The 144179-nt window shown below is 42.3% G+C and overlaps 1 protein-coding gene and 1 long non-coding RNA gene across 2 annotated transcripts in view; one reads left to right on the top strand and one right to left on the bottom strand.

Moving 5' to 3' along the window:
• The first annotated feature begins 12616 nt into the window (after positions 1-12616).
• Positions 12617-78183, top strand: TNFRSF21 (TNF receptor superfamily member 21). The gene is made up of 6 exons (XM_059400293.1): positions 12617-12709; positions 31894-32542; positions 34068-34562; positions 56096-56361; positions 75211-75439; positions 76749-78183. Exons 1-6 carry the CDS (start codon positions 12623-12625, stop codon positions 76976-76978), a joined length of 1956 nt encoding a protein of 651 aa, XP_059256276.1. The 5' UTR covers positions 12617-12622; the 3' UTR covers positions 76979-78183.
• Positions 78184-140219: 62036 nt separating this feature from the next.
• Positions 140220-144179, bottom strand: part of LOC132017269 (uncharacterized) — a 9746-nt gene continuing 5786 nt past the window's right edge. Inside the window, exon 2 of the long non-coding RNA XR_009404208.1 lies at positions 140220-140597. This is a non-coding gene — a long non-coding RNA (uncharacterized LOC132017269). The remainder of the gene's footprint in view (positions 140598-144179) is intronic.

Here is a 144179-nt window from a genome sequence, read left to right on the forward strand (position 1 = left end):
CTCCACATCCTCGCCAGTACATGTTTCTTGTGTTGTTGATTTCAGCCATTCTGACAGGTGTGAAGTAGTATCTCACTGTGGTTTTGATTTGCATGTCCCTGATGGTGAGTGATGTTGAGCACTTTTTCATGTGCCTGTAGGCCATTTGTCTATCTTCTTTGGAAAAATATCTATTTGAATCCTCTGCCCATTTCTTTTTATTGGATTGTTTTATTTTTGTTTTTACTATTGAGTTGCATAGTTCTCTATAAATTTTGGATATTAACCCTTTATCAGATATATCATTTGCAAATATTGTCCCCCATTTGGTAGGCTGCATTTTCATTTTGTTGATGATTTTCTTTCCTGTGGAGAAGATTTTCAGTTTGATATAGTTCCACTTGCTTATTTTTGCTTTTGTTGCCTTTGTTGTTTGGGGTCAAATACAAAAAAATCATCGCCAAAAATAATGTCAAGGAGCTTCTTACCTTTTTTGTTCCAGATGTTTTATGTTTTCATGACTTACATTCAAGTGTTTAATCCATTTTGAGTTCATTTTTGTGTATGTGTAAGATAGTGGTCCAGTTTCATTCTTTTAGATGTGGGTATCCAATTTTCCCAACACTATTTACTAAAAAGACTGTCCTTTCCCCATTGTCAATTCTTGGCTTTTTTATTGTCAATTAATTGACTATATATGTATGGGTTTATTTCTGGACTCTGTTCTGTTCATCAATGTATATGTTTTAATGCCAACACTACTGTTTTTCTTTTGATTATTATAGCTTTATAATATAGTTTGGAATCAGGAAGTGTAATGCTCCCAGCTTTATTCTTTCTCAACATTGCTTTGGTTATTCAGGTTCTTTTGTGGTTCCATAGAGAAGTTTTAGGGTTGTTTATTCTATTTTTATGAAAATATCATTGGAATTTTGATAGGAATTTCATTGAATCTGTAGATTGCTTTGGGTAGTATAGACATTTTAGTAATAATAATTCTTCCAATTCATGAGCATGAATATCTTTCTATTTATTTGTGTCTTAATTTCTTTCATCAATGTCTTATACTTTCCAGTGTACAGGTCTTTCACCTCCTTGGTTGGATTTATTCCTAGATATTTTATTATTTTTGATATAATTATAAATGGGATTTTTTTTTCTTAACTTCCCCTTGATAGTTTGTTACAGAACTGCAACAGATATTTGTATATTTGTGCCTTTGGTTTTAAATTTGGCCATCAAGCTGGTCAAAATTGAGGACTTAAAGATAAAACTCAGTAGTAACAATAACATTTGTAATGAAAACAAAATGTAATTTTTGTTTGTTTATTTTTGACAGATCTCATCACCTAAAAAGAGTGCAAAGAGTAGTCCTGCTGGGCGGGCCTGAGTTTGAGTTCTAATTCTGGTACTTAAAAAATGTATAACTTTGGTATATGGTTATAGTTCTTCATGTCAGAGTTTTTCTTGTGTGTAAATATGGATAGAATACCTGGCTTATAGATGTGTGGATTAACTAAGGGGATCTATCTAGCAAGTTTCCTAACCTGTAGGGAAGGCTCACTCTTCCATCTTCTTAACTTTCCTTCCTGCTCTCTTCTCTCCCCTTCTTCCTTCTGATTGTTTAAAGAGCTGTATGGCATTCCAAAGAAACTTACAAAGTACGAATGTACAAAAATAATTTTAATAAAAATGTGGATATTTTTCTTAGGAAACATGTCAGTGTTTATTGCAGGTGTCATACAAAACTCATAGCAGTAAGATGAGAGAGAAGAAAAGGAAGGAAAATCTACATAATTTCCTCTCCCCCCCCCCCGCCCCCTGCTCTCCCTCTGTCTCTTTCTCTCAGAATATACATTCCTGGAGGGAAAGTTTTCCAAACATATTTTTATAACAACACAAGTAATGTATTCCAGAAAAAAATTAGATTTACTGTGAATCTTGAATTAGTTAAGTAAGCACAAGTTTTTCAAGCCTCTGTATGGACAGCATTGTTCCAGGTGCTGTGAGGTGATACAAACATGAATAAGAACGTTCTCTCCTTTCAAGGGGCTAGGACTCTAGCTATAGTCGCATACAATCTTATGGAAGTACGGTAACTATAACGCCATGCATAAAAAGAGCATGTGTTAGAACCGAATAACCTAATTGTCCTTTCTACAGGTGTTTGAGGTATTTATATCTACAGAAGGTATGAGGACGTGGGGCAAAGTTGGCACTCTTGACACCAGCCCTGGTCCAATCCACCAGCCTCTCTAGTCTGGGTTATTTCAGTAACCTCTTAACTGGCATGCCAACTCCTCCACAGTCTATCCTCAACACAACAGCCAGACTGATCCAGACAAACACACTTCAGATCATGAAACTCTGCCCGATGTCTTCCTGATTCACTGCAAAAAAGCCAACATTTTATCCACAAAGCCCCGTGGGATCCTGTTCCCGTCGTCACTCTGTCCTCTCTCCCACCACTTTGAGCACGTGGCTTCCTTCCTTCCCTCCTTACACCTCCCCCCCCTCCCTCCCCCCCCTTCCTTTCTTCCTCCCTAAAGATTTTATTGACTTATGTATTTGAGAGAGAGAGTGAGAGCGTGAAACAGGGGAGAGGGGCAGAGGGAGAAGCAGACTCCTGGCTGAGCAGGGAGCCCAACGCAGAGCTCAGCCCTGGGACTCCAGGATCATGACCCAAGCCGAAAGCAAACGCTCAACAGACTGAGCCACCCAGGCACCCCAGCACTTGGCTTTCTTAGGGTACCTCCAGAATAATGGGAACACTCCTGCCAAGGCTTTGGCAAGTGTTGTTTCTCCCAGACACCTGCTTGTCTCTCTCCCTTTCCTTTCTCAGCTCTTTATGCAAATATGGTCTTCCTTGATGATCTTATTCAGAAACTGCAATCTTTCTCTCTCTCTGTTTTGTCTTGTCACCATCATCCTGTAGAACTCTATCAGTTTGCTGGAGTGGCCATAACAAAGTACCACACACTAGGGGACTTAAGAACAGAAGTTTATTTTTTCACAGTCCTAGGGCCCAAGGAAAGAGAGCAAGGTGTCTGCAGGAATGGCTGTTGTCTCCCTGTGTCCTTACTTGGTCTTCTCTCTGTACATGTCTGTGTTGTCATCTCTTCTTATGGAGAAGGGCTCACCCCAATGCCCTCATTTTACCTTAAATATCTCTTTTAAGACCCCATATCCAAATACAGTCACATTCTGAGGTACTGGGGGACCAAACTTTAACATATAAGTTTCATTGGGGTTCAGTCATAAAAATAACTTAAGTATTTGTTTTCATCTGTTTCTTAGTAAGTTCTAAGATGGCAAGGGTTATCATGAGTTTTGTTTGTTGCCTTGTACCCAGAACTCGGAAAAATGGCTGGCGCATCAGGGATAATTAACCAACATTTGAAATGAATAGGTAGTAAAGGAAAAGACAAGAGAGCAAAAATAATCTTTCAATAGTTTGGCTATGGAATGGCTGGGGGCAATGCAATTTAGAGAGCTGTCTTCAGTGAGGGTCAACTGGTGAGGGGGAGACAGATCTCAGCTTCTTCTCTGATCTTAGCTGATTCTTGGCTGGATAGCACTGCATTTTCAGAAATGTGTCATTTGTTCCTGCCACCAACAGGTGTCCTCCCCAAGGGGCTGGGAAAGAGTTCGGCTTTATCCCTTGGCCACATGAACTTGGACTAGTTGCTTGCTTCTCTGAAAATCTGTTTCTTCATCTGCAAAATATGGTTTAGGATTCTTGATTCACAGGATTAATAGAACATATCTGTGAAAATGTTTGGCATATAGTATTCACTCAAGCTAAAGTTTCTGACCCATGAAATTTCAAGTTATACCCTTCTCAGAGCTCTACAGAGATAACACTCCACCCCTTAACCCTGCCTTCCCCATCCTTAAGTCTTGTTCTCTACCTTCCAAATCCTTCTAACTCAGCCCACTGACAGAAGAATTTGAAAAAGAAGCAATAGAAATGAGGGTGTGGTTTTTTTCATGGCTTGTAAATAGATAAATTACTGTATTAGGGAAATGGTAATTTAATACCGTAAGGTGAAACTCATTTTACAGTTACTTTGAAGAGAAAATTTGCATAAAATACCAATTAACAACCAATAAAATCATGTACAACCTTAGCATTTTAAAATAGTAAACAGCTCTATATTAAGGACAGAGTTTAACAGATTTGTGGAGTAGGAATGTAAGTAGGATAGGTTTCCAAACGACACTGTTCCTAAGTCATTTCTAGAAATAACTGCTTTAAGATAAAATGTCTACAGTGTTAATCATTATGAATTCTTTATGTAGCATTAGTTTTAGTGCTGTGAAGAGGGAGGGCTGAAACAACATTTTTGTTTACACTAAGCTTTTTAAATATTTTATTCTAGTTTTTATTATTTTTAAAGATTTTATTTGACAGAGAGACAGGGAGAGCAGAAGCTGGAAGACAGAGAGAGAGAGGGCGGGGGAGAAGCAGGTTCCCAAGTGGGGCTCCATCCCAGAATCCCAGGATTATGACCTGAGCCCAACGCAGCCACTTAACTGACTGAGCCACTCAGGCGCCCCAGCCTTTTAAATATTTTAAATATTTCAGTAAAATGATTCTTTCCCAAGCCAGCTGTGGTTGTCCATGTTGCTTGAGAACTGACTTTAGATTCAAACAAATTACTTCAGCCGAACCTAAGGCTTGATACAGGCAGGATGTCCTAAAATCTTAACACAGTTTTAAGCTTTAATTACTGGAAAAGTGTGTATGCTACAAACAACAATTACAAATCATTCGAAAATGTTATTTCAACTTCTTTTGCCTTTGTGAAGTTTGAATAATCAATGTTTTATTTTAACTTTCTTTTTTGTTTTGGTCAATGTTCACCATCTTCAGTTAGAGGGACAAAAATTATGATTAAATGTGTATTATCCCCCCCAAAATGTTGTGACTATACAAAAAAGTTTAAAAATTAAACTTTCAAGTGTTTCTTGGTAAGTTTGTAACATGTATACTTCTGCAAGTACTGACGTTTGAAACCGCGTTAAGACCTTTGGGGTACCCCTTGGGAAAGGGTTTCTGTATAGTAAGTGCTGTGAAGAATAAAGGTGGAAGATTTAATCAGAAGGCGAAATTTTCTCTCAAGAAAAAAAAAATCCCCTTTTCTTCAGATCAGTTGTTGCAGGCAGGGTACCAAAGACCAGTCATCTAGAAAACCACAAAGGCCTTTGAAGGGGTGAGGCAGGGTGTGTGTGGGGAGGGGAATTGGGATATGGGATCATATTACTGACATTTCTATCGCTTAAATGACCCTGGATCCAGTTTTCTCTGGATGAAGTTAATGCTGCCCTTATCAGTTATAGAAGCTGAAAGAATAGCCCAAGAGACGTGCTACAGTGTCTGTTTATCCAAGCGATTTTCTACAACGAACCACCTATTCTAGTGAGATAATCTATGTATTGGCTAAGCGGGTGAGCTATGAAGCGATAAGACTTGGGTTCAAATCCTGTGTGCACCAATGTCTGAAGCTCTATAAGACTCAATTTGCCAATTGGTACAGATGGATGATGAGGGACTCTTGGGTGGCTCAGGTGGCTAAGCATCTGCCTTTAGCTCAGGTCATGATCCCCGGGTCCTGGAATAGAGCCCTGATGGTCAGGCTCCCTCCTCAGCATAGAGCCTGTTTCTCCCTCTGCCCCTTCCTATTGCTTGGACTGTCTCTCTTTCTCACTTTGCTCTCTTCAAATAGATAAATAAAATCTTAAAACAACAACAACAACAACAACAACAACAAGGGGATAATGATATCAGTAATACATACCCCCAGAAGTCTGCTGTATAGATCAAAGGAAATAATGCATGGGAAGGGCTTCTGTGGCATATATGGTATCTGGTATATGCGAAGTGTTCAATACACGTTGCTGACTGTTAGTGTCACTCTGATTACAGTGCCCAAACCCTGTTTCTGGTCCCATCATAAATGGAATCATGTTTCTCCATTTGAAGTTGGCAAAAGGAGGAAACTGCTCCTTCGTTTTGCAAAATGCCCGATTGAAAGGCAAGGTTCTCAGTGTCAAAGCAAAGGAAACTAAAGGGCTGTACATAAAAAGTGAAAGATTTCTTCCTTAGGATGTATAGATTTTTCCATGCAAAATAATTTGGGGTTCTCTCAAGATAGAACTTAGGTTTAGGGAAGTGCAGGGAGGCTAGGAGGAGGAAAGATGCTTTAAAGGCCTCTGTAGAGTGGCTGGTCCAAGAAGCAAGGTGGGAATCTTCAGGGGAGAGAAGGCTGCTTTGCTCAGGCTCCCTTTAACAGGCAAATGGACCTCAGGACAAAAGCACGTAATCTAACTTTGTGTTGGATGGTAACCACTATATTGCAGGGTGTCCCTCTGCTGGAAATCTGACTCTTTCTTTAGGCTTTCCCAGATGGGCTCCCACTTGAAATGAAACTTTCTTATACTTTACTGTCACTCTACATTTGCATCTAATATAATAATTATTTAGGCATTCAGCGAACATCCATTGCATAATCTGTGTGCCCGGCTCTGGCTAGGTATTTAAGGCAGAGGGTCAAAATCTGAATGTATTTATATACTTCCAGTCACACGTCTTTCAGTAATAGTGTCACCCCTTGAAGGCAGAAGTCACTTTTATTGTATGACTTACTTTGTCATACATTGTATGACTTACTTTGCCTAGCATAATGCATTGAACATAGTCCTCAATAGATGTTTGCTGAGTTGGATGGAATTAAATAACAGAGGTGAAACATTAAGATGAGTCTTGATTGATGATTTCAAATGGTAGAGATTCCAGGCAGAGAAAAGGCACTCCACGAAATTACTTAGGAAAATGCGTGGTGTGTGCTAGGAACATGAGAAGTTCTTATTCTCCATAACTAAGGGAGTGCTGGAGGATAATGCAGAAAAGGGAGGTTGAGGCCATACTATAGAAAGCTTAAAGCCTAAACAAAAAAAAAATTTTTTTTTAATATTTTATTTATTTGACAGAGAGAGAGATCACAGGTAGGCAGAGAAGCAAACAGAGAGAGAGAGAGAGAGAGAGAGAGGAGGAAGCAGGCTCCCTGCCAAGCAGAGAGCCCGATGTGGGACTCGATCCCGGGACCCTGAGATCATGACCTGAGCTGAAGGCAGAGGCTTAACCCATTGAGCCCCTCCGGTGCCCCTAAACAAAAATTTTATACTTAATTTTTCAATCAATGGGGAGACATTGATTGTTCTTCAGTAGATGTGAGAAGTAACAAAACCCGTGATTTAAGAAGCAGACTTTGGCCACGGTGTGTAAGTGTGTTGGGCAAAGAGAAGTAGGCCAATAATCAAACTAATTAGTTCATTTAAGCCAAGATGTTAAAAACTTCGATTAGATTGTTTGTAGAGAGAAAAGGAAATAGATGCAAAGACGAAAGAGACTTTGCTAAAGTACAGGTCTTAGCAGCAAAGCAGATGGGAAGGTTGGGAGGTGGGAGAGAGAAGGCAAAGAGGAGGAAGAGTCAGGGACAGTTTGGGAATCCAGGATGTGGATGAGAAAAATGTGGTGCCAGTAACAAAAACAGGGATTGCACAAAGGGGCATTGGTTTATTTAGGAAAGAAATGCAGCAATGAAAGGGTTTCTTTATTTGTTTATACATTTACTTACTTTATTTATGTACTTAAGGATGAATGTCCTTGGATATTATGGGGCGGGGAAAACCAGAAAAGAGAGATTTTTTGAGAAGCAGGGGGAGAAAGAGTGATGATTTAAGAGGCCAAAGAGGGGAACTCAAGACCATGAACGGGGGCATCAGCCTTGGCAAGGACAGGTGCTTCAAGTGGTGACAAGGAGGTAAGGAAAGAAAAAGAGGTGAAGTTGGAGAACAATTCAGGCTCGTGGAGAAGGGAGCAGAGAAAGCTCACATGGCAGAACCATCATCAGCAAGACGGTCAGGTGAGGGTGAAGGGGCGGAGGTAGAGGGAGAGGATTGGAGGGAAAGAGAAGAAAAGAAAGAAGCCTGATTGCCACCACAGAGCCTGCTCACCATAATGACTTGGTCACCGAGTGGGTGAAAGATCAGGCAGAGAGCGAGCAAGTGAGGAAAGGTGAGAAGCTGGTGACTTGATTAATCCCTAAATGGACGAGCAACTCCTGAACAGAAGCGAATTGTGCTCCAACGTGATCCCCCCACACCTCCCCACATCAGATCGGACCTCCTCCTCCCCAAATACTTTCTTCTTCAATCTTCCATGTCTTCAGACTTTAAACAACTTGAACCCCTCTGGGCCAGGAGAAAGTATGTTCTTGGAGCCAATTAGAATCCCAGGACTTTGGGGTGCCTGGGTGGCTCAGTGGGTTAAAGCCTCTGCCTTCTGCTCAGGGTCCTGGGATTGAGTCCCGCATCAGGCTCTCTGCTCAGCGGGGAGCCTGCTTCCTCCTCTCTCTCTGCCTGCCTCTCTGCCTGCTTCTCTGCCTACTTGTGGTCTCCCTCTGTCAAATAAATAATAAAATCTTAAATAAATAAATAAAAGTCTTAAAAAAGAATCCTAGGACTTGGGTAGTCGAGAGAACCACAAATGATCACTTAGTCCATCTTTATTATTTTGCACATCAGGAAGCTTAAACAAACCCAACCAGACACAGAACAGTGCAGCGCCTTTTCCAAATTTGCACAGCTGGCTAATGCCAGAACCAAGCCCAGGAGTCAGATTGCCTGTTGTTCCTTTCTTGACACTACACTGCATTATATCAGAATAAGCAATTTTTAAAAGATCTGTTCTAACCCCAAATTCTAATGTGTCTATGAAGAAATATTACACTTCCCCACTTTTCTGTAATTAAATAGTTTGTGAAAGATTATCCTCTCAAAAGGGGACTGGAGAAGGGGAGTTGATTTATTGAGTACATACTAAAGGAAAAGCACAGTGCTAGGAATTTTACATATTTTATTACATTTATTCCTCATATCATCACTGTGGGATAGTTTTTATATCTTATTACTGGAAAAGCTCAAAAAGATTGAAGTACTTTCTCATACCCACCCAATTAGTAAGTGCTATAACAGATTTGAGCCTATATCTGGTGACTCCTCAAACCCATTGTCTTTTTTTTTTTTAAGATTTTATTTATTTATTTGACAGAGAGAGATTACAAGTAGGCAGAGAGATAGGCAGAGAGAGAGAAAGGAGGAAGCAGGCTCCCTGCCAAGCAGAGAGTCCGATGCGGGACTTGATCCCAGGACCCTGAGATTATGACCTGAGCTGAAGGCAGCGGCTTAACCCACTGAGTCACCCAGGTGCCCCAAACCCATTGTCTTTCGATTAAACTAGTAAATTTTAAATATAAAAATATAAATATATTTAACAAATATATATAATATATATCTAAAATTATATAATATTATAAATATAAAATACAAAAATTAGATATAAAGCTATTAAACTTTCTTAGCAACTTTCACATGAACTGAAAAAAAAATTTTTTTTTTAAAAAGCTTATGGCAAAATGAAGATATTATAGGCATGGACTCCAAAGGTGCATGGACAATGGGCAATTCAAGGTGAGTCCCATTTTTCCCAGTGCCAACGTTCTCTCCTTTAGGGACGTGAACTAACTGAATCACTTCACTGTTCTTGGAAGTAAGACTAAGTTGTCATACCTTCAAAGGATTGTCTATTTTATTTTTCAAATCATCCCTCTCTTATCATCCAAGAGAGAAGGAAGCTTCTGGAACAGTGTCTACTTTGCAAGTCTATTCCCATTTGATCTTATCCAAGAGTGCCTTCTTTGTAGAATGTCACCATGGAGACCTGATCAAACTCATGCTCATGCACTTAATCTTCTAATCTGTTGCTGAATGGCTGAAATGCCTTCTTAGGCCAAAGAATGAACGGCAAGCTCGTAAATGAATTTTTGAAGGAAACAGAGCTGCGGACAAAATATTTAACCTAACTATGGGACATGGTATTTTGATAATATATGAGATTATACCTATTGTTGCATCAAACAACTCAGGATGTTTAAATTAAGGCTTGGAAAAGGAAAATGTACAATCAGGTGTGTTAACTATTCTGCTGCTTGTCAACTTTTCCAAGTTTGTTTCACTGAACCAATATTTACTGAGTTAGGTAAATATCTTGAATCTTGACTATGGCTATGGAGATTTGAAGATGATTAAGATAAAGACTTTGGCCACAAAGAGCTCAAGATTTGGGTAGGGACACGGAGAGGTAAGAGAACTATAGTATAATGTCATACATGCTGTAACAGAGCCATCTGGGAAAAAAAACGAGAGGAACAAACAACTAAGTCTTTCCAAGTGAGGGTAGAGAAGGTGAAAAGAGGGCATTACGGAAGCTCCTAGATGAAGTAACGCTTGAGCTTGGTGGTAAAGGGTGGATTCATTGGAATTCCAAGGCAGAGGAGGGGAAATGAAAACAACACATAACAAAGGTCTGGAAGAATCACAGGGACCACGTAGTCAAGAAATACAGTGATCTAAGGGGATTGCTATGCAGACCTTGGGGTCTGTAAGGCTTGGCAGCAATGGGGATAGAAAACTGAGCTGAGTATAGGAAGTAAAGGCTCTGTGTGTCATATTTGTGATGTTTACTCAACCTTGTAGCAGCGGCGAGGGTTGAGTCATAACCAGAGTTCAGAATATGAATAGTTTTATTAGGACTTTGAACTTCAAATTGGGTATAATGAGGGTTCTTTGTTGGGCTTTCGGCAAGGGAATGACATGATCAGACGGGTTGTAAAAAGCTCATTTTCCTTAGGGTGTGAAGAAGAGATTTACTGCAGAACTGAGAGGTCCAGGCAAAGCCAGAGGCAGGGATACCAATCATGAGGCTTGTGTGTAGGTAAGATGCAGAAGGGATCTAGAAGAGGAGCAACGAGGAAAATTTTTGATATATTATGGCCATCGCCCACCTCCAATATTTATGGATAATCATTTTCTTTACTAATAGATGTTTGAAATAAAAGATTGGAATACATTTTCGTATTTTTATTATCTTCAAAGCATGCACAGAACAAGACCAAAGCAAATATATTCATCAGAAAATGAATAGTTCACACTTGTATTTAATAGAAGGTTATCTTCAGGAGTACTGGATAGTGAGTCTTGAAACAGGTAACTGAGAAAGTGTGTTATCTTGAAATAGGGTCGAGAAAGCTGGAATAAGCCCCGCACCACCAAGGCTGACGAAGGACTGGGGAACCAACATGGTGAAAGTGGTAATTTCAATAGAGCATACTCTGAACAGTCAGAAGCTAGATGATAGACACCACTGTCCCACACATGGTAGTCACAGTCGGGGGACTGACTCCCTGCAGGTGAAACAAAGAAAAGGATGTCAGGTCCTCGCTCACATTCAGAAATGTAGGAGATGTCAACCAGCCAGGATAATGTTCTGGTTGTTCTTACTTCCGAAGCAGGGTGCTAACCTACTTTCCACCCGCCCACAACCCACAAAGGCATTTGAAACTCAACTCAAAAATTTTTAACGCTGTTTGGGGGAAAATTTTTTTTTTTTTAATCTCTGTGATAATCAGATTCAAAACACTGGATCCTTAATTAGAAAGATGCACCTGCCCATACATTTCAAGGATTTCCAAGGCCTCTTGAAGACCACCCACGGACCCAATTCCAGGGCCTCTGAGTTTGGAACTCTCAGTCTGGATTTCCTTAACTGCATTTATTAGCCAAGAAGTTTCAAACTTCGCTCTATATTAAAAATCACCCCGAAAACCTTTAAAAATCCCGATGCTCAGACCACACCCTATTTTCGATTAAATCAGAATCTCTGGGGTGGGTCTATTCATACATACATACGCTTTCAACCCTCTAGGTTATTCAAAAGGGCAGCCAGGTTTGAGAACTAAGTCACTGGTATAATTTTTGCACGCCTCTGATCCAGGTGTTCCATGGTCGTTGGCTGTTTTTAATCACTGTCGTCAAAAACAGCAGAACCGTGCCTGTCGCAGAAATAATTTCCTAAGAATCATGTTAGGAAAATAAGTAAATTTGGGTCAGGGGCGTGCATTCCTCCGCAGCGGCTTGCCCGGGTCAAAAAGGAGCTGCAATTTCTTCTGCCAACGCCAAGGGGCACCCTCTCCCTCCTCGCTCTACCTGGAACGCCTTCCCAGTTCGATCGCACAAAGAGCCCGGCCTCCTCCTGGGTGACATCACAAAGGGCCGATCCCCCGCCCCTTCGGCGCCACCACGTGTGTCCCCGCGCCCGGCGGCCACCCGACTCAGTCCCTCGCCGGCCGGTCTGGGCAGCGGTGGAGGGTGGTTGGCAGTGGCTGGAGGCTTCGCTATGGGAAGTTGTTCCTTTGCTCTCCCGCGCCCAGCCCTCCTCCCTGGTTCTCCGCAGCCGCTGTCGGAGGAGAGCACGGGGAGGCGCGGGCTGCAGCGGCCGCTGCCTCTCCCCGCCCGGGCGGCCGCACCGCTGGGCAGGTGCTGAGCGCCCCCGGAGCCTCCCTCGCCGCCTCCCTCCTCTGCCCGGCCGCCCGGCTGCCGCAGTGCACATGGGGTGTTGGAGGTAGATGGGCTCCCGGCCCGGGAGGCGGCGGTGGATGCGGCGCTGGGCAGAAGCAGCCGCCGACTCCAGCTGCCGGGGGGCCACGCGCCCCGGGCGCCCCTGCGAGCCCCGGGCTCAGCCATGGGGACCTCTGCGAGCAGCAGCACCGCCCTCGCCTCCTGCAGCCGCGTCGCGGGAGCTACGATGATCGCGGGCTCGCTTTTCCTGGTGAGTGCGCTGGGGGACCGGGGACGGCCGCGCGGGAGCCGAAGGCGCCGCTCTCTGGGAACGGGGCGGGTCCCCGGGCCCGGGCTGCGGAAGGAGCGGGGTCCACCCGGCTGGGGTGGGGGGTGGGTGGGCTTGCCACCCGGGAAGGTATCCGGGTCGTTTGGGGGAGCCACCAGACTCAGCCGGGACTCTGGAACGTAGGCGAACTGTTTTCCTTGCAGTCTGGCTGCGCTGGAGGAGGCGCTAGAGGTGGCCAGCCGGCTTCCTGCGCATTTCAGAGCTTTCCCCCCTACTCGGACCTCTGGTGCCCCCACCCCCCTCCACACAACCCCACAACCACCGGCCGCTGCCCACTCCGCGTGGTGCGGGGCCGGAGGTGCGGTGCGGGGCTCTGAGGGCTGGCGGCGGCCGCCGCTTTGTTGCAGCTGCAGTGTCATGTCGGGATGCTACCGCAGTGGGAGACTGGTACCGGTGCGCGCCGGCTGCCGGGGACCCGGGAGCGCCCGCGCGGTGCATTCCCGAGCAGGGCGCACAGCCCCTCCCCCACCTCGCCTCCTTGGCTCGGGTGGGTCCCAGTTTCTGCACGCCAAGAAAAGAACCCTTAGACCCACTCTCAGGCGCCTCCAAAGCGCCGGCTGCCAGCCAGCCAGCACGCGGGCCCTTGAGTGGGGGGAGGGGGAGAGGGCTCTACATAAAGGAAGATGAATTTCTCCAGTCTGTCCTATCCCTTCTTTACCTGTGGCCAGGCAGGTGACCCTGCAAAGTGGAGCTGGTTTCTTCTTAAGCACCCAAGGTGCATTTAGTTCCAAGGCGTGTTCTCTGGCTCGTCTCCCTCACTTACCTACCTGGGCAAAGCCTGAAACCACCCTTGACCCAGAACTTCTCCCCAACTTCCCCCAGATCCTTTCCCCTTTCTAAAAGTTAGAGGGGGAGGGTCCGGGTTAAGTGGAAGAAAATTTATATGAGATCAAACCTTTAAGTCACCATAAGCTTCCCATGCCTATCTTTTTCTCTCTGCAGGGAGAACAGAGATTCTTAGCTGAAACTCACACAAAAACAAAAGACAAGAGCCTATTTTCACGGCAGGGCTGTGTAAGGGGAAGGCAGGCTTGCTGTCTCCTTCCCAAAAAGGGCTTAATGCCTGGTCAGCCAAGATCTCTTAGATCCCAGGGCACTGCAGTTGCTATGGCCTGGGAATTCATCCTACAGACGCTCTGGTTCCCTGTGTGAGTGTGGGTTTTAAGGGGGAAAGAGAGACTAAAGAAAAGTTTGGTGCTGTTAGCATTTATAATGAGGCAAGTCCCAGTCGCCTTTCAGAGACTTTCCTGCCCGTTTATAGTATTGGCAAAGTCAAGATCTGTATCCTTGATACAAGTGTGGGGGGCTGCTGAACAGTAAGTGGGGAGTCTCTTCCAGTAATGCATCTGGATTGACAATGTTGGTGTGTAGAGAAACCCATTTCAGTCCATGACTCTAACTTCAGTGGAGTTAAATCAATCCTTGAGTTTCCCCCTTCCATCTACTACTCTACCTGCACCCCCCCCCCCCCCCCCATGCCTGTCCAGGTTCTCTAAATATCTGATCATTACATGCCCTATAGAGTGTACTCCTAGATTAAATCCTAAATCAGTGTGATATTTCATTCATTTTACAGTTGAGCATGAGATAAATAGATGTTCCAAAGTCAAGTCTCCATGTAAGAAAGTGTAGGTTGCTTTAACCAACTGAGAAAGAGCTCAGTTCCTTTTCTTAAATCATTAAACTCAGTTTATTTAAAAATTGTGCACTGGATCTGCTAAACTAAAGGCCTGAGAATTTAAGTTTGGCTGTCTTTCTTTAACCCACTGAGCCACCCAGGTGCTCCTGGCTGTCTTTCTTAAAAAATGAAATTTGTAATGGAGCTTAGAGGCAATCTCATGTTGTTAACTAATATAAGAGTCCTCCTTCTCCTGCTAACTAATAGAAAGGCTCTACTTCAGTCCATGGAATGGTTTGGGGTTGACCCTGTTGTCCTGAAGGGTGATGGAGAGGATGTACCAGGGATCACCAGGGATTTTGCTGTAACCTTGATGTAACCAGGATGGGGAGGCAATGTCTTTTCTTTTTTCCATCCCAGTCTACAAGCTCCAGTCCTCAGGATAGACGTTGTTCATGTATAAAACGATGCTGTCATGATATTGGTATAAGGATTATTTATCCCACTGGGATTCTTAGCCATGTGAAAATGACAGACACCAGGCACTGGAGCCCACCTAAATATGGCAAGTACTCAGAACACGGCGGGATAGCAGGGAAGTTAGTGCCCTGCCCATCTATTGCAGTTAGATTAAAAAAAAAAAAAAAAACCTCAATAAAATGTCCAGTTTATTATGTCTTCCAGTTACTATGGTTTTTCAAGTATTTCCTTCTTTGTGACAATATTTGTTATTGTCATCATTTTTTACACTTTTTTCTTGTGACAACCAGCTAACTGTATGGAAGAGAACTTTCATATGGCTTTAATTAGCTTTAAAAAAACACATGCTACCTAACATATAATGCCACACACACACACACACACACATTACTATGTGTCAGTGTATAACTATGCTTTATATACAGTATCTCATTTACTTCCAACATCTCTGTGAAGCAGGAAAGTGTTATCTCCATTTCACAGATGAGAAGATGTAGGCTGGGCAAACTTCATTGGTTTGTTCCTGGCCACACAGCTCACCAGTGATGACGCTCAGGCCAGGAGCCGAGAGCACCTGACTCTTCAGCTCATGCCCTTGCTCCCTCCTGTGCCACATTGCCTATTTCACAACTCCAAATTGCTAGACGATGAAATGTAGGGGCAGAGAAGGCTCACTGGAGCAAAGTTGAGACTGGTGGTTTGGTTTGTTGCAGAATATTAATGAGAATTACATGAGTGCTTTTGGAAGAAAGTGTTCTTGCTCCTCGTACTTCTGTTTCCGATGAGTTGGGGTGTCTGCATGATACTGGGAAGTAAACCACAAATGGAAAGATAAAAACTTATGTGTTCCAGGCCAAAAGTCTGGAGGGGAGATAAGGGAAGCCTCTAAGTTTGTGTCAGTGCTCAGAAATGCCCTAGAAAGGCTGTCCAGAATGACAGGACACTCTTAGATGCCTCTTGCCCTTAGGGGGCTTGCTTTGCCTGGACCCACAGAGTGTTGGCAGTGAGGCAGTCCGAAGAGAAGGGAACCATAAGGATAAAGTCCCATGTTCGCAAACTTAAACTGAGCACCTACTCCGACAGAGGCACTGTACTAGGCAGTGGGAACCCAGGGATGAATTAGGATTTGGATCGTGCCCCACAGGCACAGTTTTTATGGTATGTAAAACGTACCTGGCTATCAAGGGGGACAGTTGGGTTTCATGAGCTGATATGGAATCAGTGGATGAATGTATTCAAAGTAAAATACAATATGTGGTTGATGTTAAAATCTTTAAACTACTTACAGTAGCTCTGGGCTAGTTTAGTTAATTTGAAAGCTGGCAGAAGAAAAATTTTCCCGAATCTCAGAATAACATGCATTAGCATTAGTAGGAAAAGCCACTTATACTCAGAATAGGGAGGGCTGACATGTACTGGAATGCAGGGTTTCTAATGTATGCCATGAAGCCGCCATCCCTGTTGCCAAAATGTGGAGGATCAAGCTTTCAAATGAACTAAACTAGCCTAGAGCTAGCCCCAAACCCACAGGGCTCCAGTATAAGTCAAATACACAATCAAACCAAATCAGCATGAAAAAAAAAATTCCTTGTGATGGAATGTATATTATACTACTTTACATTGAAGAAAAAACCCTAGACTGAATAGATGTAGATCCCCCAATCAGCTAAAGGACATATTTTAGTGTGACCACAGTTGCACAAAGGCAAGCAAGCTTGATGTGGTCCAAAGGGTTAATGCCCTGTTTTCAGGACTGGGCGCAGAAGGCGCCTCCAGGTGTGCCCGATTGGATAGAGGCAAGGAGGCATGGCCCAAGTAATGGGTGGTCTGTGTACTTAGTGCATCGTAGATCAGAATATGGAGACATCACATTTGAACTGTACCTTTGACTCCCATCTGCGAAGATGAAGGGTAAAGCTTCTTTGGTGACTCCATAGACAAGCTGCAAATTGGTTTTGTACTCTGCTGGCCCTTTATAAAGCATAATTGACTTAAGGAAACTTGACTGATTGACTGACTGATGCTGGGAAATGGTCAGAAGCTTCGCCAGGCTATTCAAGGAGCCCACATGAATTGAGTGACTTTTTACTGCATAAGTGGCGGTGTCTGTTTTCCAGTAAGCCCTCAACGCTGTTGGCCTTCTTCCCCCAAACAGGCCTGGCAAATTCTGCGGAGGCCGGGTCACCGGCAACTTCCTGGAAAACTCAGATGCTTGCTCTTCTGTGACAGAAGGAGCCCTGAGTATGTCATCGCCTTTGGGCATGTGCCCGATGACCATTTGAAGCTGATTCAATCTGGATCATCAGGCGCAGATTTGTGTGTTTGATGGAATGAAACCTGAAGCCTTAATAGGAGTCAACTTATCCCCCAAAATTTGAATCCCGGTTTGGCGTGAGGATACTGGGTTTTGGTGCTGCTGGGATAGTGGCTTATTGAGTTTTGATTTTTTTTTTTTTTGTTAGAATGGGGGTGCAAATCATGAATAAATACGGGCCTTACCCCAGTGTTTGTATTTGTCAAATACCAAAAAATAAACAAAGAATCCTAAATTGGCTTGTATGCTGCCATCTGGCTTTCCCACCAGCTCCCATTTCCAGGCCGAGTCCAGGGGCGAGGAGCCGGGCAGAGGTTAGAAGCAGGGAGGCACCTGGCAGATGTCAGGGAGCGTGTGCTCACCTTGGCACTGCAGGGAGGTGGAGCGCACTCGTATTCAGGCTGTTGATTCAAAGCTGTGGTTTCAGTGATATGAGGCTGTTGACCTCATTCTTCAGAGGGGGAAAGGCCGCCAGGAATGGTCCAATCTTCCTGGATTCTGGCTATCCAGATTCCTCCCCCTCCCCAACAGACGACAGCACATGGAAGGTAGAGACTGACCCTTAGAGTGGTGGGAAAGTTTGCTCACAGGGACCTCAGGCAGGGGCAGGCTGGGCCTGGCAGAGGGGAGGAGTCAGGCCATGGAGCTAAATGGAGCCCCATCTCCTCTTTAGAAGATTTGGAATTTGTGTCGAAGGCTTTGTTCTAAACTAAAGAACAAAACTAAACCCACAGAAAAGGAGCGGGGGCTTGGTAAATGAAGTCCTAGCAAGGCTCATTCTCTGATCTTTACAGAATTTTCCCGTTGCTCTTCTGCCAACGGAAGGGCTTGGCGGATCCACGGCTTGGAGCTGTATGCAGATCCATTTTGGGAGAAGAAACACGAATTTAATGGCTTTAGGAGGAAGGGGAGGAGTGAGTCTATGAGTCCTGGATCACAGGAGAGCCACTGTGGATTCAAGAGGGCTTTAGAACAGAAACCCAGAAGGGAGGAATATTAATGGCTGTTAATATTAATCATTTATATTGAATTACTGAGCTCGTATTTATTGAGTCCTTACCACTGACATTGTGTTGAATACCTTCTACAAAGGATCTCCGTAAATCTTTCAAGTCCATGATGTAATGGTATTCGCCCCATTTGGTAGATGAGGGTTTGAGGTATAAGAGGAGTCAGTTAAGCAATCGGCAGCTTCCAGAGAGAGGATTCTCATCTAGGTCCCAGGGGCTTGATACACATTGCTTTTTTCTGCCAAGTTGTGGGAGGAAACAAATAACCTTAATTTACTGGAATTTTTTTTTCCTTTTCCTTTTCCTTTTTCTTTTTTTTTTAGCTTTTATTTGTTTGAGAGAGAGAGATGGAGTGCGCGAGCCAGAGAGAGTGCAAGTGGGGGGAGGGGCAGAAGGAGAGAGAGGAAACAGACTCCCTGCTGAGCAGGGAGCCCAATGCAGGGCTCCAACCCCAGACCCCAGGATCATGACCTGAGCTGAAGGCAGATCCTTAACCGACTGAGCTACTCACATGCCCCTGGAATTTTGTTTCTTGTTAAGGGGCTGATTTTACCTGAGAGCTGAACATTCCCTTTCTCGCTGGGAAGCAGTTCGCCTCCATGATGGCGCCTGGAAGTTTAGCCAGAGGAGCCGATTCTGTAAGGGAGAGCAACCTGCGGGTGTGGATTGAAAGCCGAGGGTGTGGAGCCACTGGCAAGCATTTTCCTGTGGTGTGACTCTGACAGGCAGTGGTGCCATGGTGAAGATGGAAAGATACTCTCGCAAATTGAAAGGTTAAAAATAGGGAATGGATGCTTTGCTTGCCTGCTAGTTGGGTCATTTTGAAAAATATTTGCTTAGTGAGTAACAGTGTGACATGGGTTCTGCTTAGCAAGGAGTTTTCCCTCACTTCTGAGAATTTGAGGACCGGGTAGGGCTTTCTTTGCTGCCAGCCTGATCATTTGTATGGGATTAGAGCATACGTTTGTCTCATCTGTTACTAGTACTGGTTAACTTTTGGGGTCTCATAGAAACTGGTCTGACGTCCCCATGTGCGTGGTCCCAGAAGTCATGTTTTTGTGTATGGTGTATCCCATGCACTTTTTAGCGTTCTTGTCAGCAGGCTTTCCTCGTCTCTTCCTAGATTGCAGATGCTGAGCAGACTAAAGAAAGGCAAAGAGTGAGAAGAAACTTAATCATTGGTTCTGGGAAAGAGGATGGAATTCTGCTTTCCCAAGGAACACATGAGACCAGACTATTATTTGACTTCATCCTAGGTATGGCCAGGTCAGCGTAACCAGGATTAAGAGAAATGGAGGGCAGGAGGTGGAGAGGATTCAAAGGCACATGGTGATAGGTTTCCAGAATAATTTAACTAGTTATGATACACTCCTGGCTCTTCCTTTACTTCTGGGAGTCCATGGCTCCTCTCTCCTTTTTGGTTTGAATCTTGTGTATCTGGTCTAGGAGAAAAATACCAAATTAGACAAGGTTTGGATGTGCTTCACTCCTCATTTGGAATGCTCAAGGCCAATATCGTTATCCCCCATTTCAGCTTCCTAAAGACAATATACAATGTGCTATTCATCTTCATATTTTGGCTTGATGCCCTGACACACACTAGTTAAGCAATAAATGATTGTTGAATGAATTCCAGAAGGATCTTGCTCTAAACTGACTGTTCATTCATTCTAGACAGGTTAAAGGTAGTTGGATCTTGAGCTACATCTCAATACTTTGAGCTACAGCTGAAGGATATTTGAGTTATTAACACAGAACATTTTAAACTCAAGCAAATTGGCAACTAGAAGAACTTAGTGGATACGAATTTCTCTTCCCAATTCATTTTTATTCTTTGAACTACACAAACATTTGTGTATGGTAAAAACTAATGTCTACATGCTTGCTTGTAGCATGTAGCTTATAGCAAGAAAAGCAGGCTGCTTTTCTTTATGTAGCTTTTTTATCTTACAGAGATATATTTATATTTTTCACTCAGTTTAATAAATAGCTCTGGTGCATTGCTAAATTACTTCGCAAAATGTCAGGCATTGCTAGACTTTGGGTATATGATAGTAAAAGACCACTCGTGGTCCTTCCCTTTGGAGTTAATAGTTTATCGGGGATGAGAGAAAGGGTGATGTTCTAGAAGAGCAGAAGGAAGAGTATGCCAGTGAGAAGGAACAGCATGTACAGTGGGCCAGAGGTAGGAAAGAACCTACGTGCTCAGAGAGTAGAAAGAAGGCCACCGCGGTTGGAGCTCAGGAAACGGGGGCAAAAGGACTGTGTATTGAAGTTGCGCAGCAGGCAGGAGCCAGATAGGACAAGGCTTTTAGAGGTCTGAACATGTCAGGATGTTGTTGGGTGTACAATTATAGGCAAGGTTATAATATTTTATTTTTATTTTAATTTTATTTTTTTCAAGGGTTTTTTTTTTTGTTTGTTTGTTTGTTTTTTTGAGATTTTATTTACTTACTTGGCAGGGAGAGAGAGATCACAAGTAGGCAGAAAGGCAGGCAGAGGCAGAGGGGGAAGCAGGCTCCCTACAGAGCAGAGAGCCCAATGCAGGACTCTATCCCAGGACCCTGGGATCATAACCTGAGCCGAAGGCAGATGCTTCACCGACTGAGCCACCCAGGTGCCCATATAATATGGTTTTAATGAGTTGTTGTTTGTCTCTTTGTTTTTTTTAAAGATGACTCTGGCAGTTCTGTGGAGAATGGGTTTGAAAGGGGAAGTGGAGATACAGAAGGCCAATTGGATTCTTGTGCAGTTAGCTCAGAGTGTGGGGGGGTGATGGTTCTGTCGGGGGAGTGGCAGTGAAGGTGGGGATTACTAGATAGATTTTAAAGGTTTTGAACAAGGTCTACTGCTGGTGAGATGTGAGAGGGCAGGAGTCGAGGGAAAGCATGACCACTTTCACTTGGTAGTCAAGGCTGACTCCCTGGTTCCTGAGCTGGTGGTCTGATTACTATGAAGGGCAAAGCTGGGGAAAGGGTGGGTGGGCTTGGGGACCCCAGAGTTTGCGTGCGTGTTAGTAATTTGCGGTGCCTATGATTTCTGCAGTTCAAGCTTTAATCCCTGGGTTGGCGGTGTGTGGAGCCATCCTGCTCTTGTCGGACACTTGGGCAGTTGTCATTGTTCTGCAGGCTGGCAGCACTGATGAAGGTGTCTCTGTACAGATCACTCGCTCTTTTGCCTTTTGGGTTGTTCCCAGAAGTGAGGTATTTTGGGGTATATTGCCCAAAATGGAGCTGGGTCACAGGAAATGAATGAATGGTTTTATGGCTCTAGCAGCACATTGCCAGCTTGTTTTTAGAAAGACTGAATTAATTTAGACTGCCACCAGGAACCATAAATGTGCCTTCTAACCCACAAGGCTGCCAGCATTGGAGTTTATCATTTTTATTTATTTAGGCTGCTTTAATATAGATAGGTAAGGGTCCTTGGTTGTGCCCATGTACATTTCAGGAGTTGCTAGGGATGTCCTAAGTTTATCCATGTGATAATTACCTTTGTGATTATTCATGTCGCCCTCTGTCTCAACTATTGAGTGGAATTTATGTTAACCTCCTGAACATTTTTGTAATAAGCTTTTAGTAGCTGTGTAGGACATACATTTTTTTAAAGTAGGTCCTGATCTTTTTAATGTTGGGTTCGTTGACTTTTCTGGCCGTCCCTATTGTGTTGGTGGAAACTGGGTCCGCGTGTTCTGCAGGATGTTCATACATCTTGCACGAGTAGCGGATCGCATGGGCAGATACGCTGGGGAGATGCCGGATTCAACAAAGTCACTGTTTTCTGCAGCTCCCCTGCTGGGCCTCCTGGAGCCATCAGCCCCTTAATAGCTAATGTTAATTATGCCTCTCTGAGGGCTGCCGACAGAAACCTTTCCTCAGCTTGTAGGCCAGGGCTTGGTAGAATTTATCTGTAAAGAGTTAGGTAGTATTTTTGACTTTGCGGGCCATGTGACCTCTAAGGAAGCTGCTCACCTCCACCTTTGTACTTTGAATGCAGAGCTGGGTAGTACCTAAAAGAAGGGCCGTGGCTGTGTTCCAGTAAAACTTTATTTGTGGAGCCCGGAATCTGAATTGCAGATTGCCACGTGTCCCCAGATTTTATTCTTCCTTTGATTCCCACCCCCTGCTGCAACTGTTTAAAATGTAAAAGTCCTTCTTCACTTGCGGGCTATAAAAACGCAGGCACGTGGGGGGAGCGTGTTCGCCAGTGTTTGTACCTGGGGGTCCTCAGCATTTTGTGGGACTCCATCAGGAAAACTCACTCCAGAAAGTGCTTGCTGAGATTCTGCTCCATTTGTCTCAAGTGTACTTTGTCAGTAGGAAATCCTTTCTTCTCTCTTGTTCTTTCTCATTTGCTACACGTTGTTTATATGTTAAGCCTTTTTTTGAAGGTTTTACTTATTTATTTTTTTGAGAGAAAGAGAGCTCCAGAGAGCGGAACAAAGGGAGAAAGACAAGCACACACGACGCTGAGCTCAGAGCCCGGTGCCAGGCTTGATCCCATGACCCTGAGATCCTGACCAGACCGAAATCCAGAGTCAGTCGCTTGGCTGCTCCACCCTTGTTAAGCCTTTTTTTGAAGTGTTGGATGGCCCTTGTTTGTCTTTTAACTCATCACCATGGGGTCTGTATTTTGTTTTTGTTTTTTTTGTTGCTGTTGTTGTTTTGTTTTGTAGAATGCTCCAAGTCTAGTACGGGATGTTTTAGGGCAACAGCTTTATAAATTTGGAGTCTCTGATACACTTCTTGGGAATTGGACATTTGCATTTTAAAGATTTTATTTATTTACCTGACAGAGGGATCACAAGTAGATGGAGACAGAGGCAGGCAGAGAGAGAGAGGGGGAAGGAGGCTCCCTGCTGAGCCGAGAGCCCGATGCGGGACTCGATCCCAGGACCCCGAGATCATGACCTGAGCCGAAGGCAGGGGCTCAACCCACTGAGCCACCCAGGTGCCCCGGACATTTGCATTTTAATTGGGGTGTCTTAAAAGATAGCCCAATCCCCGGGCACCTGGGTGGCTCAGTCAGTGAAGGGTGTGCTTTGGGCTCAGGTCATGACCCCAGGGTCCTGGCATCAAGACAGAGTTCGGGGTCCCTTTTCAGTGGGGAGTCTGCGTCTCCCTCTCTCTCTCTCACTCTCAAACATAAACACTAATCTAAAAAAAAAAAAAAAAGATTCCCAAGGGAATGAGGCTACACTATAGTAATATGCTAAGTAAGGAGGAGTGATCATTGAAATAACTAAACTATATGGGGGACTTGTGTCACACATGTCCCATGTGCTTCACCTATCTTAATAATTCTGAAAACAATCTTAGGAGGGTGGGTATTACCATTATCTATACTCTACTGATGAGGAAACAGAGACATGGGTTGGGTCACTCCCCGACATCGTCCAGCTAGGACCTGGTAGGCAGAGCCTGCCAAGCACACGCCAGGCTAAAATAGGTTTTGTTGATGCTTTCTTGGTGGAACTGCTGTGCTGGCTGGTGGTGGTAGTTTTTGCCTTGGTTTATAGAAAGATTCTATAAATTCTTAGTGAGCACAGAAGAGTATTTCCCCCAAACCTTTGATCACTGTCTTGTTTATAACGTGGTTTCTCTATGTAAGTGGGGGTCTTAGCTTACAGAAGTAGCCGTGGGCATGGACAGAAGGACGAAGTCTGTGGTCCCAGGACTCCGTGCCGGGTGCGCATGCTCCTCTGCATTGCAGGTTCCCGGGAAGACAGCATCTGGGTTAAGTTGTGCCTGTTTTTTTCCTTTTCCCAGTGTGCCCTGAGCTTGCCTCCTTCTAGTCCTGGAGTCAGCACATTCTGGCCTTGGCGTTCTTTATATTCTCTGGCATTAAAAGCAGTCCTTGCTTTTGCCTTAGCAACAGAAGACTTTTTTTTAAGTCAGGGAAGATAATAGGAAATGCAAGATCTGACCAAATTTATATAACATACCTAGGAACAGTGTGGTCTGTGTTTGGGGGAAGCTTTTACCCTTGGAATTTTCCTTTTTGTACCCTTCTCTTTTCCCTTCGAATCTGGAGAACTCCTAGCAGTCAGGGTCTTGTTATTGTAAATTTAATGTGATTCTCATAATAAAATGGCCAGATATTCTGGGGGTGCCTCGCTCTGCCTGGCTTTTGCTTTTGATCATCAGTGGGCATATTTATGGTCACGTCTCAGGAATAATTTGCTTGCCTTATCTTTGTTATAATATCACAGTAACTGAGATCCCTCTTAAAATATTAGTTTTATGCACCATTAAACATTTTCTGTAGCAAACTCACAGTCTGTCTTCCTGCCTTTATAGCTGGTCATTCTAGAGCTACCTCTTCTTTCTTTTGAAATGTGCTTTGTCCTGGTGTTTACCTTTTGGTTGCTGAACAAGTTTTTATAGCCCTCCTATATCCTGTACAGTTTGGAATGGCACACTGATATTTAGTGATTTACCCATTGTTGTCCATGAAATCAGTTGTCCTGGATAACTGAAATTTTCCAAATAACTGAAGTTTAAACCAGGGTGGAACATAAATGACTTCTGAAGAATAATCTCATTGTATTTCTCACAATTACAAGTAACAAGTTAGTGTCATTTCTTACAGGATGAGGGGGGATGTTTTAAATTCTTCATTACATGTGCCTGTCATCGAAAACACCCTGCTGAGTGTAATTCTTGTACACCAGCTATGGTTCTATTAAAACAGTGATGTGGCCTTAGGGTGTTTGAAGGTGAAACACACTGTTTGGCCTTCTACTGAAGGGTGCCAGGCAGCTTTCCCCCTTGAACTATTACGGTTACACTGTGGAGGCATTTTGGTTTTCTCGCACTTGCTCTTATACCTGTGCTCCAGCAACCTCCTCTGCCATTACCCTTTAATTTGTTGCTTCCAATTATTTATGGTCTGAAAATTCTTTCATTCAGTCAAGAAAGACTTGTCAGGTCGATCACGAGTTGGGTACTGGCTGCGGGGGCTTGGATAGCATCAGTACGTAAAATAGACTCCTTGCCCTCACAGAGTTTGCAGTCCAGAGGGGAATACACAGCACACCGATAATGTACAACTACACAATGATGGTAGATGTAGGGGAAGAAAAGGGAGGGGAGAATGGGAAAGTTAGGAAGAGGAGGGCAGGGAGGATCTTTCCCTGGAAGAGTTTGCGTTTCATCTTAAGTCCTATGCGAAGCCAGTGAGTTTTAAGCAGGGGAGAAAAGGATCAGATTTGGTGTGTGAGTTGGAATGCCAATAAAGGAAATCAAGAACTCAATACTCATTGCTAGGCTTAGAGGAGGGCTGAGGGTTCCTGTGAATGAATGGGCTTCTGGTCCTGGTACTTTTTGACATTTCTTTGGACTGCTCAGAGCAGGTATTGGCTGACTTTTTTTTTTTTTTTCCTCTGTAAAGGGCCAGATAATAAATATTTTAGATCTGTGGGCCATATGGTCTCTTTTGCAAGTAGTCAGCTCTGCCATTGTACTGTGAAAGCGGCTATAGGTGATACTTAAATGAATGGCTGCATTCCAATAAAACTTATTTACAAGAATAAGGGCACGTGGGATTTCGTTTGGTGACCCCAGGCTGCTTTGTTTATGATTTCCATGGTCTTCATTATTGAGGTGGTTGGGCAAGGAAGGAAATGCAATCTACCTGGTTGTCCCTGGCCTTGAGCTGCTTCTAATCATTATGGGAAGATAAATACATGCACCTGTGAGGCCATCAACAAACATTACCAGCAAGATGTAATTAGGCACCAAAATGAAGAATAGAAACAGGAAATGTGAGAAAGAGTTTACTCATCTGCTTGGAATCTCGTGTCTAGGATGAATTGTAAAGCCTTTGTGGAGAAGGTAGAACTGTATCAATAGCCACAGATACCTTGAAGGTTCGAGTTCAGTATGACCTAGTCCAACATACTAATTTTACACGCAAGTAAGACCAGGTCCAACTGATCTTAAGGCAGAGCCTGGACAAAAACACGTCTTCTGTTTTCTAAATCTTTGCCCAAGTATTCTTTCTTATTCAGGTCTGGTCCTCCCAGAGGCTGTGAACACTAATATAGTAGACTCGACTTAGTAGGGAGGAGGGGTGTGAGTGAGAGCTTCCAAGGTATGGCTTATATGGAGGTTTCTTTTGTCCTTGAAGGAAGTGAGTCTTGAAAGACTGAGAGCAGCTTGGCGGTATCTGTTGCTTGGGATGGGAAGGACAGAGAAGGGAAATAGGGATGTGGAGTGGGAAGGCAAAGAGAGGAATATGGAATGCAGAAGAATGCACGGATACCCTGACGCATGGATAAGGAGGCTACTCACATGTTCTCAGTCGGAAAAAAATCTCTACATTAACATGCAGCCATCCTGTTGAAGAGAACTTGGTCCATTATAAGGAATCAAATAGACTTTGTGTTCTGATAGGGAAAGAGTCCAGTGATGAACAACAGCAAATCACAGAACAGTTTGTATGGCCTATTCCTTTTCGGTATGTGAGACAAAGCAAACCCCAAAGTAATGGAAACAGCCAACTTGAAGTTCAGGGGTATGTATTATGTGTGAAAGCTCAGATAAAGGTCTGGGAAGATACGCACTAAAATTACCTGTGAGTTTCTCAGAGGAGGAGTGGGGTTTAGGTAGAGACTTAAGCATCTTACTCAATTTGATAATTGTTGGAATCGTTCCAAGAAGGTGGATTTTTGTTGTTAAAACAGTAAAAAGTATAGCAGGTTGGGTAGGAGGCAAAGAAAAAGACTCTGACATTGAAACTGGGAGTTCTCCAGAGGAGTTCTCAGAATCAGGGAAGATTAGAGCCAGAGGGGTCCTGCCTTAGTTCATGGAGGCCAAAACTTGGCCAGGGCATCAGAATCACTTAGAAAGCTTAGAAACAAAATACATTCCCAGCTCTATTGCAGACCCACAGTAGTCTCAGATGGAGGGACTGAGGATGCGGATTTTTTTTAAAAAGCTTCCCAGGTAACTGCTTTGATACTGTGTTTGAAGCCTGAGGCTTTGGGGTGAATCTCTGATTTAGTTTGTCTGCCTGTGTACAAATGAGAGAATTAAAGATCTTCATCCGGTGGAACCAGCTTCAAGTGCTCTGTTTCCCTCTCTTGAAGTTTTCCATGACCGTGTCTCCTGATTCAGGAGTCTTCCTAACATTCGCTTTTAGGTATCATCTAAACTTGTTTTTACATTTTGTAGGGAGCATTTTTTTTTTTTAAAGATTTTATTTGTTTATTTTACAGAGAGAGAGAGATCACAAGTAGGCGGAGAGGTAGGCAGAGAGAGAGAGAAAGAGGAGGAAACACGCTCCCCACTGAGCAGAAAGCCTGATGCGGGGCTCGATCCCAGGACCCTGGGATCATGACCCGAGCCGAAGGCAGAGGCTTCAACCCACTGAGCCACCCAGGAGCCTCTGTAGGGAATATTTTTTAAAAAAGATTTTTATTTATTTGAGAGAGAGAGATAGAGAGCGTGAGAGCTGGGCGAGGAGCAGAGGGAGAGGGACAAGCAGATTCCATGCTGAGGGCAGAGCCCAGTGTGGGGCTCCATCTCAGAACTCTGAGATCATGACCTGAGCCGAAATCAAGAGTTGGACGCTTAACCAACTGAGCCACTCAGGCACCCGGAAACATTTTTAAATATTGTTTTGTTTTTTTTTTTAACTTGATTTACCCCCTCTCCATTGCCCATTGCTTCAGCCCCAGAACTGTCTTTGGGGATGATGTTTACATCATTTTTACAAAGTTGGAGGACCTGCTAGTGGGAAAAGTTCTAGTTGTAGACTAGCCTTCAGGCAACTAAAAGGCTTTAGGGCAGTAACTTCTCAGGGACCACCCGTATCTCTCTTAAGAGAAAGGGATGTTGCCACCTCTTCCCTACAGGAGGGTTTCGGTGATCATGAAGAACCCAAGGAGCCGGTCCTCCGGCTTTGTAGCTCAGATGGGTTTTGGAACTTTGGAATTGGAGGAGATTTTAGAGGCCCCTCAAGCGCTGTGATCTTCAAACTTCTTTAAGGAGTCATCCTTCCTTCAAAGGAGTTCTTACTTGCCTGCCTCACCCCTCTTTAGCAAATTGGTGAATTGGAGCTCTTGTGTTTGAAGCAGAAATGGGGAGTTCAGAGCCCTAGCTTTGGACCCTGCCATGGGCCACAGGTACACCCTCCCGGCTCAAGAATGGTGTTCCATCCTGGGGTCTCCTGAGTCCAATTTGAAGATTATTGGTTTTTTCCTTCCATAGGTAATCATTCACCAAATCTTGATGTCCTGACCTCTCAAATCTGTTGCAGTCTTCTCTTTCCATGGACCCCCTTAACCCAGGCCACCCCTGAATTTTACCTTCTGAGTGGGGTTTTTCCATGCATTCTCACCCCAACCATTTCTACCTTCTGCTCTCCTGCCAGTTAACTTTTTTATTCACAAATGTGTTTATATGTCTCTTCCCCTCCACTCCCCAATATAAATGAAGAGTGACTTCTCATTGCATTTTGGATTAGGATCAACGTGGAGCCTCTCCAGGTTTAACTATGGCTGCTGTGTTTCATTTGAGGGAGAGCTTCATTCTGCTTCAGATTTTTGTTGTGGGGCTCCCTCTGCCTAATCTGCCATCCCTTCTCCCTGCCCAGAATTACATTCTGCTTCTCTGTCCTTCAGAATGAGTCTACACACTTCTGCAGCATCCCTCAGCTGGGAAATACCTGCTCACCTGCCCCTCACAGGACTCTTGTGTTTCTCCTCAGCAGTAATCTCAGTTCTAATTAAGTAATTCCTGATGTAATTAGGTGTTTCCGTCTGTCCTGCTTTAGAAGATATACTCCGTGGGGCTGGAATAGAGTTTGCAAGGTTCTGTTGTCAGCCTGTGGCATAGTGCCTTGTACACACGTAGTAGATCTTCAACAAATACCTGACCGTGCGTTCGTCATGCCGAGTGTTTGCCCAGATCTCATTTCTAGTGTTCAGTCCCGGTGAGATCCTGAGGCATCATTGTTAACTCTGTGTGGAGGAGCTGGAATTGCCGCCTGTAAGCTGGGGTAATGAAAGGTCCTTTTACAGAGCCACCTTGTCTAAAGTGGGTTACTTCACATGATGCCATTAAAGAGCCCCGGGCTTTGCTTTAGTTAGAAACTTGATTGGTTATTTTTAAATGAAGCAGGAACTGAAAAATCTTGCTTAATGAGTGGGGAAGAGTGTGGGTGCTGTGGGATTTGGAGGTGGGTTTTGTGTGCTGCTGGGGGGGCCTTTGGTAATTTGGTAGTTGGGGGGGTTGATGGATCCCCAACAAGTGTGTGCCCTGGGGAAAGAAGGGAAGCTGTAGGAAGACAAGCCCCAACCTATGCCTGGGCATGTGCATGTGCACACAAGCACACACACACACAAGCGCACACACTGGTGCTGTTCACCACCACCCTGTGCTCGAGGTATGTACCTGGCTGGTTGCCCAGCCTCCAGCACAGGTAGGGGGCCAGACTCAGAGCCCACAGCACAGCAGGGTGATGTTTGTCCCCGATCTCCGACCTCCGCCCTCTGACTAGATCTGCCCTCTGACCAGGTCTCCCGTTGCCTTCTCTGCTTTTAACTCGCTTGCTCAAGTGTAATAACCTGCCATTTAGGTTATTTATACATCTTTCACATTCTAGAACCTGTGGTCATCTAAAAGTGCTTTTGCGCTAAGAAACTAGATGGGAAGGAATTCGGAGAGATACGGAACAGGGGCCCTTTCGCGACCTCCTGGGGGGGTCCTTCGCATCAAGGAGACAGGGAGGAGATTTTCCTTAGCTGCTTGCCAAATGGAACCCGGGCTCCACATGACGGCGGTGGCTTCATGCCCTCCATCCAGTACGCCTGCCAGATGCAGAAGAGGGGGGCTGGGCGCATTTTGCACATGGAGGGACCAAGAACAGGAAAGAAAGCCAGAAAGCAGAAAGGGGAGATAGTACAAAATTTACCATTATCAAACAAAAGACTTTTTTTTTCCCTTCAGTCCCAAATGCCATTAAGTTTCTCACTGAGAAAAATCAACCACTAGCCCTTTTTTGTGTGTCCCACATTAAGGAAAGGATGAATAGATTCTCACAAGCCGGAAATTTGTTTTCGGTATTGTTGTTTAACTGGAGGCAGGTATGGCACAGGATGAGGGACTTCAAGGGAGATACATTTGTTAAATTTTGAGGTGGAGGGGAACTGAATCTTGGGTTATCTTTCAAGGTGCTAACAAGACGGGAGCTCTGATCAATTTTGGAAGAGATTCTTGTTTTATTCTGTTAGTTCCTGGTACTAATTTGGAAGAAGCTTGCCCTGATGGACATCTGATTGTACGGGGTGGCCACTATTTTCTTTTTTTTAAGATTTTATTTATTTATTTGACAGACAGAGATCACAAGTAGGCAGAGCCGGGGGTGGAAAAGCAGGCTCCCTGCTGAGCAGAGAGCCCAATGTGGGGCTCAATCCCAGGATCCTGGGATCATGGCCTGGGCCGAAGGCAGAGGCTTTAACCCACTGAGCCACCCAGGCACCCCATGGCCACTATTTTCTTGACACAGAACCATTCTCCATTTTGTAGAAGACCATGGAAACTTCCCCATTGGAACCTCTCAATCTTCATTCGTGCAGAAAAACTCTCTCTCGATATTCATTCTTAAATATTTTCCCCCCACCCTCAGAGGGAACTCGGGATTTACTACCACAAATATAATTTCCTATCTCCCAACTTTTCAGTTGGGAAGGTACTATAAAATCCTGTCTAGCTTGGAGAAGTTTCTGTCCTATGAATTAAATTTACTTGGGTGGAGTCCCTGCTGGGCCCAGCTTTGTGCCCGGACCTCTTAGGTGTCTGCAGGTTCATGCTCCAGTGTGACCATGGCCTTTAGGGGCTGAGCGAACAGGATATACCTCTAAAAGCAACAATACTGTTGTTTAAAGAAAATTAAGAATGCCAAGGGCCTGCCTCTGTTTTGCAAGTAAAACAAAACCAAAACTGAAAGATGTTTGGCTTTGCATTGACAAAACCTTTGAAAAACTCCGACATTATCACTGAAGTCCATGTGCGTAATCTGGTGCTCCAGCAGAAGCAGCCTGACCATATTCCATCCCGCTTCTCCATTACTTCATCCTGGTACTAAGAAATGACAGCATTTGTGCCATGGGAAGGAAGACAGCTACTCAGCAAGTTATTTTCTTCTTGCATTAGGATTTTTCTTTTTTATGCAGCAATTTAAAAAAAAAATTTTAACTTTGAAAAAAAAAAGATTTTTTTTTTAAGTAAGCTCTATGTCCCCAACATGGGGCTTGAACTCATGACCCTGAGATCAGGGGTCGCATGCTATACCAACTGATCGAGCCAGGACCCTCTGTATAGCATTTTGAAAATAAAGAAAAGTGCTTACATGCTCATATTCTCAATTGAATTTTACAATTGATTTGAGCAGTATTGTCAGCTCCATTGAACAGACAGAAAAGAAGGAAGTTGAGGCAAAGGTCATGGAACAAAACCAAAGCTTCATAGCTAGTAGGTCAGGCCCCAGGATGGAATTGGAGTATTTCTCTCCTTCTACTGTGTCGCTCTAGTAGCGTTAGGAGGCTGCAGGACTGGTTAGATCTTTAATGGCAATGATGGTGGTGGTGTTGGGATTGTTCCATCCTTCCTTCTCCTCTGTTCCTATGTAACCCCTTCTCGGTTTTTGTTCCTTTTCCCTCCCCTTTTCTTTCTTTCAGCTCGGATTCCTTAGCACCACCACCGCTCAACCAGACCCGAAGGCCCCAAATCTCGTTGGCAAATATCGCCATGTCGACCATGCCACCGGCCAGGTGCTAACCTGTGACAAGTGTCCGGCAGGAACCTATGTGTCTGAGCACTGTACCAACACGAGCCTGCGTGTCTGTAGCAGTTGCCCTGTGGGGACCTTTACCAGGCATGAGAATGGCATAGAGAAATGCCATGACTGTAGTCAGCCATGCCCACGGCCAATGGTTGAGAAATTACCCTGTGCTGCCTTGACTGACCGAGAATGTGCTTGCCCACCTGGCATGTTCCAGTTTAATGGTACCTGCGCCCCCCACACGGTGTGTCCCGTGGGTTGGGGTGTGCGGAAGAAAGGGACGGAGACCGAGGATGTACGGTGTAAGCAGTGTGCTCGGGGTACCTTCTCTGATGTGCCTTCTAGTGTGATGAAATGCAAAGTATACACAGACTGTCTGAGTCAGAACATGGTGGTGATCAAGCCGGGGACCAAGGAAGCAGACAATGTCTGTGGCCCACTTCTGTCCTCCAGCATGACCTCACCTGCCCCTGGCACAGCCATCTTTTCACACCCGGAGCACATGGAATCCCATGAAGTCCCTTCCTCCACTTATGTTCCCAAAGGTAACTTAACCTCATGTGTTCATTATTTGAAAAAGTCTTTGAGCCCAGTGGAACTACCCAACATGGGCTTGTATCAAGGATGTTTTCTCCATTTTGTGTATTTCAAAGTCACCCCTTATAGAAGGGACCTCCATTTTGTGGCTAATTTAATCTGTCTTCTTTGGATGTATTAGAAACATTTAGACTCAGGTTTTCTGTTCGGGGGGATCAGATATCTAAAAACTAGGTCACATCAAACTTAAAAAAAAAAATAACTGAGAGGAATAAGGACAGTGCATGACCTTATGTAAGTCTTCTTCAGGCCTTGGTTTCAAACTTGTCAAATACATGAGTGATTTAGATGCTCAAGGTTCCTTTCAGATTCAAAGCTTTCCAACATGGAATCAATCCTGGATAGGCATAGCCAGAAGGAAAGAAGGAAGAGGAGGAGAAAATACCATGATGCCTGGAAGGGAGGGATAAATATGGGAACCAAGGTGGGGCAAAAAAGGGGAACGAAAGTTAGAAGCTTTGGGAAACAACCACGTTTGTAGCCTGCTGAAGATAACTAACATTCACATCTGGGAAATAAGTTTTTTTTTTTTTTGAATGATTTCAATTTTATGCCCTTCATCGAGTATCTTAGCTGTCTTCAGGATTTTGGGTCAGGGGCAGAATAAAAAATTTACTCTTTTTTTCCCAAATCCTTTTTGGTTAATTTTCCTGAGGTGATTGCCAACTTGAGTTGTGCTTTCTAGCATACTCTTCATGTGTGATTACATTGGACCTTCATGATAATTCTGTAAGGAGGGCCTTATGACTGCCATTTTGAAATGAAGAAACAAGCTCAGAGAGCTGGAATGACCTGTGCAGGTTTTCTCACAGAATGATGCAATCCAGGTCCTGTCTCTTGGGACTTGAAATACCTGGCTCTCACACTCCTTAGTGAAGACTACTATGGAAGCTTCTCTGAAGGAAGTCCACTAAGCTGTCAGCCCAAAACTTATCTCTTAATAATAAATCCTAAGAAAGCCTTGTTTTATTCACTGATTGGTCTCACCAGAGCTTTCACTGGTCAGATTTGGATTTAAGTTTGAGCTCTTTTCCCTAGCTTAGTCATATCGTCAGTTTTACCATTGTATCTTGAAATGGCCAAAAAGTGGGAAAGGAAGAATAAAGGGATTCAGTTGGAACTAATTTTGTGAATAATCGATCCAATTTGAAGAGCTGACTAGAGCCCTGAGCATACATGAGTCTGCTCTGTATGTGAAGCACAGGGGAAGCTTCTGTGAAGTTCAGATGGTGGGGTCCCTGAGATGATCTTGACTTGGCCATGAGGAAGCAAGTTAAGCTGTGACGTTTAGTTCTTACCTTCCACATAAAGGCGCTGTTAGAGTCTTTACGAAAATGTGCAATATAATTTATTCTTAAGCTCCAAAGTTCATCTTTTCTTTCATTATCTGGCCTGGCGTGGCGATGAGCAGGAAGAGGAGGCATATACAGATCCCCAGATATAGAAAAGCTCTCCCCCCTCCTTTTTTTCTAGGCATGAACTCAACAGAATCCAACTCTTCTGCCTCTGTTAGACCAAAGGTACCGAGTGGCATCCAGGAAGGGACAGTCCCCGACAACACAAGCTCAGCGAGGGGTGAGGAAGGCGTGAACAAGACCCTCCCAAACCTCCAGGTAGTCAGCCACCAGCAAGGCCCCCACCATAGACACATCCTGAAGCTGCTGCCATCCATGGAGGCCACTGGGGGTGAGAAGTCCAGCACGCCCATCAAAGGTCTCAAGAGGGGTCACCCCAGACAGAACTTACACAAGCATTTTGACATCAATGAACACTTGCCCTGGATGATTGTGCTTTTCCTGCTGCTGGTGCTTGTGGTGATAGTGGTATGCAGTATCCGGAAAAGCTCAAGGACTCTGAAGAAGGGGCCCCGGCAGGATCCCAGCGCCATTGTGGAAAAGGCAGGGCTGAAGAAATCCACAACCCCAACCCAGAACCGGGAGAAGTGGATCTACTACTGCAATGGCCACGGTGAGCCCTCTTTTCTCCTTGCTCACACATCCTCCTGCCTTTCCTTTCTCAGTCTTTGCTGCCGGAAAGAGGGGGAAATGCTAAGCTTCCAGGTATTCCTATCCACAAGGGCCATTTGATCTAGTTGTGTTATGAAAAGTGACATGGTCAGCATTGGCTATAATATGTTCAGAGAGAATAACCACTCTGCCCTTTTCTCCCCTTGGCACATTTAGAGGAGACTGTTGACATACCAGAGACCTAGGGACTTTGTTCAACCGTGTCATTTAATAAGCGAGGAGGTAGTGTTCCTGGAGGTTTGGCAGTGTCCTTGACCCAGGCTGGTGGTTTGTTTAGGACGGACGGGCCTGACTCCACGTCTCCTCTTACTGTTGGGTGGCTTGCTTCTACAATACCAGACTACTGAAAAGCTAGAGGGCAGAAAATCCAACTTGTTTTAATTAAGTCTGCCTTTTTGAATTGGAACCTTGCTTAGAGATTCCTATCACTTTCTCACATGTGCTTTCCCCCTCCTTGAATTTTTAGGATCCCATTTCTATCAAGAAGATAGATCTTTTAGATTGTAGAGACCCTAAGCTTAATATACTGGTTATCATCTGAGGCCGGACCCTACATCTTCTGCCTAGCAGCCAGCCTTGACACAGGCCAGGACATTTCAGTTTTTCCTTTTCTGAAGACAAGCAACAGCTTACAGAACTCGTCTCGCAGCGAAATTTGGTCTGAAGACTGCAGGTTTGAGCTTGATGCAGTAACTTCCCTTTCTTTAAATCCTCCCTGAGCTGTCAGCCCCAAGTTTGGATAATCCCCTTTGGGTGTCTCCTTTTTCCTTAAAGACAAAGGCATAGGCCACATTTAAAAAAAAAAAAAGTCGTTTGACCTTTTTTTGCATTGAATCTTAACAATGTTTATACCCTTTGCCCCAGTAACTTAATTTTTGTGACTGTCATAAAAGTATAAACCAGATATAGTAAAAAAAGATTTAAGCACAAAGGTCTTACACATTTAAGTCAGCATTATGTATAATAAGTAAAAATTGAAAATAATCGATTGTCCAGGTTTAGGGAAGTGAATAAGTAAATTATGGCATATCCATATAGTGGAAAACGTATTGCCATTGAAGACTGAATCAAGTTTTTTTTTTTTTTTTTCCTTTTTTACCCATGACATAGGAAAATGTTAATACTAGGTTAAAGGAAAACAATAAAACCAAAACAGGCTACACATTTCATACAATATAATCCCAATTCTGAAAGCTTTGGGAAAAAGACTGAAGAGAAATACACCAAAATAAAAATAATGTTTCTTCCACTTCAGTGGAGTATGGTGGAATTTATGTATGTTTCATTTTCTTTATTAGTTTTCTGTTCTTTTCCGCAAATTTTCTATAATAAGCACATGGAATTTTTATAATCAGATATTTAGAGAAAGTTTAAAAAAAAAAAAAAAACCTTCATTTTACTCCCTTTTGCTAGTCTGTGTGAATGACCAAACCGAGTGAAAATCAGACTGAGGCCAACGTCCTATCTGGGATAGAGCTTTCATAGACTTGAATAAGACATCTCTTTGCTGGCAACCCAGCTGGGGAAGAAAGGCTTTAATTCTCCCCTCCTTTTAAGTAAAGTATATTTTTGATTGGATATAATTTCAGACTTCAGAAAAATTTGCGATAGTACAAAAAATACCAGTGATATCTTTGCCCAGATTGAACTATTGTTAAATTCTGCTCTTTTCTTTATTTGCACTTTTTACATAAAAATACATACAGACTTTATATTATGACATATACATAATATAGACTAATATGTTACATATAATATTAGTTACACATAATGTTATATAGTATATATAATATAATTTTTTAAAAGATTTTATTTCTTTGAGAGAGAGCAAGAGTGAAGGAAAAGGCAGAGGAAGAGGGAGAGACAGCCTTCCTACTCAGTGTGGAGCCCAATGTGGGGCTGGATCCCAGGACCCTGGAATCATGACCTGAGCTGAAGGCAAACGCTTAACAGACTGAGCCACCCAGGCGTGCCTGATGTTTTATAACACATGATATACAGTATATATATGTAGACTGTCCCCGACTTAATGATGGTTCAGTTTAAGATTTGTTAGTATTATGATGATGCCAAAATGATATGCGTTCAGTAGAAATCAATCGTACTTCAGATTATGAATTTTGATCTTTTCCTGGGCTAGTGATACACGGTATGATCCTCTTTCATGATGCTGGACAATAGCAGCTCCCAGTCCGCCATCACATCCCACGGGTGAACAACCAGTACACTTATAACCATTATGGCCCCAAATAACTGTTCTGTTTTTCACTTTCAGTAGAGCATTCAGTAAATTACCTAAGATAGTCAACGCTTTATTTCAAAATAGGCTTTGTGTTCGATGATTTTGCCTGGTGTAGGCTAATAAGAGTGTTTGGAGCATGGATAGGGTAGGCTAGGCTAAGCTGTGATGTTTGGTAGATGAGGTGTATTTTTTTTTAATTGAGCATAATGGGTTAGATGTATTAAATGCACTCATGACTTACTCTATTAAATGATGTTTTCAGCCTGTGCTGCGTTTATCAGGATGCTGCCCCATCATAAGTCATTATTGTACATATGTACAGTAATTTTTCTAAATCATTGCATGGCACTTTATGCCTAGATACCTTGGTTATGTATTTCCTGACAATAAGGACAGTCTCTTTAAAAAAAAAAAATGTGGTCATTTTTAACTCAATCGATTTAATATGGATATGATATTTTAATTCACTGTCCGTAGTCCAGTGTTGCTGATTGACCCAGGAAAGCCCTTGACTGATAGCATCTCTTCTTCCTCTGGTCTAGGATCCATCCAGGATCGGGTATTTCATTGAATTGCCCTTTCAGTGACCGGTCGGAACACTCATTCTGATTTATCTCATTAGGAGAAAATTAGCCTAGAACATCCTGCTGGATTTGTAAATGTCTGGAACTCTTCTCCCACTTTATTAAAGAAGTGACTTTGTGGCTCTAGTGGTTGCACTTACGGATTAGATCCCGATCAGCTGTATTTCTAAATGCTCTTTTGCAGCCTCGTTGTCAGAATTCTTGAGAACACTGGGAATCGTAGAAGTAAAACTGCGTCCAGCAGCAAAAAGCAGCCTAATGCAGGAACTTAGACGTTCCTATGACCATTGTCACCTTGTAAACTTCCGTGCCCGTGTCCTTGAAACAATATTCTGTTTCGTAAAAAGAATACCAGTGCCAAATCAAACAAAGTCGGACCATGCCTCCTAGGATAGCAGGACCTGGGCGAGATGCTTTTCCAGTTAAATAACAATAGTCTCATTCAGGGGCAACTCCCTCTTCCCATAGATTAACCTTTCCCCCAGGTTTTTGCGTCGAGATGTTTATATTTAAGGTGTTCTTTTTGCTTGGTTTGGTTTTGTTTTTTTCCTGAGGAAGGTCTCCTCTTTCCAAATTGCTATTCTCACAGGTACAACCAGGTAAAATCCCATTACAAAGAGAGGTTCTGTTTCATAAAAAACCATCCCAGGGACTCAGAGAGGCCTCTAGAAACTCTGCCTGTTTGATCTGATCACTGTGAGTTCTGGGCAGCCGATGATCCTGTATAATAAGGTCTTAATGTGGTCCTCATCCTTTCCCACTGAATTGTTCATGAGGATGAGAGTGGGGATACAATCACCTAGCTCTGGGGCATGCCCTATAAAAGGGTGTGCAGGACCTCCCTTACTCCCGCCTGCCTTCAGCAGACGTGCCCAAGATCCTGAGTGCCTTAGAGACCATCTGCACTCTGAAACTGGGGTCTTGGTTCCCATCTTTGTCACCAATGGCAGCCTCTTCTCTGTTAGGCCCCACTCACCCCTCTCTTACCTACTGTGGACTTCGGGTTTTTTAAAGTTGAACTCTAGAAAACTGCAATCCCACTTTCACAGAATGCTAGTGTTGGAAACAGTGGGTGAGACACTATGTAGCCAGGAGGATCGAGGAGTGAACGTGCTGTGGTACCTTGTGGGCTTCCTTCCTTTCTGAAGTCATCGCAGTGTTGCATCTGGTAGGTTGGGACTGTACTGTGGTTCCCTGTAATAGGTCTCCAGCAGCAACAGAATTAGAAGTCCCTTCAGACTTTTTAGACACAAGAGGGGTGCCTGGGTGGCTCAGTGGGTTAAGCCGCTGCCTTCGGCTCAGGTCATGATCTCAGGGTCCTGGGATGGAGTCCTGCTTCGGGCTCTCTGCTCAGCAGGGATCCTGCTTCCTCATCTCTCTCTCTCTCTGCCTGCCTCTCTGCCTACTTGTGATCTCTCTCTGTCAAATAAATAAATAAAATCTTAAAAAAAAAAAAAAAATTTTAGACACAAGAGCCTGTGTGAGAGTTCATTACCGGGTCCGAGTGTCATCAAGATGTATGTCTCTTGTTAACGCTCCATTGCCATGTTTCTGTCACTTTTTTTTTGTATTTTTTTTTTTTAAGATTTTATTTATTTATTTGACAGAGAACACAAGTAGGCAGAGAGGCAGGCAGAGAGAGAGAGAGAGAGAGAGAAGCAGACTCTGCACTGAGCAGAGAGCCCGACGCGGGGCTCGATCCCAGGACCCTGGGATCACGACCCGTGCTGAAGGCAGAGGCTTTAATCCGCTGAGCCACCCAGGCGCCCCTGTTTCTGTCACTTTTAAAAAACTTTAGTTCTTTCTGTAGTAGAGCCCAACACAATGAGGCAAGTGGTGCATCCAGAATAGTCCATCTGAAGTTAAGAATGAGTGTGGGTTCACATTAACCGGGAGGTTACATGGGAAACAGTAGTTTTTGTTTTGTTTGTTTTGTCACAAAAGGCACCAAAGTGAAGATAGTGAAATTTGGTCTGTACTTAACCGGCCTTATGTTGCAATGCAAGAAGCTCAAACGATCTCGAAATAGTCATACCATTCGCTTCCTGGTAACCACAGAAGATAGAGAACTGTGGTCCAGGCCCCCTTGAGAACAGGGATCCTGAGGATGGCCATCAACTTCTGCGCTGTCTTCACTGCTCCTTTATGGGCCGTTTCTATTTTCCTTTCCTTCCCTTTTCCCTCCTCTCTCTCCCTTTCCTATCTGTCTCTCTTCTTCCTTCCTTTATTCCCTGTTCTCTTCCACTATTTGCAGAAGGTTGAAGTTGGCTTCCCGGCCAACCGGTTGGCCTAGGGCTTCAGAGGGCAAGTTTGAAAGACAGGTTGAGGAGTAGAAATCCTGCTGAAAATGCTCGTGCCGATGAGAAGAACATATCCAGTGAGGAGGGCCCTGCCAAGTGACCAAAGGAGCAAGAGATGGACAGTATTTCTCCCTGATCATTTTTTATTTTTCTCTCATACTTAAGGCTATGAAGAGAAAATAAAATGAGAGAAACAGGAATTGGATTTATCTCGTTGGCACTGAGCTTAGCTCCTGATTAGCGCATTCTTCCTCCCGTGTCTTGGGGAGATAGGAAGCCTTTGGCAGGGGCAGTGACCCTTCGGGTGTAGCTACTTTAAGTACAGGACATATAAGGACCGCAAAAGCCATAGTACAAGGAGCTGACAACGTTCTTTCTGTAGTTGACTGTTTTGTAAACCCAGTAACCAAAGGGTAAAGGGCTCTTTCTGTAGAACTAGATTCTAAGATGCTGTTTTGTAATTCCCGTAGCTCTTACTGTCACTGCTGACTTGTGTGTGTGTATGTGGTTTGTCTCCCCACATTGCTTTGAAGTCCTTAGAAAGCAGGCAACTGGGTTTTACTGTGTGACCCCATGCCTGGTTAGTAGCACAGGGTCCTGGGAAGGGTGGTCTGGAGCCCAGCTGGCCCATATGGGAGCCACCTGCCCTGTGTAATTTAAAGGTGAAATGAATGAAAATAAAAAAATTCAATACCTCAGTTGTCCCCGCTCCAGTTCAAAGGCTCGATGGCTGCATGTGGCTAGTAATGACCGTATTGGACAGGACAGATAGAAAACATTTCCATCATAGAAAGTTCTGCCCATGAGCTAATTAATCCACTTAATCCTTTTCAAGGTTGGTTGGTTTTCAACCCATTGAACTATTGGATTTTTTCCTTTTGAGTTGTGATAATATTTGGTATTAGGGATTTAACATAAAGATCTGAAGGTGGGTTCTTGATACAAGATTGCCACAGATACCAAGAATTAGTATTCAGAGCTAAAGGAGGCTTCCATGATAGCTGTGCTTTAAAATATGCAAAAAAATTCTGGTATTCCTCCATCTGATTCGCTTCTTCAAAGTGGAAACTTTGACCGTGGACACTGGGGAGCTGGGAGATGTGAGGAGGGAGAAAACTGCTAATTTGCGAATGCTTCCGTGCTTGTGTACTTTCTACTTATACCAACCAGAGGGCTTGGTCTGGTGGGGAGAGTGCAGAGAGTCCTGTGGTTGGGTCTGAGGCGAGAGATAAGGGGGCCTGGGAGGGAAAGCAGTCTCACGAACTAGAAACGACAGCAATAAAGCTGGCTCGGTTCTCAAATTCTGGATTTTCCATTCCCTGTTCCTTTCAGTGAAAACCTTATACTTCTCTGGGCCTCTGTTTAGAAGGTTGGGAAAAAAAGGTGTTACCATAAGCGCTGAAGAGCAAAGACTCTGGAATCTGGTTCCACTTACTAGCTACGTGATCCAGGTCCCATTAGTTAACTCCCTGTGCCTCATTTTCCTTATGGGTAAAATGGGAGTGGTAATAGTGCCTGGTTTGTTGTGAGAGTGAACTGAGTGTGTGCCCAGCGCGCAATACGTTGCCGGCAGTGGGGCCAATTGTCTGCAAGTAGTAGTTGTGATGAGGGCGGTTGATGATGGTAGAGACGACTCATGAGCCCCACTGTCCCCTCCGGTAATCTCTCTGTTGGTTTCCTGATTCACCCCCAGAAAGGATGACCGTGAAAAAGGCTGAAGTATTTGCCTTTATCATGAGCGCAGCTGTACTTAAGGAAGCAGACTAGTTCGTCCTGGAGAGCTTCTTGAGTTCTAGCCATAAGTGTTCCTTTGTATATTTATATTAATTAATATTAATATTATTTATTTATTTAATTATTTAATATATTTCTATTAGACTGTTACCCAGTCTGCAGACCGCTGAAGGGATGAGTTACAAAACAGGACCATGAGATACAGGTGGGAGTGAGGAAAACGCGGCAGTTATCCTGTATTTTGCTTAAAAATAGCTCCATTTCTCCTTCGTGCCCTTCTGAAAAAAGACTAGTTTTTACCAGGACATCTCGGTCTTACCTCACGGGTCTGCCACCCACAGAGGTACCATGCACTTGCTACAACATGTCTCTTAGGCACACCAGAGCCGTGGAGAGAGAAAGAGTCGTTTGGGGAGTGGTCTGCCCCCCCCTTCATCTGCTTGCTCAGGGAACCGATAGACTTTGAGTGGAGAGAGTGGAGAGAGGGGCAGGAGACAGATGCAACCCGCTGTAGACTCCAGCGCACCCCTGTTGTCCTCAAAGAGAAACCAAGAGAGTGAATGGCTTGTGAATATCCTGGTTCAGTGACTGACTAGTGCTGTGGAGGAGAGTTGGAAGGGAGGCATGCTGATTGCCACATAGGGTCAGGACATCCCAGATGCCATCCTTTTTTTTTTTTTAAATTTTTTATATAAACATATAATGTATTATTGGCCCCAGGGGTACCGGTCTGTGAATCACCAGGTTTACACACTTCACAGCACTCACCATAGCACATACCCTCCCCAGTGTCCATCACCCCATCCTCCTCTCCCAACTCCACCTCTCCCCACGCCCCCCTCAGTTTGCTTTGTGACATTAAGAGTCTCTTATGGTTTGTCTCCCTCCCGATCCCATCTTGTTTCATTTATTCTTCTCCTACCCCCACAAAACCCCCATGTTGCATCACCATTTCTTCATATCAGAGAGATCATATGATAATTGTCTTTCTCTGATTGACTTATTTCGCTAAGCATAATACCCTCTAGTTCCATCTATGTCGTCGCAAATGGCAAGATTTCATTTCTATTGATGGCTGCATAGTATTCCATTGCGTATATATCTATATACCACATCTTCTTTATCCATTCACCAGATGCCATCCTTTAAGGATGAGCTGGCTGAGTGGAGCCATGGGCTAGTTCTCTCGAGTCTGGACTGCAGCCTACAGGAGGAGCCGTGGCAGCAGAAATGACATTGGCCTGTGAGACCTGAAGTCCAGATCTGGTTCTTCTCAAATGCTGCATGATTCCCAGCAGAAGACTAGCTCTGTTTGATTCTCAACTTTGTTTGTAAAATAAAAGAACTTGAACCCTTCACCACAGGGTCGCCTGATTTTGATCTATGTGGCCATTTTGCTGTGACCGAGTGCACTGCCGTCCCATCGAAGTCTGTCCAGGGAAACACTGCCCTGACTGATCCTGCGGGTGCCGGGGAGTAGAGTGCAGGGGCTGCAGGGCAGAGATAAGAGGCCAGGTTTAGCCCCACACCAACGCCCGATGCCGAAGATAGGCCTGTGTGCTCACTGCCGCATTGGAGAGCTTGCCTTCCTGCTTGCACGAGAGTAAGGTCGGGGCAGCGAAAATTTCCACTTAAGCCAGGACGCACAATTGGGGAGGCCCAAGAGAATGTGCAGTAACAGTGCGAGCTTTCAGGGAGAGTGTGAGACATTTTGGTAGCATGGTAGAGACTAAGCAGCGGTTAGAAAACTACTTCTGGGTCTTTCAGTTTCTTCAACTGTGTCACCTCCATTGCAGTGGAGAAGCTGTGTCCAGGGCTCTCGTGCATTTCTGAATTTTTAGGCAGAGGGAGACCTTGGTGGTCTCCTATGGGCCAGGAAACCCCAGCCACAGCAGAGTTCCCGAGAATAGCTTTGTACTGGTCACAAGGAGGGTACACTTGTACCTGAATCTCAGGGAAGAACAGTGCCTTGCCCAGGGTTATGTGGCCATAATTTAACTCCTGGGACGGTGATTTTTATATTTTCCATGTTGCCTCTCTGCTCAGAGGACTATAGGGTTCTGCCCAGTACAAAGGCTGTTGTGGTTTGAGAGCATTTTCTCCAGTTTCTTGAATGACAAAATGGAGAGGCTGTTTGCTTGTGAGGCTACTGAAGGCTGTGGCTGTGGGACCTGAGAACTTAGTTAGCCGTTTGGCCTCAGGGACTCAGGAGTGAATGAGGGAGAGAAAGATGAAGGCATGTTTCGGAGGGGGACATCTTCTGGCTTGTTTCTCCCTGGATTGCCTTCATGGGAATGCTAATGGCCCCTAGGTGGTCATTCAGTGGGGGCTGGAGGTGGTGGTGATGTTTAGCTTAATTAATCATCTTAATTGGGTAATTTCAGACTTGGAGAAGTGAAGAAGCTGATGGCTGGAGATGAATTAGATCTCGGCTACAGGTGAAAGTAAAGAAATGCTTAAAGCTCTTCAAGTCTACGTGGAACATTCCCACCTTGACCTTGAAGAGGCAGAATCATCCCCCACTTCATTTATCCTTTCTTTACAACCTCTTAGCCGGTCTTTTAGGCACTTGAGCACCTTCCTGGTTGCTCTTGACATTCTCTGACTTGAACTCAAGTTTTACTTGTCCAGAATTGCTCTCTAAGGAAATTGCTCCAAGGGAATCTGTGTAAAGCCTTATTATTGACACACTGGTTTGGGGGAAGAGGGAGAAATAATACTTCATGGTTATTGAATGCTTAGTGTGTGCCAGGCACTATTCTGTGGTTATAGGTAGTTTCTTATTTAATTCCTAGAACAACCTTCTAATGTCAGGATCATGCCCATTTTACATATTAAGAATGTAGAAGGCACAAAAGGGTTGCATGACCTGACAAAGATCATACCTCAAGTCCATCATGAGCCAGGACTGGCACTCAGGCAGTTGGCCTTGAATTCCGAGCTGGTTAACGAGTGTGCAACAGCGCTGCTGACTTGTGTCCCTCCAGTGTTTGGAGGAGGAGGGGTGTGGTGTGGGCAGACATTTGAAGCCTAGACTATTGCAAATATATTGTTGTAACTCATTTGTCCATTATTTCCATTTTCTCCTTTTCTATGATGCCATGAAGGGAAGTAGGAGTTGGCGAAAGACATATTCAAAAGATGTATGTTCAAAGAAGCAACCAAAACTCAGGAAAGACGGGTTTGGTAACGCGGTGCTTTGCCTGGGGAGGTAGCATGGTGCTGTGAGGGGTGAGGGCTGATGGGTTGGACTCTCCGATTTTGACCCTCGGCCCTCACTAGGCAACTATGCCAAGCTACTGATCCTCTCCTCAGTTTTTCTATCTGGAATGTGGACAGAACTCCCGTCTCATGGGGTTGTTTCTAAATATCAAATGAGATCATCTGTAATATTGATCAAGCTGCCAGCTCGGCTTTTTTTTTCCTTTCTCCCTTTCCTCAGAGGATAGTCAGGAAGTTGAGCTGTACTAAGCATTTATGCAGAGCTGATGTCAGGGTAAGACACAGTTGTATCTGATGTTCAACACAAGTAGAACTCCGTTAAGTGTGAGACTTAGTGAGTCATAGGGGCCGGGAAAAATGGCTTTGGAGAAAACATCTATACTAAGAACGTTGGCCATAATACACCTCAAGGCCTGACTGAGCAGCACAAGAAGAGCTTGAAGGGAACTGACAGTGTGGCACATGGCATCTGGTTCTCAGCATTCTTGAGGGTGAGACAAAAGGCTTTTGCTCACCCAGCCTGCCCTCATGGTGTGAGGAGCACTGCTGAGGTGATAGTGTGGCCTGGGGCCATTGAGGGTGGCGAGCACCCTATGCCCCGGGGGACAGGTGCAGTGAGCCACCGTTGAAGGAGAGGGAAGCTGTGGAAAGGGATGGAGCTTGTGGGGCCTGGTGGTGCTCACTGGAGTGACGAAGGACTTGGATTCATTTATCTCTAACATCTTCCGTTCTGAAGTCCTATCCTTCAGTGTTGCAAAAACTGAATGGTGAAGTTAAACACAGTCCACAGCCAAACTGCTTCCATATCTCAGGCTTGAAACCCCAAGATGAAGTTCAAGTGTGGACTAGCTGGCTTGGGGGTTAAACCTCGTATTTGCATAAGTTGGTTGCATAACTTTATTTGTATAAGATGAGTATCCCAATCTGGTTGTAAAGACTGTTCTTTGGGGGAAACAGTGCTGCTTCAGAACCGGGAGTAATTTGCTTGTGTAAAGTTCAGGACGTAGTCCTTGACGCGTGCTACCTTTTAGATCCGGAGAATTTCTGGTAATATATCTTTTGTTTCTTCCATCTTTTCCCCGATCCACAAGCCACTGCTCAAGCAGAGCTATATGTGACATCGTCCCACATTACCTAGCAGACAAGCAAAACCTATCCCTTCTCATCTGCATTGTATTTAGGTTTTACTCAAGAACAGCATTCTTGGTTCTGGTCCTTAGGAATTCCAATGATAGGTTTAGGAAATGTGTTTCCTTCCTTCCCAACCTGTGGTTCCTCCTTTAGGATGGGTCAGGTGCAGGAGAATTGGTTTTTATGGGGGTTGTGAAGGAAACCCTTTTCTTGGATTCCCAGCTCTGCAGCCTTCCTCCTCTTTCCAGGGAGGCAGTCTCATAGGGATGGCGTTTCTGGCACGAGTTTTTCCCCAAAGTTTCAGTGACTGGTTAGGGGACAGATGTCCAGTAACCAGAAGCTCTGCCTCATATGCCCCATTTGAACAGGATCAATATTCTCTTCCATCAGGTTTCAGGAATGACTTAAAACATTTCAACTGAATTATGAAAACTTCTCTATGCAGCATTCAGAGAAGAACAAATGAAGTGTGTTAGGAATTGGATAATAAGTACTTCTCCACTCCCTTTTTTTCCCCCTAAAGTGACCCTGTGGGGTGTCTCTTAGTATTGACATAGGCAAGATCATGAAGTGATTCTGGGATGCAAAGATGACCTCTTACACTGTGATTATGAAATCTATTTTTCTAACCTTATAAGAAAGGTCTCTCTCTTGCTGCCATTAAATCTTGTTTACTTTTCTTCAACAAAGACTTATCTCACGCTGACTGAGCGCCATATCCTGCTCCAGGTATTTTCTAAATATTAACCTAATTTCCATAACTCTGGGAGGTAGACCACTATCATTACCATTTTGCAGAAGGGGAAACTGAGGTGGAGGGAGTAACTTGCTCCAGGTCACGCAGCTAGGAAGTGGCAAAGCCAGGTTTTAAACTTGGACGCCAGTCTGACTCTAGATACTGCCCCGTGATTCTTACAGTCTGGATTTCCCATGAATCACCTGAGGCTGGAAATGGCTAGGTTTCTATGGCTGATTTTTTTATTTTTAATCACACGGCATTAAGAAAACGTTATTGCCTTTAGCAAAGCCCAGCTTGTTCTGAAGGAAACCAACTACAAAATTGTCATCAGTCAAGAGTTGTCCTTTGTAGAAGTCACACTGATTTCCTGCTTTTCGGTTTTTTCTTCGATTGCTTGAAAGGAGAAAATTCGAAAGCCAGATACCCAATGGGCTTATGGCTCCGAGGGTTCTTGTAATAAATAAAGGCTGTGACCAGTAAGTCAGAGGTGCTTTGCTAATCAGAGGTCGCATCTGTTGAACTTGGGTTTTCCCAGCCTCAGATAGCAGACAGCTGCAAGCAGAGAAACCTTCCTTTTTTTGCCTGAAGCCACCTTGTCAAAAATTCCAGACGTCACCTTACTGTTGGCCCACATTTCCCATGAGAACTTGAAGTGGAAACACCAGGAAGCTGGGCTGAAGGGAGTACAATGTCTCACTGAAGAGGCCACCGTGTCCTTTGCCCCCTCCCTAGGGGCTACCCTACCACAGTGATTTTCCAGCGGCTGGAAGCGGCTTTTTTCCCCATGAACCCCTCACCCCACTGCCTTTTCCATCTTTGTGTCCAGTGATGCCACTTCCGGCAGACAGCACCTTTCTGTTTAACCTCTGAGGATGTCTGTCAGTTATACAGTGGACAGAACTGTTGCAGGGGAAAAGCTCCTCTTATCACTGTAGCCTAAAAAGCATCATCTCGTGCACAAAGTGGCCAGAGAGGGGCATTTGCCCTGTGGTGTCACAGCCTGCTGTCCACCCCAACCCCCCCAGGTTGGCCCACTGATAACGTCTTCCTCTAGGCTTTATGGAGAAGGTATTTAAATTTTAAATGCGTATTTTATTTTGTAATTTACCTAACTAGCAGCTTTTAAATTTAAGCTCTTTGGGGTATTGAAAGACAAATTAGCGTTTTCCCCACAGAGGACTAAAATACAAATAGAAACAAAAAAAATTCTTAAAAATGAGTGCCCTTGAATCAGCCTGATCAGGTGTTATGTAAGCAGTTTTTGCCGAGGAGGAGGAATTTCTAGATTTCTGTTGCTCGTTCTTCACGAATAACTGGTTGTTAACATCAAAGGCTGTGCACCGAATTTGACACATTAAGTGTGTTGATGTTATGTCGACTTTTAAAACGTAGTTGGGTTCAAGTTTATATGTTAAAAAAATAATGACTTTTACTATGTTTTATCAGATCTAAGACACCACTGATGGTGACATACCATTTTTTTTATATTCCACTAAGGAAGAAAACCCACTGTGACCAAGCTATGAAAAGGCATTGATTCAAATACGCATTCAGATGTCTTAGAATCCGTGAAATATGGCAGGATCTTAGCCACGATGTTGCATCTTTTCTATAGAGTCTGACAACATGATTGTAACTGAACTGTTAGTTTAGTTTCCTGTGCTTGGCCTGTCGCCAGCATTTAACACACTTGATTCCCTTCTGCCCAGAACACTTCCTTCCCCTGGCCTCCAGGACACTGTTCTCTGGGGTCCTCCTCCCACCTCTCTGGCTACTCCTTCTCCATCTCCTTGGCTGCCTCCTTCTCTTTCACAGGACCTGTAAACAGTGGATGGCCCCAGGGCTGAGGACTTGCACCTCTTTTCTGCCTGCACATTCTCCTTCCTGTGGTGACCCAGACCTTTAAAGACCGTCCATCTGCTCCTTATTCCCAAGTGCATAGATCCAACCTGGTTCTCGTATCTGGATGCAACATGCAAATATCCTCTCACTTGTGTGACCAACCCGGATGTCTAGATGCTTGACAGCTAAGATGTCTAAACCAAATTCCAAACAACACTCCCACGTCAGTCACCCGTTGCAGAAAGAGGCCCCTCCAGCCTTCCAGTTCCTCAGGCCAGAACGTTAGAGAGAGCCTCCTTCCCTTTCTTTCACACCCCATAGTTAGCAAACCCGGTAGCAAATCCCATCAGCTCTTCCTTCAAAATATATACAGAAGTTGACCATTTCCTATCATTTCCACTGTGGCCCCTCTGCCCCAAATGAAGTCAGTCCCCTCCCTTGGAGGATGTCTGTGGGCTCCTCCTCTGCCTGGGCACTTTCCATGTCTTCCTGACACAGCATCCAGAATGATCCTGTCCACATGGAAGTCAAATGATGTCCTTCAAAACTGAGACATTGAGACTTTGTTTAAAAGTCTCCAGTGACTTTTTGTTGCACCCGGAGTAGCAGCCTGAAGACCCAGAACAATCCATACTCCCATTTGTCTCTCAGCCTGTGACCCTGTCACCCTCCCCCTTGCCCACTGGCTTCCGCCACACCAGCCTCCCTACTCCTCCTTGTGCATGCCAACGCCCTTCCTTCCCCAGACCCGCTGTTCCCTCTGCCTAGGAGTCCATTGTCTCACATTCTTGCGTGACATGCTGTCTTACTTCAGCATGATTTAAATGTTTTTTAATTTAAATGTTACTTCAGCCAGGCCTCCTTTTAGCTCTGAGGGAGGAGGCCCCAATTCTAAAATGTCAGTCCTGCCTTCCCATCCCTGGTCTCTGATCTGTTTTTCCCTTTAGCATGCCTCACTCTCTATCACTGAGTATTTTATTACTTCCCGTGTCCCCCAGGACAAGGAAAGGCTTTGGTTTTGTTGTATGTCCCGCCATGCCCCCGGAGCCTAGAATAGTGTCGGTGTGGTCGCTGCTCTGTACATTTTTGTTAGATAAATAAATGAACAGCTTCAGACATAGACTAAGACCAGGAGATAGGAGCCATTTTCGACCTTGTTCTTTTTGTTTTCTTCCATGGGATGAAATAAAAGGTTATTGATTTTCCTCACGGCCTCAGTGATATCTGTTTTTTCCATCCGGAAAATTATATATAGTTTTGATAGAACTTGTATCGGTAGTTCGGTAAACAATGCATCATTAGCTTTATGAGATCTTTGCACTGTGGTTTTAGTAGCTTCTGGACTTCATCTGAGCTTATTATGATTGCCCATTGAACCTTCAATAAGATAGTGATTAATTCAGCTTCAGAAGTCAACTTTTGGGTTAAAATAAAGTCTAAGCAGTTCCTCTAACATTTGTACTTCAACGAGGCAGACTATTTTTAACTTGGGGCATTCTGAGCTCCCAAGCACTGATAAAGCAGTTTCCTGTGTGATGCATTGGGAGTGATCCCTGTTGGTAGCCCATTTTTAAATCATCCTATGATATACTAGTTATTACAAAACACATGTGCATGTTTCGGGTTTGTTGCTCTTAGAAGCACTTATTGTGTAATCTGGCCAGACAGATCTTGGTCTAGACAGCTCCTCTCTGCAGGGGCAGAATCCGGAAGACTTTTCCTCTGGCGCCTGACATGGATGTGGTGGGCCACCCTGATGGGGGAGAGGGCACCGCCAGGGGAGAGACTCTTGCATAAGAACTGGTTCCTGTGCCAGGAAGCCCAGCTTCCACCCATCAGGGACCACATGAGATCTGGCATGGCTTCACGACAAGGGAGTGTTAGCCTGTGGCCCCCCCAGCTTCTCAATGGCTGCAGTTATAAAGATTAATGAGATGATAAAAGGTGGTTAGGGGATCAGGAAAGAGGGGAAGCTAACAAAAAAGGGATTCATCCATCCATGCATCCATCCATCCATCCTATTCCTAGTATGTGCTAGGTGCTGGAGATAATGGTAGTCAAAGTCAACATGGGGATTGGGCAGAGGGTGGTCAAAAAAGTCATCAATGAGGACATTGCCATTGTGTTGGGAAGAATATCAATTCTAGGAAGGCTAAAGCCACACTTGTATTCAGATTTCGAACTTGACATTTGTTGCTGTGTATGTACTTTGAATGCGCTGCCCTGTAACTGCAGCTTAAAAGCCTGAGGCCCCAGCGTGTGCTGATTAACAGCAATGTCCAAGGGGCAGGAATTAGGGAGATGATAGAGGGGCGGGAATCTTGAGATCATGGTCTCCTGTTGTTTGTGGACCTCACAGGAGACTGCTGTGTGTACAGAAACCAGCATGGGGGTGACTGTGGCGTCAGCTGTCCTGGGAGGAGGTTGTGTATTAATTGCCTCGATGGGAATTTTCTCATTATTTGCCTATCTCTCTTTCTAGAAGAATAATGAGAACCAATGTTACATTTCAAGTATAGGAGATGCCATGGGAAATGTTCGAGTCTTTTAAATGATGAGAATTTGGGACCATCACAGAGTTTATAACCTCCTCACTCTCCCATGCACTCGTTCTGTGTGAAGCTGGGTGGAGTATGGACTGGGTGCTGTGTTGTGTGTTACAGACAGTCTTTCTTTGTTTCCTCTGGCTCTGTCATCCCTGGCCTTCGTCCCCCATCCAGTGAGGCTTTAATGTGGATTCTTAAGGAAGGCACTCCTTAAGATTTTGGATATTTATCTCTAAAAGGAAAGAGCTTTAATATCCTTTCTGATGATAAAGGTCAATTCAGGTTTTTATGAAAAGATGTGGAACTCTTTTTTTTTTTTGTATACTGGAGCTGACATGGAGCTTAAAAAAAGAGAGACTCAAGTTAATGTTGTTACCCAGATGCTATCTAATTCAGGATTTTAGAATGCACAAGAAAAATGCCGTTTCATCCACAATAGCCTGGTCGATGACTTCATGCCTCTGTTCTTATGTTCTCTGATGGGGGTCTGGGCAGTGTCAGCAGTGAGTACTGATGGGACACCCTGCATGTCTTTTTCTTGGACTTTTGCCTTTCTCTGAATGGAGCCCTTCTGTGTGGTGGTACTTTTGACATGTACTGGTGAGGTTCCAGAAAGCGCAGGAAGCTAGGATTGTGGCTTTTGCCTTGATCATTCATACCTACCGTCCTGGCGCTGAAACCCAAGTCTCTGCAAAACTCCTCCCACCTTTTAGGTCCATCGCCCCGATGACTTGTCTGTGCAGAGATGGAGGGGATGGAGGAAGTGAAAGCGGTGTGTACTCAGGCTCTTGACTTACCGGTTTTACTAACTGATCCCATAAATCACCTTTCCTACCCTATGCGACGACAGGTGGTGATGTTCTTTTATCGATGTGGATGCCGAAACTTTAGAGGTCATGACTAACAGGTCATGGTATTTGAAACCCTATCTTGTGATGGCCAAGTTCATGATCTTTCCACGACCAGCACCTTACAATTCGAAAGCTCAATCCTGGGGCCAGGGCCACCTTCTTGCATGCAGCTCCTGGTGAGAATAGCGTCTCGTGAATGAGGGCTTGCTTGACTCCTTCTCGGAGCTCTAGGACCTGACATCACAGGAAAAGCAAAGTTAAGCTACACACCCCTGTCTGCATTTCGGTGGGGTGAGGGATGTGTTTTTTTTAACCTAAGAAAAAAGATATTTGGCTTCATTTTCAGCTAAAGTAGTCAGAGGGATTCAACACATCTGTCTCCAGTCTGGATGAAAACTTGGAACTCTCATGGGGCAGGTGTGGGGACACTCTGGCAGTCAGAGAGTTGGTCTCCATTTCCCTCACCCTCATTTAACAGTCATAATTGGGGCGAGAGCTTGCATTATCTTGTGTGTGTGTGTGTGTAAGGTTTTTTTTTTTTGTTTTTTTTTTTTAACACAATGCTTTTCTAAATCTTTATGCCATTTGATAATTTAGCGATGGTCCCTTCAAGTTGAAAGTTTCAGGGGTTGGTGAACTATCATCTTGGTGAACCATCTCATATTGCAGGAGGAATTGCAAGAGACCTCCCTGTCCTCAAAACCTAATACGTTTACTGTTGCCCTTTACAGAAAAAGTTTGACCTCTCTTTTTCCCCCCTAAGGGTACCATGCTGTAATTTTAAAGAAAAGAAATAAACTTTTTAGCCCCAGGGAAAACTTTCCCAACATCTGCTTGGTCAGTAATAACAGGCCAGGAGGAAGCAGCATACAACACACCATATCCAACCCCAAGTGCGTTTATAATTCCAGCTTAATAAAGCTCCTCACTACACTACATATACCACTAACAGAGATACCATTAACTAGCTAGCTGACCTTGAACCAATCATAAAGTAATAAGATAAAAGGAAGACCCATTTCCCCAGCATCCAGTTTAGCAAATAGAACCTTGTGACCCCCTTTGAAGTCCCTTCTGTTTCTTTACCCAGTAACCTCCGCCTCCCACCCCCAGCCCCCAGGTTACTATGTTAATTTGGTTTAATTATCTTCCTGCTTTTCTCTGTAGTTGTATTCTTTAGTTTTGCCTAAAACTTTTTTTCTGAACAAAGAACACTTTCAGAGCCCAACAAATTTTGTTTCATTGGCATTACTTCATTTTCTTGGGGATAAATTATTTCTGTATTAGAATTTTGTAAAGGTTATTAGTCCAGCAAACCCAGTAACCTGCAGTGACTGCTCAACAAATATTCTTGAAATACCTTGCAAGCTTTTCATTCCCCTTTGGTGGGTGGGGACAAGGAACAGCACACTCAGGGGCTCCTCCCCTGCTGCGTTGTTGGGACCCTGAGCCGTGCCAGAAGGCTGCTGTCTCTAGCCGTTCTCTCTGCCACCTTTGGATTTATCAACTGTGCCATGAGAGGGGGTGTGGAGAACAACACTGCCGGCCCCGGGGGCAGTTTCTGCGCATTGACTCCGTGTTTTCATAGTAAAAAAATAAGATGAGACCTGATTTGTGGGCCTTATATTTAGCTTCCAGTCAGTGTTGGTTGATGGAAGATCTCATTGTATCCATTCTTCGTGTTTTTCTTTTTTCCTCTTTTTTCTTTATTTTGTGGCTGAAAAGAAAGTATAAATACTGGGTTTTGGAAGAGGGATCTGTTGTTATGTTTGAGCCTTTTAAACTCTGTAATTACTCTATAAAGGCTGGGTATTTGCCTCAGAAATGCATTTAGTCTTAAGTTTTAGTGTTCAGTATATGGAACATTTATAATGATGGGGTACTTCTAAAAATAAATCAAGTCTATAGAAAATGTTAATCAGCTCATCCCCAGGGACTGTAGTGAGTATGTCCATTGTACACATGAGGAAATGGACATGACAGTTAGTGGTTTGCCCAAAGCCACACTATCACTGGCATTATGAAGATTTAAGCAAAGGTCCCATGTACAAGAAAATGCAGTCATGTTTTCATGTAAGGCACTGTGGGCCTTCGTCAAGTTAACCCAAATTAAGATTCAGGGACTAACATGCCTTTCGGTATTTGGAAGAACCTACCACATCAGTCACAAATTGCTACTTTGCTCCTTAACGTTACCTGAAGGGTTTCAAGTAAGACATGGCATTTTTATTTTTTTATTTTTATTTTTTTTAAGAGGAGCCTGTTACTTGAAATCAAAAGCTCTGTATCTGGCCAAACATTGCCCTGAAAATTGAAAAGCAGCTAGTTCAAGTGTATTTAACACTGTCAGAGAAAATCATGTGAAAAGTGTACCAGTGCTTCCCTCTGTGGCATTCTACTCTTAGAGTTGACAAGGAAGCAGCCTTCTCCTAGGAACTTAGTTTTTGAAAGCCATTTGTGGGTGGTTGATTTAGGATGTGTATACACTCTTGGAGGTCATCCACCTTTACAGGTTGGCATCGCAGAGTGAGGATTTATGTTGAGGAAACACCAGGTCCTCCATTTCCAAAGAAACTTCTGAAATTAGCCTTGCTCTTTTCTTAGGCAAAAATCGAGAGCTGATTTTCTAGATATTTTCACCAACAACTGATGGGAGCAAAAAAAAGATTGTTCTCCCCTGGCTCCCCTCTAGTTAATTGAAAAATTTAGTTCTCTATAAAAGAAAGCTTTTCTTTATTCTCTTTTCTCCCCCATTCCCCCACTTCACTTGGAAACTTGACTCTTTTTTTTTTTTTTTTAAATTGTTAGTGTTTTAAAGACATTGTTAACTATTATAACTCTGGTATCTGGGCATGTGGGTATGGCTTCATTAAAAGACGTGGTATTGGCTGAGAGGACTCACCACGCCCCCCACCCTGTCAATTGGTAAACTGCCAGATCCCGGGGCACCTGGGTAGCTCAGTGGGTTGGGGCCTCTGCCTTAGGCTCAGGTCATGATCCCAGGGTCCTGGGATTGAGTCCTGCATCGGGCTCTCTGCTTGGCTGGGAGCCTGTTTCCCTTCTTCTCTCTCTGCCTGTCTCTCTGCCTACTTGTGATCTCTGTCTGTAAAAAAATAAATAAAATCTTAAAAAAAAAAAACAAAAAACTGCCAGATCCCATGCCGTGAGGTTCTCTATGACCGCATGTATCAGTTTGGGCAAAGCCAGTGTCCAATGCCCAGAGAAGGTGCTGTGAAGAGGAGGACACCACAGCGTGCCGCTCAGGGAAAGCCATACCTCACAGAGGGTCTGTGCCAAGGGTTCCTGTTGAGCTTGCAGCTTCGGGATTGGATTTGGCATTGCACACTGCACTCCTCAGATCTGAGTACTGCAGACCCACACTGACCCAGTTTACAAGTGACAGTTACAAGAGCTCCCAAAAGTTGTTGGTGAAAATATCTAGAAAATCAGCTCTCGATGGCAGAATGACAGTACACTGCCCAGTGGGTTGGGTTGCATTTCCACCCAGCTCCCTTTGTGATATTGGGCAAATCACTAGTTTTCTAGGTGTTATGTCTTATCTGGGCACTTGGAACGTTAATAAAGATGTTCCAAGAGCCAATGCCTTAACATAAAACCCGGGAGACTCTCATGATTGTTACTATACTGTCATTTGGGTTACTGTCTCCATTATAACTGTACAGGTCAGCTTATGAGACTGAATAATAGATCAGAAAGTTGCTTGTTGAGCATAGGATTGGAGCACCAGGAGCCAGAAGTCCTGCAGGAGTGCCTCCCTGGGGCTGGAATGGCTGGTTACTATCGGTTGACATAAGGGACGTTATTGCTAGAATCTGAAGACCCTTTACGTAACTAGACAATGTTGGATCAACTTCATGTCAGTTTTAACTTGTGGTTTACTTTTTCCTTAATTTCATGAAGTCACCACTTTTTTGGTTATGGGGTTACTCTTGTTTTTAGCAGTAACAAAGGAATCACTGATTATTTCGTTCGGGTTTGGCTTTCCAAGCAGCTTTTTCGGGGGCTGTATATTGTCTTTCCAGGATTAGTCCTTCTTCTCACTCTGCATTCAGGAAGTGAACTTTGCAGCAGGGAACCCAGTTAGTCCCCAGGAGGGGCTTCGGATGCTGAGTGCTTAGAGAAGGCAGTCCGTTCCCTTTGACCAATAACAATGGGAGAACGTGCTTCTTTTTTGAGTCCATTAGAACAGAATAGCTTTATATATAATGACCTTCCCTCCCGTGCCTGGATTTGTCTTGAATTTTATTTTCTTTCTGGTTTAGGGATTGACATCCTGAAACTCGTCGCAGCCCAGGTCGGAAGCCAGTGGAAGGACATCTACCAGTTTCTGTGCAACGCCAGTGAGAGAGAAGTGGCTGCTTTCTCCAACGGGTACACAGCTGACCATGAGCGGGCCTATGCCGCCCTACAGCACTGGACCATCCGGGGGCCCGAGGCCAGCCTTGCCCAGCTCATCAGCGCCCTACGCCAGCACCGGCGTAACGACGTGGTGGAGAAGATTCGGGGACTGATGGAAGATACCGCCCAGGTATTGTACCTGGGTTGTTGGTCTTCCCAACTAATCTTTCACTCCTTGATACATAATAAGGAAAAATACAGGTATCAGGTCTTTTGGTTCACATACATTTCTCTTCGAGGGCTGTGGTTCTCAGTGGTTGTCCATTACAATCATCTAGGAACTTTATTTATTTTTTTTAAACTGGGATTTGTTTAAAGATTTTACTTATTTATTTGAGGGAGTGAGAGAGAGAAAAAGAGAGAGAGAGAGAGAGAGAGGGTGCATAGTTGATGGGAGGGGCAGAGAGAGAGAGGGAGATGCAGACTCTCCTGATGTGGGGTTCCATCCCAGTTCCCCTGGGATCATGACCTGAGCAGAAGGTAGACACTTAACTGGCTGAGTCAGCCAGGCGCCCCCATCTAGAATCTTTAAAAGAAAATTCTGATACTTGGTCCCTACTGTAGACTAGTCAGATCAGAATCTCTAGGGGAAGGACCACAAATCACCATTTGAAAAAGTTCCCGAAATAATGCTGATGTGCAAAGTTGAGAATCACCGTGTTTGGGGTACGTTCAAGCATCAGACTGTATGGCCAGATCTGCATCTTGTTATCTCATGTACAGTCTCATTTTGCGTAACACATCTTGGAACACATCTAAGAAGGAAGATTTTTATTTTTATCTTTTTTCCTATTCTCACCCCCTCCCCTGCTCCCCGGCCAATGCCCCCAGGATACTTCTTGTGATGTCATTTAGGGATACTCAGTCTTACCTTCTGAGGATGCTGGTGGTGCTGACAGCAGAGGGTAACAGGATTGATCGGTCCTTCTTCTTAGGCTTGTTCATTCTGCACATCACATGGGAAGTGACGGGCCCCAGGAGGGGGATTTACTAATAGGGGTAACTTAAGTAAATGGTCACTTAGCTTTGGCTTTGGAACCTGACAGAACTGGATTTGAATCCTGGCTCTGACACTGATGAGCTAGTTTACCAAGGGCAAGTTACTTAACTTTCTTTGCTTCCGTTTTCTCATGTGTAAGCCAACCTTATAGGCTAATTAAGATTAGGTTACGTGGGATGCCTGATGCACTGAAGGTGTTTTTTAAATGGTAGTTATGATCACAACATAACTGGTTTTTCTTAGCCTTTCCTTAACCTGGTATGCATCCCTGAAAGGCCATCCATTAAGTACAAGTTTGGGTATGGACTTCTAGGTCTCACAAACTTCAATTAAAGTTTCCAAATAAATTCCCAAAGTAAAGGAAATGTTGCCACCGAGACCTGATAAAACCCCACTTAAAATTTAAAAGGCCATTCTGTCGCTGTTATTTTTCAGGGGTCTAAATTCATTACCTAAAGAGCTGGGGAGAGAGAGGTTCCCCCATCAACTCTAATTCACGACCATTATGTACCAAATTTTGTATATCAAGGGACTCAATTTTATATACTTGAGATGTCCAAGTGCTTCTATTTTTTTATACCAGCATTGTAGTCTTTCTTCATTATGGGAGTAAACATTCATCAGGAGGATCTTTAATTTAAGTGACTGGATAAAATTTATAGGGGCTAATTGATGCCGAAAGTAGTCTTTGAACTCCTGGCCTATTTTTAATTTCTTTGAGATATGAAATTTCAGAAAAAAAATATTTATGAATAGATGGGTGGTAAACATGCAAAGGCGCACACCGGTGTTTTGTGACTTCCTGAGGACGGTATCAGAATATGGCTCAAACGTGAATGGGCTTCTTTGGAATGCTGACCTTTAAGGAAGGATCTGGTAGGATGAGCAGCAGACCTGAAGAAGGATGGAGATCCTGGAGAATAAGTCATACCGTCTTTTCGACAATACTTACAAGAAAGGGAGAATGTGGTTGATGCAGTGTTAGGATTTCGTTAACATGGAATACTTGATAAAGTGGAAAGATGAGGGGCGCCTGGGTGGCTCAGTGGGTTAAAGCCTCTGCCTTTGGCTCAGGTATGATCCCAGGGTCCTGGGATCGAGCCCCACATCGGGCTCTCTGCTCAGCGGGGAGCCTGCTTCCTCCTCTCTCTCTGCCTGCCTCTCCGCCTACTTGAGATCTCTATCAAATAAAAAAATAAAATCTTTAAAAAAAAAAGATTAAAAAAATAAAGTGGAAAGATGATCATAATTTTTAAGGGAAAAGGAGGTTTCTCAGTATAAATCTAACCATGGGAAAACAAAAGCATTAGGGAAAGGAAAAAGCATAAATGTTCATGTTCTAGTACTAAATCCAGGTGGTACGATTAGAAGGGATTTTTCTTTTTTATTATTTTTTCTGCAATGAAAACACATTACTTTTGTGATTTAAAGTATTTCTTCAGATGACTGAGCTGAAGGGGCACTCAAAAAAGGATAGGTAGGGCTTTGTTTGTGCTGAATTGAGAGAGCGAGGCCCTCGTCACTGTGGTTTCGGGAGAGCAGACAGCGGTTTGTGTGCCAGTCCATTCTTCCTTGTTAGGATTAACTGAGGTTTGTGATGTTGGGTCAGATCTGGTCCCCCACCCCCCAAAATTGCTAATATTTACTTCTTTTTTGTATTCTGCAAGTCTGTCTCATTTTTCGGTTGTATACTCAGTATTTAGAGTCTGGTTCTCGTCTTCGGGGTTACTTCTTGTTTGGAGGGGGTGGTGATGATGGTAGGGTATTGACTGTAGCACATGACTTGTATGTTTCTCTGATGATTCTGTTGTGGTCCGTGAATGTCTACTGAGCACCTACTTTATTCCAGGCAGTGTTATAGGTGCTGGGAAAGGTGGGCCCAAAGTCTCTGCAGAGGAGACTGATCAAGAGACTGATTCAGGGGCGCCTGGGTGGCTCAGTGGGTTAAGCCTCTGCCTTCAGCTCAGGTCATGATCTCAGGGTCCTGAGATCGAGCCCTGCGTCAGGCTCTCTGCTCAGTGGGGTGCCTGTTTTTCCCCTCTCTCTCTGCCTGCCTCTCTGCCTACTTGTGATCTCTCTCTGTCAGATAAATAAAAATCTTAAAAAAAAAAAAAAAGAGAGAGACTGATTCATAACAAAAATCATGGAGTCGGTGAAGAAGATGCAAAACAAAATACGTAGTCCCCAAGTGCCAAACTCTTGCACCTTTCAGTTCTTTCCTCTTATCTCATCTATATCCAACAAGATTCTAATATCTATTTTGTTATTTATTTTTCAAGGGAGAGTGGCATCAATGCATCCTACAGCTTTCTCTGTAGTGCTAGTGTAGCCTGTGTGTGATGACGAAGGCTAAGAAGCCAATATGAAGTTTCTCGGTCCGTGTTTTAATAATGCCCATCCTTGTCTAGCAACACTGTGGACCCAGCTCTTGACTCTAACTGGAATAGCCAATGAGCATGGATTTCTGGCTTCCAGCTCTTATTAGTCGCACAGTATGTAATTGTCTGCAGGTTATCTCTGAGATTAGTTCAGTCAAACAAGACACACAATGCGGGGGACATAATCAAGACTTATTCTTCCCACTTTATGATGGATTTGTATTCTTTGTGTATTGTGGTACTGCTGGGGACTTGAGACTTGGCCCTAGGAGTTAATGGAAACTTAATGTGTAAAAATGACTGTGTGTGTATGTTTGAAAATGGTTAATGTTGTTTTCTATTCATGAACTAGAGAGCACCCACGTTCTGTTCCACTCAAAGGATTAGCCTGGTGGTACCTTTGAGCTACCTCTGTCAGGAACAGCTGGTCCATCATTAACCACGGTGGCCTATTAGCCATTTTTTAATTAAACACATCCAGAGTCTGACTTTTTCTTTTTTTAAAAAAATTTCTTTATGTACTAAAAATATTATACAGGAATACTCACTTTTGGGTGTACTGTTGAGTCCTTTTTTAAAAAAATGAAGTTTCAAGAACAGTTTAAGGTTTAAAGCAAAATTGAGAGGGAGGTATAGAGATTTCCCATATACCTTCTTCTCCAACATATGCATAGCGTCTCCCACTGTCAATATCATTTACCAGAATGGTGCTTTTTTTTTTTTTTTTTAACCGAGGATGAACCTACATTGACATATAATAATCACCCCAAGTCCATACCATAGAGCTCGGTAAGTTGTGTATTCTATAGGTTTGGACAAATGTATAATGACATATATCTATCATTAAACTGTCATACAGAATATTGAGACTGCCCTAAAAATCCTCTGTGCTCTGCCTATTTATCTCTCCCTCCTACCCCACCCCCGACAACCACTAATCTTTTTACTGTCTCCATGGTTTTGCCTTTTCCAGAATGTCATATGGTGGGAATACGCAGCCTGTAGCCTTTTCAGATTGGTTTCTTGCACTTACTTACTTATCCATTCACCTGCCCTACTCTTTCTTTATCAGAGGTTTGAGTTGTATTTTTCGAGGTCTGCCTCTGAAGCCTTCCAAAATCATACACGTTCTTCCCATCCAGGGCATCAGCATTTGGTAGAAGCCGCAAAGTAGTGGGACAATAGTTGGAAGTTACTGGGACTTTGCCAAAGCTATTTAAAAACCCTAATACAGCTTTCCAAATTGTATGCTCTCTCTTTATTTCCATCTTTTTACTTTGATTTTTTTTCCCCTGAGGCTTTATTTAAAGAAAGACTTGTAAATAGCATATATTTAAGGTTTCAAAAAAATCTAGTCTGACAGTGTTTGTCATTTAATTAGAAAATTTGAGTGTGGTTACATTTCTTATGTAATTCCTCATATATTTGGGTTTAAATCTACTGGCTGATTTTTTTTTTTTTTTTTTCAATTTGTCCTGTCCCTTTTTTTTTCCCCCTCTTCTTTCTTGCCATCTTTTGGATTAATCAAGTATTTTTTTATTATTCTACTTTTCCTCCTCTTTCAGCTTGATAGTTATAAATGTTTTACTTTACTTTTAATGGTTCCTACAGAGATGACAACTTGCACACTTAAATTATGGGAGATGTTTCCTCAGTGTGTACTTCTTACTATATCCAAACAGCACAACGGCCTTAGGAGACTTTAATTCTATTTATCCTTCTCTTGCATTACATTTTTTATTGTCATGAATTTTAACACCACGCATTTCTTAGCTCCCAAAAGGCATAATTATTATGATTGTACACAGTCGGGATTCATGTGGATTTACCTGCGTATTGATCTTTTCTGTCATTCTTCATTCCTTTCTACAGCTTCAAATTCTACGTGAGGTCATTTTTCTTTGGTCTCAAGAATGTTTAGGGCAGGTTTCCAGCAATAAATTCTGTTTTTCTATGTCTGGAAAATGCCAACTAAATAAATAAATTGTGTTATCCACCCCCCCCCTTTTTAAAGATTTTATTTACTTATTTGACAGAAAGAGAGTTCTGAGAGAGAGCATTAGTAGGGGGAGGGGCAGAGGGAGAGGGAGAAGCAGGCTCCCTGCTGAGCAGGGAGCCTGATGCAGGACTCCATCCAAGGACCCCAGAGATCATGACCTGACCTGAAGGCAGACACTCAATGACTAAGCCACTCAGGTGCCCCTCCCCTTTGTTTTTGAAGGATAGCTGGAGAAGAGAATTGAGTTTGACCTATTTCCTTTCGTTGCTTTCATATCTGGATTTAAGCTTCCCCTGCTAGACAGCAAAGAGGATGACGTGACTTTCTGCTCATATCCATATTACATAACAAATTAGGTGTATAGTATTATACCAGACACTTTGGGCAACTCAAAGATGAGTATAAGACAGGGTCATTGCTGTCAAGGAAGCTGGTCGAGTGGAAGAAACATATCTACTTGCATAGTTTAAGGGAATAAATCCACAAGGGTGGGATGAGGGGAAGTGCTGGATGTAGAGCGAATCGGCCATTATGACTCCACGTGGGAACATGAGTGTGGGGTTGTGTGCCAGGTTAAATTCCTGCCCTGGCAACGTATCACTTGGGAAACATTCTGGTAAGTTACCTGGCCTCTCAGCCTCAGTTTGCTCCTGAGGAAATGCCAACACGACAAGTGCCTGTCCTATGAGCTGTTGTGCGAATTAGTTGAGTGTGCCCCGCAGTAAGTACCTGGTGAATGTTTATTCATAGTTGGAATTATTTCCTGGCTCTAGAGGCAAGAGAGGTGACGAATGCTTCTGAGTAGCCCCAAAGCATACACATAATGGGCTCTTTAAATCCTGAACACCGAGGGGTTCGTTACTGACTGGTGGGGAGGTACCTCCAGGCAACACTGCTTACAGGGCACGGCGGGGCATTGGGGTTGCCATCTGGGTCCAGTGCCCAAGAACTGGAAATTCCAGCTAATGGCAAATATTTATTTCTTATTGCCTGAGCAAATGTTCCCAGGCTGGGAATGTTTTCATTGGGAAGAAACAAAGGTGATGGTATGTGTGAAGATAATGGTCTGCTTTCTCACTGGCTGTCAGAAAAAGGGCAACAAAATTGAGACACTTAATTTCTAGGTTTACTCTTGCCTCACCTCTCATCCCCTCCTCCCTCCCTACCTCCCCCCTTCCCTTTCCCTCTACTTTCTTTTCTTTCTTGGACTGGGTGTATTCAAATAAGCTTAACCAGTGCAACCTTTTTCTTTTCTTTTTTTCAGGTGCTTTGAGGGGGTGGGCTTGTTTTTGTTTTTTTTTTTCTCTATAGGAAACCTTGGGTAAATGATTTCTTGGATTCAGATATTTCCATTTAACATGGGAAATCAAGTGGTAATCTGAATTAAATGAGATACGGTTTTGTTAAACTGTGGGATATAAGAAAGCGAGGTAGTAAAGTGATGTTTATGGCTAGCTCCGGCAGTAACTGTGATCTGAATTTCAGTATTCCTCCATTGTCTCATTTTGATAAGGGATGGAAAAAGGAATTTTATCTACATTAAAAAATGATCATCTTAAAAACAAAAAGTGATTTAAAATAACATCAAGTGTTACTCCAGCTGTCTGCTCTGACCATAGATTCACAAATGTAAAGAATGGGTGCTGGTTGGGGGTGCCTGGGTGGCTCAGTTGGTTAAGCATCTGGACTCTTGGTTTCAGCTCAGGTCCAGGTCTCAGGGTCGTGAGACTGAGCCACACATGTGCTTGAAATTCTCTCTACCTCTGCCCCTCCCCACCCCCATAAATAAATAAACAAACAAACAAAGTAACCCTAAAAAAGAATTGGGGCTCATCAGGCAGGGGAGTTGGGCATCTTTTCCCTTCTTCTTCCCTCCTTTCATAAGATTAGAGAGAGTAAAACTCCACCATAATTTAACTAGTGGGCCTGGAGCCAAGGTGGTTGTTGTGGGCTGTTCTGTAGTGGAATGATCCTTTGTTAGAGATTCTTGAACCCTCCCAGAAACCACGCAGGAGACCTATGTTCCAGAGACTGAGTCTCCCCCCGGCCCCCCGAGTAGAGTAGCCGGTGTTTGGAGACTGGTTGGCTTTTGCTCTGTAAAATCAACTGGGAGAATCTTGACAGCGCCCAGAGCACCGGGCATTCTGTTTTGGCAAGGACAGCACCGCGGCTTCTAGAAGCGCAGAGGGAACTACGGCTGCTGATTTTTCTGTTGTTTACCAGCTGCAGGATGCAGCTGTCCTTATCTACGGTCTGACTGAGACCAGCTATTTTCAGAAATTTAATACAGTGAGCGCGAGTTGAGGCAAATAGCAGCTGTACGTTTAACTGCTGACTTTTTGGCTATTCAAATTTGTCTTTGTCTTTAATTTGCCCGTTGGTCATCTCTGAGGAAATGGGGATTATTATCCCCAGGCTCTAAGTTGTGAGCTGAACTCGCCTGGATCTTGTGCTGTGCCCACAACACGGAGGGTCATTTGAGGTCAAATTATTTCCTTTGCAGGGCCTGACTGTGGGCTCTGGGGAACCCCTGGTGTGGTGAGAAGGGGACTCTATAGAGGGATTGCTGCCAGAGGACAGGCCCAGGTCCATTCAGCGGTGCTTGTGTGGAGGGTGGTCATCAGTACACAGAAGTGAGATCTGTGACGTAGCCTTTAGGTGTTTGATGTCGTTTCAGGTCATTCTCCTTATTAACATATTCCAAGGTTTCATTCAATTTGTCAACAATCTTTACAGTCTTTTGTGAGCACCACCTGTGTGTCTGGTACTATGTGAAGAAGGAAGATGATCTCTGGGGCTTTCAGTAGCTCAGTCACCGAGATGAGGACTCTTGGGCAAATAATGACAATTCAGTGTGATCAGCAGGTGTTAGAACAGAAGGGTACACAGGAAATGATCAGGTTGTAGTGGGAGGCAGGGGTACTGACCCACCGGCAAACACAGAGAAAACAAGAGCAGACATGTGTTTGTCCAAGTGAAAGTCATTTTTTAAAGAAAAAAACCTGACTGTAGATTCTTTCGAGACCAGGTTTTGGTCCTCATCCCTGAGATTTTCCCATCTCAGGGAAAGGAGGTTCTGCCCCCAGAAGAAGCCTTGGACTCTGCAAAGAACACTTGTTTTACTGAGAACCTTGTTGTGTTTTGCTCACTTGCAAGCTTTTCAGAAAGCTTTCACTGTTGTGCAATATGAAAAGTACAGGAATAAAGGTGCAGTGTCTCACTCGAAAGGCTGGAGTTTGAACTTTGAATCTCTAAGAACTAATAGAAGAGACTGGTGGATCCAAAAATTTGACTTTCGACTTCTTAAATTCACAGCTGGCCTGTACGCATTGGGAAGGATTAGAGACAGAGCATAGATACTGGAGATCAGGAGGATAAATGCCTCCTCCTGCACTTGACATTGAGCAGGGGCTCAGTACACGTTTGCTGCTGTCTTCTGTATTGAAATTTGAATTCTGCGTTCTCCTTTTTTGACTCAAGAGCAAATGGTACCCCTCTGCACATTAAGAAGAAAGGGAACCAACATTTGCTGAGTACGTGCTGTGTCCTAAACACCGTTCGGGTGCTTGACACCTGTGATTACCTAGCAAGCTTTCACGGTCCGGAGAGGTTTTGGTCAGCATTGGAATTCAGACATATTTCTGTATTCTGTTGAAGGCCATGTTCAGTGTTTTGAGGCACCACTCTACATAACACTATGGAAGCTAGTAAAACATTACCCTTTATAGTTGTAAGATAGATCCCTATTTGAGAGGTGTTAAAATGTGAAAAAATTTACATCATAGAATTGATCAAATATGATGTAGTTGAGGTTGAGTGTATAGTTTCTAAGGAGAAGTCTGTCTAGAAGCAGATTCTTGGGGTCTTGAGAGCGATACACTCTATTTCCTAACATGTATTCACACAAGCTTTTTTTTTTTCCTTTTTAAAATTGTCTTTTTAAGGATAAGATGGGATTAACATAAGCAACGCATTTAGTAAACACTGATGGAACACCCAATATGTTTCGAGCTCTGTACCAGACACTGGAGATACTAGATGAAAACACATCCATACCAAACACACACAAAACAAAACACAAAAACAGGGAATCCTCCCTGAAGATGCTGAGAGTTTTATAGGAGGGATGGGTGTGTGAGCCACAATGTAGAGGACATTCTGTGAACTTGAAGTGGGCTTTTATTTTTTTCCTGAGACACAGTGTCTCCATGTTCAGAAAAGGCCAAATTTATTAGTCGATGCCACCTGCAACCCCTTAATCCACACCCTTGCTGGCTTTCTCAAAGAATCCATTGAGAGGAAATCAGAATCAATATTTGTGAAAATAAGCTTATTTTCTCCATTGACTACCAGTACTGGATATCATATTTTTATTTATTTTTGAGGCCAAAACTCGTATCTGGATAAAGCTTCATAGCTTCCAGTTTGGGCCTAGCTTCTCCATCCTTTGTTTACGAGGTTGTCTCTTGATCTGTCATAACTCATGTGCTTATAACATACAATTGATCATGAGAAGCCACATCATGGTCAACAGCAGGTTTTATGATACACCAGTTGATGTCAACATTTTAAGTACATATCCCTCATATTCTTTGGGAGCGTCATCTGTGACTCCTGATTTTCCCATAAGATTTTTTTTTTCCACAGAGAAACTTTGATTTATTCATAATTGGGTTTTGTCGGGGGACAGTTGGAATGACCAACCATTGAAATGACTTGTCACCAAAAAAGAACTAGAAAAAAACATGGGGAAATTCTTCTTTGTTTTTATTCTCAGAACAGGAGGTAAGTCTCTTCTGACAATGATAGAAAACACTAAAGTCATATAAGAGAGAATCAACTTCTTAACAATACATGTACTAACCAGAAACCATCATAGGCAAAATCGAAAGACAGAATAATGACTGGAAGAAGTCTTTTGCAAGATAGGGTTAATAGGCTTTTAAAAAAAATGAAGAGATTTTACAAATGAATTAAGAGATTGATGGCCCAAAAGAAAAATGGGCAGTCTATGAACAAGAGAGTTCACAGAAAAGGAAATACTGAAGATTCTTTATGGTGGGTCTTTTAGCCTTGTTCAGAATAGGGAAGAATTAAAACAGGAACCTATACTGAGATACGGTTTTAAGCTCTGAGGTGGTAAGGAGGGAAAGGTATGACACCATTTTTGTGTTGTGAGGGTATAGGAAAAGAAGCCCAGTGTTCGTCCTGATGTGTGTACACTTCAGCCCAGCCATTCTGGAGAGCCAGTTGGTATTTTCTCCCAAAGTATATGGCAGCTGACTACTAACCTTACACTCCCAGGAATCTGTCCTACCTATTGTCTCGCCTACCTCTGCCATGTGTGTAGAAGATTGCAAGCCCCAGTATTCCTCGTAGAATCCTTTGTAATAAAAGAGTAGAAACAGCATAAATGCCCTTCAACAGAGAACAGGTCATGTAAGTTGTGGAACATCCACACAGTGGAACAGTCTGCACTTGTCGAAAGGAGTCAGTCAGCCATTTATGTGCTAACCTCGAGAACTGTTTTTAAATGATAAAAAGGCAGAGTGCACAACATTGGGTGTGCTCGGCTGCCATATTGTGTTAAAATAAAAAGTGAAAGTAAACAAAATGTGATAAGTGCAGAAGAGCTGGGACTGGGTGGAGAATACATATTACCTATTTATTTATTGTATCGACTGTGGAGGAAGACACGAGGAATTGTAAGAGTCACCACTGGCAGGGAAACTGAGTAGCTGAGGGAGAAGTATTTTTCATGGTAGCCCTTTCGTACTGGTGGAATTATATACCGGGTATATTCTGATTCTAATGGCATGCATCCAACTAATGATCTTATTAAATAATACTAATTTAATCAAATTGAGCAAGTTCAGAAACACTTTGAGTCACTGAGATAAGCGTGAACCTTCTTACCTTAAGGGCATAGGTCTCCTATTATGAAGTTACTTTCTATCTTCCACAGCGCCTTAAGGCAAGCTTGTAAGATTCATGCAACTTCTTTTCATGGTTAGAATTGTTCAAAGGCTGTTTTGTGGGAAAGGCTTCCTAATGGGTTCTCAGCGAGTGAAATTTAGGGAAGCCCACGTCATTTCTAGCAGCATGATCTCCTCATGTGTCCACGGGACTGAGCTCTTGTAAGGCTCAGCAGTATGTTTGAATGAGAGTGAGCTCCAGCTCTGAACCAAGAGAGCCCACTTACTCTATCATCACATCCTTTTTCAAGAAAGCTAGTCAGTGAGTCAGCTCAGGGCTGCAACATTACTGTTGATGTCAGCAGCCTGGACAGCTTGCAGACACATGCGCCAGCAGCTGGGCGGGGCTCACCCTCCCTCCCTTCTCCCTCCGGAGCCAGCTGGTTCTTACCAGCTCTGGCAGCTTCAGACAGCACTACTTGTGGCTTCCTGTGGCTTTTCCCCCTCTGCATCCAGGAGAGGAACGGATCCCTTGTTTAGGGCAGCGATTAGCCACTCCACTTAAATATGGGTGGAGTTTTGAAGTTAACTCTTAGGAATGAACAGAATGGATAGATGACATATACACTCAAGACTAGCAACTACCTTGTCTTGGGCTTGGGGTAGTTAAGGGAGAAACACACTCTGGCCAGCTAACCTGAGATAAAATTTAAAAATAGCCTTAAGTGAGGTGGCAACTGATAGAAAATACTTCCATTATGCTATGCTTGGATAGATCTAGGGGGTGTGTGTGAGGTGTCTTTTAAAATAATTTCACAGTGGCTTTGCCATTTTTTGGCCAATTTAATCCTCCGAACCTCCCAAGGGCGAGTTCCTTCTTTCTGCAGGCTCCGCTGGGGCTTCCAGCTCTGGGAGACTCAGTGTCCATTCAGCTCCACTATGGCCGTGGTCTGACACAGGGCTTCCCAGGGAAGCTGAGCAGGGCTTCTTGGCACTGCACTCCTCTTCTTGCTTGCATCCCATGACCTCCAGGGGCCCTGGGAGGAGCGAGAGCACATAAGGCCAGTAATGGCCACTTGGCAACTGACGATTTTGTTTTAAATGTTAGCCCATTCCCTGCTTATGCAATGGAAGCACCTCCTTGTCTCCCTTTCCTGTAGCCGGGGCTGGGCAAGAGAAGAGAGTTGGAAAGACAACAGACTAAAGAATCAGAAGCCTAGGAATTTTGGGGAATTTTTGTCTTATAGTTATTTGGCTCTTAACCCAAATAAAATTTGGGTTTTGTAAAATTTATTTTTTTTGTAAAATAAATTACAAAATTTATTTTGTAAAATAAATTTTGTAAAATTTATTTTTTAAAATTATTTTCCTTTTGTAAAATTATTTTCCAAACTAAAAAATAAGGCGTATGAAACAAAGAAAAGTTGAAAACATAGTAAACACTCCTAAACTTAACACCATCGAGATTTAACAGTTAATTCACAGTTAACATCTTTGCTTTATCTATATACATGCATGTGTATTTCTAGCTCATGTTTCCATTTCTAAGACTTCCCTCCAAATGTCTTCAAACTGCTATCACTTCTTCTAAGGGCTAAGGAATCAGCATCTTTCCATGTCCTTCTTTTTTCACTTTTTGTTTGCAAAAAAATTTTTTTACTCTGAAAATTTGGCTTATTCTTGCCAAGACCTCTTACCCTGAGTTGGATTTAGTAAGAATTCATACTGGAAGAGTAAAGTCATTGTCTCCTACCCATTTTTCCTTTTTTTTCCTTTTTTTTTTTTTTTTTTTTAAGGGAGAAATCATTGTGTATCTCAGGTATTATTCACTATCTGAACTTAGGAACCGAATAGATTCAGGTAATTTTTTGAGAGACAGTTGGTAACTGTCATCATCTGAACCCTCATTTATGTCTGAAATCCTGAAATTACATGGATTGTGATAACGAAGCTCTTCTTGTTATCTACATTCCTGTTCTCTAAATGTGGGAACTACATAGATTCAGATAGCTAGGTACTCATGGCAGGGGAGATAGCCCTTGCTTTCATCCTGAGATAAAAGGTATATAAGAGCTGTTCTTATATATCTCCTAGACCTATAGGAGGTCATGAAATCTAATTTGATTTCCATTACATGACCATATGGGAGAACAGGGGAAACAAGCTTGAGATGCTATCATCATCCTTAAATAATTTTAGTTATGTATTTATTTGTGACTGTAATTCCTTTGAGATGAAACTTCAGTGGCAATTGAATGTCTTTTTTTTTTTTTTAACAGTTGCTGGTCTGTTGGGATCTGGAATATTTTCAAATATAAAACCAAGTTACTGGGCCACAGTTGAGGTGTCTGATATTTGCAGAATCTCTCATCTTTATCTCAGGGCCAGAGTGGAGGCCCTGCCTTCTGCCCCTTCCCTCAGAAGCCACGGCAGCTCCTTGTGGTCATTTGGTTGCTTGTGTTGGGTTTACGTGGGTTTGACATTTCCTGTAAATGTCCAGTGGGTCCAGACAGAGAAGTGACAAAAGCTCAGCAAAGAAGATCGCTTGGAAACTAGACAGGCCTGATCTTGAATCCTCACTTTGTGACTTTGGGCAGGTTATGCAAACCTCTTAGAGGCTCAGTTTTCTCATCTGTCAGATGAAGCTCAGAAGAGATACCTTCACAGCAAATGGATTACTTATATTTCATGACGAATCATTTTGCACAGTACTGGTAATGGTTTATTTCTTAAAGTCTCCGTTGTCTACTGGATCTGAGCAACATAGAGGGTCAGCTCAGATGGAATAGCAATTAGTTTTCATTGAATTTAGCAAATGGGCTTTTAAAAACCATTATTAAAGTGATGGAAAATTTCACAAGCATGGCATAGGATTTTTCCCTTCTTTTTACATGTTGGGTGAGATCTGGAGGGAAAGTTCAGTGGAAAGGGTAAGCTTTGGCTTGTAAGGAAGCTTCTTCTTGAGTCTATCAAGTATATCTGGCTATAGAGTGGGGAGAGGGGGCCTTGTGGAATCCAACTGGGTAGTGCCAGGAGCCAAGGGGTTAAGTTGAACCACTTTAGCAGACTGGCAAGGAGCATCTAGGCTGGGTAATTAATGCTTCATTTCAGGGGGTCATTGATGCATCAAAGTTGTTAATTAGTTTTATGAAAACAGATTGTGCAACCACAGGGAGATTGTAATTGGGTAGTAATTGAAAATAACTCAGTGGTAAACCTTAGTTGAGTGAACCAGTTGGGGGTAAGTTGGAAGGAGAGAGAGAATTGGGGTGGGTGGGTTGGGCGCATGGAAAATGACATAGCAGGGCTGACAATAAATGAAACAGAAGTTGAACAGAGAAGACCTGGTCTAATCTTTTTTGTTCAGAAATGAGGAAACCGGTCTAAGGAGGGAAGGGTTTTTCTAAAACCACACAGCTAGTTAGAAGTCTTTTTCCTTTCTTCCCTTGCAGTGAAATCCCAGGGTATTCATGACTTTGATGTTTAGGAGTTGGCTATGCAGAACATCCAATGCATGCTGGAAGAGATTTCCCTAAGTGTATACTTAGAAAAGCTGCTAGATCACAGGAGGGAGGAAAGGTAGTCTTACTTAGAACCTCATTTAATTTATAAATCACTTTTGCCATGACCAAGGTTTACAAGGATGTTCCTTTACCACCCATTACTGGACCATCCCCCAGGACTAGAAAACTCTTCAGCCTTCCACAGTGTATCCTTTTAGGAAGGGTCAGTCAACGGGAAAGTGCTTTTTGGTTTGATATTAAAAGAGAAGACTTATTTTTGAGCTTCAGTTTCAGGCTGTAATTTAGCCAAGCGCCAGAGTGGGCACTTGGCTTTGGAACCTGTAGGAACACAGGGTTGCAGGGACACAGCGGGAAATGGCTCATTCCAGTGTAGCCCAAATACAAGTTCAGTCACCTTTCTCACAAACAATGCTACAAACCTCCGTAGCCCAGGGGTGTTCAAGCCCCCAAATTTCAATCAGTACCTTGTTGACCTCATCCATTTGGCTGGTTCCATGTGCTCAGTGGTTCTGGAAATCAGAAAGGAAAACAGGCCAACAGAGGAACTTAAGGTGGAGTTGAAGTGAACCATTCATCTCTCTTCCCCTATCACCTGGTACTAGTATCTGGAAGGACTAAGTGAACTTGCATGGAGAGTACTCAGGAGGGCCTTGGGGGGCTCGTTGGGCCAAAATAAATCACATGCTCTTTAAGGTCACACAACAGAACCACCCGTCTGGTGTTGGCTCCCTGGGGAGCTCTCCCCTCATTATCTCTGCCTCCTCCCCTTTCTTTGTGTCTCTACCTCATTTCCCCAGTGAGGCTTCCAAGTGAGCATGATGAGCTCATGGCTGGAAGGCAAAAAGAATTGGCTTTTTTAAGTTCCTGCAAAGGGACTTTGATTATCTGGTGGATAGATGGCCCCCACTGGTCAAGTTTCCTGAGAGGCCTTTCTCTTAAGGCTTAATATCTACCCCAATAAGTTGGGGGGCAGTGTTACCCCTTTGGGCCTGTGAACTCTTCAGAAAAGTCTAGAGAGGCACTCAGCCAAGTAGGTGATCTTAAGACTCTCTCCTGTTCCTTGGCTACCAGTGTAAATAGGAGCCACGGCAGCCATAACATTTTCAAGTTACCAAACGGAAAACATACTTATCAGTGGTAACTGCTTTTAAAAATAACATGTATTGTTTTTATAATCATGAAAGTTAATATTTCCCTGTAGAGAACTTGGAAGGCCCAAAGATGCATAAGGAATAAATTAAGTCACTTGTAATCTATTTTGTGAATGTTTGGGTAAGTTCATGCTTATAGCTTTTGCAAGAGGATGAGACCCTTTCCTGGCTTTCTTGTTTAGAATATTTGTCTTTCAGTATCTAAATCATATTAGAGGTATTCTTTATTTGCTGTGAACTCAACAGTGAACTTTCTGAATCAATAAAGAATTAATTCATTCCACATGTCCTGGTGACTTCACTTCCGATTAGAGCTATCAGAGGTCGTACAATGCTTGAGTTGCTGTGCTGCAATGCAATTTTGATGGATATTATAAATAGTAAGGTCAAGGGAGGAAAGAAGTTAAGTATCTATGAGCCAGGTTTTCTTTTCCTATAAGAAAAAACTGCAGATAACTCGAGAAATCTGGAATGCAGCTGGCTGCTATGTATCCTGGGTAAAGCAGGGGATGCCTATACTTAGTAGCTGAATAGATTTTCTAGAAAGATGATTGTCGCATGATCTTGGGCTTCGGTTATGGTTCTTAACCCCACTGTGATGACACTAAAACCATTCTTAGGGGCAGTTTCATATTCACTCGACTCATTGTTAATTACAAGAGAGAATTCTGCAACAGTCTGTCTTTCTGAATGACATTGGAAATCATGTACTTAATTTCCATGCATAGGGTCCTTTGGCAAAAGTGGGGGAAAAATTAAATATTTAAAGTTTTGAACTAAGTTCAGGAAACGGGTGGGTGGACTCCTTAGTCTGTTGGCATGTGATTTGTGGGCAGGAATTTCTCTCTTTAAGCAAGAACAGTGCACTATATTGATGGACCATGTTGTCCAATGTAATGTTGTTCCTGAGAACCAAAGTGTAGACAAGTGCTCTTTGTCTAATTGAGTGAATAAAAAATGTGTATTGGCATGAATGGCCATGTGCGTTTCAGGGAGGAGGGGCACATGCCAGGGCCCTATTGAATTAAAAAATTTAAAAGCACATACATAAAACTTTGTGGATTGGAAGGGGCAGCTGGGGATGCATTACCCAAGTCTTAAACTTTCACGGGAGGCAGAAGAAGGTATGAGTGGTTGTATAGAGGAGAAGTGCTGTTGGAATGGTAGACATGTGCAGTAACCGGTGGTCTTTGCAATCTGCAGTCAGTTGTAAGAATTTCTCAGGCCTTACAGGTTGTAAAAGAGACGGTTGTGTTGGCTTTGTGTTTTTTACAACCCTTCAACCTAATACTTTGAAATGAGGGTCAGTGTCTTCCTGATTGAGGAACTCGAAAATGTTTTGCTTGTCATGTGTGAGTGAAGTCACGAGGGTTCTAATGAGTGGTGATCAACACTCCCTAAACCCTGCCCCGTGGGATCTGGCCACCTGGCTCCTGGATTTGCATCCCTGCCAGAAGAGCCAATAAAAAGATTAAGGTCAATGGACTTGGTCCATTAAGGTCAATGCCACAAGTGCCTGCCAGAGTTTGAAAGCCCAGCGGCAAATGACAAGGGTAGTAGAGGTATCGAGCCGACTTGAGTTGCGCACTAGCCTTCTTCCCATGGCTGTATGCCCTCTCTGGGCCTTAGTGGTTTCACCTGTAACATTGGGGGCTATGACCTATTATTTCCCCATTCCACACCTGGTGCAAGCTGTGGTTTTTACCTCCCCAGTCACTGTAGCAGATCCTAACTGGTCTCTCTATTTTGTTTCTTGCCCCCCTAAAATCTATTCTCCACATACCAGCCGATGCTCATGAAGCTCACCATTTCCATCTGAAACCTTCTTGTTTGCTTACTTGTTACTGTCTTTCTGACGCTCCCCTCCAGAATGTGAGCTTCATGAAGGCCTCCGTTAAATCCCTTGGAGCTGTACCCTGGCTCCCTGGGGGCGGTCCTCACGTGCTCCATCCAGATGCTTTTGCCTCTGGTGTTCTCGAGAGCTGCTCTGAAGTAGGAGTCAGGAAGCCTAGGGCCTAGCCTTAGTTCTGCCCCTTACTGGGCAGGAGCCCGTCATTAAGAAAGTCACATCATTTCTCTAGACCTCAGTTTCCTTACTTGTAAAGAGGGTATATTAGTTTGCTTGGGCTACCATGATGAAGTACCACAGACTGGGTTTTGTCACAATTCTGGAGGCTAGAAGTTTGAAGTAAAGGTGTCCTCAGGCTTCTCTCCTTGGCTTGTAGAAGAGGGTAGCCTTCCTCCTCTGTCTTCACATGCTCATCCCACTGTGTGTTTCTGTGTCCTAATGGCTTCTCATAAAGACACCAGTCATCTTGGTATAGGACCCAACTATCCCCCAATCCTGTCTTGTTAAAGTTCCTTAGTTGGCTCTGTCTCTCTGTGCAGTCACATTTTGAGGCTCAGGGAGTTTTGACTTCAACCTATGAATTTTGATGGATATAATTCAACCCATACAGAGGAGAATGTGCTAGGTATTATCTAAGACCATTTCCAAATCTATCAAATTATATTTTAAGTTGGAGATCTTCTTTACTCCCTTGTCCAGTTCCACTCCTGTGAGGTAACAGCTTGGTGCATATACTTCTTCTTCTTCTTCTTTTTTTTTTTTTTTGTAAGATTTTATTTGAGAGAGAGCGAGAGAAAGCAAGCAGGAGAGGAGAGAAGCAGAGGGGGAAGAAGACTCCCTGCTGAGCAGGGAGCCTGATGCAGGGCTCGATCCCAGGGCCCCAGGATCATGACCTGAGCAGAAGGCAGACCCTTAAGCGACTGACCCACCCAGGTGCCCCTGCTTTCTAATTTTTAATGCTTACACATGGCTCCATGTATATTTTTGAAAGTCTCTCTCTGTGTGTATTTAGCAATAATGTAAGTTATGGACTGTCAAAACAGCAGAATTTATATATAAAACAAACGGAACAAAAAGAACACCTGGGGTTTCAGTTTCATTTTTTTTCTCTCTAATTTTTGAAGTATGTAATGAAAAACACTTTTGTTTGTTTCCTCCCCCAGCTGGAAACTGACAAGCTGGCTCTCCCGATGAGTCCCAGCCCCCTTAGCCCGAGCCCCATCCCCAGCCCCAACACGAAACTGGAGAATTCCACTCTGCTGACGGTGGAGCCGTCCCCGCTGGATAAGAACAAGGGCTTCTTCGTGGATGAATCCGAGCCCCTTCTTCGCTGTGACTCCACATCCAGCGGCTCCTCGGCGCTGAGCAGGACGGGCTCCTTTATTACCAAAGGTACAGACTGGGCAGGATGGTTACAAGGCGTATTCTGTAAGCCTCCCCCAGAGGAGACCCTGGGGTTTCTCCCCCAGCAGTTGCACAGTCCAGTGGTAGCTGAGTCATTGGGTGACCTGCCCAGGAAGATGTATCATAGACCCCAGGATGATGGGTCTACTGGGCCTGAGAGAAACCACGTCACTCGCCAGCCACCACCCACCCTGAAGGTCTTTACAGCTCTGATTATCTGGCAGACAGTCTGCATTGGTCACCCTTTATCCTCATGACGCTATCAAAGGTGTTTCAGGAAGGTCTGATAAAATGCAGTCTGGCAAGTTTTGTTGAAAATTATTTACCAGGTTTGAAGAATCCAAGGATTTAAAGTATAACCTATCTTGAGAGTCAGAAGTGTAGGTTTCAGTAACTCAAATTAAAATTAATCCTCTTAAGAATCGTTGCAAATAGCAATGTTTTAAGCATTGTGGGTTAGTGTTTGGTAAATAATTTGCCACTTGCGGTTTTTAAGGGCACGATAGGGATTGGCACGCACGCTGTATTGATGACAAATTTTTGTTCAGAATTTCCCGGTTTGGGGAATTCCAATTATACTTTTGTGAAAGGGTTATATTTTATGTTTATAAAATATGTTCTATTTTCTATACCGTACCTATTTATATTTATATGAAAGATTTGTATTTTAGGTTGTATTTTATGTTCCATGTTATATTTTGGAGAAAACTTTTTTATAATAGTAATAAAAGTCACAGTTCTTCACCATGTTGAGTGAGCTCTGGCCCAAGAAGCAGTATTTTCTCATTTATGTGCTTTTGCTCTTAGCAGTTTAGTTTTAAAATTTGGCAGTGTCATTAGCAGTCAGATGAGCAGACTACATTGATCTGGAATTTTTGCGAGCCAGGGTGGAGTGATGTCTTTGTTTAGTAAACACATTACAGATGGGAGAGGGTTGTTTTGTTGTGTTTTCATTTTATTTAACTTTCTGTAAGTATTCCAGCATCCGGGGTTTTGGAAGAATCTAGATGTCTTCTAAGTTGAGGCAAAGTCATGCTAATGACAATCAACAACCCAGTCAAGTGGTTCCCTGTCTGATCTCCAGGACTCAAATCTTGTTTGTTATCTTTAGTGCAAGGCACATAAAAACTACTGGGCTGTTTAAAATGTGCCAGAGGTTCCCTTACTCACCTTGAGGGTAGGGGGTGGGGACAACCTTCTAGGTGGGGAGCTGTCCCTCCTAGCTCTCCTCCTCTCCTTGGTTTCCCCAGTACCATCCCTTATCTCTGTCCCCTTCCCTCCCTTCTCCTCCCCGCAGAAAAGAAGGACACAGTGTTGCGGCAGGTACGCCTGGACCCCTGTGACTTGCAGCCTATTTTTGACGACATGCTCCACATTCTGAATCCTGAGGAGCTGCGGGTGATCGAAGAGATTCCTCAGGCTGAGGACAAGCTGGACCGGCTGTTTGAAATTATCGGAGTCAAGAGCCAGGAAGCCAGTCAGACCCTCTTGGACTCTGTGTATAGCCATCTTCCTGACCTGTTGTAGAACCTGAGGTCTGCTACACTTTGGAAGTGACTCGGTTTAGTGGCAGGGTGGTTTTTTGTTGGTTTTGTTTTCGTTTTTCTAGATTCTTGGGTGTGTGTGAGTGTGTGTGTGTGTGTGTGTGTGTTTAACAGAGTATTGGGCCAATATTTTGAGTTCTTTCCTTTTTTAACCCGTCTAGGACATTAGTCTATAAGCCTTCTCAAGGTGTAACTGTTGAAAAATACCCACCACTAAAGTTTTTTGGGTTCCATATTTTCTTTGTTTCGATTTCTTATGTATTTTCCGAATTGTTCTGTGCACTTTAAATTCACTTAATGGACCCCAAATGCAGTGTGACTTTCCTTGCACACTGGATTGTGAGGCTCTTAACCTCTTAAAAGTGTAAATGGCATCTTGTGAATTCTTTAAGCAGTCTTCATGTCTCAACATCCACGTCTGCTTTTTTTTTAATTAATGATTACTGTTTTTATTATTCATTGTAATTTACAGATTTTGTTAAGGTTGAAAAAATGTAATACCCCGTTGAGTTACTGTAATACAATTAGACTTTGAGTTCTCTTTTTAATATGCCTTGGTGTACAGTTCATATTCATGGCTGAAACTTGACCACACTGTTGCTGATCGTATGGTTTTCACTTGAGCACTGTGTAGAATGCTTGATTACTTGTGCTCCTCTTCTGCTAATATGCTCTGGGCTGGAGACATGAAATCCTCAAGCCATCAGAACTTGCTATTTAAGTGGCTTGACAACTGGGCCACCAAAGAACTTGAACTTCATCTTTTTAGGAATTGAGCTGTTCTGGAACATACTGCTGCACTTTGGAAAGTCACAACTGAGAGCCAGTGGCACCTTTTTTCCATAGGGAATTTGCCCAGCTTTGCTTTAAAAGATGTCTTGTTTTTTATACACACATAGCTGGTAGGTCCAGTCCGCCTCAAGGCCTTGGTCTTGGTGGGTCTCCTTCGTCCTTCAATCACTTTAATTAAAAACGGCTGCAGCTGTAAGAACTCTTGTCCAATATATTTGCAACTCTGCTCCCATTTATAAACCTGCGCACTCTCTAATGTTCAGTTGGCAGACTCGCATGCAAAGGTGGTGTGGACTCCCTTTGTGTGGGCGGGGGTTGTGGGTCGTGGTGAGGGACGGATATCAGAAAAATGCCTTCAAGTGTACTAATTTATTAATAAATATTAGGTGTTTGTTACTTGAGTGGTTTGAGTGTGTTTACTACTTGTCTTCTACATGTACTCAAGTTGTAACCCTTTGATGAGACTCTTGGAAAAGAATGTGTGTATTCCAGAAATCTCAGCATTTCTGATCTGTAAATCATGCCGGTTAACGAAGCTTTGTGTTTGGAAGAGTATCTGGAGGTACGTAGAGAAGGATGACCAAGCATTAAAGGGGACTAAACATTCCTGGGTCTTTTGAGGGTAAATCGGAGGCTCCTAGGTTTGGAGTTCATCCCTGTTTTAAGAAATGGGGATTTGGAGGTGGAGAGGTGGAAATGAAGAGCAGGCGCAGGAGGATATTCTTACTTGTGTCCATCTAGGAAGTTTACAAGTCATGGGGGGTCTAGACCAGTTTACAGGCTTTTGTGTGAACCTTCTTTCTCCCTGAGTAGCTTCGGGGGGCTTTCTTGGCCATTGGGCAAGGTAAAGTCTTAGGCTGATGGAATATATTACATCACCTTATATGTATTGTTTTATATTACATTGTGTCTTATATTTGATCACATAACTGCCTTAGCCTGAGAAACCCCAGCTCTATAGAATTCCAATGGCCAGGCCATCAGCAATTTTAAGTTCCTCTTTCAGTGGGAAAGTAGAAGTAGATGGCCTGTCTGAACACTTTGGCTCCCTTGTCAGGGACACTAAAGGGCTTTTCTGCTTTCAACCACTTCCACGTGGCTGGTTTCTAGAGAACACTTCTGGCATTTGGTTTTATGGTTCTCAGGTCAGGTTTCCCTTCCTCTTTTGTCAACAGAAGGCAGAAACCCTTTACAAACAGAAAAGCAAACTAGAATGGGTTAGAGATAATGGGGGAGGAGACAAATTGTGTTTTTCAGATGTTTTCAAGACTGCCACTTCTTTTTGTGGGGGTTGAAAACATAAATCAGTGTTGTGGTTATTAAGTTTGTAAGTTATTCATAGCTTGGAGATTATTTCTTAACCATTTATGCAGCTTTATACTTTACAAAGTGTTGTTTACATTGTCTCGTTGAAACCTTATAACTATCTGACAGGTACCATTGTTGTACCCATTCTGTAGATAAAAAAATAGGCTTGTAAAGGCTAAGGAGCTTACTTAAGGCTCTACAGTTGTAGAGATGAGACTTGAATCTGAATCCCAGGCTGTGTACTCGGGATTGATAACCAGAACTACTTTGTCAAGCTCAGCCAGTGAGCAGAGATCACAGTGATGAAATTTATTTGGCTTATAAGGAAAGCCTGATACTTAAAATTCAGGAAATAATTGCAAAAATATAGAAGTGGGGCAGTATCTCTTGATGATCCAAGGGAAAGGGACATAGAGTTGTGGTTAAACAGAAGCTTAATATTGAATTAACATAATGTAAGCAACCCCAAGCTGCATTATTCTCTCTCTCTCCAAAAAAAAAAAAAAACAACTATATATATATATATATATATATATATATATAATGCAAATAAAATGTTTGAGTCAGAGTTTACAACAGTCTGATTTATATATTTTTGTGGCTCACTTTGGAGGTTTTTTCTGCCCGACTTTGATGGCTATGCTGAACTACGAGGTTTCCAATGTGGGTGTTGGAGGGATCACCAGAAGAGTAAGAAACAGAATCAGGAACAATTGTTAAGAAATATAAACCTCACGGCAAAGATCATTTGGGCGGGAGAAAGACTATCTTCAGTTATTTGCAGGGCTAAGGAAGAGACTATTTCTTTTTCTTTAGAGAGTAATACTGTTTCCTCTAGGCCAATTTAGGTTAAATGCAGAGAAGCTTTTAAACAATTAGATCAGGCTGCTTTTCAAAGGAGAAAATGACTCCTACTCTGGGGAGAAGTTGGACGTGCTTCAGTGATTCTCAACCTTGCATGGAAATAATCACCTGGGAATGAGCAGTCTTGTAAAGGCCGGGTCCCAGAGAGTTCAATTCAGGTTTGTAGTGAAGGAGAGAACCGGCATCTCACACCTTTTTTTCTACAAACTTATGGTGGGATAAGGGCTTGGGATCCTTGCCACTGTGAACCACCACAGCACCTGGGAGCTTGTTAAAATGTATACATTATGTTATGCTCCTTAAATTTTAATAAGCAAATGAAACACTCGGGGATCTTGTTAAAATGCAGATTGTTTCAGTTGTTGAGAGGGGTGGGGACCTAGGTGATGTGGATGCTACTGGTCTCTAAATCACACCGAGGAGCCCGAGACTGTGCCTCGGTTTCATGCAGAGTAGTGCCCATATAGGAGAAGATGACACCAATTCCAAAGGAGAGAAGTCAACAATTTCTGACGATCCGAAGAGATTTCAGAATCCAGCAGTCCCGGTCAAGATCTACAGCAGTGGTTCTTGATCCTGGTTGTGCGTCAAAATCATCAGGGGGAGCTTCGGGAAATCCAGTGCCCCGGGCTAAACTCCAAACCAGTTATGCCAGAGTCTAAGGGCCTGGGACCCAGGCATGAGCATTTTTTTAAAGCTCCCCAGGAGATGCCAATGTGTAGTCAACTTGGACGACCACTGATTTCAGAGTCTGTGAGGAGAATACTTATCAATCCTCACCCCAGATCTGATGGATAAATCTTAACAGGGAGTTAACCTGGAAATCCACAATAGTGATTTTGCTACACATAGTCCCACTTACTTTCGGATCTGAACCCCTACTATGAAATTCAATGTAACTGTTAAGAATTGCTACACTACCAAGCTAAAGTTTCATTGCACTAATGAATAACTAATTGATGCAACTGATCAATTCTTCATGGCTTTGAGCATTATGTATAAGGTGTGGTTAACCAAGAATATTTGGGATGTGATGTTACTCTGATTTGTGTTTCTATATATATTGGATTGAAGGTTTGCCAATTTTCAAAAAATAAAGTAAGATCTGATGAGTCATAAACTGCACTGACTGTATCAAAATCTCAGATTGTTGTAGCCTCTGGGCTCTGGGAGCATCGGTCTTATTGTATGGTCCTTTAGGTGCATCAGGCACCTTTCTTAAACTTGGATTTGAGCAAAGGAGATGTGATCCATCTCTTGGTTAAAAAAATTTATAGCCCTTATCTTCATAAGGAAACTTGGACATTTGGGAGAAATCATGTGTTTTTCAGGTGGGAAGTGAGGCTCATTTCTGCTACATAATGACCTTAGTCCTTGCCAGCACTCTATTTCAAGATCCTTATTTTACCTCTTCTCTTGAAAGGAGATAGAAAATGAAGGTAACAATTTGAACAAGAATTATTTGAATTAGAAATCCAAAACAGTTTTTACCATAGTTGACTTCAAGTAGCTGACTATGCGAAGCATGTTGGATGCCAGCATCTTTATTATTTCCAAAATACAGATATTCATAAAATACCTTACAAGGGCATATCAAAAACATGGCAGTGGATACCTCCAGGGAGCAGAACAGGTTACCCAGGAGACAGGAAGAGGAAAGGAAGGACATGCTCTATTCATGATTTGTTCTTTGCAGCCTCTTAAGGTTTACACCATGTGCATATGTTGTGGAATTTTAAAAACTGTAAATAAAAACTATTTTTAGAATATTTCTGAAGCATCCAGGGAATGTACACTCGCGAAGACCAAGGTAAGAGTCATGTGAACCAGACTTAAAATGTTAGTAATAGCTTTGTCAGGGGCACTTTTGCAAAATCTGCAAAGGGAGACGGCATCCGGCTCTGCCCACCACCAACCCCAACCTCTGTGATTTTAGATTCTTTTCCTGGACTTGGCTCCCAAACAGACATAATTAATGCAAAATTGAAATGGAGAGACTTCAAACTTAGAAATTTAGAGATATGGAACATTGCAGGGATTTTCTGGCCCATGTTTTTATATCTCCCAATATAGGAATCACTTGCAGTTAATAGCTTCAGGAGGAAAAAGGTCAGAGATAAGAGTCTTTGGGTGGTTCTTGATCCCTACAGAGGAGGTACTCCAGTTCTGCACTGGCTTTGTCTGGTTTTCACTCCTCTCTTGCTGTATCCATAGCCGGAAGCCAAACTGGAGATCTGGAAGGAGGTGGAAGAGGCAAAAAGATAGCTCATTTCCAATAGTCCTATGACGATTATTTCTCATTCTCTTTAGAAGTTAGAAGAGCTGGAGTGCCTGGGTGGCTCAGATGCTTAAGCGTCTGCCTTTGGCTCAGGTCATGATCTCAGGGTCCTGGGACTGAGCCCCACAGCAGCTCTCAGCTCCAGCAGGGAATGTGTTTTCTCCCTCTTCCGCTGCCTCTCCCTCTGCTTGTTCTGTCTGTCTGTCTAACTGTCTCTCTCTCAAATGAATAAATAAAATCTTTAAAAAAGAAAGAAAGAAATTAGAAGAGTTGATTTCACACTAGGGTTTGGCTCATTTTGTTTCAAATACAGGGTCCCCACCAACAGAAGCATCCATTTTACCACTCCGCTCATCCATCCATGAAACATTTGAGCACCCACCGTGGGTCAGGCACTGTGTCTGAAGATAAGAATGCAAAGAAGATTTCCATACAGGACAGAAGCTACCATCCACAACAGGGTATTTGCTTATTGCTGACCCTCGGCCTCTAGAAGAGTGCCTGGAATGCTGTAGGTGCTCTGTTACCATATGGTGAATAAATGAAAGCATGCAGGCCCAGAGCTCAAGTTCACATGTCAGAAAGGAAACAGACCTATGGACATTATAATCCAATGTATCTAAGTGAAATGATAGAAATACAAAGGAGGTATTAAGAGAGTTAGAAAGTGAATATGAATTAAGGAAAAAGATCACAAAGCTTTTTTGGTGGAAGTGGTTTTTTTTTTTTTTTTTAAGATATTATTTATTTGACAGAGAGACAGCGAGAGAGGGGGAACACAAGCCAGGGAAGTGGGAGAGGGAGAAGCAAGCTTTCCACTGAGCAGGGAGCCCGATGTGGGTCTCGACCCCAGGACCCTGGGATCAAGACCTGAGCAAGATGCTTGACCCAGTGAGCCACCCAGGCACCCTGGAGATCTTCAAAGAAAACTGTGCCAAAGACAAAGGGCTGACAGTTGCAGTCTCATATATTTCAAAGCTCTGGGGAGTGACATAGCTTGAAAAGAGGAAGCAATTTGAGAAATAAAAGGAATGTTACTTTTTCTTTTCATTTTTCTTAACATGATCTCTAAAAAAATACATTCCTATTATTTGGTTTGTTGAAGTGCAATTACTTATGTGACTATGTCTGGCAGAAGCAAAGGGCAAAACTCATTTTTCCCCCACATGGACACAAGTGCTTCCTACATGAAGAGTTGCTGTGGGAGGTGTTTATTTTGCAATTAAATAAGAGTAAGGAGAATGTTCTGAAGTTATTGCTTAGTGTCCCTCCCCCACTCCTCCCCCAATATCTTTTCTATTATTAAAACCAAGGTTGAAAGTGGCTTTGGTAAGGTAGAATTTTGATCTTAAATAAATTAGTGAACACTTAGCAGAGATACATGTAATCATCTGCATTCCACTTTTCCTACCACACCTAGGTGTTGCAGACATTATTTTACAAGCAAGGAGTTCATATTGTTTCTACCCTGGCTGACGATCATGATGAGACATGAGGCCAGTCTTGTGACTGCTTTGCACATATCACACCTTCAGAGGACAGAACATTTGTGCCCCTTCACGGAACTCCTCCTCCTCCAATAAAGTACCCAAAGCACTTAGTGAAATTCACTTTAATCTTCACCTGGATCTCATGATGCAGGAACTGTGAGAACTTCCCTTCTGCTGATGGGCGATCCAATGAACAGATAGATTGTGACTTCCCCCACATCACAGCTAGTTAAGTGGCAGAGCCAGGACAGCTGTCCTAGAGCTGTGTGAGCCAGGCATGGTCCTAAATGACAAAGAAAGTAGACTGGATGTCTGCCCTTCTGGAGCCTCTCATGTGGATTCAACCAAAATCAGATTGCTTTCTTTTTTGGCTTTCTCCCTATTCTTTCTTTCTTTCTTTCTTTTTTTTTTTCTTTTTCTTTTTTTCCCACTTTGGAATAATTTAAGAAACACAAGAATTTCCAAAGTGATATAGGGAGCTCCTACCACCCTTTGCCTAGCTTCCCCAGGATAACATCTTTAAGAGCCATAATATTACCCAAGCCAGTAAAACATTCACACAAACTTTATTAATCAAACTATAGACCTTACTCAGTTCATACCAGTGTTACATGTGCTTTGGTTGTTTGTTTGTTTATTTGGTGTGTGTGTGGTACTATGCAATTATTACATATGTGGATTCATGAAATCACAACCATACTCAGAATACAAAATTGCTTTTTTTTTTTCAAGATTTTATTTTATTTTATTATTTGAGAGAGAGGGTGTGTGTGTGAGCAGGGTGATGGGAGAATGGGAGAAGGAGAGGGAGAGAGAGATTCTAAAGCAGACTCCACACTTAGCACAGAGTCTGTCAGGGGACTGGCTCTCACGACACTGAGATCATGACCTGAGCCAAAACCAAGAGCCAGAAGCTCAACTGACTGAGCCCCAGGCGCCTCAGGAACTGCTTTTTTTTTTTTTTTTTTTTTTTTTTTATTATTAAAGATGTTATTTATTTGACAGAGAGAGATCACAAGTAGGCACAGAGAGAGAGAGAGAGTAGAGAGAGAGAGAGGAGGAAGCATGCTCCCTGCTGAGCAGAAAGCCTGATGCTGGACTCGATCCCAGAACTCTGAGATCATGAACTGAGCCAAAGGCAGAGGCTCAACCCACTGAGCCACCCAGGTGCCCCAGGAACTGCTTTATTACCACAAAGAAGCTCCCTCCTGCTGCCTCTTTATAATGACACCTTCCCCTGACCCCTGACCACTGTTTTCTATCACCAGTTGGTCATTTAGAAGGTGTTATATAAATGGAACCATGCAGAACCATTCATCAACCTAGATGAAATGGATGCATTCCTGGAAAACATAAACTCCCAAAATTGAACAAGGAAGAAATTGACAACCTGAATAGACTGATATCTAGTAACGAGATTGAAGCAGTAATCAAAAACCTCCCAAAACACAAGAGCCCGGGACCTGACAGAGTCCCTGGGGAATTCTACCAAACTTTCAAAGAAGAAATAACACCTATTCTCCTGAAGCTGTTTCAAAAAATTGAAACAGAAGGAAAATTTCCAGACTCTCTTTATGAAGCCAACATTACCCTGATCTCCAAACCAGACAAAGACCTCACCAAAAAGGAGAATTTCAGACCAATATCACTGATGAATATGGATGCTAAGATTCTCAACAAGATCCTAGCAAATAGGATCCAACAGTACATTAAAAAGATTATCCACCATGACCAGGTGGGATTCATCCCTCTGTTACAAGGATGGTTCAACATTTGCAAATCAATCAATATGATAGAACAAATCAATAAAAGAAGAGAGAAGAACCACATAGTCCTCTCAATTGATGCAGAAAAAGCATTTGACAAAATTGAGCATCAGTTCCTGATTAAAACGCTTCAAAGTATAGAGATAGAGGGAACATTCCTGAACTTCATAAAGTCTATCTATGAAAAACCCATAGCAAATATAATCCTCAATGGGAAAAAGCTCACAGCCTTCCCATTGAGATCAGGAACAGGACAAGGATGCCCACTCTCACCACTCCTGTTTAACATTGTATTAGAAGAGAAATAAAAGGTATCCAAATTGGCAATGAAGAAGTAAAACTCTCTCTCTTCGCAGATGACATTATACTTTATATGGAAAACTCTTTTCTGGTTCCATATAAATTTTAGGATTATTTGTTCCATTTCCTTTTTTCTTTGAAAAAAATGGATGGGATTTTGATAGGGATTGCATTAAATGTGTAGATTGCTTGAGATAGCATAGACATTTTCACAATATTTGTTCTTCCAATCCATGAACATGGAACATTTTTCCATTTCTTTGTGTCTTCCTCAATTTCTTTCATGAGTACTTTATAGTTTTCTGAGTATAGATTCTTTGCCTCTTTGGTTAGGTTTATTCCTAGGTATCTTATGGTTTTGGGTGCAGTTGTATATGGAATTGACTCCTTAATTTCTATTTTTTCTGTCTTGTTGTTGGTGTAAAGAAATGCAATTGATTTCTGTGCATTGATTTTATATCCTGACACTTTACTGAATTCCTGTACAAGTTCTAGCAGTTTTGGAGTGGAGTCTTTTGGGTTTTCCATGTGAAGTATCTTATCATTTGCAAAGAGGGAGAGTTTGACTACTTCTTTGCTGATTCAGATGCCTTTAATTTCTTTTTGTTGTCTGATTGCTGAGGCTAGGACTTCTAGTACGATGTTGAATAGCAGTGGGGATAATGGACATCCCTGCTGTGTTCTTGACCTTAGTGGAAAAACTCTCAGTTTTCCCCCCCAGAATGATATTCATGGTGGGTTTTTCATAGATGGCTTTGATGATATTGAGGTATGTGCCCTCTATCCCTACACTTTGAAGAGTTTTGATCAGGAAAGGATGCTGTTCATTTTGCTTAATTAAAATTTATACCTCTTGATTAGTAATTCCCAATTTCCTCCTTACTTCCAGCCCCTGGCAACCTCTATTCCACTCTTTGATTTTATGAATCTGAGTAATTTAGTTGCTTCACATAAATGAAATCGTACAGTGTCTTTTTGTGACCAGCTTATTTCCCTTGGGCATAAACTCAAGTTTCATCCATGTTGTTACTCATAGAAGAATTTCCTTCTTTTTAAAAATCTAAGTAATATTGCATTCTATGTATATACCAAATTTTCCTGATCCATTCATCTCTCGATGGACATTTAGTCTGTTTCCATATCTTGGCTATTGTGAATAGGGCTCAATGAGCATGAAGGTGCTAGTCTCTTTGAAATCCTGATTTCAATTATTTTGGATAAATTCCCAGAGATGGGATTACTGGATCCTATAGTTGTTCTATTTTTTTATTTTTTTGAGGAATATCCATAGTGTTTTCCCTAATGGCTATGGCCAATTTATTGACCAATTATTCTTATTAATACTGTACAAAAATTCCCTTTTCTCCACATCCTCACCAAGATATTATCTTTTTCCTTTTTTAAAAATTGAGATATAATTGACATACAGTGTTATGTTAGTGCAGGTGTACAGCACAGTGATTTAATATTTGTATATATTACAAACTGATCACCACAATAAGTCTAGTTAACATTTATCTCTCTTGACTTTTTGATAATAACCTCCTAACAGGTTTGAGGTGACATCTCACTGTGGTTTTAATTTGCATTTCTCTGATGATTGGGGACACTGAGCATCTTTTTATATACCTCTTGGCCATTTGTATGCTTCTTTGGAGAAATGTCTATTTGTGTCTTTAGTCCATTTTAGGGTTATTTTTTCTACCAAGTTGTTGGAGTTCTTTATATATTTTGGAAATCAACTCTTTATTTGATAAATGGTTTGTAAATATCTTTTCCCATCCCATTTGTTGCCTTTTCACTGTTAACTGTTTCCTTTTTTGTGCAGAAGCTGTCTAGTTTGATGCAGTTCCATTTGCTTGTTAATTTTCTTGTTTGTTTTTTAAGAGATAGAGCAAGCATGAGCCAGGGAAGGGGCAAAGGGAGAGGAAGAAAGAGAATCCTAAGCAGGCTCCACACCCAGTGCAGAGCCCTAAACAGGGTTCGATTTCAGGACCCTGAGATCATGACTTGAACCCAAATTAACAGTCACTTAACCAGCTGGGCCACTTGGGTGCCCCCACTTGTCTATTTTTGCTTTGGTTATCTGTGCTTTTGGTGTGCTACCATGAAATCATTGCCAAGACCAAGTTTTCCCCTGTGTTTTCTTCTAGGAGTTGTATAGTTTCAAGTCATATATTAAGGTCTTACGCCATTTTGAATTGGCTTTCGTGAATGGTGTAAAGTAAGGGTCCAGTTTTATTCTAATTTTGGAGGAAGTCTTGACTCCCCTGCTCTAGTTATGTTAAGTCTGAAAGAGATTTGTTCAGGTGATTCCAGGTCAGTGTCGAAGAAAGAAGCTTAAGTCTGGTGACATGTTTAGAGTGATCCACAGAAAAAAAACCTCTATAGGCCAATAAATTTGAAAAAAGCCACATACTCTCCTTCTCTTCTCCCACGCTTTGAATATTGCAATCTCCATTAGTAGCATATTAGGAGGCCTAAAAGTCTTGTAATGAAGTTACCCATTTAATATTTTTTAACACAGAATTTTCCAAAGTCACATGACCACAAAAACACAAACGTATAAATGGCTTTTAGTGAATTCATTTGCTTGTTATACAAATGCCTATTGTCTCCTGGAATAGTAATTTTTACAGAGCAGAGTGATAGCTCATAGCATTGTGGCATATGGAAAGAGCAGTGATTTGGGATCAGAAGATCTGCGCCCGTTGCAGCAGTTGGTTAAGGCTGGGACAGTCTGAGCACATGTGAGCCAGCTGTGGGAATAAGGCAATAACCCGCCGGTTGAAGAGGCCCCGAGAGTTCCATGGAAGCAAGAGGCATAAAATGGTTAGGTCAAGCTCTGGTCAAAGAACAGCAAAAAAACTGATAGCCGGCAAAGCCAATTAGAAAGTGATAAAAAATGATGTGGTGCTGATAACCGAGGCAAGGCTTTGACAGAGCCCAAGATCTTACCTTCACTTCTCTTCTGGCAGAAGCCAAGGCTAGGATCCTAAGTGGGGCCCCTGGCTTGGCAGGGGCTGGGACAGACTGGGAATCTGTGCGGTTCTGAGCATAAGCTGAGATGTCAAGTCAGGCTGAAGGTCCACGTGGGAGCCTAGCCAGGAGATAAATGGAGGCATGGTTCTAGATAGGATGTGTCTCAGGGATCTAGAATTTAGAGGTCACAAGGACAATTTACACGGCCTCACAGCTTAAAACCCAGTGGTGGCTTGGAGCAGGAGTAGGGTGGGTGATCAGCCACGGTCCAGAGAGCAGGGTGTTAGTATCCAGAAGGCTAGCAGCATATGACAGGTCAGCAGCCCTGCAAAGACGGAAAATGGGGGCAAAATCTGCCGTAGTGGTAGTCTGAGAGTGGGGGCATTAAAGAAGATTCTAGGCTCCAAGTACCCCCCAAAGAGCCCTTCTTCTCTAAGACTAGATCTATCCCTGGGGGACACAACTGAATTTAAAGATGCTGGTGAAGGATGGGTGAACAGACGCCCAGCAAGGCAACACAGCACACTGAAAAACCACGGACCACAATTGAGGAAACGAGGCGCGTGAGCCCCTGACTCAAATGGGGGCCAAATGAGTGGAAGTGAAGTCATGTCTGTATGCAGGGGGCCTGGCATTGCCCTGAAACATGGTTCTAAATCTCAGAAAGGAGGAAAGCAGATCTCAGCGTGGTCCAACTCTCCCCTCCACCGTTCCAACTGGTCAGTGTCTCACCTGTCTGAAGTTTGGTTCACTTTATTTTAGAAGAAAATGATTATACATGTAGTAACCTCAGGTATCTGAAGCCCAAGGACAGGGGGTTATGTAAATGAAGGAACATTAGAGGTCACTTAATCACAGTTCTCACTCCAGAACTCCCTGCCGCATACTTCACTGCCATTCAAATTCATGACCTCGGAAACTAACAAACATCCCTCCAGCCCCTTGCACTCTGAAACCACTCAAGGGCAGCCACTCAAGTACAAAGTACCAAGCAAATTGGGGCAGTGACGATAGCCAGAATAGGTAATTTCGTGGCAATGATTATCCATGCGCCACAATTCAGCTGCCAAATGGCAATTCTAGCTTTCATTCTAGCTCTACGACTCTTGTTTAAAGTTTCAGCTCTGTGAGTAAATAGCTCTTGCGCTATGAGGCGAGTATTTCCAAATATACTTCCACAGGTGCAACTGCCAATACAGTGAACCTAATGATAAGCGCAGTAAAAACAATTGGTCTGCATTACCACCCTTTCATATTAATTAGCAGTTGTTTTGTTGCACAAGTGAAACAAATATATGAAAATAATAAGGTCTGGTCTGTTTTCTGTTTGAAAACATTTTTAGAGGGAACAAGTGTTTGCAAACTAAATAAATGTGCCTGCTTAAATACTATGCCTAGTTGGGCACCTGGGTTCTATATCAAGGAAGCATTTTTGGGAGACACATCAGTCTTTAGCAAATTGTCCAAGAGATATGCTAGTCCCAGGAGGCCATGTTCTCACAGGAGGTGTTGCAGAAGGTGAAAAGTGCCATGGTGAATCCAGGAGCTTAGGGAGGGCATTATGGCTGTGTCTCCATCCTACTAGGACTCCTCTCTCTCTCCAGCCCAACTCCAACCAGCTCCCATCTGGATCCAGTCAATACTGTCCTCCACGGACCGGACAGTGCATAATTCTACATTTTCAACACTCATTCTTCTCCCCTCTTTGTTTATCCCAATGTATTCTTCCAGCCCAATGATATATTTTGCAGCCCCCTATATAGCCCCCAAATTTCCTTCATTGACCCTTGTCAGGGCTGCTTCTTCTGCCTCAAATGTCCTACCTGCACCTTCAACTGCCTCTAACCTCCTCCTTTGTGGGCAAATTCATCCTTCGCCAGCAATACTCAGCTGCATTCCCAGCTTCCTGCTACCTCTCAGACTCCAGTGGTCCGCCAACTGTTCCCATCTTATTTTTGTCGGTTGCTTGGCAGGAGCTATGCCCAGTAAATTCCATTTGATAGAATTAATAAGAGGAAGCTTAGGAGTCATTACAAGGTTAGGAGGAAGACCGAACATTAAGAAGGAATAGAGATGGGTAGACCAGATATCATATGGAGCACCAGAACATACAATGTTAAATTCAGTGAGAAGAAAATGTGGCTCTTGCTACAGGTGTTTCTAATTCAATTGCAGTTGGTGAGGCAAAGCCAAGTGAGACCATTAAAGCTACAAATTACAGAGCAGCCTATATAACAATGATGGAATAAATGCATGGCAGAGAAACCATTAAAATTGTGTAGAATTGGTCACTTTCTGCCCATCCTGGCAACTGGGTGTCTTGCTTTCCTTTTTTGCCATCCCCATCCCTTGTTTTAGGAAAAGCAAACTTTATGTAAAAAGTATGTGTCCCAGGTGCCTGGGTGGCTCAGTAGGTTAAGCCTCTGCCTTTGGCTTAGATCATGATCCTGGGGTCCTGGGATTGAGTCTCTCTACTCAGTGGGGAGTCTGCTTCTGCCTGCTGCTCCACCAGCTTGTGCTCTCTCCCTCTCTCTGGCAAATAAAAAGTAAAATCTTAAAAAGTATGTGTCCCTTCTCCCTTCCCTTTCTCTTAAAAATATTCTCATCATGAAATGACATGGTGTTTGGGATTTCTTTCAAAATAATTTGGGTTTGGGCAGGGAGAGAGTGACAATACATGAAACATGCCTGGCCAAGAGCTGATTATTCTTGAAGCCAGGTGACAGGTACACTGGGGCTTATTAAACTTTTCTAGTTCTGTGTAAATTATTCATAACAAAAAATACAAAGTAAATTCTCATCAGGAACCATGGATTCTGCTCCAGTTAAATAATTCAGCAGGTTACATTAAATACTAATTGGATGTTTATAGCTGTCTTCAACAAAATTTCATGTACATGTGAAATGTGTCAGATATGTGATGAGGTACAAGATACTTACCACGATGAATGCAAATGTCCCTATGTTTCTTGCTTCCTCCTCAACCTGAATCCTGGTTTTTCCAGACCCTCGGTTCAGGGATGGAACCCCCCAACCCCCGGCATATACCTGATGCCTAGATTGCCTTAGACTAAATATGACTACTCTAGACTTCAGATAAAATTTTTCCCCAAAGCTAAATCATTTTTGGTTCTGGGGCCTTTGAAATTCCGGTTATAAGATGTGCTGGAATGGCAAAGGACAAAGAGAAGGAAGGAGACATAGCTGTTATCTGACCAACGCTCCTTCTTCTTTCAAGAGACTGTTCGCTGAAGAGGTAGAGGAGGCTATGGACAGTAACAGCCAAGGGTTTAGTGACCGCTCAATGAATTCTAATGCACAGCCCTTTATAGCATTTATATTTAGCTCTTAGAACATCCAGTGGGGTAGACACAATGCTCCCCATTTTACAAGTGAGGAGCTGAGACTGGTAGAAGGAAAGGACTTGCCTCAGGTCACACAGCTAGTGGGCAGCAGAAGAGGGATCTGCACCGGGGCTGCTGGGTAACTTTGTGCAGGTCCTGCTGATGGGTACACAGGTGCAGTGCAGCTTAGCAGCTTAGTTTAGAAGCTTAGCTTAGAAGCCCTTGTGAACCCAGGTACAGTTGACTTGGCATTCGGAGTTTTGAGTCTTGATTCTCCCCAGGAGTTAGCATGAACTTTCTACAGAGCTTTGATGTTGCCTGGAGTACCCTGGATTTTGCAAGGATATTTTGAGAAGGGAGAGGTCAATGTGGACTGATAAAGAAATATTCCTAGAGGAAGGAAGTCTAAGCCACACATGCATGGACAGACAGATCATTTCTAGACAGGGGGAGAAGACCGAATTTCCTCAGGTAAGAGAAGAGGGAATGAGGCAAGAGAGAAATGCACACAGAAAGCATGAGGAGGAGTAAAGGGCGGTTCTGACCAAAGTGGGCATGCAAGAGAGGGGGTGCCAAGGGTGGGGAGGAAGAGCTGGACTGGGGGCAGAGCAATTTGGACTTGAAGCAGAAGACAGGAGCCAAGGGAGTGCTCTGATCCGGGGAGGGGTGAGATGAAAGCATTTTCAGGAGGATTAAGCTGGCTGAGGACAAGATGACTTGGTCTTGGGCAAGTTCAGACCGAGGGTTGACAAGAAGTCCCGAAGGAACTACCTTATTCTGAGGTTTAGCCCAGCTTTGGCCTCGCAGCTGTGGTGATGGCAGTCTTCATAAGAAGGCTGGAATGACCAGGGGACCTTCCTGTGTGTCTCTGGGTCTCGTCCTTCCACCACCTAGCCTCTCACCTGACATTTCTAGCTGAAGCAGACCAGAGGACTCAGGAGGCTGGGGTTTTCAGAGGCAACTCCCTGAATTTGCCTTCTCTGACTTTTCTCCCCTGCAGAGAGGAGAAAACACATTGCTCAACTGGACCAGGGCCCTTTGCAGTCATGTGGCCACAGCTGACCTGGCCTCCTCTTTGGCTCAGTGAATATCCCGGTCTCCTCTTGTATGGCCCTTTCTCCCACCTGTTCATTCACTGTACTTATTTCAGCCATCTCTAACCCTCAAGGGGCTCTGAGGAGAAATCGTGCTGCCAGCTCCAGCAGCAAGGTTTAGAAAGACACTGTGTCCTGCCAAGCCTAGGATGGGGACATAATGAGAGGTGAGTCTCATTACACCCACTCTCCTTCACTGGCTTATGGGTTTATGGGTGACAGAGAAGGCTCCCGGCAGGCATTTGTGCCCCACCCCAAGGCAGGTCTGGAGTGGGTCTGAGTTATAGCTCTTGCTCAGCCCTAGCCTGATCCAAGCTCCGTACCATCTCCAGGTCCCGCTTCTCCATTGGTGCTACGGGGGGTGGGCGTTGGGGTAGGGGGCTTCAGGATCCCCAGCCTTCAGGATTCCCTGAGCACCTTCCCATTCTCAGCGTGTTAGCTGGGTAGAATCCTGGCTCCATCCGGGGCTGTGGCTGCCCAGTGTGGGTACACAAAAGTGACCACCATGTAGAAACCCCTCCTACAAGCAACAGTCACATACTTGCTCACACTGGCTGACACACACACATGTTTTGCTTCCTGTGAACTCTGACTCCTCTCTCTCCAGGAAGGATGAATGAGAATAATACTTTCCTCAAGAAGCTTCAGTGAACAAATTACCTGGCCCTTGTCATGAATCCTTCTGCCTGTGTTAAATAAACCCCTTGGCCGAGACAAAGCTAAGGGAAATTCTATGTTGAATTTGCCTGTGTGATCCCTAAGTCACACCCCTGCCAGGTCTCTCTGCTCCGTTCCCTTGAATTTCCAGACTCTTCTCTGTTGTTCTTAGCCCACAGCCCCAACAATCAACAAGAGATGCACATCCAGAGTGCTGTCTTAGAGGTGCGCAAGCCAGGATTTTGGGTGGAAGGAAGATTTCAGTCTGGTTAAGGAGATGGGTACCAAACTTCACCCCTACATAGTGGTTTCTGTGGTAAATTCCCAGGAAGAAGAGAGGCCACAAGAGTCCTCCTTCTAGATGAGGAGCAGACAGGCCCAGGGAAAATCTCCAGAGAATGCACCTGTAATGGAGATGTGAAGGATTGGGAGGACTTGGTAAGTGGAGTAGTCACAGGGAGATTTCCCAGAAGAAAAGGAGGCAGGGCACATGTCAGAAACAGGAGGCCTGTGACAAGGCTGACTTGTCGGTTTGAGGCAATTTCATGGGTAGAGGGAGATGACGTTGGAGAGATGTTGGAGAGAGAGGAAGCATCTGTCAAGGACACGGGGCATGAATCCACTAAACAGCCCGCCTCTGGAAAGGTGTCTGTGTTTTTCTTTACTAAGGTTCTCATAAGACAGTTGATTGCAGTGACTTGATTATCTGCACTGCTAAGGAATCCTAAGATAGCTTTGAGGCAATGAACATTGACAACAGGTCAGTTTGTTTTTTTCAGCCAATGTCTTGCCTCAAAGTACGGTTGACCTTTCTTCGTCCGTTCCAGTCATTACAATTGTTTAAAGTGATGCCTCACAGATTTTGAACATGGGTTTCCTGTGGGCAGGACAAATTGCTAGCAATATTAGGTGTGTGTGTGTGTGTGTGTGAGAGAGAGAGAGAGACAGAGAGAGAGAGATGACAGAGAGATACAGAGACAGAGACTGACAGATAACACATTGAGGTTGAGAAGGGAAGAAAGAAAAGAAAAAATTGTAGTGTCTTACTGCTGATGATTTGTAGATTTCAGTGCTTAATAAATGCTGCTGTGTTGAACTCAAAAACACAACAGAATTAAAGAGCTGTGCTAGGACCACCATATTCCTTTCCTTATTTGGTGGACTCTTCACCAACCCAGTCAGCACCATGCAATCATGCCCATCGCCACAGAAATGCTGGCAATAGGAGGGAGCATCTTGGAAGCTGATGTCTTTGGAGATAATTTTGCTCTTTCTTGTCCTTAGGTTCTGTAGTTCTTTCTAGTCCTGGATTTATTAACTTTGCTTCACACCAAGGTTATCAGCAGTACCCATAACCCTGGGCCAGGCACTTTCTAAATGGAGGGACCCCTGAGAGTATGATTGGCTCCACATTAAACTGTCACCACTTTGAAGTCACATAGGGGTCTCCTGAGTTCCGCCCAACACAGCCATGGTCAGTAATGAATGGAAGGTGACATATGCCATCTTTCCCTAAAGGCTGGGCTCTTATTCCTGTTAAACAAGCAACAAATAAATCAAATAAATACTAATTGAATGTCTATTGTGCCACTCAGTATTTGGAGGCAGCCTATCGTCCTTTGATACAGCAGGACATTTAATTCTGACTTGAGCTTGTACCTGCTCTTGCTCCAGAATCACTTGATTTCTCTTAACTAAATTTGTTTCTTCCTCTAGAAATTGAAGACTGTAACTCTGACCTTAGTATTCATGGAACAGTAGAGAAATGGGATAGTTATGAATCGGTGTAAGAAATTCTTTCAGTCACTGAGTTCTCAAGTTATTTTGGACCACATGGATATTTTTCTCTCATTCTAAAGGTATGAAACATTTCACACCAAGAGAAAAGAATAGAGAGTAACATTGCAATAACTTGGATATCCACCGTCTAGTTTTGCTAGATATTATTGTTTTTCTGTAGTTGCTTCGGAACTTTGTTTTTCAAAGAAATTGAGCTTTGTACTTAATCCCAATTCTACGACGTGACTTAGGAATGAGTTGGTTATCTTGTGATACTAAATGCAGTAAAAGGTTGGGCTTTGAGAGGGAGGGAGGTGACTACAAGTTCCATATTCTGTTGCAGAAGAATTATAAAATATGGTTAACAGAAATTCTAAAATATTTTTAACAGAGTCTATCAATTGTATTCATCAAACAGAGTTTAAGTGGATCTTAATTTCCCTTACCGCTAAAATTTTTGGAAGATTTTGCAAGTCTTTCCATCTACAGGATAACAAATTCATCTCTCATTCTAACTGTTGTCCTTGCCTTCCACAAACTAGCATATCCAAATGATCATCAGGCACTTAGAATTTAATAATATGACTTATTCTTTTGGTATCAGTCCTTAGAAAGGCAAAAGGTCAATGTCGCTTTTCTATTTTGGCTTGGTTTAACAATTTCCTAGGTTGTTATTTGAAAAGAGAGATATGTGTGAATATTAACTCAACCTCATTAATGAATGGCTACTGAGCTAAAAAGGTGAGTGGGCTGTTTCACTTGAATCAGAAAGTTGTTTCGTAGCGTATTCATTCATAAGGCAAACCAAGCTGGTAATGATTTATAGCATTTGGAACATGCAAAACATGTGAATAATAGTGGACATATTTTGAAAGATTAAAGATAACCCTAGCAAATACTAGGATTTTCCATTCTCATTATAGATACTATTAGAAATCATTGTGTCCAAGGACAAAAATCATGTCATACATAGCATGTGCTTACATCAATGCAAGAGAGAGAACAGTCAATTGAGTTCAATTTAGATGACAACAGTGCCCAATGCACTCAGTTGGAAACCATGAGAAGTTCAAAGATGACTAACATACAGCTATCTCGCCACCAGGTGATGTAGTCAGGAAAACAGGTGTGTGCAACTCAACAGACCACAAGTTAGTAAGTAGCAAGTGCTATAACAGATGTACAAGGTAAATTCCATGTAATCAGTGAACACACTTTGCTAATGCAGCAACAATTTATGTGGCAAGTATCGAGTAATCCATTTGAAATGCCAGGAGTGCAGGCAAGCTCAAGATGTGATAGTCTTTGATTTGGTCTTGAAATAGCCAGCATTTCAGTGGGAAGAGAATTGGGAATAACAGTATAGGCGAAATAGGGAAAGAGGCAGGACAATAGGAAACTGGTACAGAATGAACAAATGGCATAAAGATGGAGTGAGTTTTGAATTTCCATAAAGATTTGTCTAGAAGTCTAGTCTTGAGTGCCTTAACTTCCATATATTTCTCTCTCCACTGTGATCTAGCCTTGCCTATATCACTTGTTCAAATGGCTCCTGGACAGGCTATTAATGATTTTTCCACTCTAAAACTAATGAACACTCTAGCCCTCATCTTATTTGACTTTTGGGCAACACTGTCATCCACTTGCCTTCTCACTCATCCCTTGGCTTCTGCAACACCTTGTTTTTCCTCATTTTACTCTGATCTCTATTCTCATGTCCCTTTTCTCTGGCCATCCTTTATTGCCCCAAGTCTTTTTTGCATACTTTTTCTCCTGTATTAATATCAACTGTTCCCCTTACCATATTTGAATAATTCTTATTTGGCTTCAGATCTCTGCTCAGTTATTACTTCCCTTAGGAAACCTTCCCTACCTCCCTATTCTCCAAATCTTGCCCCTGTGCAGTTAGGAACCTTTAGGTGATTGCTCATGGTACCTATTTGTCCTAGCTTAGTACTTACCAGGCATTATTTCACTGATTGTATCATTTAAATGTAAACACAGAAGTCATGTCCTCCATTATATTTCTAACACTTGGTACAGTGTTGGACTGCTACCAAATGTTTAATAAATATTTCTTGAATGAATAAATGGTTTTATTCAGGGGCCATCCAGAAATTTGGGCTGTTTAAGAGAAGGTTATGTAAGAATAGGTGAAGGGGAAAATAGGTCAGGAGAGAATCTTGGACTTAACTAAAATGTTTTAACTCCATTTTATAGGCAAAATACTTGGAGGAGCCCTCAGCCTGAAAATGACATGGTCTAGCATTAACCTAGTAGTCTGTTTTGTTGGCTGGTGTAGCCCATGAAGTGAAGCATATGGGACAGTCTGTTTGGACAACTGTAAAAACAGAATAGTGATTTATTGAAAGGGCATGGTGACCAAATGTACATTGGGACAATGAAAGAGAGAAGGGCATTGGAAGTAACTCTGATCATTCTCATCTACCTTTCACTGAGAGAAGGCATGCAGAGGGAGAGCCAGAAGAAGGATGAATGAGCTCATTTTTGAGATAATTTGCTGGACCAGGTAGGATACTATGGGGATAGCGTAGAGACGTTTGGAAATTCCAGCCTGTAGTTCTGAGAAGTTTTGGGCAAGAGACGTGGATTAGAGAGACATTTGAAAAGAGGTAATAGTTGAAGTTGTGAAGTTCACCAGAGAGAGAAGACAAAAGGAAAAGAGTAAAGGGCTGCACATGGGACCTTGAAGAAATCCTACCTTTTTGGTGGAGGGACACAAAGATAGCAGAGAATGAAGGAAGAGTTTTTTGAAAAGGAGAAGGTAGTCACATTCAGATATTGTTGAGATCAGAATCTTCAGAATGTGGAAAAATAATTTGAAAGTTGGTCGATAGCAGAGCAATGATGGAGAGAAGGTGATAATCTGATATGGGTTTCAAGAGAGGAGAGACAGTTAAGTTTAGAAAGTGAAAAGCAACACAAAGATGATCAGGGGAGTAGAAGGCTATGAGAATGTGCCCCCTTCATGACTTTGAGGTAAAGGAGAAATGGAAGAAGAAAGTAAACTCTATTCAAGAGGGTGAAAAGCCAGGCTAAAGAGAGAGTTAGGTTTTCAGGAATGGAATTAAGTGGAAGAAGGAGGAAAAGATGAAAGTGTTCAGGGCAAAGGTCCACAAAGTGTAAAGGAATTTATTGACAATGGAATGAGAGTTCCTAAGGTTAGAGTAGCAAGGTTTAACCAGTCAATAAATTTCCACTGGGTCAAGTCAACCTGACATCATAGTGCATCTCATTAGCTATTTGCCCAGGTATGTAAATAATGGGTCTGTCAACTTTTATCATAGTTAATTACATGCTTCATCAAGATAATATTTAGTCATCAACATTCCACCTTCCTGATTCTAGTTTTTCTGGAGAACCATCCTCCTATTACTTTCTTTAAGTGGACTTATTGTTTTCTTATCCTTATTCTAAACAGTAATATCCCTGAAATTACTGGTTCATACTTACATTTTTATACACTACAAATGAAGTTCATAACTTAAAATACGAACTGTTTATAGAGGTAGAGCATGGGAACTGGCACCCAACAACTTGCGGCAAATCTTATCTCCATCATTTACTAGCTGAATGACCTTGGGTACCTCATTTAACCTTTCTGTGCCTCAGTTTTCTCTTACACAAGGTGAGAATGCTGCGTGCTCCAGCCCACTATGATCTTCTCTCAAACACCTTTTTAGTAGCTCTTTCTATATTGTTCTCTGTACAACTTATTTGTCCCTTGTTAAAGAACAAAAATTCAATGGAGTAAACTTAAAGATCTAATTGGCTTTATTAAGTGATTCGTGAATCAGGCAGCAAGAAGAGGAAGCTCCTAGGAGTTGTACAGAATGGAAGGTTTTTATAGGTAGGAGTGTAGAGCAAAGAAGCTATTAGCAAAATAAATAATAAAATAAAATAAAATAAAATAAAATAAAATAAAATAAAATAAAATAAAATAAAATAAAATAAAATAAAATAAAATGATGTTCTATGCAAAGTCACCTTGGAAAGGCAGGGGGTCTTATTAGGTAGATTACCTCATCTTTCTTTCTTTGGGAGGGCTTCTTTCTTTGGGAGAGACATATGACTAATGGAGCTGATCAGAAAATTCCTGACTGACCCCTTAAGATTACATTCCTCTGAGAGGCTGAAACTGACATCAGGTTAGCCATTTGGGGCCCACAGCTTGCTTTCTTTCTTTTTTTTTTAAAGATTATATTTATTTATTTGACAGACAGAGATCACAAGTACTCAGAGAGGGAGAGAGGAGGAAACAGCCTCCCCGCTGAGCAGAGATCCCAATGTGGGGCTTAATCCCAGGACCTCGAGATCATGACCTGAGCCAAAGGCAGAGGCTTTAACCCACTGAGTCACCCAGGTGTCCCTGGTGGCTTTCTTTTAAACACTGCTGTCATATACTTTTTTCCCCCCAAGAAAATTGCTGAGTGCTTATGATGTGTGTCACTGGGGGGTACCTTCTCCGCATGCGCAGAAAGTTTTTGTGCCCTGAGCAAGTCTTCTTGCTTGAAGAAGCCGCAGACTTCAAAAGCAGTGCCTTGTGGTCTTTCAGCTCTTCAATCTTTGTTGAATTAAATTTGGGAAACCAAAAAGAGCCCCATTTCCAGTTCAAGCTCAAGGCATATACTGGCTTTTACACAAAGAGGGCTGAAACTCTTCTGGAATCTGTGGGCTGCCTGGTTAGATAAAATCTTCTGAGATAGAATTAAAAGGGAAGTTTCCAAGGGGACTTCAAAGTTTTTACTATAAGCAGCTGAGGAGCCTGTAACTGAGTCTGAACTTTGCTTTGACTCCTGGCCTTCAGGGCTGCCTTTGAATAAACACCAGCCACTTCTCTGACTTATCTCTGAAATACAAAGAACCTGTTTGTACTTCAGGGTCCTCACTGCCTGAATTCTAGAAAGGAGAAAGTGAAAGAGATGAACATGTCTTACAGCACTCAGGACCTGGATTTCAACATATAATGGATTTATTTATTTATTTCAAATTCTGTGTATCAGTACTGTTCACCGTAAATCCAAATCAATACTAATCAACAATACTTAATTATGAACTGGATTTAAGCTAAGTTCTAACTAAGCATTACTCGACATCGATAACAAACTGTCATTTCATACATGTCATCACATTTAATGATACTAATCTTCACAACAAACTAGTAAGATAGGTATTATTAATCCTGTTCTAGAAATAAAGAAACCAAGACTCAAGGTCACTTAGCTAGTATCTTGTTCTGCTTGTAACCTGAAGAAAATACTTTAAAAAAAAATACCATTTTCCGGGTGCCTGGGTGGCTCAGTAGGTTAAAGCCTCTGCCTTCAGCTCACAACATGATCCCAGGGTCCTGGGATCGAGCCCCATATCGGACTCTCTGCTCAGCGGGGAGCCTGCTTCCCTTCCTCTCTCTCTGCCTGCCTCTCTGCCTACTTATGATCTCTGTCTGTCAAATAAATAGTTAAAAATGTTTTTTAAAAAACCCATTTTCATACAGTGAAACTCAGGTATCGTGAACAACTGCAGAAACATGTACCAAGTCATATTTTTATAGCCGTAAATTAAGGGTAGTGAGATGAACTGTCGCCTTCTTGAGCCCACAGGCTATTTCTTGCTTTGCTTTTTATCCCTAGATTCCAGTGTGAAGAGAAGTTTTAATAAATGCCTGTGGAATGATGTGGGTAAATACTAATGATTTCCTTGGGCCTTGAGTAAATGTACACATTTGCAGGGAAAAATAGAATTCCAGAATTGAAAGGGATCTTAGAGCCATCTGTACCAGTGATTCTCAAGCTTTAACATGTAGCTTTAGAATCCTCTGGAGAGTTTGTTAAAACACAGTTTGCCATGCCCCAGCCCCCCAGAGTTTCTGGTTCACTAGGTTTGGGATGGGACTGAAAATGTGTATTTCTAACAAGTTCCCAGATGAGGCTGATGCTGCTGGTTCAGGGACCACACTCTGAGAATCACTCAATCTGCTACAACAGTAACATTCATCAACAGTAACATTCATCTAAGTGCATTAATTACATTGTGTCATTTAATCCTTACAATAAATCTAAGGGTGGTGATGTTATTAGGATTTCCATTTTATTTATAAGAAAAACGAGACAGAGAGGTTGTCTTTTGTCCAACTTCACTCTTCCACCCAGTGGTGGAAACAGGGTTCGGAACTCAGGGGGTCTGATGCTAGGTCTGGCACCATCAATCACGTGATGGTATAGGACCTCCCAGGGTGAACTTCTCCTTGCATCCAGGTGCTTAGCTCAGAGTCATGCAATGAATTGAAAGGCAAACGTGAAGGAGGAAACAGGCTTTCTAAACCAGGATCTTGTAGGCTACCTTCTATGTCTGACACAGAGCACGAGGAGGAAGCAAGGACTCTACTCCCTCTTCCAATTTGGATTCCCGAGGTGGTCACCTTCTGATCCATGTGAGTGACACAGATGCCTTTACGGTGTTCTGATATTCTAAAGGTTCCCCCCACTTACCCACTATTTCATCTGACTGAAGGAGGTGATGATTGCTGTGTAGGAGAGAGTAGGGGGCAATGGATGCATCATGAGGACGGAGGCAACCCTTTTCCTCCAGAAAGGAAAGGGGTTAATCAAATTGGAGAAAGGCTAGAGTGGGTGGAAGGAAATGTCTTCATGTGTCTTGGCAAGTCCTTAGTTATATCTCAACCAACACTTAGAAAATCCAGCTCTTAGGGATTTCAGGTCACTGTACTTTGACCTCCAAGTCTCCCTGGGATGCTGGGAAGGAAAATTAAGAATGTTTGGTTAGTGGAAGATTGGGCCCGGGAGGGCTCATAAATCTTAAAATCAGTTCCCCAGAGGCTCTATCTATCCTTAGCTGTGCTCTACGCATTGCCCCAAAGTGTGCCCTCTTCTGGGGCAGCTGTTGGACAAATATTTACAAAGAGAAGCCGCACACTTCACTGGACAGAGCGCTGGCCTTGGCCAAATGCCTCCTTGCCACTGACACCTTCATGAATCTGAGGAGGAGGGTTATCTTTCAGAGCTAGCTTCCTGGGTAATAAAAGGGTGTGTCATAAATAGAGTAATGACCTCCCCCAAATGTCCATATCATAATCCCTGGAAGCTGTGAATATGCTACACTAAATGGTAAGAGGTGATTTTCAGGTGTGATTTAGGGTCTTGAGATGGGTAGATTATCCCATGTTAACTAGGTGAACCCATTGTGATTACAAGGGTCTTTATAGGTGAAAGAGGGACAGAGGAGTTTGCACTGGAAGAGATGAGACCACAGTCGCTGAGGCTGGAGTGATAGGGTTGCTGGCTTTGAAGCTGGAGGGGACCACTAGCCTGGAAACCCAGGTAGCCAAGGGATGCAAACTGGAAAAGTCAAGGAACTGATTCTCTCCCCTGAGTCTCCAGAAGATGCACAGCCCTGCTGATGCCTTTATTTAGTCCCTTGGGAACCATTTAAGAATTCTGATGTACAGATACTGGAAGATTATATATATTTGTGTTTTAACCTGCTAAGTCTGTGATAGGAGCAATGAAACTAATGTAGGAGGTGAATGATGCTTTCCTTGTCTGCTTCTTAGGGTTGCTGTGAGAGTCAAATGAAATCATTTAAGTGATATCACTTTATTAAATATGGTAACCCACCATCCAAATACAGGTTACCCTGCTACCCAATAACTGGAATGTTCCTATGAAATCTTTCCTAATATGAATGGCATAAAGGGAGGAAACAATCACCATTAATTTATATGCAAAATTTTTTGAGGGTTCCCAGATGCCCCAGATAATCTCTCTTAGACCTTTCTGATACTTAGGGACACATCTTGCTAATGCATGGAAAGGGTAAATGGAAATAAAGCACAGATGCTCCCAGACACAGTTCAAAGTTCTGTCAGCTTGGTGCTGGGATGTTGAGTGTAGTTCCTGGGGAAGGAGCTTGGCGGGACCACTCTTCCTGCCCGGGGTTCGCTGTCTTCATAACAGCATGTTGAAAAAAAACAAATGCTGAATGCTATTTTTGCACTTCTCCTTTTTTAGTAAATACAAAAATCCTCTTTGGATTTCTTTCAGGTAACAAAAACAAGGACTAATATAGGTCTTGTGTAAAAGCCAAGTGTCCTAATGCAAACTTTTGCAAACTGGGGGATACCTATAGAAGGCCCTGTCATTCTCAGCATTAGAGTGATTAATTGAGACCGGAACCACGGAACCACGGATGGATAAGCAGAGTGGTGTGTTGGTAAAAATTTAATAACCAGCTCTTGGGACAAAGATTAGGTACTGATTTGTAGCATTTACCTATTACCTCCGTATAAATATTCCCATGATGGCTGAGTTCAATCTACAACATGAAGTCATGGAGCCAAGAGTTGGGGGAAGATGGACAGATCAGCTCTTACACGACTACAGAAGCTCAGATTCTGTCCCCACCACAAAGAAGAATGCATGGAAAATGCTCATTTCTGGGGCGGGGGTTGGTCTCAAGGTAATCCTCACCTAGGAAGGTCAGCACATTACAGTGAGCTAGTGATACCATCAGGGAAATAACCTGCTTCCAGAATCTGCACTGGGTTGAAGTTTGTAATTTTCTGCATGGGAGGAAGATCAAGAGAGAATGTGGTCAAATTTCTAATTATAAGATAAATAAATCCTGGGATGCAATGTACAACATTGTGACTGTAGTTAACAATACTGTATTGTATGTTGAAACTTGCTAACAGAGTAGATCTTAAGAGTTCTCATCATAAGAAAAAAATTTTTAACTATGTGAGGTGTGGGATGTTAACTAAACTGGAGATGATCATTTTGCATTATATAGATTTATTAAAAATTTATCAAATCATTATATTGTATGCCTTGGACCAATATTAATACAATATTATAGGTCAATTACATCTCAGTAAATTAGAGGAAAAGAGTCAATAGAATCCTTACATAGCCTCAGGAAGAATTCAAGTTTGGTTGAGGAAGTTCTTAAATATAAGGTCTGTCTCTAATAGGTCAGATTCCCACAGAGAAAACAAATTTGGGGATCTGCGAGATAGGTCCTCTTGAATTGTGGCTCCTTGTTTGGGGTTTTAGGGAGATTCCATCCAGCAAATATAAATTGGACACACACTGTGCTCCTGTACTGTGCTCATGAAAAGGTGTAACAATAATTAGACATGGTCCCTGTCTTCAAGGAGCTCACAGTCTATAGTAAAGTCATCATTCAGGTCTCATACTTATGTCATCATCACACATAGATGTCATCACTTGGGTCTCATATTTATGACATCATCATACTTAGATGTCATCACTGGAGTCTCATACTTAAATTTTTTGCATAATCATGGGTTACTGAAACTTAAATTTTCTAGTTGAAAAATTTAAATATTAAGTACAGAACTGGAATTTGGCTGGATATAAAAGTAACCCAACTTTAGTGGCTTAACCCAACAGGAAATAGTTTTACATGTAATAAAGAGATGACAATCAGAAAGTTCAAGACAAGGACAGCTGCTCAATGAAACAGCCTTTTTCTCCTTCCTTCCTCTCCCATGCATAGTAGCTTTATGGTCCAAGATATCTATACTTCCTCTAGTCATTTCACAGGGCTTCCAGAGATGGGGTGATCCAAGAGAAGTGAACAGAAAAGACATCTGCCAACCATCTGACCCTTTTTATCAGGAAGACAATAGTTTCACTTAAATTCTTATTCAGTAGACTTTTGTTTACATCCTATTGGCCCAAACTGGGTCATATACCACCTATAGCTGCGAGAGATCTGGGAGATGAATATTTTTTTAACTACAAATATTGCTACCTGAACAAAACTTGGGTTCTGTGAATAAAGGAAAAGGATGAGATAGTCGAAGCAAGTGGAAAAATCCATCACCTGGATCAGTCTCATTTAAGAAACATCCGTATAATCACGTACTTCTGGGCCAGTTTGGCTAACACGTGTTAAAACACAAATATTGAGATTAAAATACAAAAATTTGTTAAAATACAAAATATTGAGATTAAAACATTAAATGAATAGCTAGGAAGAATTTAATAGCAAACATAGGAAACTGGACTGCAACTACCAGGGGTTTTCTGGATTGCTTTGCGGGGATTGTAGAATTTGCTGAGTTCTTTCCCGGGCCACAGGGTTAGCCCAGGCTTCAGATGAGAGATGATTTGCAAGGGCATGTGGCAGGAACTGGCTCTAAGATGTAGGATCAGAAAGCAGGAATTAAAAAGAAGGTTTTTTTTTTTAAAGTGAGGTATAATTATATACACTAAATTGCATAGATCTTAAATGTACTATTTGATGAGTTTTAACAAATGTATGCCCTCTGAAACCAATACCTCAAATGAGACCTGACTATTTTCACCACCCCAGAAAATTACCTCATGCAATTTCTAGTCAACCTTTTCTCCACCCAGGTATAATAATATTCTGATTTGTGTCCCCATAAATTAGTTTTGCTAAACATGGGTCTTTGAGCCACATTCAGGGTGGTCAGGGTAAAAGAAATTATTTTTTTTAGAGAGAGAGAGAGAGCAGGGGGTGGGCAGATGGAGAAAGAGGATCTTTAAGCAGACCGGGTGCTGTGGGTGGAGCCCTATGGAGGCCTCCGTCTCACCACAGTCATGACCTGAGCCAAAACCGAGAGTGGGATGCTTAACTGACTGAGCCATCCAGGCATCCCCAGGGTAAAAATATTTTAAGAGAATTTAACATCAGAATTAAAGAAGAAACTTGCCCACTTTTCGAAGATACAAAGTACATGACACCTAGCAGATTCAGGCAAATGGCAGTTTCTTTGGTTAGGTTGCTAACCAGGACCGTCCTTCCTCTGACCAGGAAAGGTTTCATTCAATACCCAGCCTACAAGGAGCCAATTTCCTAAAGGGGTGTCCTCCCCCCAAGGGAACACCATGCATGAAGCTCTTTAATATTGAGATTACCAGCATGGTTTTTAATGGGACAATTTCCTAACTCCTTCCATGGCTTCACATGGATGAGTAAGCAGGCTGATGCCTACGTGGTGGGCAGGTTTGCTCTTCGGGATGAGAAACTCTGTGAATGTGATGACGTATTGGTAATGAGCAGACGAGACACCACTCACGGTTTGTCCACTTTCCCTGCCCTGGGTCCTCCCTCCGCCAACAACTCTCCCAACTCCACCCTCCACAGGTGGAGTAACTGGGTGGAAAGACATTTTTGCAACCAAGATAAGGTTAGAATGATGGTTGCTGTGACCCAGGCTTCAACAGGAAAGTTTTTTCCTAGTCAGCACAATCATGGATGAGCTTATTAAACCGCATTTCTCTTTTTCTCTGACTTTACAGTGGAGATGTACACTTTTACAGCTTTTTTGGTAAAAACCAGCACCAAGCAGATGCAGTGCCTGGAACACTGATGTCTCATTGAAGTCAAATGCATCTTCAGCCTTTGGTTCCCAGCCACACTAAGTTACACGTACTGTGAGTTTCCACCCAGGATATGGGTGTGGAAGTGGTGGAGTAAGCATTTGGCCAATTGACCAGCTTTGTGACCCCTGCGGTGGTCTTCACTCACAGCCCCCAGAGTTTCTGGAATCCCTCTATTAGTTGTGGTTTGGGCATGCAGTGTCCTTGGAAGGTTGTATCTTTCCTTCCCAGCTTCTTCACTGGGTCTTAATTAAGCCCACAGGACCCAGCCTGGTATTCTGGTCCCTGGACGGTCTGTTCCCAACCAACTGTTGTCACTGGCTTCTACCCTGAGCAGACCTCATTCTTCTCTAACTAGTAGAATGTGAGGCATGGACTCAGGAGACAGAAAAACCTGGGCTCTAATCCAGCTCTAATCATTCCTAGCTGTATTGAGCTACAACTATTTTTCCCCACCCCCATGCCCATCTTGACTTAAGATAGAAGAGAGAAGCAGTCTCTCTCTACTCCTCATATAGGCAAATCCTATTCACCTTCTAAGGTCAAACACAAATACCACCTTTAGCCCTTCCTAACAACTAGGTGAGATCTCTCCTCCTGAATTACCTGGACCCAATCTGTTTGTCATTTTCCATATCTTGTTTTTAATTGTTCCTAGAGCTTTCTCTCTTCCGTATTTCTACCTTGATTCTCTGTCATAGAACCTATCACAAAATAGGGTTGCCAGGTATAATACAGGACACCCAATGAAGTTTAAATTTCCAATAAGCAGTAAGTAAATTGGTTTAGTATAAGTATGGCCCATATTGCATGGGAAATTCAAAATGTAGCTGAACACCCTGTATGGCACACACACTAAATCTGGCAGCCCTTCATACCTGACTTTTTAAAATGAATAGCTGGGCTCTTGCTTCTCTGGCTCCTCCACTGGGTCCCACATTACGTGACAGTAGTGATCTTTTCTCATTTATCTTTGCATCAAGCAGTTGCTCGGGAAATCTTCATTGACCAGTGTAGGGACCGTCACACTTGCAGGTCTGAGCATAGAGCTCAGTTTCTAAGAGCCTCAGCTTTGGAATCAGATGGACCAGAATGTGTTGTGTTCCCATCCCTGGACTAACTATGTGTGCCTTAACAAGTTACCCTGTTCTCATATATGCTGATCTGTAACATGGGAAGAAGAATTTACCTATTCAGAAGTCATTACCTACCTTCCTTCTCAGTATGCATATAGAGGACTTAGCACAGTGTCTGGTCCATAGGAAAGACTCACTCATTGGTAGCTCTTCCTATTGGAAATGATGAAACACATTCAGACCAGCTAGCTTGGCTTTAGCAGCAACTACTTTGCTACAAACAGTCAAGGCTATATAAAGGAATTAACTGTATGGAGTTTGGAAACAAAATGCAGGACGGATCCTAGTCTTCCTCTGGAGAGAGTTCTTCACTCCTTTGGTTTCCCTTTTCAGTTTCCTAGGTCAAGGACATGTTCTGTTCTCAGGCTGAGGCCCTTGTCCGCCCTGCTAAGATGTTAGTTCATCTCGTGCGTTAAGCCTGCCTTCCCTGGCATGCTGGGATGTCATAGCTCCTCACCCAGCCTTTCGTGACTATGTTTTACTTTCCTGTTCTCCCTTTCCCCTGGTCCTGGGACCTAGTTCCCCAACCAGAAATTATTTGCAGCTTCCTTTGGATAGCACAGTTGTGGGTGTCTGTGCGTGTTTGCATAGATACGTGTGTAACGGAAGAAAAGGGTTGTTGTAGTGTCTCCTAATTCCCCAGGCACAGTTGTGTGGGTGGCCATTAGCAAAATCACTTAAATTGGAGAGGTATTTATTACTACTAGACTATGTGAACAGAACACCCTCAGTGACTTTAATGGGGCCTCTATGCTCCAGTAGGCATTAAGACAGATACTTTGCTTACATTGTCCCACCAAATAATCACTACAGCTCTATGCGGTAGATGTTCTCATCTCAATTTTGTGAATAAGGAAACAGAATGAGAAAGATTAGTAACTTCCGTTAAGGTCACAAGGCAGGTAACTTCTAGCTGCAGTTCAAACCCAGTGCCCTGACTCCAATCCTCAGCGTCTTCCTCCGGTGCCAATAGTTCTTTATCCTAGTTGCTCATTAGAATTAACCCAGGACCCAGAGAACTTTTCCAATGTACTGATGTCTAGACCCTCACCCCAGAAATTCTTATTTAATTATTTTTGAGAATCATTGCAATCATTGAGAATCATTGATCCACCATCAACCCATATGCTGGGACATGAATTAAATTGGGTCCTAAGATTTCCCTATGATTTTTTTTTAAAGATTTTATTTATTTATTTGATAGGCAGAGATCACAAGTAGGCAGAGAGGCAGGCAGAGAGAGAGAGAGGAGGAAGCAGACTCCCTGCTGAGCAGAGAGCCCAATGTGGGGCTGGATCCCAGGACCCCGGGATCATGACCTAAGCCGAAGGGAGAGGCTTTAACCCACTGAGCCACCCAGGTGCCCCTTCCCTATGATTTTTATTGAAAAATTTTTTGTCTCAATTGTTGTAGATCGATCCCAAGAATATACATGGTCCATATAACTATAGCAATGTGGGTATAATAGAAGTGCCAAAGTAGAAACAATAATCCATGTTGCTTTAAAGAGTCTTTTAAAAAGTATTTTGATAATCCCTCCCAAGTTTATTTCACATTGCCTTTTTTTTTTTTTTTTTTTTTTTTTGAGGAAACTTTGCTGCGATTTATCCAGTTTCCAGAGATTTGTTTCTTTTTGGCCAAACTTTACTCCATGAGCTACCTCATCTTTCTTTAGGCCAGGGTGGAGCAGGCCACGGCTAGATGGTTTGTTTTCTGTGCTTAGTTGAATTTGTTTTCTCTTTTGTTTTCGTTTTAATCTAAGGGTTTATTTTTTCTTTCAATGTGTCCTTGAAAGTCTTCTCCATCAAAACACTGTCATGGGGGGTGCTGAGTGTCTCAGGCACCCTGTTCATGCTCCACTCTTTCTACTCTTTTTCATTCTCTCTCTCAAATAAATAAGTAATATCTTTTAAAAAAAATGTGTCATGTGCTATTTTCTCCCTCTGCTCCTCACTCTGCTCATGATTGTTTTCTCTCTCTAATAAAGAAACAAAATCTTTAAAAAAAAAAAAAAAGGAAAGCTGTGATGTGCTATTAATGATCTGTATTTGAAGTTGCTCTTTGTTTCAATACCATCGGCCTACTAATTAGGACTATAATCTGGGGCTAGTTTTGTTTTTCATAATCTCAGTTTTGTTCATTGCTGAATTGGGGTTAACAAAAATCTATCACCCATGATTTCCATGAAAATTTATTGAGCAAACAGAATTGGTGTGTTTACTTGTTTAATGCATCTCCACTACTGTATGCTCTTCTATGTACCAACTCTGTTTTGATTTCCATTGTGTGTCTTGTGGTGACAAGACAAGAATTGTGGTGGGGTTTAGGAGATGCTCAGTAAATATTGGTGGAATATTGATTGTTGAGTGGACTTGGGAGTCAGACATGCTGAGTTCTGAGCTTCTGCGGCATCACTTACTGGCTGTGTGAACTTGAACATTGTATCTTCATTTCTACATTTGTAAAACAATAATGGTGGTAATAATACATTTAATATGGTTGTAGCAAAGATTGAATGATATCTGCCCATAAAGAAATCAGTTCAGTGGATGGTTAATGATATGTTAGTGAAGATGACCATGTTACCTAGAAACACTGATGTCCACGATATTATTGTTGGAAACCAGAAATATATTCCAAAATTAAGAACTACTTACTTAAAAAATTAGCTATGAAGCTCCAATGAGGGAAATTAATGAAGTAGAATCTGCACACTTGCTTTTTGCTATATATTTTTATCCTGTGGTATGTTATTCCTTTTGGCGAGGAGAGAAAAGAAGTTAATTCAATTTATGCTTAGATATGAATGACTTCAGGAGTTATTGTGTGTGTATGTAATTGTATTTTTTTTTAAGATTTTATTTCCTTTTCTGACAGAGAGAGAGAGAGAAATCACAAGTAGGCAGGGAGACAGACAGAGGTGGGGGTGGTGGGAAGCAGATTCCCTGCCGAGCAGAGAGCCCGATGCGGGACTCGATCCCAGGACCCTGAGATCATGACCTGAGCTGAAGGCAGAGGCTTAACCCACTGAGCCACCCAGGTGCCCCCATATGTAATTGTATTTTAAAAGAAGACTCAAAGTAAGATCTGTGCATTTCATTGTATGTAAATAATATTTAAAAAAAACTGTATACAAATATGGAACTACGATTAATGACACACATGTTGCAGGATTTGGGGGTAAACTGTCCTGATGTCTGCAACTTACTCTGAAATGCACTTAAATATATGATGCATTGATAAGCAGAGAGATGCCTAGATATGTGATAAAGAAAATACAGTTGAGCCTGGAACAACACGGGACTTAAGGGTTGTCCAGCTCCATGTGGTAAAAGATCCATGCATGACTTATGACTTCTCCCACAACTTAACTACTGGTAGCCTACTTTTAATGAGAAACCTTACTGATAACATAAACAGTTGACTAACACATATTTTATATATTATATGTATTATGTACTGTATTCTTACAATAAAGTAAGCTGGAGGAAAGAAAATGTTACTTAGAAACTCACTAGAAAAGCAAAATACATTTACAGTGCTCTACCATAAAAATTCCCACATATGAGTGGACCCACACAGTTCAAATCTGTGTTGTTCAAGTGTTAATTGGACAGCAAAATGCTCATTATAGAATCTAAGGGTTAGTGGTGTTCACTGTACCCTTTTATCAATACTTCCATATATTAGACATTTTTCATAATAAAATGTTGGGAGGAGGGGTACCTGGGTGGCTCAGTCAGTTAAGCATCTGCTTTTGGCTCAGGTCATGATCCCAGGGTCCTGGGATTGAGCCCTGCATGGGGATCAGTGCTTGGCAGAGAGCCTGTTTCTCCCTCTCCCTCTTTGCTCCCCCTGCTTGTGTTCCCTCTCTGTCAAATAAATAAATAAAATCTTTATTAAAAAAATGTTGGGAGGAAAAAGAAAGTTGGGGGGCCCTAGGGAAAGGCAAGACCTAAGCCCAAAGAAGCCTCATTTGTGCTGGATTTCAGGCAAGTGATACTTGTCAGTATCTATTTTAGGAAGACCTCCGTGATGCTCTCTTAATCACAGACCCTAGAAAACCTCCAACACTACTATCCCTTCATAATGCTGACCCACATGAAGGAAAGCAAGGTCTGAGTTGAAAAAAGAGCAATAAAAAGAACATATGAAGAATGGGAGAGAGAAGCAGGCTAGCCTTTGGCACTTTGGGAGAACAACAAAAGTATTAGAATCTCGGGCATCCAGGATGGCTGAGGGAATTAAAAGACACTGATCTCTGACTTTTAGGCCTTCTATCAGACATATTATCTACCATGTAGGTGAAAAATGCTAGAAATAATTGACCATTTCATAAAGGTACAAAGGTACATGTAAGCCATTTTTTTTGAAAGGTATCTATGATTTTTTAAAAAAGATTTTATTTATTTATTTGACAGAGAGAGATCACAAGTAGGCAGAGAGGCAGGCAGAGAGAGAAGGAGAAGCAGGCTCCCCACAGAGCAGAGAGCTTGATCATGACCCGAGCCAAAGGCAGAGGCTTTAACCCATTGAGCCACCCAGGCGCCTGAAAGGTATCTATGATCTTAACTTGGGTTTTAGAATGGCAGTTTGTGGAAAGACATAATAAGAAAGGATTTGATAAATTTAAGATTTTGTGTCAACTTCCTGTAAATTAGAATGTTTTGGAAATTTGGTGGTGATAAGTTTCAGGTTTATACACACATAAATAATCAGGAACGTACCTTGGTAGTCAAAGGAAATACAAGTAATTTCTCTTGGCTATTGGAGATCCTGATGGAGTACAGGAAGACTAAGAAGAAGATGGGAAGGAGTGGCTATGCTATTGTACATCTGAACAAAAGGGCCATGGTTTTATCATGAGCTCATTCAAATGGCAGTTGTGAGGCCCATTTATTTGACTTTTTCTTCTGTTTACACAAATGGAAACACCCTGCAAGGTTTACTAAAAGCAGATGTATTAAATATCAACACTAAAAACTGGTTTAACCAGGAAACAATGAACATTAAAACATACAAAAAGGAGAGAAGGAACAAGAGTCAGGAGAGAGCAATGTGGCAACCCACAGGAATCCCAGGCAGGGCAAAAATATCCAAATCAAGGTCATAGCCAGTTACAATCAGTCACACTGGGAAGAGAGCAAATAACACTCACTTCTTTACCATTTGCTCAAGACACAGAACCAACTTCCTACCTGTCTTTGACACCTCCTTGATGATCCCAAGACTCTTAACAGCAGAACCCATTGGCTTGTCCTTTAAGGAAGGTCATAGTTGGCAAGACCATGACACTCTATAGCATCAGGTGCTTAGGGCCCTGCCAGCACAGTGACCACCCTTATATGTGTTAAAAAAAGGTGCCCTCTGGGAGGATGAATGACAAAATGTGACTTTTCCTCTGGGCTGGCACAAGATTTGGGGAGGAGAGTGGTGGCTGGATTTCAGCCTATATCTACCGCTCAGCTTAGTCCTTTCATGAAGTGCAGATACTCTGTAATTGTACATGGTGGCCCTGAAAACCTTTTTATCTGCTCTACTCTAGGTGTAGCCCCTTTTACCAATGAGGAAGTTAAGTCCTAGAAGACTAAAACATCTCATATAAGGCTACAATATAAATAGTAATAGACTTCTCTGGGAGAAAAGCCATTCTCAGTGTGGGTCTTGGTCAGTATCATTGCTTAAAGCACTTGCTGCACACAAAGTACTCTGCAGGTTCTAGGGGATGGTGGGCTGCATAGATGCCTAGATGTCTCCAACCTAACTCTGAAGGTAGGCAGTGCCTACTGTGTGCTGCCTGAGCACTGTCAACCATGAGAGCACAGAAGCTCACAAGAGAGCATAATAATCACTCTTTCATTTGCCATTGGAGAAGGTTACACTGACATAAGACTTGAGTTGAAATGAACAATGGATAGGACTCAGAAAACCAGAGAAGATTCGGCAGGATTGTAAGGGAAGGAAGCAGCGTGGTGTGGGGAGGGGCTCCATGTTCGTGACCCCAGTCACTCCACAGCATCATGTCACTCACTCTCATTCTGTATCCCCATTCTTAAGTGCAAACTTCACTGTAGACCACAACCTCTTTTTGACAGAACTTACCCATCCCATGGCTCATGCATCCCAGGTCTGCTTTCTGAAGGGTGGTAGCTAGATATATAAGAGAATCTGGGGTTAAGTAATCGTGTATTAACCCACCCACATAACAGAGAGATAAACAAGCAAATGAGGAATTTCTGGATATATTGCCATAAAACATTTCTAAAACTTTTGGGATTTCAGGCAGGGAAAAAGAGCTTATATTTGATACCTATTGTAATGTAATAAATTCTCCCCCAAACTTAGAAACAACAAACATTTAGCTCACACAGTTTCCCAGGATCAGGAATTCAGGAACCATTCAGTTGGTAGATCTGGTTTAGGGTGTTTCATGAAATTTCTATCAAAGGGTATTAGCCAGGGCTGTGTCATCCGAAGGCTTGACAGGGGCTGAAGGATTGGCCTATAAGCTTACTTATCTGGATGTTGACAGGGGCTTCAGTTTCATGTGTATTTCCAAAGGAGAATATTCTCACAACTGGCCTTTCTTATGAGTGATAAGAAAGAAAGAACAAACAGAAAGCTCAGTGGCTTTTATGACCTAGTCTCTGACACAGCATCACTTCTGCTATATTTTACTGCTCACTCAGACCCCCCCGCCAGGATACAATGTGGAAAGAAATTATATAAAGGGATAAATAAAGATTGGGACCACTGGGGACAATTTCAAATATTCTGGTACTATTGAATCATATTTTGGGGGCACTAGAGCTTTCAAAATATATACCACAGGGAATATGATGCTCTGGGTATCGTAAAAGTTTCCTTCTTTAAAACATCTAAATATTCTTCTTTTTCTTCTTTTTTTTTTTTTTAAAAGATTTTATTTATTTATTTGAGAGAGAGAGTGAGTGCATGAGCGAGCATGAAACCATGAGAAGGTGGGAGGGGCAGAAGGAGAAACAGATCCCCCCTGAGTAGGAAGCCCTTGGGGCTCAATACCAGGACCCTGGGATCATGACTTGAGCTACCCAGACACCCTAAGCACCTAAATATTTGTAATAAAAACTTTTAAAAACCTTTAAGAATGCACTGTAATGCTTACTGGAACAAGGAGAGGCAAAATAAACAAGCAAATGAGGAACTATGAATCCAGAGAAATAAATGAGTGTTTAAGCTGAAGCCTGCCTTGGTGGCATCTGTCTACCCTCAGGTGACTCAAAAAGTGTGTTTAATGTCTGCATGGTAAGCATGAGACAAAGTCTAGGGGAACTGGAAAAGTCAGATCAGAGACCTTCTTATAAATTACCCTAGACCCCAAAGGACGTCCCCTCTGTGACAGTCTAATATCTTTTTTAAAGTAGGCTCTATTCGAGGCATGGGGCTCAAACTCACAACCCTGAGATCAAGACCTGAGCCAAGATCAAAGGTTGGGTGCAGAACTGACTGGACCATCTGGGTGCCCCTCCTCAGTGACAGTTTAAACCAGGAATATCTGGGACTCCATTTCCTCAATGAAGAGGCTAGAAAGGAAATTTGCCCATCTTGACCCTGGTTCTAGATAGCAGGAGGAAAAAGCTGAGACTCTATAACCACACACTAACGTCTATGCAAGCTTGCAGCCAAGTTGACACTCCCAGGACAGTTTGAAAAACCCAAGTTTTTAATTTGTTTTCATGGGGCCCAGAGTTGACAGCACTCTTGGTGGAGAAATAAATCAAATCCTCATGGAAGGCATCACCCTTATCAAAAGCCTCAAAGATTTCCAGATATACCATTCCATTGGACTGGGGTTCATGATTTAATGGGGTATACTCGAGGAACGGAAGCATCATTAGAGAGAACCAACAAAACCACAGAGAGCAGATCAGGCTGACAACACTTCAGATATTTGGCTATTGATTCTGGAATAAATTTAAGTTTATTTAATATGCTTGACAAAGAAAAGACATTATCAAATGGAGGAGTGAAAAATAAGAGACCACTGAATGACTGGTTCTATTTGATAATCAAACAGAATGTCCAGAAGTGAAAATTAAATTTAATAAAAGCTAAAAAAAATCATTGCATTTTAAAGGGTTATAGAAGTGCCCACGTGATATCTTTGATTTTTTTGCCTCTTGGTTAATAGAGCCTAAACTATTTACAATTGGGCCCTTTACAGAAAAATCCCTGGGCCAATCCCTGCCATACCGAAGCCTGTGTAGGAGACCCTCAGTCAGCCTGAGACATCATTCTAAGGTTGACAGTATAAGGAGTAGCCACACTGGGCAAGGTTGACCACTGAGCGGGTTGTCGGGAGGATGAGAGGAGACTGAGGGAGGCCAGCAAGTCTCAGGGGGACACAGGCTTGGGTCTCAAAACACAGGAAGCCTAGTTTTATGTGTCCATTAACCATAGATGAATGTATATCTTGAATCACCCCTGAGAAATGTGGGAACCTAGAAGCCTTGCTTTTTTAACTTTTATGTATGGGTTGTGGGAAATAAATCTTAGTTCCGAGTTGGAGCTTCAAGGGTTTAACGCGTGTGTGGTGGTGGGGGGGGGAGTCTGGGGTAGAAAGATACTGGTCCGTGTATGTAATTATTAAGCAATTATGGATGGCACTCAGCAAACAGAGCACATTAAGAAGGAAAGGGAGAAAGGGGATTTCTTTGCCTGAGTCATGCATCTCAAGCTGCATATCCTTAGGTGCTCTCTAATTGCCAAATAGGGATCAAGACCAAGTGGTTCTTTTATGGCCATTGGGTATGCTGGGGATGAGCCTCAAAGCTGTTTCTAAACACCAAGTGCTGACATGTTTGCCCTGGGAGGAGTGAGGGAGGGGCAGGATGCTGGCAGGAAGCTTGAGATGACCCCAGGGCGGTAGGAGTGCAGGAAGCCAGTAAGGGAAGTGATTTGGGGAAAGGAAAGCAAGAGGCTCACCACACCCCAGGCCTCTCCTTTGAAGAGGGACACCACACCCAGCCTGTCCGAGTTTCCCCTAGCGTCCATGCTCATCTTTCCCTGGTTTTTCAGAATGAACGAGCAAGGATGGAGTCGTAGAACGTGGAAACTGGCTCTGAGCAGCTGTCTTCTGAGCCTCTGTTTTATGCCACGTGCTTTACACATCAATGTCACAGAGTAAATATTAGCCTTCCCATGTTGCAGATGAAGCCAAGAGGCAGATAGAGACATTAAGAACTGTGTCCAGGGACTCAGAGCAAGTTAGCAATGAATTCAAGTCTCCCTCCAGTTGGAAGGTGTCACTCCCAAACTCAACTCTTTCTACCCTAACAAGCAGCTATAGCCAAGAGCTACACAAAAGGAGTGACCCTAGTCCTCTGGCAAGAACAGGAAAAAAAAAAATCAGAAAATTAAGCCCAGTTACCCTGACTCCCACATATGCCCTTGTCTGTCCTCCAGGATTACTCTCCTAAACAGAGAAATTTGCCCCCAAAGTCTCTAGTGACCTATCCATGGTTTTTTCTGTCTGACACGTTAGCTCAACCCCCAGTGTAGCAAATGGATGCAGGAACCAAGAGAAGAAAAAGTCCTCTTATTAGGAAGCTGCTGTGAAAATACTCATATGTTGGAAGTGGAGAGTGCAGATGGTCTCCTGAGACTTTCTGCTGGGAGAGATATACTAAGTAATTCAGCTGAGAAAAAGCCAAGAGAGCCTAATGTGGATGCTGGAGGGATTGCTGGCCAACACAGAGGATGAAGAAGAGTTTAGTGGGTGCAGAGAGTAGATCAACGTAACTCCTGAGCGAAGAGAGGAGGTCTGAGGCCAGTGTGTGGAGACAGACTTCATTCACCAGCTTTGAGACGCTCTGGAAAGCCGGGCCTGGCTTTCATCTTCTACTGGAGGGGCCAGAATTATGACAAGCATTCTAGCAAAGGATCGAGAGAAGGGAGAGAAAGAGCACTGTGATGGTTAATTTTATGTGTCACTTTGAATAGGCCAGAGTTGTTTAGCTATATGGTTAAACGTTATTCTGGGTAGGTCTGTGAGGGTATTTCCAGATGAGGTTGATGTTTGATTTGATATACAGAGTAAAGCAGAGTGTCCTTCCCAGTGTGGGTGGGTTTCATTCAATCTGTCAGTAACCTGGCTGAGCACACAACCTGAGCCACAGACCCTGCCTGCACACAGGAGGGTCTGCACTTGGTACTCTGCTGGTACAGTCTTGAAGTTCTTAAGTTTCGAATCCCCACCCCCCATTTTCATGTTGCTCAAATTATGTAGCTAGTCCTGAATGGACAGGTGTGGTTGTGTTCCTTGGAGAAGTGTCTGTAACGGAGGTGGGAAGTGACAGAGTTAGCTCTTGCTGCATAAAAACCCGGACAGTGTTCCCCCAACTGTCCCTTGGTTCCCCCATCCATGACTGACATAGGAGCTGGGGACTCAAGTTTCTGCAGTTTCTGCTTTGAAGGGCTACATAAAGGAAAGAAGCAAAATGCTGATGACACAAAGCTAAAGAAGATTCTTGGTGAAAACAGCATGGACTCTTTCTGATCCCTCAGGCTGAGTTTCATAACCCTTTGCCACATACACCCTTTTCTTCAGGGCTAAGAGGTTGAGAAATGTGAACCATCTGGCAAGGCCTTCCTCCCGCACAGAGAGAATAGGCACCTTTATTGGCTGACCTCCCCAAGGCAGAAGGTGGTGAGTCAAGCCCATTTTGCTGGAAGGATTGTCAGAGCTGAGTCGGGGAGGAGGTTCTCAGGTTCCAGGACTGTGCTTGGTCGAACTGCGCAGGTCAGTACCAGATCTAGAGAAGCTTCCAACAGCTCATGACTTTCTTGGGAGACGATCTCAAGCCCATCATAGCCAGTATTCTAAGCATTTTCTAACTTCAGGTAATCCCATTCCCCTTACTCCAGGAAACCCAACCCCACAAATGACAAAACTTCCCACACTGCAGTTCAGACTTTAAGGTGGTTGGTGGAAGCTCATGGCTAGACAAGCCCAGTTTTAAACAGTGTCTTGGCTGCCTTGATGTAGATGTAAATACTGCTCCTGTAATTCCTATGGCTTCGACTTAGATGGTTTTCGTGAACAGATTTTTCTTCTGCCCACTCCCGACACAGGCACGCACGTGAACACATGGTGTCCCAGCACGCTCAGTAGTCTGCATTCTTTCTTTTAAAAAGACTGTCACTTTTCTTTGGGAAGATTTTCCTTCCCCAAGCCCTGTGTTCTTTGTGGAATCACTGGTGCTTGTGGCAGAATGTGATCCCAGTCCTCATTTCCCAAAGGCCCCATCTATCAGTTCTGGTTACCAACATCCCCAGAATTGCTTGTGTTTCTTTCTTTCCTTCTTTTCCCCCTTCCTCCTTTTCTTTCTTTCTGACTTTATTTATTTGACAGAGAGAGAGGGTGCGGGGGAGAGAGTGTGTGAGAGGGAACACAAGCAGGGCAGAGGGAGAGGGAGAAGCAGGCTCCCCACAGAGCAGGGAGTCCGAAGTGGGGCTTGATTCCAGGACCCTGGGATCATGACCTGAGCTGAAGGCAGTGGCTTCACAAACGGAGCTCCCCAGGTACCCCCAGAACTGCTTTCTGTTCGATCCTTCTGAGTGTTGCATTCTATTTTTTTTTTTTAGCTTGTGAACTATCCAGGACCTAATACCAAACTTCTTTTTCACTGATGGTTTTCAAGATCAGCCTCCCACATGGGAGAATATATCATTTTGGATGGCCTGGCTCTCCTCTACCCAACTTAGTACCACTTAAGAGTGGTACTATCATGATCATTTTATTCAACAGGGGAAATATACTAGGTAGGATATTAAATGCCTGCTGCAGTTAGTGATCATTTCTCTTGAGGAATTCAGGTCATAGAAGCAGCAAAACTTCTTTACTTGATTCTTAACTTTCACTCAGCTAGTTGGACAGTAGAATAGATGGAAGAGTTTGCAGCCTGAGTAGATTTTGGGAGTTTGTGAAGCAAGAAGAGACAATCCAGGCCCTTGGATCACTGCCAGTGGTGGGTGGCTGAGTGGTAGGAATCACTATTATAGTGAGCCAAGGGCACAGCCAGCTCAGAGGGAGGTCTGCTGGTGACTCAGGGCTAGGAGGGAAGGATGGGGAGAATGGACGTACAAACAAATAGTAACTCTTCAGCATTGACTTCGACTCAGTTCTATTCTCTACCATTATTAATATGGGAAAAATGTAAATGGCATTAAGTAACTTTGAAAATAGTGCAAAATGAGTGCAAATGAAAATAGTGCAAAATTGTAATCAGTATTTAGGAAGACCAGAGTAAAAGTTAAATTGTCTGGACTAAGTGGTCTTATAGGAACAAGATGGTATTCCTTCAAAAACAAGTTTCTTTCTTTCAGAAACTTAGAAGTATTTCAGGGAAATTAATCATTAGTTAGGGAAGAAGAAAGAGATCTCATTATACCTGAAATGGTAGGACTTTGGATCCAGACAGATCTGCATTCATTCAAGCCCAGTAGTATTACTACTATTATTATTGCTACTGGCCAATGGTATTGGTTAGGAGTGCTTTGGGCTACAAGTAACAGAAATCCCAAATAGCAGTTGCTTTAACCAAATAAACATTTTTTACCTCTCCTAACAAGAAGTCTGGAGGTATTTGGTTCCAACACACATGCAACATGCAGTGTTTCAATGACCATATATGAGAGGGTTTATTTCTGGGATGTATGGTTTTTCATTGATCTATGATTTATTAGTTCCTTCCTTTTGCTAGCTGTGGGTTAAGTTTGTTCTTTTTCTATTTCCTTGAGTTGTTAAGTTAGATTATAATTTGAAATCCTTCTTATTTTTTAATATACACCTTTATAGCTATAAAGTTTCTCCTTAGTACAACTCTCTCAGGTATCACATGTCTTGGTGTGTTGTGTTTTCATTTCCATCCATGTGAGCTATATTCCAGTTTACCTTGTGATTTCTTCTTTGATCCATTGGTTGTTTAAGGGTATGCTGTTTAATTTCCTCAAGTTTGTGAATTTTCCAGTTTTACTTCTCTTACTGATTTCTAACTTCAAGTTGTTGTGGTTGGAGAAGATACTTTTTATGATATCTATCTTTTAAAATTTACTTAGATGACTTGTCATCTAACTTATGTTCTGTCCTAGAAAATGACCTATGTCTACTTAAGCAGAACACATATGCTCTAGTTGTTGGATAGTGTGTTCTGCATGTCTGTTAGATATAGCTAGTTTGTTGTATTGAGTCTCTTGCCTTACTTGCCTCCTATATGGTTGTTCTATTCATTCTTGAGAGTGGGGTATTGAAATCTCTAACTACTTTTGTAGAATTGTCTATTTATCCTTTCAAACTCTATTAGTTTTTGCTTCATATATTTTGATGGTCTGTTATAAGGGGCATAGATATTTATAACTTTTATCTTGCTATATTTAAACTTTCATTAATCCTTCATCTTCTTCTTTGTATTTTGTATTTTTTTTTGTTTTGAAATCTATTTTGCCTGATATTAGTGTAGCCACCTCTGTTCTTTTTTGGTTACTATTTGCAAGGAATATCTTTCCCCATCATTTCGATTTCAATCTATTTGTTTTTTTAGACCTAAAGTGAGTCTCTTATAGACAGCATATGGCTGGATCAAATTTTTGTTTTTTAAATCCATTTTGCCAATTGAAGAGTTTAATCTACTTACATTTTAGGTAACTACTAATAAGGAGGGACTGTATTCTGTCATTTTGTGGTCAAATACCCTAACCCTGAGCTATTCCCCTTCTGTGATTTTGAAATTTGTTTTCTGCATGGCTTAGAGCTTTTTATCCCTTATATCCTGCATTTCTTGATTAATTTAATTGATTTATTTAATTGATTTTTTGGTAGTGAAATGTTTAAATTTTTTCCCATTTCTTTTGTGTATATTCTATAGGAATTTTCCTTGTGGTTACCATAGAGATTCAAAGATATAATGTGAATATACATGTACATATATAATGTAAACTTTACTGACTTAACTTGAATAACATACAAAAATTCTCCTTCTTTATAAGAACTCTGTTCCCATCCTTTTTCATTGTTGGTGTCACAAAATTACATTTTTATACATTGTGTAACCAAAATATAAATTAATAATTCTTTTAAATGCATTAGTCTCTCAAATTATATAGAAAACAAAATGTGGAATCACAAACTAAAGTTACAATGGTACTAGTTTTCAGAGTAGCGATTATTATTTTTAGGAAATATATTAGTCTTAAGTCACATAGAAAACAAAAAAGCAGAGTTATAAGCCATTGTTTCAATGATACTAGTTTTTATAATTGCTGATGCCTTTACCTTAATTTAGTTCCTTATTTCTTCATGCAGCTTTGAGTCAGTGTCTGCTATTCTTTTATTTCAGTCTGCAAGCGTTCCTTGAACATTTCTTATAAAACAGGTCTAGTAGTAGCAAGCTTCCTCCCAGCTTTTGTTTATTTGGGAATGTCTTAATTTCTCCCTCATTGCCTTTGAAGGACAGTTTTGGTAATTAAAAGTCTTGGTTGACGGTTTTTTCTTTCAGCCCCTCGAATATATTGACCCAATACTTTCTGTCCTCTAAGTTTCTGATGAGAAATCAGCCTTTGAAAGTTTGATTATAATGTGTCTCAGTATGGGTCTTAGTTAGAGTTGTTTGGACTTCTTGGATGTGTATATTCATGTCTTTCACCAAACTTGGGAAGTTTTCCACCAATGTTTCTTCAAATAGTCCTTTTCCCCTTTTCTGTCACTCTTATCCTTCTGGAACTCTCACAGTGCATATGTTGATCTGTTTGATGGTGTTCCCAGGTCCTTGAGACTGTGCTTACTTTTCTTCAATCCTGTTTCCTCAATCCTGTTCCCTCAACTCAATCATTTCCACTGCCCTATGTTAAAATTTACTAATTCTTTCTTTTGTCTTTACAGATCAGTCTTTGAATCCCTCTAGTAAATTTTTTCATTTCAGTAATTGTACTTTTCAGCTCCAGAATTTTTTTGGTTTCTTTTTTTAATCTCTTTATTGATATTTCCATTTTGTCCACCTATCATTTTATTTACTTTCTCCACATCTTTCTTTAGGTTTTTTGAACATCTTTTAGACAGTTATTCTAGCCTTTATCCAGTATATTTGTTATCAGGTCTTTTTCAAAGATAGTTTCTGTTGATTGATTGATTTTTTTTTTCTTTGAATGAATTATCCTTTCCTGTTTCTTTGTATGTCTTAGAGTTTTTTATTTGACACTGAACATTTGAAGCTAATAATGTGGTAATTGGAAATCAGATTCTTCATCTTCCTCAGAGTTTGATGTTTTTTTGCTGTTGTTTTTATTTATTGTGTTTTTGATTGTTGTAAGCCATCTCTGTCTCAAAGATTAGCCTGAGATGTAAACATAGGTCTTTTCTGAGCCTGTGTCTTTCCTTGAGCATGTGTGGTCACTTTGCAATTTTCCCTCTCTATACAGTTACTTTTGAATGTCCTAATCTTTGCTCCCCCAAAGGGAAAAATTTTAAAAATGAAGAAGGGGCAAAAAAAGGCACCTACTAGGTCCTCTGGAAGTCAATTCAGCTGAAGGATAGGACCTTGCAATAATATGGGAGGTATATCAACAGTTGGTACCTATCTCTTTGAACTTTTGTGATGAGAAGCAGCAATCACTGATTAGGACACAGATCCCTGATATTTGAAGGACAGAGTCTTTTCTACCTACCCTGCTCCCACAAGGTGTGTGCCAGCTGCTCCAGGAGCATGTGCACAGCTGTATATTTGAGATAGTTGGCTCCTCCTGGGCTAAGAGCTGAAATTGAGTGAAATTAACCACAGTATAACTTTCTAATCCTTACCTTGGAAGTTGCAAAACTTTAATAGACTCCAGAGTTCCAAAATAGTTACACCAGACAGATTCTGTAATTATTGCCTAGGTGGGGAGATAGATTCCTGGTGCTTCCAATTTTGCCATCTTCCCAGAATCCTCCTAGGTTTATTTTTTTAACATGATCCACATATAAAGGATTCCCCCCCCACCATGGGAATTTGTGCTCTTTTCTAGATTAATGTGTATTTGTGCTTTGAAAACTGGAAAGTGAAGAAGGTATCTAAGAATTTTTGTGAAACAGAGTGTTAAGATGGTACTCTGCTAAGAATAGCAACCAAAAGGAAATTGCCACGTTCCTTATATCTTAAAAGGAGATGTTAGATTATCCAGTCTACTGTTTCCTTCTGGACAACTTAATGGGGACAAATAGCTTTAAAATGTATTTTTTAATTATTGAGAAATATGTGATTATAGTGGAAATACAGAAAAACAGAAGGAAAAATGTTTATAATTCCTTGCATCAGAGTAAACTGCCATTAATGGTTAAAAGCCAAGGTAGAATGATGAAGGAATTTTGCCCAGGGGAACATTGATTCTTGATTAATTTTATTTTATTAAAATTTTATTATAGTACATTTTCACATTATTTTTAACTCACAGTATAGCAAGCATTTTTGCATGTTATGATAAATAGTTGATTTAAGTGAAAAGGTTTTTTCCCCCTTTCTTTCTATTTTTACTCATTTAGGTATTTCTTCCATAGCCTCTCTTTATAATAAAGTAAAAAACAAAAAATAAGAAACACCTTTGTGTAAAAAGGATTTTCCATCTAAACAACAGCTCTGTGACCTTGGACAAGTCCATTCACTGCTATGATGTAAGTTTTCCTACCTGCAAAATGAGCTGGTTAAATTAGACAGACTCCTAAGGTCACTTTCAGTTTTGAAATTCAATGATTCTAAGGCATGCATGATCTGGTGTGTGACCTCTTTCTAAACCTCATTATCTGATTCTGGCCTCCCACTCTTCTTACACACCTACCTCTCTTTTCTATTCTCTTCTTGACCCAGACCAGTTCATGCTATAGCTCCTGAGTGAGCAAGCTGTCTCTGGGAATGGTTATGAGACGCCAATATTCCATTCCAAGCCCTTCTCCAGAAGCCTGTAAACAATATATCTAACCTTTCCAAGACACAATCCTCTCATGGACCCTGGAAGCTGACTTCTTTTGATAACCTCTGCCTGGTAGAGATAAAAATGAAAGACTGTGTTTGATGGTTCACACAATTAGTATGGTAAAAACTTCATCTAAGTCTCAGATATGCTTTCCAGATCCTTCCTGGATTAGTAGGAATTCTAGTTGGTAAACCCTGGGGCCAGTTGCACATACATTAAATACCAAAATAGCAATGCTTCATGCATGTTTGACCTTGATGGAAGAGGGCAATTTCAACAGTTTTTTGAAAGGTATAGAAAGGGAATTGATAATAAATTCAATAGAAGAACTTGCCTTTGATGACTGGGACAGCTATATAAAGTGGTATAGAAATTTTGAATAGTTTGTGAAGGTAAAGAAAGAGATCAGGTGGAGCTATTCTGAGCATTGGTCAGTAAGTTTCAAAGTGGCAGTGTGATTGAAAGGGAGAAAGGAGAAATGACTGATATACCTGGACAGTTTATGAAATCAGAACTCTAAGGAGGAGATGAGGCTCACTAAAGGGAACACAGGTATAGCTCCAAGGGGGTGCAGTCCAGATCTTCATTAAGTGTTGTAATGTCATGAGGGGGCAACATCAAAGTTGAGTTATCTTTCCAAAGGAAGGGAAAGGGTGATGAGACTCCTTTGAATAATAGGGGATTTGGGCAGATCCAAGACTCACTTAAGTTTCATATTTCACTATGGGGAACTACCAAGGGAAAGATTTAGATAAATATGTTAGGAAAACAAATATCTGGGCCCCCAATCAAAATGAAATGGAAATGAGTATATAATATTGGCCAAGGAACCAAGAATACCTGAATTATATATCAGACCACAGCCATATTTTTCTATAAGAGCACCAAAGGAATTCAATAATAATAAACATTCATATATTACTTTGTGCTAGACATTGTTCTAAGCACTTTGGATTTATTAGCTTATTTAGTCTTCATAACAGATGTTATGTAAGGAGAAGGCTAGCATGTGGGGTGAATCATCCACTTGGGAGTCAAAGCAAAACTAAATGGCAGCAGAGCTTGAGGCAGAGAGGAAAATGGTAGGCCAGTAGTCAAAATCCATAAATATGGAAAAGTCACTGGGAGACTGGTAAGGGAAAAAATGAACAGAGATAGAAAATACCTTAGCTCATTATTTGAGTGATTATTTGCTCATTAACATATTCATTGAATATTTATTGAGGTTTGCTATAGGATGTGTCAATGTTCAGCTTTAACAATAATGCCAAGTTATTTTATGAGACTGACTACTGCCTACTGTGCTAAGGAGGCAGGTCAAGTTATTTTAAATGATGTTTGTACTTATCCTCTTACTGGTTGTAAGATTTTATGGATGCTCATCTCTCCAACACTTGATCTTGCCAGATTTCTAAATTTTTGACATTTCAAATAATTTTATATCTTATAATATCTTCTTGTATCTTCATTTTTATTTCTCATCATTCTTGCAGATGCGTGCTAATAGACATGTAGAGAGATGTTTATCGCAACATATTTCATAATAGTAAAAAAAAATAATAAAACTGGAGGCAATTCAAATGCCCATCGACAGGAAAATGGATAATGCAGTTACAGCAGAGAAAATTAAAGAATTACTGTTATGCTTAGGAATAAAGATAAATTAGATTTAAAAAACTAAGTTCTGGGAGAATATATATAGTATGATACACTTTTTATTAAGTTTGAAAGCCAAAACAATATATTGCCTAGGCATAAGTATATACGATACAACTGATTTTTTTAAAGCAAGAAAATGAGAAACATGAAAATCAGGATGGAGTTTATCTCAGTGCTGGGAGATAGGAGAATGGAATAAGGAAAGAGCATTTAGAAGTGAACGTATTGACAGTATTCTAATTCTTCACCTTGATGAGATGTTCATGGGTATTCATTAGAAAAATATTCCAAATTCAAGAGAAGAGATAAAATGAAAAGAGTGACCTGTGGGGATGATTACTGACACTGTTTCATGAACCAAAGATTACAAATGTTTTAATTTTGTATGTCTGATTCAAAACAGTGAAATAAAATATTTATTGAGCTCCTAGTGGGAACTGAACCCATACTCTAGATTTATTCTGAATAACAAACCTAGAGAGGTTTATTTCTTGCTTAGCTATAGGCCAACAGAGGCCTGCTCAAGGACCCAGGTTGATAGAACAACCAACACCCTGAATGCTAGTGTTTAACATATGTTTCGATCTCTTTACCATTCAATAGATTCTCAGCTTTTTCTCTGATTTCTTTTCTTGACTCCATTCACATAGGTTCCATTGTCAGAGTCTGATTACCTAGTGATGACTACCAATTACTGGTAATCACTTATTTAATAAGCATTTTCACTACTATTTTCTAGAAATTGCATGTATAAAGCATAAAATTTATAGTAGCATGGCGTTTAGTATGTGCTCAATAGATGTTAATGTCGTTACTAAGCACACTTGGGATTATATTTAGAAATTCTTAGCATTCACCATTGTTACAATGGATTTTACAGGCTTCCCCACTCCAGCATTGTTAACCATTTGTCCTTAAGTAGCAGAAATTGTATAATAAAACAAAAGGAGTCACACAGAGTTCAGTCTGAGATTGGGATGACTGAGTAAGAAAAGGAAAAAGTCCTATGACAAATGTTGAAAATTAAGACCATCTCCTTTCCAATCCCTCTTCCTCACAAGTTGCTCACCTACTATAGACAGGGGGTGCTCCAGGAAAATAATCATCCACTAATGTGGATGAAATCTCTAAAAAAGTCTTTGCAGAAGTTGGAGGGAGTGATATTTCTGGCTTTATAATCCTTCCTTCTCTTTTGAAATATTGTCCTACCATCCTGCACATTAGTGAGCCTAAGATGCAAGAACAAAATGCTCCTCAATCCCTTTGAAATAGTCTTCCAGCTTGTGACAAAAGGAGCGAAATGTCTACTCTTCCTTTCCTTCTTCAAAGGCTCTTATCTCAGAGACAAGGGCTTAATATCTGTGCTTTGTCCAACTCCCCCACCCTGACCTAATTTGCAAACCCCTGGAGTACTCTTCTGCAACTTTCCCATGTGAAGTTATTTATCTTCCTTAAGAGTCAACTCAGTCTGTTTAGGGAGAATGCTCCCCCAAGCTCTGTTGACAATCCCTTCCAGTGCTGAGTTACTACTGTAATCACAAAGTTTTTAAAAATATCTTAGATTCTCATGCAGCTGCGATCACCTTTCACTCTTCTTGAAACCCTCCTACGTCTTCCCACTGCTCTTGAACTAAAGTCTAAAGTCTTTATTATCGCCTTGGAGACCCCGCATGATCTAGCTTCTGTCTGCCTCTCCAGCCTCATTTGGGTTTCCTTGCATTTTACCCCTGCTCAGCTCCTTCATTCTCAAGGCTCTAGTTTATTTCTTCCTCTTCGAACCACCTCTTTCTCTGCCCAAAACATAATTCCTATTCTTATGTGGTTTCATCTTGGTAAATTAATGAGGAGCTCAATTGCTGGATCTTACGGCAGGAGTACATTTAGTTTTAAAGAAACCGCCAAACTGTTTTCTGAAGTGACTGTACCATTGTGCATTTTCCACCAGCAATGAATGAGAATTCCTGTTGCTCCATATTCTCCAAGCCCACAGTCGGTGGTGTCAGTGTTCTGAATTTATACCATTCTAGTAGGTGTGCAATCTCATTGTTGTTTTGATTTGCATTTTTAATTTTTTAATTTAATTTTTAAATTTAATTTGCATTTTTTCCCTGGTGACTGATGGAGTGTACATTTTCATAAGCTTTTTTATTTTTTATTTTTTTGTATCTGTATATCTTCTTTAGTGAAGTGTCTGTGACGATCTTTGACTGACATTTTAATTGAATTCTTTGTTTTCTTATTGGTCAGTTTTAAGAAGTCTTTGTATTTTTTTGGATAGCAGTCCTCTATCAGATGTATTTTTTGCAAACATTTTTCTCCCAGTCTGTGGCTTGTCTTCTCATTCTCTTGATTCTGTCTTTCATAGAGCAAAAGCTTTTAATTTTAATGAGGTCCAGCTCATCAATGATTTCTTTCATGGATTGTGCCTTTCATGTTGTTCTAGAAAGTCATTCCCATACCCCAGGTCATCCAGATTTTCTCCTGTGTTATCTTCTAGGGACCTCCTTCATTTTCAGATGATGAAACTGAGGGGGAGAGAAGTAAAATTACTTTCCTAGTCACTTAGTAGCTGAGGAAGGAAAGGCCAAAATGGTTGTGCCCTGAATCTCCACATAGTACCTTTCCCACAACTTACCTTGGTGTTTCCCTGACTCAGGAGCCCAACCTTGATTTATTTTTTAGAACTGCAGAGTCCTTTTCTGGGCATAGGTCCTTCTAGTGTGAGCCAGCCAAAGTTGGTCCTATAATGCCTCTTAGCCTATGTTGGTTATCCCATCTTCTTTCTTTCTTTTTTTTTTTTTCTTAAAGATTTTATTTATTTATTTGAGACAGAGAGAGGGAGACTGCATGAGTGGGAGGAAGGGAAGAGGGAAAGGGAATTTGGAGCCTGAAGCAGGGCTCAATCCTACCACTTTGGTAGGATCTGAGGTCATGACCAGAGCTGAAACCATGAACCAGCTGCTTAACTGACTGAGCTACTGAGGCACTCCAGTCATCGCATCTTCTTATACAACAAAGACAGCAGCTGTGGTGTTGCTGCAGTGTGTTATCTTGATCCCTCCATAACAAAGGACTCCCTTTCCCTGGCTGTGGGGAGCATGGTCCATAGAGCCTTCAGCTGTCGATCCTCTCCAGAATTATTTAAGAAAGGTCACCTTATCCAAATTGAAGACTCCTTTCCTGAATCAGCCTGTATCCGATAACTAGTTAATGTGGAAATTCAGTGCCTGGTCCCATGCCCCAATACTGCCCAACTCTATAGGTCATCCCAGATTCAGAGCTGCCCAAGGAGTCAACTGAGGTTTTGTTAAGACTGCCTTTTAAGCTTTCCCTTTTTTCCCCATAGATACTAATCTTAAGAGCTATCTGTAATACAGTCCCTACATGCTTCTCTCTGGCTCAGAGTCTACTTCCTGGGAACTTGGTCCATGACAACTGGTGCCAGAACTGGTTTGAGAAACCAGGGGCTAAGAAGAGATTTTGGAGCTGGATCCCTTGCTGCTCAGTTGGCAGTGAGGACCTCCACCAACCACCAGATAGCACCTGGCATGAGATAGTAGTGCATTTATGAACACTTATACCAGAGGTAAACCGGAAAGGTATTCTTATGGAAGAGAATGTTCCAGCAGGTTTGAGAAATAGGGGAAAAGTAGCTCTAAGAACAGTGAAATGGGGGTAGCTGTTGCTAAGCACAATGGACATTTGGGAAGGAGAAAATGAAAGATTGTGAAAGATTAGTTGGCAATTAAAGGCTAAGGCAGCAAGTCAGAGGGCTTTCCTGGTAACATTAAGGGAAGTGCTGATATGAGGTGCCCAAGAATTATTAAGAAGTTCAGTAGTGGCTATGGTGTGTATAGTAGAGCTGATGATAAGGAATGCCTTTATAGAGCTGGGTTCCTTGACAGCAGTAAAGATAATAGGAACCCAGAACAATAGCTGGAGGTGGTTTTACTTAGCCCTATCATAATGAAAGTCAAAGACAGAGGAGCAGCCTGGAGATTGACCCACAGAGAATGACAGAATTGGTTAACACAACTTCGTATCATGAGGAGCAAAATAGATGGGCAGACAACAAGGAACCTACTCAATTTATATAATTGAAAGCTATCAAAGATGTATGATTAGGATGCTGAAGGCAGTTGCCCCAATAAAAAGTTATGACTTCTTGTCCAGTTCCAGATATGAGGCAATTATCAAACCTTTTCTCCTTCAGAAACCACTGACTGAAGGAGAGGTTGTGTATCCAGGAGGAAGGATTCTATAACAACACAATAAGTCAACAGATAAGGATTCCTCCAGTACTTTTCCAAATGAATCTATACACATTTACTCAGGGAACCATATGTTAGGGAAAAGGGAATACTCAACATCTGAGAGTATTGGACCCTGGGTCTGAGTTGATAACTGATACACAGAGATTTGAAGAATCAACAAAGGCCCTGTATTAGAATAGGGCATATGACACCTGGTGATAAATGGAGCTCAGATCTATGTCTGGATTATAGTGCAGAGAAGACATATTTGGTAATGGGCACACTCTTGACACTGTCTTCTTGACCAGTGGGGTATGTGCTACTGTAGTGGAGAAGGCGGGATGGAAGCCTCAGAAATTGCACCTCTGCTCTCCTGCAGAGGTAGTAAGTTAAAAAGAATATTACATCTTGGAGGAATGAAAGAAATCAGTACCATCCTTGAAATTCTTTCTCATCCTCTCGTGTTTTAATTTATCAGTATGAGCCCTGAAAAAACCAGATGGATCTTGGATGGTCAAAGATATTTCAAACTCATACTGACTGTTTGCCCTGAGGTATCTCTTTTGGAGTAGATTACCATAGCCTCGGATTCATGATAGGCCATCCCTGACCTGGCCAATCCATTATTTTGTTATCTCTATCAGAAAAAGATATCTGGCAGACTTCAGATTTGCTTGAGACAAAAAATGCATTTACGGTCTTGGTCTAAGGCTATGTTAATTCTCAGAGACTTGAACATTCTACAGAATATCCCCTGGTTCACTCTATCAATGGAATCATGCTAATTGGACTAGATGAAAAAATAGAGGCCAGTTCATTGGAGCCCCATATATTTTAGGATATAGAAAAAAACTAGGAAAATTTAGGGGGACCATATTAGTAAAAATTTTGTTTAGAGTGTTCAGTAGTCTGGGGTAGGTCAGATCATCTCTGCAGAAAAGGGTAAATTATTTCATCTTGCACTTCCCAGCACAGAGAAAGAAAATTAACACTTAGTAGACCTCTTAAGTTCTGGAGGTGGCACATTCCATATCTAGAAATGTTGTTGCAGCCCAAATACCTAGGAACACATAGGTTGCCAGAATTGATAGGGCCTAGAGAAGGAAAGGGCTTTGAAGCAGATCAAGTCTTCTGTGCATTATTTGACCCTGACATTTGGCTTAATGACCTAGTGGACCTATGCTATATTAGAAGCATCCCCAGTGGTGGGAGAAGACTCCATGTAGAGATTATGCTAAACCCCAAATGTGAACCACAACACAGACTATATGATTTTGGAGCAATACCATAGAAACTCTAACAAGTAATTATATACCTTATGAAAAATAGCTTCTGGCATGCTACTGAGCCATGGGAGAGGAGGATTGACTGATTATGAGAAACATAATGACCTTGGGTCACAACTGTCCATCATGAGCAGGGTCCTATCAGACCCACCCAGTCATGTAGTTGGACAGTCATATAGTTGGACAGATCCAGCAAGCTTCTATTGTAAGATGGAAGCAGTACAGGAAAAATTAAGCATGAGCAGGCACAGAGAGCACAAACAAGTTATGTAAGCAAGGAGTCCAGACTCCCATATCATCCATCACTGTTGCAATAGAATCTCTCTCTCAGTTCACACGTATGACCATCTGGAGGATCCCCAACAACCAGCTGGTGTATGGGGAAAAACCCTGAGCTGGATTCTAGGATAAGGGGGCTATATATTTAAGTTTAAGTCACAATTCTAGCAGGGGTGATTAACCTTGCTTATCAGGAGGAAATATGGCTTCCCTTACACAACAGAGGCAAGCAGAACCATGTTTGTCACCCAAGCAACTCACTTGGGTTCCTCTTGATTCTTCCTTGTCCAGTGAGAAATTAGTACAGAAACCACATAAAGGCAGGATGATCAGGGGAAATTCCTTGCAGATGATGATATGGGTAATGCTGCAAGGTAGGCCAACAGGAGTCCAAATACTAGACAGGAGTGGAGAGCATCTACAATGGTTGGAGAGGAAGGAGATGGTGAGTATCAGCAGTTACCTTGAAACCAGCTGTGGTGCCCAGGGCTAACCTTCCTAATTTTCCTTTGGGAGAATCTTTCCCCCAACTAAACTGACCCCAGAATACTAGGGGAGATGCTTCCAGAACTTAAAGTAATAATAGATCCAAGCTGGATGAAGAAAAGACTAACGTAGGCTGTGGTCATTGCCTAGGTTCCCTTTCAGTACTGAAGAGCTTCATTCCTCCACCTACTGAGACACCCTCCACTGTCAGCCTTTCGTAGTATTTGCCTTGGCTCGAGCTAGTTGCTTTGCCTAAGGCCACACGCCTCCTTTCTGCAGCAGCCCGCATCCAAAGACTGAAGGGTAGTATCATTGAAGAATACTGGTTTCTCAGTGATGGCTGTGTCCTCAAAACACAGGAAGTACTTTGCACATGGTAGTTTATTAATACATTTCTGTTTATTTGAACTGGAAGCTAGTAAGGAATGAGTTTCTGAAGGCTTTAAGGTTCATAGCAAAGCAAGGTGGCAGCTGGCCTGGCAGGGAAGCCTCTGGGTATGGAGCTGGCCTTGGGGAAGGATAGGTTGAGGCTGAGGAAATTAATGAACCTGATTCTGCCTACCAGCAGCCTTCAGATCCATTCCTCTCCCTTTCAGAACCTTCCAGCTCTTGCAGTGCATGCCATAAAGTGTACTGATGTAATGTCATTTTGTTTTGCTCACTCTTGTTTCATTTGTGATCATCTTTGTCCATACAAGCATATCACCTCTTTCAGGATAAGGCCTCGTTTTTAAACTTTTCTATTTTTGACTGCAACTGGCATGGCACTGAGAACTTAGAACATGTATATTTGCCCATCAGCTGACCTCTAACCCAGCTAATGGGAACAATATTTTCCCCTAATTTCCAGGTGTGGTGGCAAAGAAATTTCACTTTAATTTGCTGGGTATCTGTCACGTGTAAGAACACTGGGAGAAAGGTGCCACAGATCACGGGGGAAAAACACAACAAACAGCACTCTGATCCTCAAGCTGGCCTTCTTTTCTCTTAGTCTCTATCTGCCTGTTTGAATTTCGTCACAAGGAGTAATAGATTTCTTTGTTTCCGCTCTAGATCTGGAGTGAATTAGCATTCATGTTTTTGTTTGTTTGTTTAGTTAGCAGAACTGTCTTCCATATTTTTGGAATCATGAGATCTTGGAAGAACACGCTCAACAGAAAGAAAAAAGAAATAAGGAAGACTTCCTCCTCTATTTGCTTCCCGGATTTTTTTTTTTTTTTTGAAATTGATCCAATGCATAATAATTTCGTGGTAGTGGTTGTTAAAATCCCTGGTGTAGGCAAATAGAGGTAACAGGAAATTTGGGGGGCAAAACTCTGGAATTCCCTGTGTTATCTGGTGGCAGGCTTTTCATTTATAGTCCATTTAAATCTGCCTCAAAGTCTATGGCCTGATAATGTGAGGTTGGTTTCCTCCATTTTGCTCCACATTGGAAGGCCATTCTGGGGTGAATGCCATTTTCCTGTCGCATTTTGCTGGTGGTCTCACTGTAAGGTATATTAGAATGAATGAGACATGGCTGTGCCTGAATCTCTAGGTTTATCAGCTAAGGAAGTACTGTTTATAAGAGATTAAATGAAATAAACTAGTTTAAGGAAAAAACAACTAGCATCTACATTTCTGTAAATTCCCAAAGCAAAAATAAACACTTGGACCCTGGACTTTGCAAGACAAAAATCCTTGTTTATCTACATTTTGTTTTCTATGTACCTTTGAGAAAGCAAGCCTTGTTCTCAAATTCCATTTTGCTACAGTAGAAACTTTGGGATCCAAAATTCTGGCTTCAAGTCAAACTTCTATTATATACTACCTATGTAACCCTGGTTGTCTATTCTCTTATTGGCTCAGTTTTCTTATTTTGGAAACCAAAACAAAAGACTTGATATTGTAAGGTTGTTGTAAAAATTAAGTAAAGAACTTAATCATTGGTGCAGAGCATGGCAAAAAGTGAGCACTTGGGAAATGGGAGCTGTTTATTTTCTGCCCCTCTTTTTATAGATGCTAAGAAGAACAAATCAGTAATAGTGATGATGGGATGACAGCTGTCTTAGCTTGGGCTGCAATGTATGACAAATAGCACAGACTGAGTGGCTTAAACAACAGACATTTATTTCTTACAGTTCTGGAAGCTGAGAAGTCTAAGGTCAAGATGCGGGCAGATTCAGTTCCTGGTGAGGGCCCTCTTTGTGGCTTCTTGCTCTGTTCTCATGGGACAGAGAGAGAGAGAGAGAGAAAGAGAGTTGGGAGGGGTGCTCTGGTCTTTCTACTTCTTCCTATGGGACATTAATCTCATCATGGGGTCCCACCTTCTTGACCTCATCTAAACCTAATTACCTTGCAAATATCACACCTCTAAATACCATCACATGGGGGGTTAGGGCTTCAAGATATAAATTTTGAGGGACACAGACATTCAGTGTTTAACATCTGAGTGACAGACAGTGATTTAGAATGCTACATTGTTCTTTGCTGCCATTCCCAGCTGGTCTTATTCCCAGTGCCTACCTTGTGCTCACTAGTAGTGAAGATTCCAGAGACAAAGGACCCTGAGAGAGTGTCAGACTTTGAGGAGCACCAACCCCCCAAATTCCCTAAGACTTGAGAGGGAAGAAGGATGATAGATGGAGGTAGGAGAGACAAAGTCTAGTGCACCCACCCTGTGCACCCACCCAGCCTCATTTTCTGCAAGGGTGGGGAATCCCAGCGCCTGTGGCCGGTGCCACTATGACTAGAAACAGGCCTCATGTCAGGCAATTGACAACTGTTGTCAACTCCTCTTGAAATGCTCAGATGAGCAGGTCTTGTCTATAGCTCTACCAAGGGTGGAGGCCTTGGTACTCATCTGTCATGAGGTTGATTACCCCATGGCTGACCAGAAGAGAGACTTAAGGAGAGAGACTGAGGAAGAGTTTTGAGATAACAACTTTTTGAGCTTCTTTGGAGGAGAGAAGGCTTGAGTGACTCAGGGAGGCTGCCCATATGTGTGCACAAAGGGGTGGGGGAGAAGACAGCAAGCCACTAGCATTATAGGAGAATGGATGCTCTAAGCACCCCATTCACAGGCAAGATGGAGAGGGGGTACCTGCCAACAACAATCTCCTTCTTCCTTCAACAGCTTTGTATAGGCTGCACATTGATTTCGAGATGTATAAACTGAAACATGGTAGTGTTTTCGTTTCCATCAGACTTTGGTTGTATAAACGTGATAAGAAGAGGAGGGAGAAAAGCTAGTCGAGATGTAACATAGACATTCCATAGGGTCCTGGAAGTTGGAAGGTCACAGTAAGCAATAAGATGGAAGTCTAAAGGAATGAAAAAGAATGATGTACAAATTAAAGATAGAAGACTGGAGGCAGAAAAATTAAAGAAATTCCAGTTCTAAGTTCCCTTGGAGATAAGTAGTAGAATATGGTTGAAAGGCCATGAAATTGGAAAAAGAGATATGCTAACTCAGCTTTCCCATTTATTAGGCTTAGTGAACTGCTCATATTCTCCATTTTCCCATCTATGAAATGAGGTTAACCTACATGGTCGTTCTGGGGATTGAATGAGACAGAACATGTTGTACAAGTTAGGATTCTTGGGTGCAGGCAATAGAATCCAATTTAGGCTGAAAAGAACTTATTGGAGAATGGGTAATCTACAGAATCTCCATTAGGGCTAGAAAATTGGGCTTAGAGGCTACAGAGTCAGAGATGCCTTATTTTGGATAAAGGATCTGGGCTGAGGGCCGCAGGAATGGTCCCTCTCTCAGGGTGGAGATACTGGAAGCTACTTCTGGACTCCCCCATTACTGCTGCCTTGGGAAACTGGCTGCCATCATCCTCACCCAAATGAAATCTGCATGGTACCTGTTCCTTTAGGTCACTGGCTTCTAAAGCAAAGTCTGAAGCAGGTGGTTCTGATGGCAACAGCTAAGTCACATGCCAGGCCCTAGTCTTGGAAGGAAGGTCTGGTGTCTCCAGTGAGGAATTTCCCAATCACAAGAAAGGTGTTGAAAAATGCTGAGAGACTGAACAACAACAACACACGTATACTGTCTTTATAAGTCTGCAGCTGATAGTTGCCAGACAGGAAGTTCTTCAACCTGGCAGTGGGAAAGGTGGAGAAGGAGGATGAAGGGGTCCTGGTCATGGTTTCCACTAACCCACTAAAGAAGGGGCTCACTAATTAGGAATGCTGTGGTTGATTCATGTTGGTGGGATTTGTTTAACCTCAATGTTACTTTTCTTCTCCCATAAGAGGCTGGTGAGCGAGCTCTTATGGGCAAGCAGAGGCAGTCATGTGATTAAGTCTGCTAAATAATTCAGCTTATTTTTTAGCATCAGTTTAGTCTCCACTTTCTATTCTTTCTGTAAACACTGCAGTATAATCCATAAGTGGTGCACTGACATGCAAGTCTTGTAAGAGAAAAATGCTCATTCGGAACCTAGGCCCTTCCCTTGTCACCAGCATCTGGTTAAAAAAAATGTTCTCCAGAAAGAAAGAAACAGAGGGAGGGAGGGACTGAGGGAAGGAGGGAAAGAGAGAGAGAGAGAGAGAGAGAGAAAGAGAAAGACCTAGCACGTACCTGTAGCACCTTCTCAGTGAAAGCAAATATAGATAGTTTTCTTCTTTCTTTTGTTACCATATAAATAAAGAGGCTACTGAGATTTCACAAGTTGATCGGGCTTTGAAGTGAGCAGAGAAACAAGCACAAGTCCCATGGGCATAACTAAATGAGGTTTTTTGATTTTTGTTTTTGTTTTCCCCATCACTGTTCGCTGAGACAATCAATGGATTTGGTTCCTACTTAACCTCAAGTTGTCCTCCATCAACTCTATGAAATCTTAATTCCAGTTCAATCCCAGTGCCCTTGTGAAAAATCATGGGTCAGCATAATTCTGCTTTAGGATTTAGATCCAAAGTAGAGTTTGTGTGGTCCATGTTGCCACCCTACCTTTCGATCTTGGCTCTCTCTTGGCATGAAGCGGGCATTTAACACACGTGAATGACAAAGAAGCACTGTGATCTAACACTGCAATTCCCAGATGCGAGGCTGTCTCAGGGTACAGAGAACTGGGTCACTCTTCCTGAGTTGGATGCCTTGGGGACACCTTGAATTTGTTCAGGGCCCTGGGCAGTTGAAGGTAATTGCTGAAATTGCGGAAGGGGTAGAAAGAAGCCGGCTCTACCAGGTCTGTCTATGATCTCAGGGCCTATGACAAACCCCCACACCCCTCAGTCGGGCAGACCCAGACAGGTGGACTGGCAGGACCCCACCTCCTATTTCTACCAGGTATCCCACGGAGCGCATCTCTCTCCCTGATTTCTGCGATTCTCTCTTCCCTGGCGTGCCCCTGCGGACCACAGACCACCGGTAGCGACCTGGGGTCCTGTCGGAGAAGCGCTTCTGAGACGGCGTTCACGGTGGGAGGAGAAGACAGGCTGAGGCCATGGTCAAGGTAGGCTTAGATGCCCAGCCTCAAGAACTGCTTCTTAACTGTGCCATGTACTACCTGGACGGCTTGTTCTGACACCCATGGCTCCCTGGGCCTCCCTGGCAGAGTTTTTGATTCACCAGGTCTTGGGTGGGGTCTGAGAATTTGCATTTTTAACACATTCCTGTCAAACCAGCTGATGTGGATGGTTGGAGGACCATGCTTAGAGAACCCTGCCCTGGGGCATTGCTCCCCCCCCCCCCCCCCCCCAACTGCTATTGGCTGCAAAGTGTTATGGAACAACCGTGGGGTTTGGAATCACAGAGGCACGAGTTCGGAGCTTGTTCCTGTTCCTTCTTACCTGTATGTCCTTGAGCAAGTTCCTTAACCTTGCTGGGAATTAGCTTTCTCATTTGTGTGAACCCCACCAGCCTATGAGGTAATTTATACAAAGCCCCTTTGCACAGTGCTTGGCAACTGGTAGTTGTTACAAAATACTGCTCTCCTTCACCAAACCCTCTTTTTCTCTTGCTGCCTTACTAATAACACATTTGAGAAGTCACTCGAAGGGAAACACTAGGCTAGACTGATGCTTCCAAATCCTGATGAGAGCCCTGGGGAGGTTTCACTGGATACATGGTCCCATCTCAGTCTTAACCAACGTGTGGGCATGCGTTGTGCCCCTGAACATTCTCAGAGCTCTGCTCTGCAGAGGTAGGTGGTGGAGGCACAGCCCTGCCTGCTCTCCTGTGTATCTCACCACAGGATTTCTACCCACTGGACTCAGTGACTTCTTGTTTAGTCCCTCATGGGGTTTCTAGCACTTTCCTGATGGGTCTTTCTTTGCACAAATCATTCCCTCTGCCTCTTAGGCTCTTTCCTCACCTTCTGTCTGACAAGCTCCTACTTTGCACTATCTTCAGATTTCAAATCTATTACTATTTCCTCAGGGATGTCTGCCATCAGACAAGGCCTGAATATCAAGTATCTCTACATCACTAGAAAGCTCCGTGAGGAAAAGTTCACGCCAACTTTCTCCTTCTATCTGTGTGGTAGAGCTTGATCATGCCTTGTGGCCATCCTGTATTTTTGGACCATCTTCTTAAATCTGGCCAGTTTTCTTCATTATGAGTCCTGCATCTTCCAGAAAGAATCCAGAACTCATTCACATCTCTTCCCTTATGACTGGAGTCCAGGCAGTTTGCCCAGGCTTGCCCAGTCACACTAAACTGTGTGAGACCAATCACGAACTACTATGTGAACAACCAGTTACCAGGAGGCTTTCATCACTGGCCAGGATGGCATCAGGGCATGAAGCTGTCAGAGGACAGCAGTGATGAAGTTTCTTTCATCTGATACCCAGCAATGCTTGGACAACCTCTTGTGTTTGTTGTACAACTGTGGGGCTGTGGGGGCTGCCTGGAGCTGGTCTGTGGTGTGACCAGGAATTGGTCACAGAATAGTAGCCTCGAAGCCAAATTCTCTGGCCCTCCATAGATTCTGGGAGACAGCTAAAACACACAACTAGTTCAGTTCTTCTGCTTGAACAGACTAGAATGGGTTCGTAACCAAGAACCCAGGCACTTCCATCCTATCTGTGATGTCTAGCATAGTGCACAGTGTATTGCAGGTATTCTGTAGTATTTGTTGAGTCGGATAATTTAATAAGTCTTTACTACAGTTAAGCACTAAGTTATGTCCATAAGATGTTACATGGATTTATCCTCATAAACTTATTAATATCATCTTCTCTTGTAGATTGCATAATCCCGCAAGATATTTGCTGTCCCTACTTCAGAGGTTTAAATTTATCTGCTTCATTGATACAGGCTTAGCCATGTCTTGCTTCAGCTCGTGAAATCTGAGCAGAAGTGATGTGTATCACTTCCGAACAGAAGCTTGAAGAGCCAGCATGTGATCCTCTGTGCCCTTTTCTTTTCTCTCTCTGCTAAGAGTCAGGCAATATTCCAAAAAGGGGCTGCTTTGTTAGCTGGGGTCCTGGAGAGAATGTGACATAGAGCCAGATGAATCTGACCTGCAATAAACATGCAACATGTTAGAACTGCCAGTCGGAGAGATGTCGGTGCTCTTTGTTTCCATGGCATAACCCAGTCCGTCCTCTAACAGATACACTCATGACACATGAAGACACTAAGGACACAAGATAATTGAGACAGGATTTGAACCCAGGCAGTTTTACCTCTCAGAGCCCGTTATATCTTAACCATATGCTAACCCCTACCTGGCTTAATCAAGAAGACAAAAGAAAGAAAAAAATCATCACCCATTTTGTATGTAATTATAAATGAGGAATCAGAAATAATCACACATTCTGAAGACATTTAAAGCATTATGAAGCAGCGTTTTGCAACATGATGTGGAAATGTACTCGGAGACTTGGGTAAGAAGATAATTTTCTAAGTAACAAAATTAACCTTAGGAGACGTAAAGACATAAAACAGACCAACCACCATAAAAGAAACTGAAAAGATGATTAAAAATCTATCCAACCACCTCCCTGACTCCTACACCTGCTGGCCACTGCTTAAAATATTAGGCCTAGACTGCTTCATGGGTGAATTGTTTCAATTTTTAAGTAACAGATAATTCCCTACTATTTAAACTGTTCCAGAGGCTTCATACATACGTTATTTTTAAAAATCCAAAGTAACATTGTACCAAGACCTTGCAAAAAAACACTAAAAAATAAACCTAGCATCCAATTTTGTTTAAGAATAGGAACAATAAGTCCTTACATTAAATATTAAAAATACATGATTCAGCAAAACAATTAAAATACAGCAAGTGGAATTCATTTTTGAAAATTAAGGATAGCTTAGTACTTGGTATAGGTTGTGATCACACACTATCCTAATATAGGTCAAAGAGAAAATGATGTTCATCTCAGTTAATGGCCAAAGGCCTTAAATGAAGTTCAATAATCAGTTTTTATTTTTAAAAGATTGATTGATTGATTGATTGATTGATTGATTTTAGAGGAGGGTTATTGGGGGAGGAGCAGAGGAAGAAGGAGAGAGAGAATCTCAAGCAGGGAGCCTGATAGAGGGCTCGATCTCAGGGCTCCAGGATCATGACCTGAGCCAAAACCAAAAATCAGACATTTAACTGACTGAGTCACCCAAGCACTCCCATAATTAGTTATGATTTAAAATCATACATAAACAACTCAAACAAAAAAGGAAAACTACAATAGATGGATACTTTCTTTACCAAACAATAAAATAGATATTTCAAACCCTCAGTCAGCATCAAGTTTAAGGTGAAAACACTAAAAACTTTAAACGCTATGGTTTTGCACTCAGCACTGTGGTGAGACACTATTTGCTGTGTATGGTCTATTACAGTTAGATGAGTATGAATAAGAGATATGAATATTACATCAGGAAAACTAAAAAAATAACCTGAAAAACTATTAAAATGAGAGATCTCAAAAATTGATATTTTTACAGAAATAATGACACACACAGAACTTCTGTTTCTTCCTAAAATGGAATAAGAGGGACTGAACTTACCCCAACTGATATAACCAAACACCAATGCATGCAAAACATGAAACAGCAGTTTTTGAAACAATGGACATTAGGCAACAAAGGACATTGATTCCCAAGGGACAGAAAGCAAATGTTCTAAGTTCTGTGACTGCTTCAGCTTCTGCCTTTAGAGAGTTTCCAGGCTGTGGTGGAGGAAAAGGAAGCAGGCAGAGCTCAGCTGCTCAGCTGACCACCTGAGTTGAGACTGTTTATGCAAACAGAAATAATTCAGGGAATAGAAGAAAACTTTAAAAATGTGTAATTAAAATCTTCAAAGAGTTAAGAGAAGTTACTGTATCTGTTGAATAAGGCCAACATTCCAGTGAAATAAGGCCAACATTTCCAGTTAAAGACAAGAAAGAATTTTGGGGGAGTTTAAAATATGAGAGAAGGAAAATGAAGGGAGATTGGAGGATAATGTTGGAGAAATCTTATTGCATATAGGAAAAAAAAAAAAAAAAAAAAGACAAGAAACCCCCAACAACCCCGGAAAGTAGAGGAAAAAAAAAAGAAAAAGAAAAAGAAACTTAGAGAAATGATCTAGTGGATAATAAAATTCCAGAAATAGAAACCAAAAAACAAAACAAACCAAAACAAAAAACAAAACCAAACTGAGAGGAGGGAGAAAAGTATTACAATGATACAAGTAGTGGGGGGAAGAAGAAAAAAAATAACACAAGTAAACATCTTACAACACAAAAAATTGAGTTTTTTGATAGAAAGAATCCACTGAGCCTAGTACAATGAAAAGAAAAAGACTCATACCAATGAGCTTCATCATGAAATAACCATAAACTGGGAATAAAGAGAAAAATCCTGACAGTTTCCAGGAGGAAAAATAGATTGTTCATAGAATAAGGAAAAGAATGGTATTGTCCTCTCAATGAAAATGGAAAGGAAAAAAGACAATGAAGATACATGTTTGCAATTCCAAGGAAATAATTATTATAATTATTGTTATTATTAATTTAATTGGTGTGAAGGGGAAGCTGAATTCTATACCAGCCAAACCAGCAAAGCAGAGGCAAGCGTAGAATAAAGATATATGTTAAGACTGGCAATGTCTCAAAAACTTATTTCTAGTAAACTCTTTCTCAAATGCTACTGTAGAACGTGCTTCTCAAAAATGAAGGATGACATGACGAGAGGGAAACATGGGACTGGAATAGAAATGGAAGGGAGTCCCACAGCTGCAATGGAGCAAGCAATTCTCAGTAGAGGAGGGGGAAGGATATGGCTCAGGTGAGATTTCTTTGGGGGAAAAAAACTGAACCAGTAGAGTCTATGAAGAAGAGACTACGTGGAAACGGAACTGAGAGACATTTTACAGTTTTTTTGGAGGGCGTGAATAGGAATTATCATCAGTAAATGTATCTACTTAATGCAATATGTAAATCTTGTTCTATTTCTTTTCATTTTCTTAAGCACAGAATTAGTGGTCGATGATGTATACAGCTGACTCTTGACCAGCACAGGGGCTAGAGGTGCCAAAAGTTGAAGATCTGTGTGTAATTTTTGACTCTCCCAAAACTTTACTACTAATAGCCTACTGTTGAGAAGTCTTACCAACACCGTAAATAGTTGCTTAACATACATTAGATATCTTAGATGCATTATATACTCTATTGTTTCAATAAGTAAGCTAGAGAAGAGAAAATATTAGTAAGGAAATCATTAAGAAAGAGAAAATACATTTACAGTGCTGTATTGTAGAAAACAACGTACCGTTCTTCATGTATAAATGGACCTGCACAGTTTAAATCCATGTTGTTTAAGAGTCAACTCTGCTTTTCCAATGTTAAGGGGAATTTTTCAAAATGGTAACATTATGATTCTCACAAAATATTAAGTGAACACACATCATAGGGTTCATTTAAGCCATCAGTTATGGAGGAAACCAGTAAGGTGTTACAACCAGTTCAAAGGACAGTCCACAGGACAGACGAATGAAGAGGCAGTAATTCTGAAGTAAATTTCCTATTAAATTCAAAATTGTTCCCTTCTGCAAGAGAGAAGACAGTTGAGTTTCCACTGGATACAATTCATTTCCATCTTTGTGGACAGTA

The sequence above is a fragment of the Mustela nigripes genome, chromosome 5 (genome assembly GCF_022355385.1).
Source record: "Mustela nigripes isolate SB6536 chromosome 5, MUSNIG.SB6536, whole genome shotgun sequence".
Classification (NCBI taxonomy): Eukaryota; Metazoa; Chordata; class Mammalia; order Carnivora; family Mustelidae; genus Mustela; species Mustela nigripes.

Bases quoted from the DNA above. Each gene is read 5' to 3' on its own strand.
- TNFRSF21 (XM_059400293.1), top strand. From the start codon at position 12,623: ATGGGGACCTCTGCGAGCAGCAGCACCGCCCTCGCCTCCTGCAGCCGC. The intron at 32,543-34,067 runs GTAACTTAACCT...CTTTTTTTCTAG, and splicing joins CTCCACTTATGTTCCCAAAG to GCATGAACTCAACAGAATCC. The intron at 56,362-75,210 runs GTATTGTACCTG...TTCCTCCCCCAG, and splicing joins TGATGGAAGATACCGCCCAG to CTGGAAACTGACAAGCTGGC.